This window comes from Lathamus discolor, chromosome 2 (genome assembly GCF_037157495.1).
Source record: "Lathamus discolor isolate bLatDis1 chromosome 2, bLatDis1.hap1, whole genome shotgun sequence".
Classification (NCBI taxonomy): domain Eukaryota; kingdom Metazoa; phylum Chordata; class Aves; order Psittaciformes; family Psittacidae; genus Lathamus; species Lathamus discolor.
Genome location: NC_088885.1, coordinates 54,810,189 through 54,937,697, shown reverse-complemented (window position 1 = coordinate 54,937,697; position 127,509 = coordinate 54,810,189). Strand labels below are relative to the sequence as shown.

General features: G+C 46.2%; 1 long non-coding RNA gene across 1 annotated transcript; it reads left to right on the top strand.

Annotated features, from left to right (window-relative positions):
- The first annotated feature begins 12,370 nt into the window (after positions 1-12,370).
- Positions 12,371-97,756, top strand: LOC136009206 (uncharacterized). Its single transcript, XR_010610394.1, has 4 exons — positions 12,371-12,517; positions 67,947-68,039; positions 83,060-83,136; positions 97,720-97,756. It is a non-coding gene; the product is annotated as an uncharacterized LOC136009206 (long non-coding RNA).
- The last annotated feature ends 29,753 nt before the right edge of the window (positions 97,757-127,509 follow it).

Genomic DNA, 127,509 nt, shown 5'->3' with positions numbered 1-127,509 from the left:
AGCCTCTGACTTGAAGCCTTAGTATCCAGGGGAAGGTACAAGTGCTTGGTGTCTATGGCGCTGGGCAGCAGACACAGGCTTCTTTGTGTTGAAACTGCATGGAGACCAAGAGATGGAGATTTCATCTCCAGACTGCTGAGGACTCTGGCTCCTGTTGGTGGTGATGCAGCCAGCTCACTGTCATGCAGGGCAGTGGGGCTGGTGGGTTGCAGAAGCACATGGATGACATACTACTATTCACCCAGAACGGAGACGAAGCCTGGTGTCCCAGCACCATGTTCCCAGGATGCAGAAAGATGCAGGTGCTTGGATGTGGCTCCAGTAATAATAATAATTATTATTATAACTTATCTTAGTTTTGCTATTTTACTGTTAATTACTACTACTACTGCTACTACTATTATTACTGTTGGGATTGTGAGATCATCTCTGAACCCAGTACCAATACAGGCTAAAAGCAGCCCTTCCACAAGAAAAAATTGCTCTATACTCAGACTGTAAGCCAAGAGGTAGGAAAGCACAAGGCTACAGTAGCTGCAGAGATAGTTGTGGGATAAGCTTCCATTCACAGATGGGAGGGTCTTCACCATCCACAGTCTAGTGCCCTCAGATGGACTTTGCCTGCAGGGCTGTGGTTTAAATCTGTGTTATGACAGCACACATTTGCATCTATTCCATATTTCTCCAAACTCCCAAACACCAGGACTAGTTTTCTCCGGCAGCATTTCTCTGCTGAATAGGTCCTTGTCTCCTCTGAGCTTCTTTTGGGTGACAGGGGCTTGGTTTTGTGGTCTGTGTTTCACCAGGACTGGCCCAGTGATTCCTGCACTATTATACTGGCTGTGATCTCTCCATCTGTTCAAATATATTATTTCCTGGTGAGAGTTTAGTTTTCCTTGCCTTAAAAGGAGACAGCCTTCACTACTGATATATCTTCTTCCCTTGTTCCTCACCGTAGTTTTCATCAACTAATGATACATCTGTATTCCTAGGAAACTAAGCTGTCCTTAACATCTAATTTCTCTCTGTCTTCTGCTCTGCAGGCAGTGATGTATCTTTGCCAATTTACTGAAGAATTAGCTAGGGATAAGGATCTGCGTACACTTTATGCTTTACTTCCCAACACCCACCATTAATAATGAGCATGACCTTTATGACCTAAGTCTTGTTTTAAGAGAAGGCAAAGTATTGGCCCTTTCCTTGATGATCCATAGCCCTTGCAGCCGCGCATTGTTACCTGGAATGTTTCCAAGTGTTTTGGGGCAATGCACTGGAATACATCACAAATGAAACAGCTTTGCTTGTCTAAGTTTTGTCTCTGGGGATTTTTGAGGGACAGCAGGGGAGGAAAGGGATGAATATTTATTAGCTTTTAATCAAAGAAAGTGCTCTCTGTAACCAGACAGGCTACTGTCTGTATCTGATCGAGAAGAGACATCAAGGTCCCTGGTTCTTTGCTTATGCTGCCATGCGTGCCCCTCTGAGCAGTGCAAATGGGTTGCAAAACACTCCAAGGTCTGTCTCTGTTTGGATTTCCCTCCATACAGATTTTTCTGGCCATGTCCACCCAGGATTTTCCTGAATATAGCAGCTGCTGAATGAGTGGAGATCAATGGCAAAGCGCAATGACCATGAGTGATAAGGTGTTTTTGTATAAATTTCCATGCATTCAGGCAATTTAATTTGTACATGGACTGAGCTTCCAGGGTATTCTGAACAACCCCTCCCAAGCCTCTGCTGGATGTCCTGAGCAGGGAATAGGAACCCTTGTTAAGTAGAAAGAAAAGCAGCCAAGATATAAAACAGCAGACACCCAAAGCCATGGCACAGAGCTCGGCGCACTGGGCCAGGAGGCAGGGAAGCTGCTGAGTGGTTTATGGAAGAGGTTGCCAGCTTTGGCCCAGCTCCTCACTGGGTGTAGTGGCCCCTGGTACCATAGACTTGGTGTGGTGGGAGACGCCTGCTGGCCATTGGATGCAAAGCCAGTGGGGATACACCATCCCTTTGCATTGCAGTATGTCAGGCTAAAAGGTTTGCATCCTGTTGCTCCACGGCATGGGGACTGCATGCAGACCTGCAAAATCCTGGGCATCAAGGTGGGTCTCCAATGCGTGGTTCATGCTTGCACATGTCCACTTCGAGACCTCTGTGTTATGAGAAGACAGACACCAATGGGGACCTCAAAATCTCTAAGACAACATTCATAATGCTGCACTAACCCGGGCACCAGCTGTGCACTAATTCACAATGGTCTGTACTGTTAAATTGTCATCACGAACCTTGGCATGGCTTCACCCTCTCTCAGATAGTGCCTCGGGGTACTTCAAGGGCTGGTGTGGGGCAGAGACCAGTCCCAGCTGTCAGCATGGCTGAGGCCACCCTCTGCAAGGCTTGGAGAGGAGGAGAAGGGAGTTTGGTTTATAGGCTTGTATTGTGCCATCTGGCCACACATCTGGATTTTGGCCTCTTTTATTTACTGGTATAGACATAGCCTCCTTGTTGAGCAAAATTCTGCCCATTCCCCTCCTGACTGTAAAACCAAGGGAGTCACATATCCCACCCTCTCAGAAATACAGCTTCCCAGCTGAAAGGACATCTGGTAGGAGCCCTGCTTTTGGGTTAGCAAAAGGCCAAACAGAAAATACAAACAAACTATGCTGCAGGGATCAAGTGATCTCAAGCCAAGGCTAGATCACTTCTGAGCTGCTTGAGGCTGAATTTTACCATACGAGCCCATTGCAGAGCCAAGGTCTTGGACATGTGCTGTCTCTTTGTGTCAAACTGCTCGTGGTGTCTCCCACGGAGCTGCTGCCTGAGCATCCTGGGAGAGAAGGAAGGGCACGCTGATACAGCAGGAGTCGAGGGGTTAAGTGACAGGAAACCTTTGGCACAGCAGAGAACAAACCCAGCTCCCCTAGATTCTAGGGACTGGAAATACTTACAGGGCAAAGCATCATTCAGCTTGTACCCAAACTGTAAGCAGCTGATATAAACAAAGCCAAGCTTCCATTTAAAAACCAGCCACACAAAACAGCCCAGGCACTTCAGTGACAACAAATGTAGTACAGTAACACCATCCCTGAACACTGGCTCCTTCAGGGTTGCATCAGGACATGCACAGGCTGCAGATGTCTTGCAAAGACCAGTAGTGTGACAAGAGCATTGTTGCAGAGCTGGGAATGGCAGGGTCAGGTGCCTTCAGAGGTAATCACGGGGCAGCAACAAGGCAATCTCCAGATTTGTGCTTTGCATCAAGTGACTAGAAGTACAGCCAAGGGCCCATCGACACCTTGCGGGAGACAGGATCAAGCTCCTAAGGCATGAAGGGTAGGTCCATGTCCCTCACAACCGTTCTCTGTCAGCTCAGTCTGAATATACTTCAGAGCTATTTGAGGAGCCCCTTGAATGCGTCTCTTGTATACAGCTATGCCAGACAGTCCCCTCCTGCGCAGCCTGGTGCTCAGCCCTTCCCTGATGCCCTTTCCCATTGCTGCCGCTCCTTAAAATGGCCTGTCTCCATGATGCCTTATGCAGAGCTGCACCGCAGCTCATCCATCTCTTGCCAGCACCACTGTGACAGCTCTGACTAAACAGCAGCTTCCAGCCTCCTAACAAGGTCATAGGGAATAAGAATTTACTGGATCATGGAAAAACATCAGACCCTCCTGCCCTACCACCATCCTTTTCTCTACTCCCCTCTCTCCCCTTTTGCTTTTCCAGGGGGATTTAGGGGTTCTTTGCTATGCTGCCAAGACACTGATGTAGCAGAGAAATGGAAAAATCTGGGTGTTCACATGAACCAATACTGCTTTTTGCAGTTCAGAAACAAAACAGGACCCAAAGTTTCCCAGGGAAGAGCTTCAGCCTTTTAAGTTTTGGGATGGCTCTCAGAAAGCTGCAAGGCCAATGCAATGCCAATGGGCATATTTACTGAGCATGGATCACTCCTTCGATAAGCACAGTTGCATGCGGACACTTTCAGATGGACATCGTGCCTTCCCCTATGGCTTTGCTTCAAGCTGTGGGATTCCTGACACTGTGTTGGCATTTCCGGAGCTCATGGTTTGGTTGCAGGCAGCCTGTTTGCAGCAGTATTGGTGACACAAGTCATGTCACCTGCAAGGTGCCCGTCTGTGAAGAGATGGCTCTGTGGGAGCCTGTCCCCTGGGAGGCTGGGGCTCTTGCAGTGGTCTCAATCAAAGCGCAGTGGTCCCAATCAAAGCATGGTGGTTTGTCATCCCTTTGGGCCTGGTGCCAGCTCCTGTCACAGCAGAGCCCTTTGATACCTGCTCAAGATAATTAGCCGTTTAGGAGCCATAATGCCACTGAAAGGCTTTTACCTCTGGTTTGACTGGAGGGCTGAAGCTCAGGTGTGAAATGTCAGACATGGGTGCTAAGCAATTTACAAAGGTGATATAAAAAAGGCACTGCTGCATTTCCTTTATGTGTTCTCTGATGCATCAGTTTGGCTCAGGGGGCTTTTGTGGCCTCACAGGCTCTGCCTTATTTCCTAAACACTCAACTACATTCTCTGGACTTCCTTGATAAGGTTGTTTTGACTTCCAAATGTTTCAGCCAAGAACTTTTCCTGAATAAATGTAGGTTTTACTTGGCAGTGCCTGGGAAAAAAGAAAAAAAAAGAAGTAGGTTTTGATGCAATGTTTTGACTTACTTGGTTCTTCTAAGAGGATAATTTGGACTGGGATGAATTGGTGATGTAAATGCCTGAGAATAAGCCCACACAAATGCTGGAAAATGCTTTGTGCCTCAGAGAAGTATGATCCCTCCAAGGGACACACAGTCAGCAGTGCATCCTCTGTGTAGGGCAGAACGACATTGAAAATGCAAGGCATGTATAGACAGCAGGGTGTTAACCTTGCACAGGGGATTTGCAAACACATCCGCATGGTGGAGAAGAGGCATGGGGTCAACCAGGGAAGGAAGGAGGAAGGATGGAGTTGGAGCTAAAACAGAATAACTAGCCCCTCTCCCATCTGAGACTCCTCTGCAGAAAGGCTGGCATTAGTCCAACACAAGCATGCACACGAAAGCATGGGCAGCCCCAAAGCTTTTATATGGCCTGACCACCAGCATTCTATCACCTGTCCTCTACCCCTGTGCGAGCAGCTCATGCTCATGCTGCAACACTGGCACAGCAGCCACAGCGGTAGCCACAGCCTGGAACTATTAATGAAAATTATCTGTCATGGGCAAGGCAGGACTCAGGGCAGATGGATGAGGGTGCTGCCAGTGAGATTGTGCTTCTGAGTGTGGGAGCTTCTGGGTGAAACACTTGCAAAACCCCTCGTTTTCAATGCAAGGCTCTTGAGATTCCAACCCACACTTGGATGGAGGCAATGGGGCTTCCCAGCAGTAGGGTTTGGTGGTGGTGAGTTTAGGCATGGACACTGCTGTTTCCCAGCTGAAGGGCAGGAGAGAGGTCCTGCAGCCTCTGCAGCCCATGTGTGCCTCTGGATGGACCCTTGCTGGCTCTGTAGCAGTCCAGACTGAGATGCAAGAAACCAAAAGGACCTTGGCTCTGCCCAAAATCCCCATGTGCTTTATCCAGCACAATTCTTGTGGCTGAAACCGTAAAGAATGAGCCTTGCCAGCCCCGATACAAAGTCTCACCATGGTGCTTTTGTATGGGCAAATCTTATCCATATGGAAAATACTCCTCACTTCCTGGGCTGCACAACCTACATGTGAAGGCTCCCTGTTTCCTGACCCAGAAGTGGCTGTGTGTTCAGTGCCGCTTTGCAATAGCTTTGGGGAGGAATGTTAATGAAGAGGCTTGTTTTGTTATTCTTCACCTTTTTGTTCTGAGAAGCAGTTGTACTTTCCTGAACTCAAAAGAGCTTTACAGGTAAAATGAGAATGTCCTTAGAAAATGTCAGCTTTGGTAGAAACATTTTAGTACTTTTGAAAACAGCAAGCTTAAAAAGATAGGGTTTTCCCCTTCTTTCCTCTCTGCTTTCTACCAAAAACAGGTGGGCAGGATGGGGAAGAAGATGGAACATTTTTCCTCTTCTCATTTTATTAAAAAAAAAAAGAAAAAAAATTAACACGTTGCCAAGAAAACCGCTATTTTGTTGTTGCTGTTTGGGGTTTTTTGTTCCTTTTCTTTTTTTTTTTTTCCATGGAAAAAGACCATCTTTTTTAAACCAGCTTCAGTTATTCTATAATTATACCCCAAAGTCTGGGAACTAGGACAGAGGAGGCAGAGAGCAGAGCTAGCACTTCAGCATAGACAACACATGTAATGAGTGCTTTGCAGGCTTTTGCAATGTCCTCTGAGCCATATGGCACATGGGGCTTGTTCCAGGATAGCATTGGTTCTTTTTCCTTATTTTTTTAAATTAGCCATCAGTTTTCATGCTATTTTGCTGAAAGATGTAATGAAGGAAGAAAAAGAGAATCATATATCTGCCATTAGGATGAACTATCTAATTAGAGTGTGCAAAAAAGCTTGCCTCCTGAAGGGAGAAGGAATTAAATGACCTGCAACGGAGGGTGATTAATTTATGCTTTGCTCTTGCATTTCGCCTTTTGTGACATGAATTATTTGGCCACCAGCGTGGGCAACGAGGAGGGCAGGGATCCTCCATCAGCTTGTGGGTCTGGTATGCAGGACTCAGACCCGAAGTACCATGAGCACCAAGACAGGTTCTCTCTTCCAGCAAGCAAGCCACATTGCCTTGCAGAGCGAGTATCGTGTATCTTACGAGGTATCAGCTCTGATTGAAACGTCTCCAGAGCATTTGTGTCTCTCACTCAGGAGGCTTCTCTGCTGTTTGCTTGTTCTGCAGGTGCAGAGATGGTGCCTCCCTCCTCTCCCTGCCCACCTGCATTCACAAGCTGTTAGCAACTTCAAGTTTTTGACAACTTGTAGTCAAATGGCTAAAATTGCTTTATAGGTTTGGGAGTTTTTGGAAAAGTCAGGACTAAGACGTGCACAGACAGACACTACGGTCACACAAGCCTCATTCTCCTAGGGAACTAGAACAAAACATCTCCCAAAGCTGTAATGAAACCTCCCAGAAGGTCTTGGAGATAGTTTTCATATACGGTTACCCTCATGTGACTTCCCAAAACAAATTACAGGCCAAATTGTCATCAATGCCTCCACCTCATAAGGTTGGTGGTAGGAGAGGAGCATTTGGCCCTATCTCTGGATCCGTGGGTGTGTGACCAGTACAGCAGTAGTGGCTGTGATGTCCAAGTCATTCCCCCACATGCAGTCTCTGGACCATATGTTTTGACTCAGAGAACCTAGCCTGCTTCCCCTGAAAGGGGTGAGCAATGACCACCATCCTCCATAACCAGCAACAGGCAGAACTGGTCCACTTGGAAATGGGTTCTCTACAGGAGCCTCCCTGTTTAAATACTGACATTTCCATTTCTGCTGTAAAACAAGTGTGAGTTCAGCACCAGTGTACAAGGAATGAGGGTGGACTTCAGGCTTTGGACTGCAGCAATGGTGCTGATACCAGGTGAATGACGGGGAATGGTAACTTGGAGAGGCAGGCGGCATTCGGTGTGAAACTAACCCCCCCTTGTATGTGCCTACCTTCGACCTGCCTGTCTTAAACCAGACAGCAGTTAAATGCTCCAGATGGGGCCCTGCTAGCATAACGGGCTTAGCTTGGCTGGCTTCAGCATGCCTCTTTCTTCTAACTCAACCAACCTTACCAAACAGCCATCGCTTCCTTTGAACATCAAAGGTCTTCATTAAAACCTGTCAACCACAGGGCTGCGCTTCCCTGTCGGGCGTCGATGTGTAACAACGAACACCGGGGGATCCCCAGCCTGCGGTGGGAGGTCAGCCTGGTTTCGGGGGGAACTATTCATGTCATGCCACTTTCAATTTAGGACGTGCTCTTGGATTCAGTGAGGTAGAAGGGGAGATCATACCAAGCCTGCGAGGCAGGTGCTGCAGCTGTAGGACCCCTCTGCTGGCAAAAGAGAGCTGCTGGATGAAAAAGCCCCCATGTGTGAAAAGGCAGCCTTTCCCCCCTAGCTTGGTGGCATGCCCCAAGATGGGTAAGTGGTCTTCAGCCTTTGTCAGCTCCACTTAGATCAGTCATGTCTCATTGGGTCCTCTGATGGATGGAAACCGGCATGACCCATCGCAACAGCTCCCCATCAGCCTGGGGGTACATCCACAGAGATTTCATTTCAGGAATTCATGTGCTGAGTTCTCTCCTGCACTGAGATACAGGAAGCTTGCGGTCCTCTCAGGAAGGATCCCTAGATAATATATGACACTCCCAGGCAGCTGATCGATTGCTGAAGCAGCTTGCACAGGGCACGGCATGAAGGAATAATCACAGTGACCATGCCTCTCTCTCCTTGTCTGTGTTTCAGAACCACTGTAACAGCATCTGTACTGTAAACACCTCTATAGGTGCTATCATGGAATGGTGGTGCTTGCAGTACGGACGTGCATCTGTACTGCATGTCCTATGTGTATACACACAGATACACATGCTCTATGTGCATCTCTTGCACCTGCTGGAGACACTGTCAAGATCCAGCTTAGGTGGCTTGCAGCACTGGTGGGCAGCTAAAGCCATGTCTAATGGTAGCTCCACAGCACTTTTCCCTCCTTCATCTGGTGTCTACAAACAGCATGTGGCATGGTGGACCTCTCGCGGCATGGTTCACAAGGCTGATTTGTGTAGGAGCTGCTGTTTCCAGGATACTGGCAGGGGTGTCAGCACTGACTGTGAGCATGGAGGTCTTGAGATGTTTCAGGACAGTCCCTACACAAGGACGTATCATGCACTTGGTGGTGGGCTGTGCTCTCATAGGAACAGCTCAGTATGGGATCTGAATGCTTGTTCTCTGAGATGAAGCTGAAAATGGGTTTTCCCATGCTTGTGATTAATTGGGAAAGATGCACTCTTCACATAATGTGTTCCTTCCATGCGAACACGCTTGTTTCCACAGGCTTCCGGTGCCAGATGCTGATTTAGATACATGTGCAGGAGAATCCTGACCTTAATGCAGGTCTCTTTATTCTTCTTCCTTGCTGGAGGAAACACTTTCAGCTGTGAGGCAAGTAATGTACCATGTTACAACCACAATAATGTTTAACGGTTGTGTCCTGTGGCTGAGGTTAATGGCTAGTTAGGAAAGCTTTTACACCAAAGAATAAAAAGTATAAAATAAAGCTGGCGAGGAGCAGGAAAGAGGATAATGACTCTTGCTGGCAGTTGTGCACCCTGACCCAGTGTCCCAAGGAGGTGGATGTCGTAAAAACCAACCGCTCAAGCCCTTCTCAGTGCATTGACTTTGCTAAATATCTGGGAGGGTGAACAAGACATGCAACTGCGTACAAGAAGCTTGCTGCAAATAGGTGAGTATCTTCTCCTGCAGATAGACCTGGATACATTTCGTTGGTATACCAGGAACAAGCACAGGCTGCCTTGAACCTGCTGGAGCAAACCAAGCTACTCCAAACACCACAGACTCAACCACCCTCAGTAAGCCGTGTGGCCTATCCCCTACATCTCAGGTTTCCTTGTGAAACACCACAAAAGCTTAGTGGAAATGTTCACCTAGTATCTGTGGTCACCGATACAGGGTCCCGCAAGGAGCCACTCTTTGCTCAGACAGCTGTCTGCAGACTAGTCCTGCACCCTCACACTCTCTGCAGTCCCATTTTCCTGCTGAACAGTCAGCATTTTGTAGCTGGACTTCATTTGTCTGTTTAAAAAGGGCCCTGCTGTGCCTGTACGAGTAATAAATGAGAGCCCAGGGAGAAGCCGGTTCTGGTCCATGAAGCCAGGTCTCCTCCTTCCTAAGCTCTGAGCTGCAGCTGTAGCGCCACTGTCTCAGCTGCTGCCACATGAGAGAACCCCTTCATCACTGCCTGGTTACCTTTGCAAAGGAGAAGCCACTTCTCTCTCCTGTGGACTTGCTGGCTGAAGGCAGCTGACTTGCAGACTGGCTCCATAGGCTGGGAGGCAAAAGCCAAAAAGGGCTGTTACCCTGAAGGAGGAGGGTACCAAGGATGGAAACCGTGGTGGCTCTTGCCTTTCTTTGGTAGGTACCCCAGCAAAAATGAAGCCTGAAGTGCTTGGCTCTGAGACGGGGAGGTGCTGGTGTTTTCCACAGAACTGTTATGGGGAGGAATGGGAGACAGACCAGAGTCAGGAGGTGAAAACATCCTTGCTGCCTGGTTTCTTACACCAAATCCCCTGTGAGATGAAGAAGGGTTAGGCATTGGGACTGATTGAGACCCTCCATTCGTGGCACTGTCTTGCCTGACCCCTTTGCAATGCTCCACAAATTCGTGCTGAAGACCAGGGATGAGCCTGACCCTGGTATGACATTAATACCTTGCAGGGATTGAGAAAGGCAGGCTTTGAGGCTGTGAACTCCTGGCCAGATAACCAGTGCTCTGCACCCCTTCAGAGAGGGTATGCATTCACAGTCTATCCCTGATGCAGGTGCCCAGTCACATATCCAGTCAGCAGTGCCTGATGTTGTCCCAGGAGGGCTACTACTCTAGGGCTAGCAGAACAAACATCAACCCCTAAACATGTGCTACAGACACCACTCCTTTGAGTCTCAGAGCCTCTCCTGAAAGTCACTTAAAAGGTAAAACCTCTTTCTTCATATCTAGCATCTCACCTGCTAGTGTCAGCGCTGGGCAGAGCTGAATTAGCCTTCGTGCATCCAGTATGTGGTCAAGATGCCTTGATATTTTCAGTGCACTGCTTAGCTTAAACTAAAATACAAAACCTGGAGGAAAAGAGAATATACATGCAAAGCATGACATACAACCTCATCTGCTTTCTATAAGGCTTTTGTGTGATAAGCCTCCAAGGGAGTAATTAGGGACAAGATAAGACTGCCTCACTGGCATTCAGAACAGAGCGTTTTCATTACTGCTTACTGCTTACAGTGGCTTCTTGACCCTCTTTGGGTTATATTTATTGCTGCTAGTTGTAACTTGGACACACATCGTGTAGTCTGCAGGATAAAAATAGCTGCAGTGCCTATTTCTGTCAGAGTAGAGCGCACCAAACCTTTGTTTACCAGTTGCCTTTGGTTTAAATATAGCAGCAGGCTGAACACTGGAAAGCAGAGGGAAGCTGTGTGACGTTAAATCCACCCAGCTAATTTTAGATTGCTCTCTGCACAAAGCTGTCAGAGGAGAGGTAGATGTAGATGTGCAGGTCCACAGAGCTACGTCTTTGGAGGAAGAAGGGGATGATTCAGTGTGTGCTGTCACTAAACCTGTCTCCTTTGGCAGCCTCTGCCTGGACAAAGTGAGCGTCCCAAAGCTGCTGTTTGGCTTAAGGGATAGCATTCAAAATCCATCATTATCCCCATGCCATAACTGAGTGGTGGGAATGTGCACTGCAGGGTGCAGGGGTCCTTGTTTTGTCAGATGGGGTGGTTATAGTGTGAGCATTCAGGTAGCAGCGGGGAGGGTTCCTCTCTTCTTTTAATCCCTACCTCCTGCAGTTTAAGATTTTCAAGTACTATCCACTTGTTTGTGTAATATATATTTTAAGGAAATTCACAGCCTTGCTGTCTGTGGAGAAAGCTTGGAAATACAACTCTGAAGGTTTAGAAATCAGATGCAAATGAAGGAATCAAATGCCAATCTCAGTATGTTTTTATCCTACGTCCCATGAAATCAAACTCCATGTAATAATAGCCCCCTGGCCTCTCCCTCAAGGAAGAATGGAATCACAAGTGAAACAAGGGGGACAGAAAATCACAAAATGGAATATATAAACCTTTAGAATCAGTTTTAAGTAATGTTAAGTTTGATGGCTTTGTAACAGTACCAATGGAAAATTACTAAAGTGCATGATACATAGAAAAAGAAATAGAGTGCAGCTAGAGAGCACACTGAGCATTCTTGTACAAGATAAATTGTTATAGTTGACACAGTTTTAAGAAAAACAGTCTAGAGGAACAGGACACAGGGATAAGGAGTATCTGGGAATGGCAGGTGTCCAGGATGGGCTACAGTTAAACCAACTGATAAGGAGGAGGACAGGAGGATTATTATGTCTCCTGTGCTAACGAACCAATTAAACTGGTATGAGCATCTACTGTGCGTGCTCCAAAGGCTGCCAGAAGTGATGAAGATTGTTGGAAGAAGTAAACGACCCTCAGAGACCACCACCACAATTCTGTACGCATGCGGGGAACTTTCTGGAAAATGATGTAATGTATGTAAGCCCAGGGACTATATAAGGACGGCTTGTGTAGCAACAGAGAGACACGCGTTAGGAGGAGCTATCCCCCGTGTCTCCCGGGGCCGCAATAAGGAATACCTGCTTGTCAGCTTGAAAACTTTGTTGGCAAGTTTGTTCCTGGAGTTTTCTCTGAATCCCAAGAAATAATTTTGCCCAGCAGTGGTAGAGAGAAACTGTGACTTGGAAGAAATGGTTTCCAATGGGTGAACCTGCAAGACATAGCACATCCCTGCCTCAGTTTCCCAGCCGGCAGAGTGGATGAACTATTTCCTTCCCCAAAGGTATGCAAGGTAAGTTCAAAATCACCTTAAATGACCTGAAACAAGGGAATCGTTTCCATCTCTGGACTTCAAGTCCTGATCTCGTCTTATTCCACAGTCTTCATAGATACTAAGGTTGTCACAGTATCTTGATGAGAAGCTGAAGAAATACAGACAGAAAGCAATGAGACAGCAACGATCAAATCAGTTTTGTGAAGAAGGTGGTTTATATCATGTAATTTCTAACGCCGCTCACATGCTTTTGCTATTATAAACCCTTCAGGGCTCTCACCCGAACCCCAGAGTGCCAGGACCCCCGCCTGATGCCAAAAGCTGTGTCTGGCTGAGGCTGGACTCCCTGTCCCATCAGATGGTACTGGCAAGCTCTGCAGCCACAGTCAGCTTATTCTCATCTGCTCAGGTCAATGACAGCTGCTTGTTAAAGGCAGGCAGCTATTTTCAGTGTTTGCCACTCAGATATATGAAATATATTGAAATTAAACCCAGGTTCTCAGCTAAGGTAAATCAGCATAGGCTGGCTTGATTCAGTGGAGAAAGACTAATTTACACCACTGGAAAATCCATCCTGTTTCCTGTAAAGGTTTCTATTTTAGGGGAGCTTTAAAGCACTGTCTGCATTTATTTATTTATTTATTTATAGCATGAATATATTTACTTGAATCCAGAATAATCTCATGTCAGAAATCCAGGGAAACAAATAAACTCTTAAAGCTGTTTTAACAAATCTTTTCAATTTGATATGATGTTGGCGTCACATCCAGTTCCTGTGTGAGCTTTGAGCTGTTCCTGTTCCTCTTTGAGCTTTAAAAAATCCCTGTTTAGAAAAGCCACCACAGCCATCATGTTGCTCATCCAGGATATAGCAATCTTGGGTGAAGCCAAAGAGGCCTTTAGCATGGTTTTTATTTCACACCAGTATCTCCCAGTTAGTGTGTGCGCCTGTGTGTTTTCTGTTGTTTGTTTACTCCTGGTCCTCACTCACCCAGCGGAAGCTCCATAATCAAATATCTTGAAACTTCAATATCTGAATTTGATTTGAATCCTTTTCTTTTCCCAGTTAAGCAGTGTTTCTGTGTACTGAAAGACAAAACATCTCAGTAACAGCAACACATGCATTTGGGAGAAGATAGTCCCTGTTCTGTAGCACAAACAATGCTCCCTGACCACCAGCTGCATCCCTCTTTGCTACCCGGAGTACATCACCACCCCACAGCAATCAGGAGGCAGTTTAGATAACTTCATCTTAGCAAGCAAATCGAAAATGTCCCTTGGATTTCCAAACCTGGCAGGACAGAGGAAAAAACTTGCCTGGCTGTTGGCTAAATATGTCTTTTGCAGGGCAGCATCAGGCAGTTGGCTGTAACTCATCCCCAAGTGCTATCCATCACATCTGCTGGCTCTTATTAATGAGGATGTGTGTGTGCAGCGGCAGCATGGACACGCTGGAAGGGGCTCCCCTCTCCTCTGTGCAAGGCTGTGGAGAGGCCGTCTGCCTTGCAGCTGCCATCTCCTCCATACTGCTCCGCTGCCAGTGCCCCCTGCTCCGCTGCCTCCCTCCTGCTCCCTGCGGCACATCTGCTCCTCTGCTTGTGCTGGCACTGCTGGCATGCTCCCATCATGGGTTTCTAGAGTCCTCATGCTTTGAACTGCTTGCTAAAAGAAGGGAAGGTTTGCAAGGGATGAAGGGGCCACCCTGGTGGGAACTGGGCAGCAACTGGGACAAAGGATGCATAGGAAATGGACATATGGATGGTATGGGAAGGCTGGAGGCATCCTGCTTGGTGAGGCTGAAGGACTTTGAGAACATACAAGGAGCAGAATAAATCCTGTAGCAGCATGTCAGCAATGTATACACAAGCTCCTGAAAGCCACTGAACACAAGGTAAAGCTGAAGGAAATGTTTCTTCAAGGGCAGATCTGTACCTCATTGTGCAGCCTATCTCTGGAAAACAGCATCTAGCATGTCTGCTCTCACTGGAGTCATGACAGAGCGGATTTGGTTGGGGATTGCAGCTGCAGGTGATTCATGTATTTAGCATTATTAGAGTTGGTGGGGCAAGAATTTCTGTACCTTTTGAGTGTTTAGAGGGGAAACCTTCTGCCTTTCTTCTTCAGATCCAGGAACAGTCACCCAAAGGATATCTTGGGGTGCTGCTGGTGTGTTGGTAGGGTCTCACCTGAACTGCTTCCATGCAGAAAAGAAGATGGGCTCAAAGAAGCATCATTAAACACCCCTGTGAGCAAGGAGTGGTGCTGCCACAGTCTGAGCTGCATCTGCTGAGATCATTTCCCAAACAAAGCTGGTAGTTAAGACTGAGGAAGAACAGAGCAGGGTCCTGAAATGTCTCCTGTCCTCCTTGCAGGAAGAAAGCTCAGTGACACTGAGCTGAGCAGGGAATAAAGAAAGTGTTTGTCTCCCAAAACAAATTTAATGTAATAAAAACTAAGACTAAAGAGAAATGTTACAGGCAGAACCCAAAGTAAAAGGTTTCAGAAAGGATCTAATGAGACTGGCATTCTCGTCCTATCCACTTCAGTAAGATAAGATTTTATCTTGTGCTGGGCCATGGGATAGCTTAGGAGTTAATGCAGATTTTGATTCAGAAGCCAGCACTTCTGCAAATTCAAATCCATCCACGCCAGTCCCATGTTGTTGCAGAGCAATTTGTTGGTGGATGCGATTTCAGCAAAACCTACTTGTTAATGAAACTGCTTGGCTCACGGACAAACTATCAGTGATGAAGGGGAAATGGAAAGCTTTTTCATGCCCTCTCCCTGGCAGTGTTCAAGGCAAGGTTGGATGGGGCTTGGAGCAACGTGGACTAGTGGAAGGTGCTCCTGCCCATGGCAGGGGGTTGGAACTGGATGAGATTGAAGATCCCTTCCAACCCAAATCAATCTGTGATTCTATGACTCTGTACCCCACACAGACAGCATAAAGCTAAACCTCTTCGACTGCATGCCTGCATAGACACAGGCAGTAACTAAAGGGTTTCTGCTAGATGAGCCATCCTTATCCCTCCCAACCCTATTTACTGTCATTCTGAAAAATGCTCTGAGCAAAAACTCCTGCTGTGGTGAAAAACATGTCTCCTTTGTTCTCTTCCCCTGAGTCTTCCCCACCACTGTGTTGCTGCTGCAAGTGCCAGGTACATAGTCTGTCCCTGGGGACATGAGAACAGATACACACACACCAGCTTTCAGCTAAGTCAGCCCAGCATTTGGGTTGACCCAGAGAGTCTCACAGCTCCGCAGGTGAATTTTGCATTTCTGCCTCGCCAGTGGGGCTAAATTGGCCAGGTGTGACTCTACCAGTTGTGTAGACCTCCACCACCAGCCCTGGACCACACCACAGCTGCTGGGAGTGATGCAGTGGATGCAGGCATGGTGAAGCCATGTGCCTCACCACTGCTGAGCTGATGTGGCTCCACCAGTCCCAGCACACACAGCAAGTCTGGGCACATACACATGGTGCAGTGCTGAGCCAGGCAGTATCGCCTTGCGGCCACCACAACAATGGTGAACTCTGGAGGGGGATCCTAAGGGTTCTGTGATACTGATGGGACATACAAGGCATACGTATGGGTGAGATTCATCCTACCCAGCTTGAACAGCCACTATGCTGTTGTCAAGGCCTCCTCACTCATATATCAACAGCTTTGTGTGCTTCAAGGTCTTTCTGCTTTGCGAACACAGCCATATACCTGGAAGGAATTTGAGTTTTCCTGAGGCTTTCCAAGCTATTGTCTTGAGTATTGCCAAGAGGCAAAAGAACCCCAAATAAAAAAGCTTAATTTTTTTACAGTTAGGTATCCTTCCAGACTACTCCATGACATACGAGCTTGAAAACAAATGCATTTGTGAAGCAGCTATATACAAGATATGGTTGTGGGCAATGCTGAGAGCTAGCATGTATCTGATCACTGTAACCCAGGTATAGCCAAGGCAGATAGGAAAGATGGTTGCAATCTGTAGGAGCTGCTAAACTGAACTTGGGGAGCTGGTGGATTGGAGCCAATTCCCATTCCAAGGAAATAATAGAAGTTTAATCTGAACTAGTGAGCACATTCGTACTTTGGCAGAACAATGATATCTGTAAATGCCCAACATCTGTAAATGTACTGCTTTTGATGTCAAAGGGTTTTCATGTGTTTTGCAAAGTGAAATATTGACTAAATTATGACCTATTGGAACCTTCTCTGATGACTGCTGGAGCACTGGCAGGCGATAAAAAGGGTTGCTGAGTTTTTTTGCTCAAGTTGGATTCCAGCAGATATAAAAGAAGTGATTGAATTAATTGGCTATAGAATGAGGTTCAGAGGTTATTTAGAATGACTTGTGAGAGGGGTTGCTGTGCTAGGGCTTTCTTGGGGTTTTTTTTATTGTAGCCAATGCAGATAAACCCACAATTTTCCACAAGTGTTTAAATGTTTCCCACACCAGGTGCATTTTGCGGAGGTTCTGGCCTTTAACCTCATGCATGGTAGCCAAAGATGTCATACAACATAACTCATTCAGCCAGCACTTGGTTTTCCAGCTCTGTCTCTGTCCTTCACAGCTATTCAGTGTCATATCTGAGACGCTCTTAGAAGAGACACCCTCCCAAGATTAGCTCAGGAAGAAAAGCCCTGAAGGCTAACTCTCCTCCTAGCTGGATGATGTTTTCTTTGATGTTTTCTTTGAGAGACAGACTTGACCCTTGGGTTGGGTGAGCTGGCATTGCCTGCTTTGATTCAGATGTCTTCAGTAGTACTGGGCGGAAGTTTTCTGAAAAGACCTTTTGCATTAGGAAATGACCATTTTCAAAGCCAAAACTTTGGCTCCAAAGTCCAACTGACTTTGGGAGCAGAGTAGGAATTACAGCTGGAGGAAAAGACTCTTCCCTTTCCCCTCTTGGGATGCAATAACGGCCAGTGCTGAAAGCAGTCTCCTCTCCAGCTATAGATGCTGGGGCAAATCACCTCTCCGTCTTCCTCAGAGCAGTGACTTGAATGTCAGCCTTCTCTCACCTCAGGAGTGGCTTCTTGGCATGTAAGTATCTGGTGATTCTGGGTTTTGCCAGAAGAATTAAAAGCCCATGGGTTCCTTTTAGTGCCAGATGGGAAAATCATTCACATCTCTCAACCTTTCTCAGAAGAGGAAAAAACATCTCCAACACCTAGGACATGATTTTTATCATTATTATTTCAAGACAAGATAATGCATAGCATTGCATTTAATGTTGATTGACCATAGAAGAAAATAAATTGTTTCGAGTGTAATGCAAAAAAAAATTCTAACAATGCATGAGAAATCCTGTAATAAAAGACCTACTCGAGAATTTGAGTGGCATGAAATGTGAAGTGTACTGTTACTTTAATTGTATTTTTATGCAGACATACTCAATTCCTATTAGTGGCAGAGCTGTGTTTGCATTTGGCCAGAGGCAAAGAATTACTAGTGGACAGTTTAATCAGGATGAAAGAAGGAAAATGAAATTAATGTAGCATGCACTAGGCTCAGACATTTGTGTTGGAAGATTTTTCACATCTTTATTGTGTGAAGCTTGGTCCTGTTTATTTTAAAAACCTGAAATTGGGGGTTGAACAATTTCAGACTGGAGTTACAGTTGCCAGGCGTTCAGTTCAAGGGTTGAGGTTAGTAAATGAATAATTCTAGTTAGCCTGAAAGTCTTTGTTGGCAGTCAGTGGTTAGAAACCAAGAGCTGAAGATGTTGCTGCGTTACTCCTGAATAAATCCACCCATCCATTATTTATATAATTACTGCTTTGAAGCCAAATGCAGATGGGGATCCTGCTGAGCTGGATAGGCCATAAATACCTTGAAGTATTTAGTAAATGCCCTGAAACATTTCATATCTGCATAAGACAGAGCAGAAAATGGAATCAACTTGCCCATGTCCTGCCAGTGGGTGGCCAGTGCTGATACAGGAGGGGAGCCCTGAAATGGGTCTGACTGGACCAGGTGTTTGCAGCTGTAGGGTTTGCGTCTGGAGTCTCTGAGATGAGCCTTGCTCCCTGGGGAAGGTGGTTCCTTCTGTTAGACACCTGAGATGGAAGTGTCAGATGAGTTTCCTCACAGTGGTGTCTACTTCTCTGTGAAGAGAGATCACAAAGACTATGAAGATAGGCAAGGTTGAATGCTGAAATCTATCTTCCAGGTGTTTAAAGAGGGTAGAGATGAATCCCACTATGTCTTCTGACACCCTGGACAATGGCTACGTTGTTAGAGCAGCCCTGCCTCTGGTGCACATTCACTCAGACCTCCAGTCAAGACTTGCAGTTGAGACCAACTGCAATGACATCAACAGCACTTGTTAGTGCAGTATTTTCTGCAGACACTAAATTGCCTGAAAAAGAAATCATAGCTGGAATAAATGGAAAACTGTAGAAACTTATTCTGGCAAGTGGTAGAATTTGTGTTTATATTTCTATCAGCTCTGGCCTCCCTACAAGAATCCTGCCCTGACGTGATCAGTCTGAGAGAAGGAATTTTCTTTGCTTGGCCTGCATTTATTTTACTATTTAATGCTGAGTCTGTTTAGTCAGGAAGGACTTGCTTCCAGACTGTGCAGTCAATGAACGATTCATCTTGTCCAAGAGCAAATTAAGCAGAGTGAATAATTAAATGGAAGAACTCAACCAATATTTCTCAGAGCTCTTTTAAACAATTCCCCACAGTCTCCTTGCATCCTCCCCCATCCTTACCCCCAGACAGCTTCAACCTATCTATTCAGCAGCGCTATGTCCGGCGTCAAGCCCAGACCGTGCCAATGTTGGCCAAAGGTTATTGCCATCTGGGTGGTCAATGTGAAAGGGTTGGTGGTCTCGCTCTTGTTCCTATGGGAAAATCTTTGAGACCACAGACCTCCCACTCCATTCAGTTAGTACTAATAAGACATCCTTGCTGGGAATGGGATCAGGATTGATCGGGCAGAATGAATAAACTTGCCAAGGAGATGGCTCTTCTGGGAGAGAGGAGAAAAAGTGTGTTGGAAGCCTTTCATGCTGCTTCCTCTAAGCGTTGCTGCCCTTCATTGCCGCCCCAGAGCTGTCAGTCTGGCAGGCTTCCCTGCGTGAGCAGGGGAGGCTAAAGGGAAATGTTAAATGAGGATTTTAAGCCAACTGATTGCATTGGGAGGCTTCAGACAAGGATGCTCATGTCTTTTCAGGTGAATATGGGAATGAATGAGATGTGCTGTGCAGATAGGAAAGCATGTAGGGTGTTGGTATTACATGGTGAACAGTATTCACTGAGGACAGGCTGAGCACGAATGGGAATCTCAGCCGTGGCCTTGAAACTTTTTTCATGAGTTTCACAGGCTAAACAAGCAGTAGAGGTTTCTGCAAGCATGAAGAGCTACCTTCTTCCTCACCATTTCCTTCAATCTACCTGCCTTGGCAGGGCAGAGCCCTGAGGGGAGAGAGCACAATGAGTTAATTAAAAACTCACGCACTGACTGACTCCCAACTCCAGTCACTCTGGAGCCAGCAAAAGTCAAAGACCTAACTGGGATGTGAGACAAAGAGCTGAGGCCACCTGAGACCACCTGGCTCCTGAGACCAGCATTATGGAGGCCTAGGGTAGAATACGGTGAGATGGTTGCTGGGTGATCTTGAAGGCATCTTGAGAGGTGAAGGGGATCCTGACAGTGATTGCTGGTTTAGTTTAAAGAAGATTTTGGAAAGCGATGACAGCAGGTAAAAGATGAAGAGGAGACGGGACTTTTTTTGCTAATTACCCAATACATGCTGTGCTTCTGTGCTAAATTACTTCTACAATTGGTTGGCATTTTTTCAGACAAACGTATTTTTAGCAGAAAATGCTGATGTGACAAAGAAAATAACACTTTCAATAGGATTTATAATCGTAGAATCATAAAACCTTTTAGGCAGGAAAGACCTTTAAGACCACTGAGTCCAACTGCAAATTTAACCAGTCTTGGAATTATTTTAGGGAGAAGCAGGAGTATCCTTGGGTCTTCATACCCTAAGACAGGTTATCATTTTCCAAAATGTCAGTGCCAAGGTACGTAGAAATCCCAGGATCAAGTCACCATTTCAAACAGACAAACTTGAATACAAAATGGAGCACATCTGGTAGAGAATTTAAGAGACCAAACCACTTCAGGACTGCCATATGGACCCTCCTGGTCCATACATCATTTGTCCTGGACACACCAGCAAGACAGTCTTGAGCCACAGCCTCCCAGAGAGGAGCAGAAGCACCCTGCCACCGTGCTGGGGTTTGACCAAGACGATAATTTCAATTCCATCTTACAAGATGGAAGCTCTGGGCTTTTTCTCACTGAGGAATGGGGAACTTTTGGAAATCACAAAGTTTTCATGGGACTCAGAAACCTTTTCCCACCAACCTGATTTCCACCGCATTATAATAAGTACATCCGAGAGCAGAAGGAGAAGGAAATATCCTGGCTTTCCCATAACGCTGTTGCTGTCAGACAGACAATTTTTCACCACTGTGGATGCCTCTGTGACACAATTCCTAAGCTGAAAGAGGCCCAGCAGAGTGAACAATATCCCAGTTGAGAAGATAAGGAGCTGCAGGACATTACCCAGAGAGACATAAATTGTAGTAATCTATTTGTTCTCTTGCCCATGGGGTCCTTGTAGTAAACAGGGAGTGCTGGGAAGCGGGTGAATTCTGACACATCATTTCTCATTGTTCCCAAGGGATGGTGAGCAATCCTAGTGCTGGCAAGCCAGACAGGCAGTAAATGTTTCCTAGAATACGAACAGTGGGAGCCAGTACATGAAGGCTGCAAAATCACTGTAAAAATGTAATCAACTGAAAAAAACCCCAGCAAAAACAGAGAATAAGCTACAGCCGTGCAGCCATGGATGTAATGCCCTAAAGAAGGGCGAGGGAAGAATATAACGAGCATCTGTGGGAAAGCGTAACTTGCCCCTTAAAGGAGGCAACTTATGTAACAGGGGCATGCAGTTCACAGGCAGGGAGAGAGAGGGGACTTTTCAAGAGGTCCATCATGCAGTTTTTTGTGTCTGGTGCAAACCAGAGGTGTAACTCTGCTAATGACTCGGTTTATTGAGTCTGATGACACTCTGGGAGAGGTCTTTGTTCTCTTTTTAAAGAACCTGTGCTTGCCAGTGAAGATTAATCATCCTGAAGCACCATTAAGACCAAGGGATGGAATGGAACCATATTCCAGCCTTGCTTCCAAGTTGGTGGACTTACACATTTCCAAGCCCTGACTGCGTTTCATGGAAAGGCATGAGAAGCTGGCAGCCTTAAAGCTGGTCCCAGGGCTATCTGGGCAGGAACACCATAGTCCAAGGCCTGGCTGAGATAACCACTGGCATGCAGACATCACACCTCAGTGCCAAGCAGCAACCCAAGCCAGCTTCCTAAATGCGCATGGGGAGCTAAGTACCACCTAGACATCATGCTGAGTCAAGCAATCAGAAGGCTCGGATCAAGATGGCTTAATTCCTTCTGGACTTTTCACTACTTGTCTCAGGTGAGAAGTTGAGATTGATCTTGGACAACTTGTGGAGATAGCAGGATATCAGCGAGGTCATTGTCAGTCCTGGACCACATCCTCCAAATGGGCTAAAAAGCCAGCAAAGTCCTATGAAGAGGATGGAAACCACCAGCCTGTAAGGTTCAATCTAGCAGATGAGTCTAGACAGTATGGAGAGATGAAAGTGATAAGAAAGAGACCACCTGGAGATGTAAGCTTATACCCTCTCAGCTTAGACTCATGCTGCTCAACTGTATTGCTGTCCTACTGTACTGTCCTTCTCCATGGCCCATCAGCCTGTCATCATTCTGCTTCCCTCCCTGGGGTATAGCTCTGAACAGGCACCTGCCAATTGCAGCTTGCACCTTGATTGTGCTTGATGTAGGGAATTCTCCAGCCTTCTGTTTGACTTTCTGTTTTCCTGTGGCAGTCAGCAGCATCACATTGCTCTGTGACCTTCTGAGGAATGAGCCAGGAAATATCTTCTTGGCTAAATAATGAATCTAAAAATTGATTTGAGGAGAGGCTGGAAAGCAATGAGCATACAAATTAACCAGTGGATAAGTAATACATTTACATTTCATGGATCCTGTTAACTTCAGAGCAGGCAAAATTTATGACCTACTGAACTCCAAGTATGAGGCTTAAAGAAATTACTGGGAGGAGAATTATTGGGTTGAATACTAGACATCATTCCAACCTTCATTAAGGATTTCATATGCTCTTTAAAGTTTCTCCCTAGCAGTACTCATTTCCAAGGCTGGGAAAAAATCAGCCACTGAGATCACTTCAAAAACATGCTGCCTCCTCCCTTCCATTTCCCCAAGTTGCATTTTTATTTTCCACATAAACCTGATGGTCAAACAAATTACTGTACAAGAGAGATTCTGATAATAAGAATCACATTGGAAGCCAAATGCTGATGATCTGCAGATACAGTGTCAAGTAAAAAAAACATTTTGTGGGTGTGTGTGTATGTGTTCAGATAGATAGTTTTACTTTTTGGGTGCATTTGTGACACTTTATGACACTTGCTGTACAGCTGTGCAGACATGCAGCCCAGGCAGGCCTCTAGACTGGTTCAGCCTGGTTATTGAGCTCTTCCAAGTGGTTTCTGTGAATGGTGAGAAATTGCATGAAGCCATCATGCCTCCAAGGTTTGGGCTTGTTTGAGATTTCCCAGGCTGTTGGCAAATCCCTGTGAATCATTTTTATGGTCCTGTCACTTGAGAATAGACACCTGTGGACACCAGGTCCATGGATCATGCAGTCTTATTGTCCTCCAGGCTGCAAGGAAATGGACAAGCCCAACAAAAGGTCAGACCCCTATACTCTCCACCTCTCTTTCTCCTAGCGTTGCCCTTTTCCAGACAGTGAGGATCTGTCCACCTCTGGAGACAGCCCTAGTCTCTGAGGTTCCCCACAGAGAGGAGGAGATGGGAGAGGACACTTCCCTGTTTGCTTTCATTTGTAGCGAATTAGCTGCTCTCCTGATGATGGCTGTTCCTATGCCAGGAGGTTGAGGAAGCAGGTTGAGGCAGGCCCAGGTCTGCTGCTGGTTGTCCACGCACCTGCATCTGAGACTGAAGTCTCTTTCAATGCCCCAGGTGATGCTGAGCCAGGGATAATTGCAGGTGGGATGGGCTTTAGCACGTATGACCTGATCATAGCCTGATGCTTGTGACATTGTCACATCGTCGCCGTACCATGGCTCTTCCTCTTCAGAAACCTCTGGAGAGCTTAGAATCATGGAATCATTTATGTTGGAAAAAGCCTTTAAGATCACGGAGTCCAACTGTTAACCCAACACTGCAAAGTCCAGCGCTAAACCATGTCTATTGTTACAGATTGGGCCTAAGGCTTTGCAATGAGTCTTGCATATTTTGTAAACGAGCTCAGACCTGTGATTGTCTGCCAAGATAAAAGGTGCTTTTCTCCTCCGAGTGCCATAATTTGCCTTCTGTTTTCCTGTGTGTAATGGTGTCCTCCACAGCAATGGTTCTCTCCATAGTGTTGGTGTCTAGGGTGCAGGGTAAGGGCAGTTATGGTCCCCTGATCATCCGGATGGGAGGATGCATTGCACCTCAGCATTGCAGCCTGGCCTGTGGGAGAGGACATGCCACCTCCTGCCTCCTCCCAGTATGTGACAGGGGTGTGGACAGGATGCACAGCTGGACCAGGGTGCTGGGGAGCAATCCAGAGCTGCACAGTACTGCCTCTGATTTTGTTTGTCCACAGCAGCAGGGAAAATCATCAAAGGGAGAAGAAGAAGGGGTTTAAAAGCAAAGCCAAATAAAAATAGGTCCCAAGTTGCAAAGTCTGTATCTGAACTTTCTGGAAGCTTTGAGGCGTTGGGTGGGGTTTCATTATGCTGCTCCAGTGAAAAATGCCATATGTAAATCTCCTAAAACATGAAAGATCATATACTCCTGTGATCTAAATAGACAGGGACACATTACTGGTGACGGTCCAAACAGCTGCACCAGTGTAAGGATGCTTACTAAAGAAGGGATTGCTGGATATACATATCCTTGCCTAACAGATTCATCTCTCTTCAGTGAAGGGATGTTAGAATGCAAATTTGGAAAAAACACAAGCTAAAGAGCCATCAGTTCCAACACAAGCCAAAAAAGGGCAGTGCTGCATGCTGGACACAATATGTGATAACACATGAGAATGAACAGTTCTTTGGAAATTCCCTTTCCATAGAATCTTAAAGGAGCTGAAAGTGAGAGGATGAAAGCCTGAGAGGTTTTCCACCTTCTGTGGAAGCTGTCAGTGCTGTGGTCTCAGAGGGGGTTATCAGCAGTGTCTGAAACTGCACAGCAGTGTCTGGGTGCCTGAGAAACCTTTCTGTGCTTGTTTTGGCAAAGTGGGGAGTGCTTCCCACCATGGCAGGATTTTGCATAGTCCTCTGCTCCTCTCTGCCAGCTCCCTGGGTTGAATACACTTATGGGCTTGGGAAGCTGAAGTCAGTGTTCACCGAGCAAATATATAGTACATATGTGAACTCAGAGATGTGAAAAGCCTTTCTGTAAGAAACAACAATGTCCCACCCTGAAAAAGCCACAAAGACATGGCAGAGGTCTTTGGGGACAAGCTAAAAAGCCCTCTTGCAATTTTGCTTCAGCCATAAGATTGCTCCTCATCTAACTGACAATGAAAGACAGCAGGAACCCATCTGTTCAGGTACAGCAGGCACAGATTTCCCAGCACAGAAAACCACCTGAGCTTTGTTTCTGGTGTGTTGCAAAGAAGAGGATGTGACATCCATCATTTTCATAAACAGGATTGCCACATGGAGTGCGTTTGTGTGGCCAGATCCTATACACAGGATTACAGCTCAGCCAAGGAATTTCTTCCCTGTTGTGTCTCCGGGCATGTAGACTGGGAGGTCTTTGCACAAAAAATGATCTATCCATTTGTTTTCCATCCATGCTGTGCCCAGTACTGTGGCACCAGGGCTGTAGGCAACAGCCCCACATGGTTGCTGGAGCTGTGAACAGTGAGAAGAGTCATTGCAGCTAGTACCTGCCTTCCCAAAGGCAGAGCTCTCCCTGCCCAGGCTGCTCTGCCAAGGTGACACTATCACCTCCTGTACAGTATTTTAGCATCCACTTCTTTTAAAGGTCTCTGAATAAGATCATTTCCTCCTGTTCTTCCTTTTCCCACCCCTTGAATTTAGCCTTTGCATCAATCTCCTGTTTCAAACAGCAAGCTGCAGTGTTACAGTAAAGAAAGGCTCTCAAGGACACATTAAGCTCTTGATTCCCAGTCAATAAAAGACAGGATTGCACATGCTACTGAAAAGTGTCCCGGTAAGAGGCGGGGGACAGCTGTCTTCTTCCAAACTGAGGTGTTCCTGCTTTTCCTGTTTGCTCACCTGCCCTTGTTCCAGCTGCACAAGCTCTCTTTCACTGTGTCAGGCAAAGTGAAAAGCACCTTTGCCCAAGGTGTGAGACCCCCTGAGGCTGATCAGAGGTACTCAGGTACTTTGTGCCAGCAGAGATGTGGAGGAGAGGGACCGAAGTCCAAGTGATAGCACATGCAACACAGCCTAATTGTTTTCTATTAATTTTACATGTACACGTTCTACTCCCACAGTGCACAACTGCAAATATTTTTTCTGCAGATTAACGATGCATTTTCTTTTTCCCAAACCAATGAGAATTTTAAAGTAGAACAAACCCTCATTTTTCTGTCTGAAGAAAGATAAAGGATTCTTTTGAGCCAACTCTACTGAGCAGCCTACATTAACTCTTCCCCCATTTGATCTGAAGCACTCTTCACACAGCCTATAATATCCTCATTTATGAGGCAACCGTAAGAGAAAAGTGAAGCCCCTGGTTGCATCAGGTTGTGTATATCATGTACTGGTCTAGATGACAGGCTGTGTGTAGTTCGGCATTTTCTACCTGCTCAGCCTGACCACTGCTATCCATAGCATCGTTCCTAACCTTGGCAAAAGTTAGCACTTTGGGTGATCCTCAGCTTTTAATGAGGGCTGCTGAGCTCCTGGGGAGACTCTCAGGTTTGCAGCACCTGCAGGGAATGCAAAGGATCATCTCAGGGAGGACTTGTCTCTCAGAGTACTCCACAAGGATGCTGGGATGCAGATAAGGGAAGCTTAGCGCTGGTTTGTGCTCATCCTGATAAATTACACAAGGTTGGAAGGCAGAAATGATACATATGTTTTTCTCACATCATCTGACACAATTGGGAAAAAAAGGCAAGTTTATGGGCATGAGTCTTTTGGTGATGTCTCCTTCTTCTACCAAAATGTTGAATGAATTTAAATAACCCATTCACAATTTGTGTTTTGCAGTTTACTGCTCCTGTGAATAATTCATTTAAAGGATACCTTCTCCCTCCCTGAGGATTCATCATTTATAGATTTTGGGAGCACTTGAGATCTATTAAAGTTAATAAGCCTGCTCTTGAGAAGGTTGTACAGACCCCCAGATAATAAAGGCAGAAGACCATACTCATCTAAACCTACATTTTCAATTAGGCTACACAACAGCCCTTTCTTGCTGGTGATGAGGAATGGGAGCAGCAACTCCATCACTCTATTGTTAGATGGCATTTCTGGCACACAATCTGCCCGCATTTGCTGTCTATGAATTATGGTTTCTCTACCATCTTAAACAGTTAATCTTTTAGGAAGTTTCCTGGAGCCATATTTCCTTTCTACTAATAGAACACCGTATCAGGACTCCTGTCTCTTGATCAGAGTGCTGAGAGTGAGGGAAGGAGGCTGTGGATCCTGAGTGTGAGCAGGGCCAGTGGGACAGCGGGCCAGCCATATGTGATGTCTGGCCTGCAAGTCTCTGTGAAACGTGGAAGATGATTGTCTCAGGAGGTCCCAAGGAGGGAGGATTTGAAAGGTGCTATTGCAACAGTACCTAGTTTAGTGTGACTGCTCCGTTCTTTAGGGAATGTCACTCGGGCTGGGCTGGTGAAAAGCTTCCCTGTAATCCTGCCCTGAGCTGGAGGAGATGACATGCAGGAGACCAAGTGGTGGATGCTGGAAAAGCTCGTAAACACTTTAAAGCCTATTTATGCTTTGCTTTTATGTTTATTTGCCTGCTGTAAACATGATAAGCTGGCAGCAGCTAGGAAATAATTGTTCACCCATATTTTTGTGGAATAAGCACCCTAACCCTGTGCTGGTGAATGCTACCAGGTAGAGCTGTCAGTAGCTCTTGCAAAACTCCTGGCTTGAACAATGTAGACACAAATTAGGGAAAAGGCAGGACAAGCAGAGAGATGGAATCTTGGGGTGAGGGTGGGAACTGACGACTAGCCTTATTAAAGGCTAATTAGCAGGGACTGTAGAAATGAGCAGGCCTAACTGATAAATTGCCATAGCTGTTGCTAGGACGTGTGGGAAAAGCATTGTTGGACCTCTAGTTTAGGTTGTGACCCTCTTCCAGCAATGGAAACGTGTCATGGTTGCCCCATGCTGTCAGCAGGTAAGGGGGCGGGGGGGGACAGGTAACACCAGAGCAAAGAGGACAAGGGGAAAAAAGTGCTCTTGTCTGCATATGATGGTCTACAAGGGAAAAGAGGGCTGAATCTGTAGGTTGTTATTTCTTTTATCCCCCTGCTGTGATTCGGTGTGCTGAGGCAGTGCCTTTTTCTGGGAGCTTACCAGTGGAGTAAGAGCTGCACTGTCAAATGACCATGTCCTCTCATTCCTAATGGATGTAGTGCAGTTTGCTTCTGTGCTGGGTCTTCTGCCACGTCCCTCACTTTGGTTGCTTGATTTCCAGAAGAGCTCTGTGTGTGTTGGAGAACAGACTCATCTGCAGTGGGTCCAGAAGTGCATGCCAAGGGCTTTGGCAGCTGCTGCATTTAGTTCGGCCACAAGAGCATCAAGGCCACCTTTCTGCTCATGAGAGCTCACTTTATACCGCAGCAAGACAGCCATGAGGGCAGCTCACCACAATGCCCACAGGGGAAGAGTTGAGGTCTTAAGTCATGACTGCTGGAGCCACATGCTTTAGAAAACTTTACTATGTTCTCTAGTGGATGCAAATACATGAGAAAATGGGCACAGGAGAACTATTTCAAATGCTATATTTGGTGATGGTAGCCCCAGGCATGACGGACAGCTAGCCAGGAAAGAAACCCCTCAGCCCCGAGTTTCACTGGATAACCAGCTTGGATGTTTCAGACTCAATCAGTATTAGTACAAATGCTCCATTTACCAGCTCAGTAAGTCCTTCTGCCCCTCCAGTTCCTGCCCCATCTCAACAACCCAAGTCCAGATTTCCAAGAAGTGCTCATACAGGTTATTCAAGCCTGTTTTGTAGCGAGAAAGAAAGGCAATTGCTGACATATCTCCAATTTCACTTCCCCATTCTTCCTTAGGGTTCCCGGTGACAGACCAACTTGTCCATGAGATCAAAGTGTCAGCAGCAGTCAGGTCTTTGCAACGCTGAAGGGCTAGAGCATCTTCCTTGTGCCACCTGGCCAGAGACACCATGAGGCTCTATCTGTGTCCTGGAGTATGTCCAGGTAGCATCTCTCAGAGGTGTCGCTCAGACACAAGCTGTGCCAGCCATGGAGCACAAGGCTTTCGTTTAATTCTTGCAGGTATGGGATGGGTTGAAGGTAAAAGCTTCCTCTGCAATGAGATCTCCTTTCTCACTGGTAGTTGCATGGGTGCCCATGACAATGAGGGCAAGTGGTATTTGGTTAGAGAAGGTCACTGCTGCCCAGATGGAGCTGTAGAGCCCTTTCTGCTGTCAGTATCGTCTGGAGGAACTGGGTCACCCAGCCCAGCCAGGCTTCTTGGGAAAGTCCCAAGAAAGCTCCAGGCCTAAAAGTCTTCAAGAAGCTGACACATGTTTGGCAGGCCTGGGGGAGGAAAGCCTCTTGCCCCCTGGATGGCCCCGGCTGGGAATCCTGCTGGTGACTCAGTACTGTGGGATGCAAGTGTTTTTTCAGTCTCCAGAGGCTCCCTCCAGCAAACACCCAGTGATGAATGGTTCAAAAGAGGGCTGCTGGCACCGAGGACGTGTAAGGTGGCAAGACATCTGGCAGCAGACCCTCTTGCCCAGCACTAGATGGATATCGTCTCTCATTTCCCTCCATGAAGGCCACCATCACCTATCCTGAAGGCTTCCCGAAGCTGTCATAGGCAGCACATAAGACAGTTTGAGACTAATGACCTCAGACAAGGAACACAGGTCTCTGGTAAGCTGCAGGCCAGGGCACTCTGCTGCCTGCCACGACAGCGAGGGAAGCAGCTGTGTGCTTGAGGAGCTAAGGAGAAGGGAAGGGCCATCAATCAGGAAGGCAATGGGCACCAAAAAAAACCAACCTAAAAACCTACCTCTTTTGCTTAGTTCTGATCAGAGCATGGCTGTTGGAGACCCAGGTCTTGTGTTGGCTTTCAACATGGGTGTCAGCTTGGAAGGGCATTTCAGGCATATTCAGAGGTACTGAGCTTAGCAGCAGGATTTGACCACGTGTGCATGGGGCTGGAAGGAAAACAGCTTCCAGTCCCTCATGTATGTTCCTTAGGTAGAAAGCACAGCAGCTTGAAGACTTTACTACATAGTTTTAATGGCTAGTATTAAAATACACCAGCAAAGGGGTTTCTAAAAAAAAAAACATGCATTTTTTTTCAGTTGGTGTGGGGACATGAAAGCTGGGCTAGCAGGGGCTAGATGACATTGCTAAATGTCTAGTTGCACTGATTCTGGATGAGTGTATCCTCCAGTGCAGTCAGAGCATGGCTCATTCATCCTTACACAGACGTCTGAAGTACAGCAGCTTGGTCATGACCTCCCAAGTGTGATCTTTTTCTCCACTGATTGCAAAGTGAGCTGAGATGTACACATCTAAAGCTGAGACATGGGTCTCCTCCAGACTAACTGTAGTATAGCATGGAGGCAACCAAGCTTGTGTTTAACTCATCACTGTGGGCATGTGAAGAGGTCTGATGCAGCATCATGACTGTGTGATCTGAGGAGAGCATGACAGGAAGGCAAATGTTTGGTGAGGAGCACTGTCCTGCTGCTAGGTCCTGGGTGAGCTAACCCAGTGGGGTATCTTTAGAGGCACTTGATTTCATTAGCATGACCTGGGAAACCTTTGTATACCTTCGGCAGTTGTCTTTTGCTCCTGGCTATCTGTACTCGTGACTGAGACACAAGTGATGGTCTGGGTGCGTATAAGGTAGGCAAAGTAGACCCAGCTCAAATACAACACTGGTGGTTTAAATGTCCGGGGAACATTTCGATGTTCAGGGCTTGCCAGGCATTTAAAATAACCCCTCTGCTGTCTCTCACCCCAGCAACATTCACAAGCTGTGTAACTGCTCCTCATCTGCTCCATCCTAAGTCATCAAACCTCATTCAGATGCAGCTGGCTTGGGTCAAGGGCTTGTCTTTGCACCAAAGGGGATGTTTCCTATTGGTATTTCATGCTGATCTAAAGAAGCTGAAGGGACCTTGCCCCTCAGATACTGATCCTCAGATACTGATTGGGTGCAGAGGGACACAGCCTGTTGGGAGAGTTTGATGAGGGTCCTGTCTCAGGGACCCCCTAAAGGAGCCTGCAAAGAAAGCAAACGTTTGACCTTAGTACTCAGGACTTGCATGCGAAAAGTGGTGCTGGTCAATGAGTACTGCATCCTCAAGGAAAGATGGAAGCCTGGGAAAGAGAAGGCTCTGGGGAGACCTTAAGGAGGCATTCCTGTAACTAAAGGTGGCCTACAAGAAAGCTGGAGAGGGACTTTTTACAAGGGGTTGTGACAGGACAAGAGGGGTGACTTTAAACTGAAAGAGGTGAGGTATTAGGCAGAAGTTCTTCCCTGTGAGGGTGGTGAGGCCCTGGCACAGGTTGCCCAGAGAAGCTGTGGCTGCCCCATCGCTGGCAGTGTTCAAGGCCAGGTTGGATGGGGTTTGGAGCAACCTGGTCTAGTGGAATGTGTTCATGCCCATAGCAGGGGGTTAGAACTGGATGAGCTTTGAAGTCCCTTCTAACCCGATCCATTCTATGATTCTATGTCCCTCTCTCCATGGTCTGGGAGCTGGCAGAGCCCACATGGTGGCACTGCGACCCAGCATCCGGGGCTGCAGCTACTGCTCTCTGCGAGGATGGGTTGTGCTCAGCAGCTGCTGGGTGCTGGGAGGTACAAATCTGGCAGCAGGTCTGATGTGGGAAGGCTTCACCCTATCTGCACAAGCCTTGGGCCATACGGGACAGCATGACAGGGAGCAGGACTTCCAGCTTTGAATTTCACTGTGGCACCAGCCTTCGCTACAGCTTGGCTTTGTGTCCGTCAATGCTGGTCAGCAACAGAGTCACTTCTGCATGCCACAGGTGACACAAGGCATATGCTGGGTTCAGCAGCTGATCAGGGTGTACCCACTGCTCCTTTTGCTGCCACTAAGACATGGGGGATGGTTTAAAGAGGGTGAAGGCCCTTTCTCCTTCACTTAACCAAATGGCCAAGCAGTTTCTGGATAGGGCTAAGGGTCAGTGAGTGACCCTGGCTCCTTCATCCTGAGCAGCTCTAACCAAACAGCCCTGTCCTGCATCCATACGTTTAACTTGGAGTCTGTGGCCAAACTCTTCCATCATGTGCAGGAGCAGTGAGACCAAACCCACTGACCCTGTGAGCTGCCTCGACAAAGCAGCAGTGACCCCGGCATTCAGCCTCAGCCAGATGTCCTCACACATTATGTGTGTGCCACCGGCTGATTTCTAGATAAAGGCAGCAGTGCTTCCCTTCACTCTGGAAGGAATCAGCTGCTTCCCACCCCAAGGTTAGCCATCTGCAGCCTGCAGCCCCTTCCCTAGGGAGATGCCTGGTAGGGATACAGCTTCTGCCCCACTGCCTGCTGAGGAGCAGATCCCTTGTCCTTGTCTTTGTCTCAGTCATTCCCACATAGACACCTGTAGCAATAAAGCAGCTCCCTGTGCATGGGCTGGCTTAGGGAGGGGGCAATCAATACATCACCTGCAACAGAAGCTGGGGACCTTTTGTAACTTCAGCAGCAGATAGGGCTACAGATCATTCCAGATGAATGGAGCCCTAAGTAGTTACAATTCATACGAATTAATCAAGCTGTTCTCTGCCATGTACTTCATTTAAATCACTAAAGCACTCCTACTGGCATCACTTGGTGGCAGCCTATTTTTGTGGCATGGAGTCTGTTTATCATGGAGCGGAGAGCACCCCTCCACCCTCCCACCCCAGCACGGGGTGGGGAGAGAGGTGCTGAGCAAGGGTGCTGTCCCAGTGCCTGCTGTGTTCCTTCTCCTGCTGCCCCACTGTGCTTACCATGCAGAGCTGGGAATAAGCTCCTTGTGGAAAGCATGCCATTAGCACTTCATGCAGTAAAGCCCAGGGGATGCAGTTAAATGGAGATTGAGCTCTAGATGCCTCCTAGGAAAAAGCCCAACAAAAGCAGCCCCCCTCACAGCAAGTTGTCATAAGATATGTTGTCAAATGGGAGATGGAAAGCATAAAGAATGGAGTGTGTGCATGTGGGGTGTGCTTCTGACTAAATCTTGGGAGGAAGCAAACTACAGGGGAGATTTTCCCTTTACCAGCAACTTCCTCTGAAATGAAGAGACCCACTGGGATGCTTGTGCACAAACTGCTGGGGCAGCAAAACAAGGCAAGGATGAGCAGGACTTGTTCTTGCTCAAATCACTTTCCAGCCCCTTCCTCTTTCTCAGCTTAAGTCAGCCTTGCTCCTAAGGAGGATGCTGTCTCTGCCAAACATAACCCTGGATCTTACCCCAAATCCCACCTTGATCACCCCTTCAAGCCAAGGTGAGTCTGTCTGAGGCCAAGTTTGCAGGTAAGTTGTCCCACAAGGCTCAAGCTCCGGGTATAGTCCCAGCAAAGCAAAGAGGAGGAGGTCATGCCATTGTGCTCCCTTCCTGGGCAGGGTCAGCCCAGCTGCATTTCTTCCCATTTCCAATAGGCTGATGGAGGTAAAGGTCATCTAACCAGGATAACCCAGGAGACGTTGTTTAAGATGCACACGTGATATGGTCCAGATCTCAGGTGTGGCCAGCAGTGCACTTCAGAAGAGGCTGTAACAACCTGTTGAAGAAGTGACACCACTTCGGTGACTCCTAACTATATATGCACAGGAATATCTGCCTCTGCTTGATCTGTTAAGTCCTTGGGAAGAGCACTGCATTAACATGAGTGAGTTGTTTCTTGTCCCCAAGATATTTCTGGTGTCTTTGCTTAGCTCTGCACTGTGCAGAATAAAATGCCTTTAGATGCCAATGTGGGAGGCACTTCATAACCCCCCGAGGAAGATCTTATCCTCTAACCTAATGGTAGGATCAGAAGTGTTCCCAAGCATCAGCCCATTGATCCTGCAGTGGAAGTTGCACAAGATGCATCTATATGCAAGACCTAAGGTGTCCTTCAGGGTGACATGTGCTTTGCCACAAAAAGGCTGTAAATCTTTAATGGGAAAGTGCACTTTGTTCCTTGCTACAAACACAGTAAAAGGCTTTAAATAATAGCTGTTCATGTGGCCCTGAAAAAGGTTGCCATGTGGCTGAACTCTATAAATCTGGACATTTGCTGAATTGATTTTGCCAAGAAACATACTACGGCTGAAAAATGAGCTGGAGGGATAAGACAGTAGTTGCTTGCAGAGTAGATGCCATGCTGCTGATGCTCTGCAGAGAGCTTTGTTCCTCATTTAAAAATTATATTAAAGCCCACTGCAGTAGTGGGAGGTGTTTTGGGTGACTTGAGGAATTACAAGATGAAGCTAAAACACTCTCACTGTGTAGGAACAGGATGAGCTTTAACCCAGTCACTGGGAGAAGAAAGCAGGGTTGAATTAGATGCTGTTACGCAGAACTGTGAATCCAGGTCGACTGCCGAGATTCACTCCCTCTCCGGTTATGAGAGCAGACAGCAGCTGCTGTCTCTTGCTTCCAAAGCTGATGAACATGGTGTGGGGTTTTTTGTTATGTTTTGTTTTGTTTTTCTCTGATACGCTGGTGTAATCAAAATGCTCTTGTTTTGCCAGTAGCTTTCCCTTATGCAGTACTGGTTATACCAGTATAGATTTATTAAGGAATGAGCAAACCAACAAACCACTTTTGGTTGTTTGTTGTTTTTTTTTTTCCTAATGAGGATATTTATGCACAAAAGGGATCAGGCTGGTAACTACAAGAGTTTACATTCATGCCTGTACTTTTAGAGATACAACTTCCAAAGCAGATTAGTACTGTACATTAGAAGGCTCTCAAGCCTTCTAATACACTAGCTGTGTTTGTGATCAAACATTGAGCAGCTTCCCCATATATCCTGGAGCCAACAGGGTGTCTGTGCCCCCTGGACATCCACATGTGGGCAATTCATTGAGCACATAGTTGTGCATGTTTAATGAGCTAAACGGCTCCCAGGCTTCGTTGACACTAGATTTGCATTGATTACATTGTGGATCTTCCTTCCAGGTGAGCACAGACATGTGGCTGTCTTACTCTGGAAGCTGAACTGCTCCCAAGCATTCCTCGTCAGTGCCTGGGGGTAGATGCTCTGTCCTGCTCTATTTATTTTCAATCCTAAAATAATGGTGAAGACATGATCCACACACATCTTCCGGAAGGGATTTGCTTGGTTCTAGAGACTCCAGAATCACCTGGATCTTGAGCGTTCTTCACTGTTGCTCCTGACAGAATTGGATGGATTTGGGCAAGAAACCAAAAGTTCTCTCAGCAGTTTTATCTATAGTATTAAATCAAATGTGCCTAGAAATGTCTACTAGCACAGAACATCCCATTTTCATTTTGCTAAACTCAGTCACTATTCGAAGAAAAGGGAGTTGCAAGCTGCCTGTTGGGAATAGGTCTTTCCAGGAATTGTTTGGGGCAGTGCTTGTTGGCATAATCATAAACCAGCCAGGGACTGTGCTAATGATCTAAAAGTATGGCTCATCGAGTTGCACTAGCAGGGAACATTCCCTGACACTGCTTAATTTGCTAGTGCAGATGAAGGCAGAAATAGCAAGAACCCTATGTTTTTCTCCCCTCCTGCTTAGTTGGTAAGAGAAGTATGTCTTCTATTTAATATCTTTGGAGGAGCTATTTGTATTCTCATTCACTTCTTTTCTGTCTCTCACACGATGTGGTAGAATATTCATCTTTCATTTTCTTACATGCTTGTTTCTGGGTATTGGTTCTGAATGAAAATTGTCTATGTAGTCAGACAAAGTGAAACTCTCCTGAAAGAAGACTTTGAAAAACCATTTTATAAGAACCTGGTAACCAAAGCATGTAATCAGTGCGGAAAAGATGTAGGCTCACAGCCAGATATCACAGTTGCTAGCTCCTCTTTTTTCAGTGCTACTTGAACCCTTTGGCGTGAGGGAAGAAGATATATTTGAGTTCTTCGCCAGCTTTCAGACCGTGGTCCATTAGTCTTCTCTGAATCCTGCATCCCTGGCCTTTGGAAAGGCATACTTTGGAAACCAAGCAGTCAGGGACCAGGAAACTGAGAGCAAAGGTGGTGCAAGACTGGCTGTTTCTTGAGTGAGCTTTATCTACTACTGTGGAAAAACTCCCTCTACCCATCTTCCTGTGTTTCATGCTGTTGAGGATGTTTCTGTACCCACTGATAGACTTACAGTATGGGATCATTTTTTAAATACTTTGTGGATGATTTTAGTAGCCAAAATATGCCCATCATTACAGTAAAATAAACATCTTCATTTCCATCCAGAAACATTTATTTCTCTATAAATATTGACAGGAAGGGTGACTCAAAAGATAACTACATCCAGGACTGTTCGCCACAGCATTGCTGCTTTGAATCCCACTGTGGTCACTCCTTGCCATCATGATGTTGTTATGTTTGCCACAAAAAATGTTGTGAGCCAAGCGTGTTTCTTACATGTTATTGTATTATCTGTAAGCCAGGAATTGATGCTACAGTAAAGAGGCCTCTGAGTTTGCTTTATCCTCTCTATCAAGAGGAAAGGACAATTTTGTTATCAAAGCTGGAGTGTGCATCATCTCCTGTCTTCTCCTTTCTGCACAGCATGTGGCAGATCCCAGTCCTGTCTCCAGTGGGCATCGTGTCACCAGCAAAGTGGAGCAGTTGCAACAGTAGGTCCTGAAGGGCCTCCAGTAGGAGAAGCCATGCTGGCATGTTTATTCAGATGCTTCCTTGAAAGTCTGAGTTGCAATTAATTGGCACTTTCCAAGTACAAAGGGTTATCAGTTAATTCCCATCCATATGCAGTGTGAATGTGATAGCCACAATGGGACTACTCCAGAAATGCGAAAAGTACTTTGTCTGTGAAAGGACCATTTCTGCACAACACTGACCATCAGGATGAAGGTGGTTTTTATCTACATGGCTGCTGCCATCCCTGTGGTTTTGTAGGAGAATTTAAATAGATTATTTTTCAAGAGAGAAAGGACTGCACTCTTCTTTCCCTTCCCCCTCTTCCCACTGACATTTTTAGATCTACGTCTTCAGGCTGTGATAGGTGACAGTTGTGTTTTGTGGCCAAACAGTTTCCTTGTTTCAAATGAGACAACTTTTGAAACCAAAGCACAGCAGTAAAAAGTTGGCAAAACCAAATGTTATTTTCATGGGGCTTTTCCAAGACCACTGCTTCTCTCTTTGCTGCACTTTTCACAACAAGACACAAATACTTTTGACTACAGAAAAGGCCCAGGCCATAGTTATGCAGAGTAGTCCTCTCTCTCGCTTGCCTTGCTTTCTTATTTAAAAAAGTAAAAAGCATGTGTGAGAGGCTGAAAATAGTAAGTTTTCAAGAAGTCTTGTTCAAGATTATGGAATCATGGAATGGTTTGTGTTGGAAGAGAACGTAGAGATCATGTAGTTCCAACCTGCCTGCCGTAGGCAGTGATACAAAGGTATTTGAATACTAAATGCACTAATGCATAAGATGTACTTGAATACCAAACATGATGATCTGTAGATCCTGAACTGATGAAACATTTAGTAGTCCTTTGTGACATTGATTAAAAATCCTTATAAGACTGGAAAAGATGGTTGTTACCAGACCCCTCTTCACAACACAGAGCTCTGGTCCAGGGCCACTTTGTGTCGGGTTTTTAACGTGTGGTTGAACTACAGCATCTTCTGTTAGAACATGCTCAGTCTTCGTTTGAAGTCCCTGGGTGATGGACAATCCACTGTATATATAGATATGTTGTTGCAGTGGTTCATTACCTTTGCCATCAGAAGATGTGTACATCATTTCTAGCCTGAATTGGTTGGATTCATCTTACCTAAATTTAGGTGTTTACAGTGTAGATGTCTGCAGTGGAGCTGATAGCCTGAGAGTCCTCCCAGATTCAAAGAAGAGAAAAAGGCACTTGGTGGTGGGATCCATCTGCCCTATTTCAGCTGTTTGTTTTAGGGTGAGAGAAGTCTCACCCTAAAGTCTACCAGTTATGTTGGCTGCATAACTATTGGCAGTAAAAAGGCCTGGAGTAACTATACTGAGTTGCAGCTGTCCACACTTAGAGGAATACTGTTTGACGCATCTAACATCTGGCTGCTGTTAGCCCTTTTTCTACTGTTAACCTTCAGAAGTCTCAGCCCACACAGAGAGGGAGCAGCTGAGACTCAAGTCACTTTTTACTGTCTCAAATAAATTGAAGAGATTGAGATTTCTGTGTCCTTTCCAGACTTCTTGTCACTAGAGCTCTTGCCAATATAGAAAGAACCTCTGTACAGAGAAGGTTCCTAGGTTGGTCCTGCTACTCTGCAGGTAGGGAAGTACCCACTGTTGTACACACTGTCATCTGTGTCTTTTCCTTTTTTTACATACCCAGAGTAAATGTTTGCTTTCTGAGTGTTACACTGAGCTGGGGATTCATGCTGCCTGCACATCGTTTGGGGAAGTTGTGATGACTTGTGCCTCTTTCATCTCTCTGCAGTGTTTTCCCAGAAACTCCCAAATGCAGCCCAGAGGGTTTCTGAGCAGGACTGGTCTCTAGGATCATAGTGACAGTGTGTGATATTTTGAAATTTATAAATTTTATTACCATGAACTTCTCAAATCTCTTCTTGCACCCCTGAAAAGGAGCAGCATCCATAGTGTCCTGTGACACGGAGATCTGCAGCTCAGCTCTGTGGAGGGCAAAGAACTTTCTCCTGCTTGTTTTGAACAGATCTCCTGCCTCTTCCTTTTAATGCTCCTGAATTCTTATATAAAAATAAAAATAGTGAATAAATAAATAAATACCCCAACACACACAAACAGAGAAAACCAATGCATGATCAGTTCTTATTTGTCTTCTTCCTTTCGCCTACATTTTGCTGCTTCTGGTCAAGGTCTGAAAGCCAGGCAAAAGAGAAAGGACAATATAAAAATCCACTGTGAAATGGATTTAATAGCTGCATGCCTTCTGCTGGTACTGGAGGCCTCAGAGAGGTGGCCATCAGTGGAAGGATTAATATACAGCACAACCTATTTCTCTCATGCAGACATTTTCCTTGAAGTGGGTGTAATGTCTAATCACACTTCCACCAGGCCACATTGTTTTCACAGAAAGACTCGCATGAAGGAAGCAGCAAAAGCCATTCAGTGAGAAAAGGATAAAATGCTTTCCACGGTCCCCGCACTGAGTATCTGCTGTGCAACACACACTGTCAACCGCAGATCTTATCAGGCTTTCAGGTTGGTTTCCACTGAGAGGTGTCTTGCTCTCCTCCTCTGCCAGTGCTGTAGTTGTGGAGTTTATAGCCTACTATATTTTGGTAAGTAATCTCCATATCTCTGCACTGTAAAAGGTCATGAATTCCTGACTTCTTAATAAGAAACACAGCTTCAAATGTCACTGTGCAAATGGAGCAGAAAACTCCAATGACTTTGGCATGCTGTGCCAAACTGGGGAGATGCAATGAGACCTACTCTGGAATAATTGATGTCCTGGTGGCATTCAAGGTCGTTTCCTCTCCAAGGATGGGATATTCAAATCAATCAAAAGAAATTCATCTGCTCTAATCTTGATAACTGTGAGTGCCCATGAATCTCTGTACATCAGAGTCATGACAAGTGGCTGGTATGGTCAATGCTAAGAAATAGGTCTGTAATCATATTTAAACCTACTGGAGTCTTCTCCACCTATAGGCATTCCTGCCCAGGCATCATGGGCATTTGGGAATGGGGTTGCCATTGCAGCATCCTAAAATGAAACAAAAATTGCAGGGTTGGCAACTGGAAAATTCTGTGCTTCAACTCTGTTCTCAAAAACATTAATAACTGCTCCATTTTGTGTGGCTGGTTTGTTATGTTAAGGCCTAACAGAGAGGAAATCTGGGCCTATTTCTGAAATATCCACCCCTCTGCTTTTCTGAGGTCTCCAGCTTGTGTCTCCCTTAGCAGCCAGATACAGACAAAGCTCAGAGAAAGGACAACCACTTTAGCACCTGTGTTCTTCAAGGGCTGGCTAGACAGGAGACGCTCAACATGTAGGTCTAACTCCCTGTGCCCATGGAGGTAAAGGGATGAGGATTTAAGGACACCTGAGCACATCTATAGTCTCAAGCAGCCAGTCCCACGTATCTATCCTGGCTGGAAATACCAACCTAATGTGTGGTCTCCCAGGCTGTTGCTTTTGTGGAAATCAAAAAATCATGAGTAAAAAAAAACCCAAAGAAGCATCTGAACAGCTTTCTTCTTAAAATAAAAGGAGAATAATAACCTCTGGTCATGTATGATGCTGACTTCCCAGTGACTGCTCCCTGCCCCTACACTGCATTTGCCTGTGGGCTGTCAGATTAGACTAGATGATGCTTAGCGGAAGGAGGGGAAGAAAAGAGAAACAAAGAAAGAATTTCACTGCCCAGCTTACAATTTCCTCACGCCATGGCTGGGGGTGGTGTCGGATACTGTGTGTTCCTGCAGGAACCGAACTGTGGTCCCAGATAGAAACAAATGTTCAATGATGGCACAAGCCCATCGCCTCTGAGTTGGTATTTGAATTGGAGCATGAGTTGGGAGCTGGCAGACAGGTGGGGGGCAGCGGGGAGTGGCAGATAATTTATGGGAAAGGTCTTCAAAAGAGCTCTGTTCCCATTCAGGACAATGGGAGCTACTGGGGGCTTCGCATGCTCTTGCCAATCTGGTCACGTAAGCACAAACTCCCTGATCTGGTTTATGAAGAATACCCTTCAGTCTGACACTGACCTCTAAAACAAATAGAGTATTGCAGCGCGCTGATGCCCCATTCATCACCGGGTGACAATGGGAGCCAGGGCCCGTGAGCGAACAACGTTTCATTCAGGGGAGCTCTGAATTGCTCTGAAACACTCATTACAACGCTGCCAGTACCAGCTCTGTGCTGCCCGACAGGGACACTTCTGTGCCCGTCCTAGTTGAAACCCCCTGGGAGGCCTTGGGATGCTACAGCACCATGGGGAATCCTGTTTCACAGCACATGGTTGGGTAAAGAGGCAGGATGGGACAGCTGGAGTGAGCAGGGAGGACCCAGCAAAAGGAAGGATGAGGAGGTCCAGGCCATGGCCTTGCCCAGAAGGAGTGTTTCACATTGCAAAAGGTGTCTCCTCACTCTGGACTGAGCCAAGGGGCAAAGTTGTCCTGGAGGAAAAGAGATGCCTGAGGGACTGTGGATATGGTCCGTTGTGCCCTGGTGGAGACTGAGAACTGTGAGTATAATACAGCTGTGGTGAAAAGTGATAGAGAAACAGGGAGGCAGGGATGAGCAGGGCTGGACATGAAGCCTAGCCAGCCGTGCTATGCCATTGCCATGGCTTCAATCATCAGCTCCAGGATGAGTTTTCTCCAGCTATTTCTTCTGCCCACACCTTTCTGTTGCTGTTCCTATGTATGAGGACAGAGGAGATGGCTGGTGGCGGGAGAAAACCAACATATTAGGCTTCAGAGGACAGTGCAGGAATAATCTGATAGCCCTCTATGGGGAATCAGACCAGAAGAAGGCTTTCCTTCCCCTCCATAAACCAGGCTGGGCTAAGTGCTGAAACATGAAGGTGCATATGCTCACTTAGGGTGTTTTTTCATTCACATTCTCCATCAATGGTTAATTCTTCCTGAATGAGCCTTGGACCATCTGATGATTACATTTGCTGGTCACGTATCTAGATCACAAAAGCAATCACAGTTCTACATATGTTCCTCCTAAGGACCTCTGCAAATGACCAAAGTGAATATGCAGCAAGTCATTCCCATGTGCAGATATTAGCATGAAGTGTGCAATTATAGGGATTCCTCGAGCAAATCGCCTGTGTATGTACAGATGTGTACACTCACACTTTCAGCAAGCCCAGTCTTTTCTAGGGCATTGGGCCTGAGAGAAACGCTCCCACACATTTTTGGAGGGTGTTGTTTCGGGGACTAATTCTGCCAAGGACTTGCCTCTCTGAGAAAGTGGTATTGCAAAGATTGCAATGTGCAACATTATCTTTCAACAGACATCTGCGTTAACAACTGAAATGAAATGATGGCACATTAAAAACTTAACAGCACTGTTGCAAAACACTTGCCAAAAAAAAAAAAAAAGAAGCCCTGAGCTGCTGCTGTAGGTTACTCTGAATTATGCCTGAAAATAGCACATCCAAGTTACTTGGAAGCAGACACACGGTCGCTAGCAAGTCTAATTATCTCCTGGAAAACAAAGCACCAGTGCCTGTGTGAAAGGCTCAGGGCGCGTGTAGGCATTGTCTCAGCGTTCTGGGGAATGATAGGTGGATTTGTGATTTCTGTAGGTCAAGAAATCACGGTGCGCTTGCCAAGTGTGCAGCTGCCTGATCATGTGAAGATCACCTACCTAGTGCTGGCTTGGCCTTCAAGGGATCACAAACAAAGCAAGCCAGGGCAGCACTTTGAGAATTCACGTCTTGATTTCCCAGCTCGCTGCTCAGAGCGTGACAGTGTTACAAGGGTGAAATGGCTCGAGGCAAGTCATCTGGTCAATCATGGTTGTTCCAGTACCTTTGATACTGGTAGGTAAACCCAGCATCTTCCTTCTCTCCTGAGTTGTCCCCAGGAGGTGTCCACTTGTCTGCAGGATGGCAGAGGGAGGTTGGGGTCAGCTGGCTGGAGGGTAGGAGATGGGGCTATAGGACAGGATATCCTGCTGTGTCAGCTATAGATGGAGCTACATCACTGTGTCTGCTCAGGCAGTGCAGCAAAGTGGTGAGCACTGAATTAGGCACCAAAGGCATGGGCTGTACTGTGGAAACCTCTCTGAGATCTTCTGCAGAGGTAAAGGACCTGGTGAGACTGCTTCTGGATGGCTGGTCTGCTGGGAACCAGCATGACCTAGAGGTTGGACATTTCAGTCTATGCAAAAAAAGGCCATCTCCATGCAAGACAAGAGGGCAAATTCTGCTTTAAAATCTTCTGTAATAAGAAGTAATACTCAGGCCCAGAGAATGTCTAGCCAGGGTCAGAAGATACTGTGCATCTGGACCACCTTACAGATCTCACTGTTTGTGAGGCAGAACTTCATCCACCTCTGAGGTCTGTTCTGAACCTAGGTTCTCCTACATAGAACTTCCCAAAGCTGACCCAAGAATCTGTCTTGCATAGGAACACCATGTGAACCAGGGCCAATGTGACTGTGCTTGTGAGCATCAGTGGTTAATCATGCAGCAGGCACAACTACAGGATTTCCAAAAGAGCTTCCAGAAGGATTCAGTCCAGCTAAGATTCGCAATGCCTTCTGGGGACGGCTGCTGGCTCAAGCAGAAACATAGGGTGATCACTATCTCAACATGACAGGCAACAGAAACTCAGATTTAGATGGGCAGAACCAGTCCTTCATGTTCAGATATACCTGGTGTAAAGAACCTGATCTGTGAATGAATACTCAGCCTTCGGGCTCTCATATGTCACTGTATAATAAATGTATGCAAAAAATGCAAATATTTGCATGGGTTTCTGTTTCAGCAGGGTTTGTGTGTGGGTCAGCACTGGAGAAGTTGAAAGGAGACTGGCGAGACACAGGCCACTGCCAAAAAGAAGATGAGGTACCCAAAATGTAGTCCAGCATATTGTGGGTTCTTTGAACTGATAAGCTTGCAGGCAGAATGCAATTTTGGAAACTACGTAGTAAATGGTGGAAAGAAGTTGCTTAAAATAGTAAGTTGTGCCTTTTGGGTAGCTCTAGAGTATGGGAGCATCACAGGGATGGGAAAAGAGGATGAAGGATTTACAGGAGACCTGTGATGTTTTGAAGCAGCAGCTGGAGACCAGAGATGATATGCAGAGCACCTGAAAGAACACTGCCTGCCAGTACATGGGCAACTGAATATGGCCACCAGTATCACAGCAAACATAAGTGGAAGTCAGCTCAGAGGCTGTAACATCTGCATGAAGATGTCTACATGCATGTAGAGAACTAAAGCAGAAATTTCTAGTGCCATTTGAGATGTCTGATTGCATCTCACCTGAATGGGATGAAATGACATGTGACATCTATGTCTAGAAGCTGAATGTCAACTCATGGCAGGTAAGTTCAGAGATGGCTTAACTGACCAAAGGCAGTCATCTACCCCAGGGAACCTGAACAGCAGTCCAGTTTCTCAGCAGTATTAACTAGCTTTTCTTGCGCTACAAGGGGAATTTAGGTGCCAGATCACATGCAGACACTTAGACATGTTTGCTTGAATTTAATCTATGGCTATCTTAATCTCAGGGAACTGCTGTTCAGCAGCGTGAAGACCAATGAGCTAGACCTGCAGAGGTGGTCAGAGCATGGAGAGCTCACAGCTGGGACAACACTGCACCAGGGAGGATGTGATACTTTGGGGAAGGGATTTTCATAATGGGGCTAGTGAACAGCATGTGCTGAACAGCTCACTGCCCTTGCAGGCACATCCTCAAGAGTTGCAAACACAAACCACAGAGAAGGTTCCTAACTGACTCCATCCCTTCAAAATCTCATGCAAGAACCCACATTGTCCAGCACCAGACACAATGCTATTTCTCAGAATTATTTATTCTCAGGATTCCCCCACCCCGAGTAGTTTGTGAGAATTTTATGATAAACCATGCTGATAGCCCTAGTTGGAAAGATGCTGTTTGACTGAGTGAAAAGGCAGCTCACTGTCCTTCGAAGCTTTGCTATCAATGTCAGTGAGATTTATCTTCTGAGCATTTAATGTGGGAGAAGCCTGCGATATGGTGCACATGACTTGGTAATGTGGCAGAAAACAACATTGTAGAGAATATTCAGCATTCGGTGCTTTTGCAAAATTCAAAGGACTTTCAGAAGCTCTCTGACTGGAGCCTATATGTTGCTGCACTCTGAGATGTTGCAAGTGCTGTGTTTGCTCTGTGACATGTTCCGTGCTCTTTCTTAGGGGAGGTTGTGTGTAGACCATCTCCTGGCCTCTGGTCTATTTTACATAAGCAGAGCCATGCCTTCAAACTTAATCCTTTGACAAAATATCTTGAGCCCTCCTATTTTTTTGGCTTGTGTACCAAAGGCTCGGTTTAACCTTTTGCAACAACACAGCACTCCCTGGGATAATGCCTGAAGTCTCTGCCTGGTTAGCAATTATTTAAATACTCTGTTATGAATAGGATCAAAGCCTTCTCTTATTGAAACACTTCATTCCCAATGCCAGGAGTTGTCACTGCATGACAAATGGATTGCCTGTTCTCTTCTCACAAGTGTGCTCTAACCAGACAGGGCTGGGCAGCCTGTGGGATGAGGAGTTTAATTAATAACAATATTTAACTTCTACAATGAAGCACTTAGGGGAGGATGAATATTGCAGCAGCTGCTGCAGCGCAGGCTATGTGCCTGCCTCCAGTGGCTAGCTGAAAGCAAGCATGTGAGCAACGGCTCTGTCAGCAGAATACACAGCCGCATGCACCGTGCACTGTGCCGAAGTGCAAGCTCGATAGCACGTGTCTCCAGGAGTTGCCTGAAATATTTCAGCCAGGCCAGTTTTTCCTCAGTTACTGAGCAGCATAAGTGTCATCGTTCCTCCAACTGATAGTAGCCATGGAAACCGTGACATCACCGACGGAATAGTGATACATAAAAATTCAAATGGCTGGGGACCGGTTGCTAGGAGAGCTCCGCTCGGGAAAGTCATCGGGCAGGCAGCCAAGGGACGGGAGTCTGCTGAACATGTTGTACTTCACCCTGGTGATTTTACCCTCCTCCTCCTTCTCCCTTTCACATGCAAAGCTTTTCTCTCTTTATATTTTTTCTTTCCTTCTTTTTTCCTTTTGCTCCCTCACTATATTCGCCCTTAAATTATCTCAGAGATTTTGACAAAGGGCTACTGAGCTGGTGTAGTAGCTGAATGTTACCACAAAGTGTGCAAGGTCAGGAAAGAAAACCACCTACTGTACTTACCATCAAGCAAAAGCCAGCAGCAGCCACCTTCATAGCACCCAAGTTATTATAAGTGCACATTTTGGATCACTCTGGGGCAATGGTTTTCCACTCGGCTTTATATATACGCAAATTAGTGGGAAATCTTTGATCAAAGTCATCAGAAATGAAGGTAATCTGAACCAAGGGCTGCTGCCTCTGTAGTGGGTAAAACTTTGTATTGCAACTGACCTGAATTTGGGAATTTGAGTGTTTTCCAACAGCCTGAGTCACACCTGGTTTCTGGAGAGCTGGTGCTTCTCATCTGGTGGTTTTGGAACACTGGTGGTCAGAAACAGATGAGGCAAGTCTTATAAGGCAAAGTGTTGTTTTTGATTAGACCAAAATTGTTTTATTAGACCAAAATAGTTAGCGAAATCCACCAACCAAGGAACGCTTTCCTTGGGCTCTGAGAGGGTTTAGTGAGGGAGCTTTTCCAGCATTGTTGGGTGGTCTAATGAGGGATCTTGCACACAGATCTGGTGGTCACATGCTTGCGGGTGCATCCCCCTTGGGTCTACCTGCAACAAATGCATAACTGTTATGTCCATTCCTTTATGCAATAGATTCAGGGGTCTAGGTTTAAATTCATGTTTCTATGTACGTATAAATAGACACATACATATTTTTTTTATTATTCTCCCAGACTGAAATGTAACTTGCAGAGGAAATTGTCCAAGTAGATTTTCCCATGACCACCCAAGTACTAACAAATTACAAGATCTTAATAAAGGCAATATTTATACTGAATAGTCCTGGTAACTGACCAAACAGTGCACTATTGTTGGGGAGCTTTGCCTAGAAATTACTCATCAAAATTATTTGGTAGAGGGTTTTTTTCCAGAAACCGGGTGTGCAAAATTCTTAGAATGCAACCAGAAGCTAAGAAGGAAACAGACAAGGGAAAAAAAAAGCCGATAAATAACATATTATCAGACAGATTCTGATTTGTGAGAAATGCCTGTGCACTCAACGTACCCCCACCACCCACATGAGCCCAGGCTCAACCTGGAGGTGAACACGAACATTGACTGAAAACAAATTCATTTTCATTTTTATGAACTGAGTTGTGACCTATTAAACAGTTAGTACAGTCCAATCCAGACACAGCTGCACTTTTAACCTATTCATGTTTATTAAATGTACAACATAATGTGCATTGGTCACTGAGGTCTTCTTGATCTACAGTAGAAGTTTGAGTTAAGAAGACATCTTCTTAATGTTCACCATAAGTGCAGCACACTGTTTAATGTGTATTTCACTTTCTTTCTTGTACTGATATCCACTCCAAAGAGCCTTCCTTTTCCAATCTGCAGCAGACCCTGACTGGTCTGCCTTGGAGATCCATAGCTCATTGAATTGAGCTCTACGTCTCTGAGTTGGAAACCTTCCTCACACTGACACCTAAACTGAAACATCTTAAATTACTAAAGTCTAATCCTTCAAGAACTGTTAAGCATCATTGTGATACTGGTTTAGAAATACATTTCTGGCTCAATATATCAACTATGATGAAGGAAGAATAAGCATAAACAGAACCAGACCCTTGAAGTTTGGAAAACATCCCCTCAAAAGCTCAAGTACTCAGTAAGAGTGGGCTTGTCCAAGCAAGCAGTACTACCTGGAGAGGCTTCCAGTAGTTAAGCCGTCTGAGTGTAATCAGGGGTCCTGGACTCAGCTCAAGCACTGCAACATGCTGGTTAATCTTGATGGATTAGGTCCTGGAGCGATGTATCTCACTCTGCTTAAATTCCACTAGTTTCTCTTGCATAATGCATGGTGGGTACATGAACTTTGCTTCCACATCCCTAAGTTGAGTGGTACTGAAGAACAAATGAAGGGCTTTATGTTTATGCCATTGCTGATTCCTGGGTCAGTTGGTGCCTCTAGTAAAAGTATTTGAGTTGCAGGTACTTCAATGCTCTTTCATCTGCCCACTGTGACTTGAACTCTTTTAATAAAAGCTGATTGGCACAAGTGAGCCATGAACCTGTTATATTCATTATAAAGATACTACTTTTGTTGGTATTCAACTATTCTTCTCATTTCCCATGTATTTTACGTCATAGTCGCCAAAACTGCATAGGATGCTTAGTGAAGGGAAGAAAAAGGAAACTCAGAACTCTTTGAGTTTAAATGAACATTTTCTTGTATAAACTGTGGCAGCAGAAGTACTTGGTGATTTTCTTCTCTAGGGTCACCTGCAGGATGGACTTCCTCAGCAGAAGGTGGAGGATCGTGCAGGCGTAAATGTAAGCTTTGGGACACTTGATCAGGGTAAGGACAGAAGTCATGGTGAATTCAAGGCAAGTGAACAATGTGAGTAGGTTTATTCTCCCAGTGTATGGATCTGAGCAGGTATGAAACAGGAGACTTGAGGTTTTTCAAGACCATACAGGTTACGCCATCAATGCAATAGACTCAAAAGTTGGTTTAAATTGCCTGCACTAAGAGGGAAATGACTACAACAAAACACAGAACTAGTTAGTCATCAGTGTGCAGATGAAAGAGCATCAAAGTACCTGCAACTCAAATATTGCATGTTACATGATGCACTCATGTAACTGAACTCATTGTCAGAAATCCTGAAAGGAGGAGGTCATGGAGGTTGCGCCTCCTACCCAGTCAGGGTGAGTTGTCCTTTTGAGATCAGAGTCTGGCAGCTGTGGTAGAAGGGAAGAAGCTCTAGACTGGCCATGGGTCTGCCGAGCGGTGTGTTAGCTGGATGTCTCCTCACTAGGCAAGTTATCACCTTTTGGGAGGAAGGTGAGACAGAATTCAAGATCTGTGCCCTTTCAGTGCAGTCAGCAGAAGATTTGTCATCATCTTCCACAGTAACGAAGAATAAAATAATAAGTCCCTTAACTGGAGTGGAGATTTTGCACCGTACTTAACAAACATCCATCTGCTCACACACCTCTGTGTGGTGTTTGAGCATGGTTACTTTAACAACCTTTTTTCTTCTTGCTTAATATGAAGATCACAACGATAATTCTCTTCCATTTTGTCTGAAGATGTGTGTATTTCTATGGGATCAAGTTATCTTTTTCCTACCTTACCTTCAGGGGATGTGAAATACTTCGGGGAAGTGGCTGGCTACATATTTCACTGTCATTTCAGTCTAATGAGCAAGGATTATTCTTTAGTCATCTTGTTAGAAAGCAACAAAAAGTAAACCAGCAGCCCCTTTTAATACATATAGCCATAGCAGAATTTGAACTTGCCTCCGTTAAAATAAGGTAGGCATTTTACTATCCACTAGGATACAAGATCTTTGGCTACCTTCCATGGGAATTTAAAGGCAATAAATTAGCTACAGGAGGGCTTCACTATTGTTTGCTAAATGTAATGGAAGCAGATTTAAATTTACAAGGGGAAAAGCTAATAATTAAAAATTGAACATAAGGGCTATAAAGTACAAAATGGGTTCCTTTGGATTGGAATACAAACTTTGTGAAAAGTAGAGCTCCTGCGGTGTTATGTTTTTCTAGAATGACTAAAAAAAATTATTGTTTAAAGGTGTTTTTTGTTGCAAATTAATTGCTTGTGGCTTCCATGGATCTTACAGCCTATAAAGATGTAACTCTTGTGGTTTCCATTGATTATTTTATTGAGGGTTTTCCCACACACCTTCCACGTTGTTACCAAAATCACATACAAATGAACAGAAGTGCAGGTGAGGAAGTTGTGAAAGCTACTAATGCCCCAGATCTGGCAGACCTTAAGCACTTAGGGTACAGATCACAGCTGTCTCCAGTTCCCTCTCAGATTTCATGCATTTGCCCCTTTTCCATGCAATGTCCCATGGGCCACTAGCAGCCACTCAGTCTGGTATATATCATGGTTCCCATCTGAGTGAGGTCTGTGGGTCATAGGGATGTGCTGCTCGATCTACCTATATAAGCCTGGAAGTAAAGAAAAAAATACTCCTCCCAGGGATCCTTTCAGACTAGAAAAAACATTGTCTTGGTCTGTTTTAAGCCCTTTACCACTGAATGAGAAAGACCTATTGGCATTTGTGCCATCCAAGTATTTTACTTTGGGAGGTGGCACTGGGATCAGTTGCTGTTACTGTAGCTTTGCCAGGTTCATGTGATGGAATTGTACCTGCCCTTATGGCAGATCATACGTCCAAGCAGGTTTTGGACAGGAGTATTTGGGCTAGTAGTTTGACTGATCCCTCAGCAGACACCAGAAAAGGCAAGCTGGAGAAAGGTCTGCTGGCAATGCAGGACTGGCCAGCAACCTGGCGGAGGATGGAGAATGACCAAAGGAGCTCACCATTTGCCTTCTCACCAGCAAGTCCAAAGATGCCAGCAATTCCAGCTGCCCATGTAGAAATGCCACAGTATCCCACAGCCCTATTACTGGGAACAAGGGTTAACAGAAAACCTTGTTCTTGGTGTATTTTTCCTCAATGGGATTTTCCTTTCTGAATTTTAACTTGTGCATCTCAGACAGTCCCTTTCCCAGAAGCACCTGCTGCTCACATCTATTTCATCTGTTCAGTCTCGTTCATGTCCTCATTTCCTGGTTCTGCCACCAGTTTGTTATTGTTCTTCTAATTTTAAACTTCTGATCACTACAAAACCCCTGCTGCATTTTCTCTGTCATGCCACTTCTGCCAAATAAGCATCTGAGTTATCCCACCTTCTAGAGCTGTCCTGTTTCATTCCCTAGTTCTCGTTTTTCACTGAATTATTTTTGCTCTAAACTTTTCCCTGCTCAGACTGAATTTCTTCCTACCTTTTCACTCCTAGTCTGGTTTCAGCCAGGTAATATAAACTCGAAGTCTCCTGGGACAGGTAACCTAATATGAAGAACATCACACTAGTCTATTTGTGTGAGCGTTATGAAGTGCCTATGGGAAAAGAGAGCTATCCAACCAGCCACTATTGTGGCTTCAATAGCACTTCATCCACAGGAAATTTTTTGAAGGGGACAGTGATTTTAAGCCTATAGGAACACAAAAAAATGGGATACAAAGCAGGGTGGGGTTATCCTCAGAGCTTACTTATGTAAGGTAAAGGTGTTTATAGATAGGTTGTACATTGGAGCTAATCCCTTTGGGTACAAATGTATTTGCTGGTTTGAAGGATGCTATGAGACTCTAACATTAGTCAGATCACTCATGGCTATTGTGCTAGGTCTCCTACTGATCCCATAACAAACAGGACTGGGTAAGGAATGGGGAGCTTTTTGCTGAGCATATGTGAAAACTTTGTTCCCCTGTTTTGGCAGGGACTCCGTTTCATCTTATTTAACACTCCTCTGCAAATGAGCAGTTTAAAAATAAGGGTTTCCCTTCTCCTTTTGCAGAAGGACAATAAAAAGTTGCAAGATTTTCAGCTTCAGCCTAAATTCTGAGAGGAGGAATTAAGGTAGGGAAACCTGTTATTTACTGTTACATTGCTGCTGTATATCAACATATACAACTAGGCGGCACAATCTAGGCTCAAACTTGCATTATTAAGAAAAGATCATTTCTGAACACAGAAAGTTTTAACAGGCCTCTTGGTCCCTGGCACAAGGAGTCGGTGCTTACAGAGAGTAAGGACTGAGAAGTTGGTGCAATTCTCAAACAAAACTGCTGGCAGTCTGAATGACTGTAGATGTGTTTTGCAATAGACTTTGCTCACTAAGGATCAGCTTCTACAGTTTGCTCCCTCAGCACATTAATCACTAGCTGTAGATGGGTGGAGGGAAATGCATTCAGGTTTTAGCAGAACTTTTAAGTGTTGAAATTGTCAGTCAGTTAAGAGATGTCAGAAGTTCAAATTAAAGGCTGCATTTGAAATGTTTGCAATGGCACTGCAGTTCAAAAGAGCAATTCTTTTCGTCAGAGACTGACTGATAGTGCAAGTACCCCTACATCAGCCAGGGGAGATCCTCTAATTCGCTATTCAACAACAACTGCTTTTTTCCATTGACTGAATAAGGACCAAGGATCTGGTAGCCAAAGGTTGTAGAAAGTCTCAGCTTCCCACTGGTTTCTTGAATTCTGGCTGCATGCTCCAAACATTAGGGTCTCAAGGTTATTATCTTCACCTGAGCTGTCTACTTGGATGGGCAAAGTGGTAGAATGGTCAGTTTGACGCAGAGCAAGACAACTTCTACCTGGAAAGTGAGTATACACAGACATTGTTCTAGTGTCTCCCATGGGCTCTTTTGGTTGCCACTTCTCCTTGTCTTCATTTTCCCTACATGCAGTAAAAAGACGATGCTCCAAAGCCACTTCCTCATGTAACAAGGACACAGGGAATAAAGTCACCCAACAGCCCTTTTGACATCACACGGGTGCCATGTCACATCACCATCATAGATGTGTGGATGCAGTGAAGCTACCAGCTTCACTCAAACCAACACACTGGACTTTTCCAAACCCACATCACTGGTGTGACACTCAGGCTAAGGCAGCGACTTTTGGACATAAAGCCTGAGATGATTTCATTTTGTGAAGTGTTTCAGTCGGCAGCCAACCAGACTCTTAATGTGTATTCAGCATTTTACTTTTTATACAGAAATAAATGGCAGAATTCCCACAATCTTCAAAGGGAGAGCACAGCTCTGAGTCTATATGTAATGTATTACTATTAGATGGAAATACTTGCTAGGCTCTGTTATTGGTGATATTCAGTGTTTTATTTGCAACTGCTTTATTTTATTTTATGTTGGCATTGCAAATAAACTTTGTGGTTTATTCAAGGAAAGAAACAAAACCTGGTTCAGGAGAGTTTAGCCTATGGTTCTTTCTATAATATGAAAATTCAGAGATTTGGATCAAGCTGTCTTCCTGAATAGAATTACAAAAGGAGGGGTGGTGGTGAACTCAGCTCTGCTTTGCAGCGCTGATCCCAGTTTCAAACATAATCACCTCCAAATGTTGCAGTTTGAATCTGTGCTTAAACAGAGAGGTGGGTTTGATGGAGAAGAAGCAGGCCAGAAGAAATAGTTGACATGATCAGGTGAAGCCATGCTTGGGGGGGAAGGGGAGGCAATTGTGGTGCTCTTTGGCATGGCTGCAGCTGCAGGCAATGTGGGAAAGGGTTGACTGAGCAGCAGTTTGCACAGGTCACAGCTGAATCCAGTCCTCATGAAACCACTGTGCTGCGACGGCCAGGCTGCCTTAAGCCCCACGTGTGAGCGTGGGATCCATGGATGTTCCTAGAGCCAGCATCTGTATCCATAGCTGGCTGCCTGCCCCCAGGGCCCTCCTCACCTGTGCACATACTTCATTGCAAGTGCAAACTGTGGACCAAGATCCTCAAAGGGATTGCCAACAACTGCAGGCTGATTTATGAGTTGCTGTCAGATGCGATGCGATAGAAAGAGGTTTGCAAGCTTCCCAGGGAGACCAGGTGGCTCTGAAGAAATCTCTCTAGGTCAGGGCTGCTGGTGATTAGTGCCCTTGGCTAGTTACAGCTTGGAAGGTTGTACTTTCTGCAGCTGAACATCTGAAGGAACCTGAGACTGGGAGGAAATGGATGGGTGGTGATTCTTCATGACCCTGTCTCTTGCAGGCGGGAGCTGGATTGCTGGGGGCAAGTTATTCCCTAATTGTACATTAGTGCCGTAGCTGACCCAGTGGGCCCAGTTAAGGACCATGACCATGTTCTACCACATGAACAGAAAACAAAGTACCTGTGCGCTTTGGGAGACAACAGTAAATACAGCGAGCAGATGTGAGGAAGAGGGCAAAAGGAAAAGCTGCGATAGAGCCTCTCATTTTCCTCTGCAGCACCTGTTTGTGGTCATAGCTGTAAGTGGAGTGCTTGACCCAGGGACTGCTCTAATATAGTGATTTCTTTGTGCCTGGCCCAAGACCAACCAGCTTCCCTGGGTCAGCAGGCAGCAGTAGATGTGCAGCGCACCAAGCAGAGGGAGAGGCAGCAGCCCCGCATGCGGCTCTCTGCTTATCTCATTTGGGAGCAGTGTAGTTGCCCAGAGAGAGATAAATAAATCCTACCCCCTTGTCCATGAATACGCATCCAAGGGTCAATGCTGGAATTGTGTTTTCTCAGCACTTTTGCTGAAAAGCTCCAGAGGAGCACTGTAAGCAGGATGGGCAGATGTCATCCAGCAGAAGGACTCCGCTTTCTTTTGCCATGGTGAAAAGCTGCCAGGCTAGAAGCAGCCTTCTTGGCTTATTGCAGCCCTAATATTGTAAGTGACAATGCTGTCTCCCATAACCTGTGAGTCTGTCCACATCTCATCAGGAGCTATGCAGAGATGCTATGAGAACTCCCTACTTATACTGTGTGGCTTACAAGCTTCTGCATTTGTCACTTCACGTGTGTGTCTCCCTCCAGGTTTCAGATCTGTGATAGGTCTCTGGTTGCTCAGGAAGGTGAGGATCCTTCTTGGCCAAAACTCTTCCTCAGGTTTGACAATATTTTCCACTTTGGTTTTGGTGCAAACCCAGCTTTCTCACAACCTTATATAAAAATGCCTTTTTCTTGGTCTCTCCATCTTTCATTACATTTTAATTAGAACAGGCCTAGACCTTCCACACACTGACTCAGGCACCGATATAGATCCAGTGATGATCACACTGGGATCTGACCTACAGCAAGCAAACGCCGAGGCCAGGGCACACAGAAATGTTCCCAGAGCATAAATCCTAGGTCACAATGCTCTGTGTAGTTTGCCCAGAAGTGGGAGTTCTCCTCCCAGGGAAATGTTTCCTCCAGGGGTTTAGGCTGCTATAAAAGAAAAGCCCTTTTTGCTGCAAGTGTATTTGTGCATCCACATATCTGTAGATGCACAGTAATGCCAGCTGTGTAAAAATAAAATATTCACCAGAAAAGGCAGCGTTCCCCCAAAATCCATCCCAGCTGTCTTTGTCAATTGGCGTTGCCCAGCACTGCTTTGTGTAAGGGCCAGAGGGACCCCTGTGAGCAAGACAAGGTGCTAGCATGGCTACATCCTCCTGCACTCACACCGGAGGGCTGCTTACTTGCAAGGAAACAGAGGGGAATCGCTCACATTGAATCACTGAATGATATCACAGGCAATGGAGGGCAGGGGGTGAGCTGTGCCAGCCCATGAGCAAACCTGAACAGCCAACCCTGGCACTGCCAGGAGAGGGGATGCTGCTCTGCCATGCCATTGCCCTAACAAGCCAGACTTCTTGTAAGTGATGGATGCTGGCATGTTCCACTGCCGTGTTGCTCAGAGTGAGCGAAGGGGACTCGGCTGGCTGAGCCATCCCTCCTGGGCTCACGTGGAGAGAGGGGTGGCCGCGGTTAGTCCCCGTAGCATCCCTGTGACTGCCACTGCTTTGTCACTAATAGGATCAGGGCAGGGGGGGAGCCAGGGTGGCAGCTTGATGTCGGCCCGTGTTTCTCCGCCTGAGGAAGAGTCAGCTCATTGCAGGGCAAGTGAGAGAGAAGCCTGAGCTGCTTGTGCAGCGGAGCTGGATGCAATGCAGCCAGGGAGGGTGAGCACCCAGGCTTCCCCCAGGTCCTACCTGACTTCTTCTGCAGGGTTGGCCTCTGGAGTTACTTCATGCCATCCTTACGTAGAAATCCCTCCTCAAAGAGGTTTGCAGGGCTTAGAGATAAACATGACTACTTCTTGGCTGCCTGCCCACTGCTGAGTCTGCGCTATGAGTCAGGGAACAGGGGAAGAAAGCCAAGGGATGCAGTCATGCTACTCCAGAGCCTTCCTTACATGTGAATGATGGTTGGATGTCACTTTTATAGGTGAAAATACCACCACTGAACACTGCTGCCAGACCCTGCTCTACTAGAGACTCTACCTGGGAATCGCTGCAAGGTGAGGGGTCCAAGGAAAGGACCCCAACATTGAGCTTAGCATTGATCTGCAGAAAACCTCTGTCCCTCATTGTGTCTGGGAGCACTCTGCATTCTCTGGGATGCTAAAGATAGCTCATGTGCCCTTGCATCAGCTGGCCAGCATCATCTGGTCCTACCAAGGGGACACACAGACCTGCTGGACCTGCCAAGTCCTTGGATCACCTCATTAACCACCCTCGTGACAGATTTGGACAGGTGAAGGAGGTGTTTCAAGCCCCTTACACTTTTCCCTGGGCCTGGGTGTGAAAAACCAGCACTTGGCTGCCCTGCAAGGGACCAGCTGGAGAGTCTGAGGGAATGTGGGAGCTGAGGTCTTGTAACAGATGTCTATCTGTGCCTTTACTGCTGTTGCTGCTAGGTAAAGGGGAGAGGACCAAATAGCGACGTGGGGCAGCACCTTCGCCACTGACTTAATTTTGCTGAGGACAGACTTTTCAATAGGGCCTGTAGCAATAGGACAGTGGGGCAATGGTTTTAAACTAAAAGAAAGTAAATTCAGACCAGATATAAGGAAGACATTTTTTACAATGAGGGTGATAAAACACTGTCAGAGGTTGCCCAGAGCAATAATACATGTGCCATCCCCAGGACATCCCTCAAGGCCAGACTCGATGTGGCTCTGAGCAACCTGATCTAGTTAAAGATGTCCCTGATCATTGCAGGGGTTTGGATTCGATGACCTTTAAAGGTTCCTTCCAGTCCAAACAATTCTATGATTCTATGAAATCCATCTTGGCCTGCTTTGTGTAAACCAAGACAGACTATATGTGTGGTAAGTGGGGCCCGAGAGGTGAGACCCACCTATGGCAAAGTGGGAAGCAATGCAGAGCTGCTCCCAGCATAAGCAGGGATCTTGGGACTTCAGTGGCTTCAAGAGTGAAGGACACAGCGTGCTGTGCAGCAACAGATTGGGTCCAAGTGGGGCTTGACAGCAAGCTACAAATCAAACCCATACTTCTGGGGCATGTAGCTGCTCTAAGACTCACCAGCTTTGCCTTATTTAAAAATCCCCAAACTGGGACACCCCGCAGTCCTGACCCCTGCATAATGCTCCATTTAGAGAGAATACTGTGTCCTCCTCATGAAATCACATAAACCCCAGAAACCAGGGGTGCTAGCATCTGCTTGGATAATTTGGCTGACTGAGCATGACTTTGATTCATTTATTTTTTGAGAGGGAAATATCTGGCTCAACTGGACGCTAATTCCGTTCCTCTCCCGAGATTGTCTTTAATTGCTAAATCTCAGCTTTCTCTCTTGCTCTCATACCTCTGGAAAGAATTGAATCCATTCCTTGTTTATAAAATGCCTGTGTTTGTGTACAGTTGACAAAATAAAATCTGTCTTCTATTTTCCTGTCAGATCTCAACAGCATTATTCTTTGAGGAAAATTTTCGCTTTATTTTGTGTGCGTTTCTCACTCTCTAGCTGCAGGAAAAATGCACCTTTAGAGAAATGGGAAGTGAAGTCCAGAGTGAGATACACTAGTCACATTAAGGAATTCACACCCTGACCTAAATCCATTTTTCATCCAAACCTGAATCCAAATACGCCTGATTTTCAGAAGCTGGTAGCTGGAGCTAGATTTGAAACACATGACACACTCATCTGTATCACAGATACAGGGCCTAAAGATCTGCCTTAATAGCTGTTTTTCAGGTGTGTGCTGAGCCCCCACACCCCTATAGCTGAGATTAATTTTCTCTGACCTTAGACATCTGATGGTTCAGAAGATCCATGCTCTTTCAGCCCAAGCAGCGGGATGGCATGAAGCAATCTCTCCTGCAGGAAGGGTTCCTCTGATCTATTTTGGACATCTACTCTGGGTGAAAAGAATCACACCAGGACCTCACAGACTTTAAAGGGGACCTGGGGGAAACTTGCTTTCATGAATATGTTTGCCTCTGATCCAAAAATGCCACGACTTGGTGCTGGAAAAGCACCGAACAGCTACATCGGACAGGCACATTGTGACAGCACAGCAGCCAGAGCTCACCATAGACCTGCAAGGAGGGTGTACCAGGGGGACCTGGGATGTTCCATGTGAAGGACCCACAAGCTGTTCTGTGAAGCATTTCAGGTGCACCTTTCTGTTCCAGAGAGTGCCAGATTTATATCAAGACCAAGAAATGAAAGAAGTACTTCTATTTGTCCGATATGAAAAGTAATACTGTGTGTTTTAATCAGCTCACCTCTATGTTCTAATGGCTGGTAAAATATCCCAGCTCCTCCTGGACTCAGGAGAGTCACCCTCGGCAAGCACAGCTCAGCACTGGCAGGAGTTTTGGCTCCCCCATTCAAACTTTGGCCCTCAACCTTGTCATGCTTTGCAGTGCCTGCATGTCACAAGGGTTCAGGGTAAGTCATCGCCTGTGCTTCACACACGGATCCCTGAGGATTTGCTGTTACTGGAGACCTGCCTGGCAAGGGCATCCTGCCCCAGTCCCTCCTAGAAAGAAGCAAGGGTTTTGAAAAGAAGAATGAGTGCACACACAGAGCCATCCTAGCACAACCATGATGCCTTTAATTCGCATCCTCTGTTTGTTTGAAATAACAACCTCACGCAGACAAGCTGCAAATTCAGTTCTGCCAAAAAATCAAGTTAATCCCAGCTTTCTTTAATGCTCATCAAACGGATCTTGGCTTTCCGGTTCTGAGAAGGAGCCTCTACCAGGTTTTCTGTACCGTGAGTTACCTGATAGCCAGTCACATCAAGGTACTTCTTCTGTGAAAGTAAATTTAAAACCAAAATACTTCCCATGCCAGGATCTACACTGCGGAGAGTAGCTTAGAGTGGTTTTTCCTGACCAATGGGTTTGACTGCCTGAAGAGGCTGTGAAACACACCAAGTAATAGGTGGTCAGGGGTTGGAAGAAACAGTGTTAGCCAGCAACAACGTGGTACTTCCTGCATGGGAAATGAGAAGGACCTTGGTTACTGGTTTCGAGAAGACACACTAGCTAAGGAGCTGCTAAATGTCTTTAATTGCTTTCAGCACTCAGTCCCAGTGCTGTGAGTGCATCTTTTACCTCTGCAGCTGATATCCACCAGCACATCTTGCTCCTTGCCTGGAGGGACTGAGCTGCTGCTGTATAGACTGGTCAGAAACTGATCCCTTGTTTGAGGGAGTTTGAAAAGTGCCAGTACATTTAAAAACAAATGATGTGAAAAGAAGCCTTATCTTAGAGCTGATAGAATTTACCGTGATATACTTAATTTTTAAGTGTAATCTAAGGTAAACACAGGATAAAGGGAACGTAGTGCAGATTTAGTCAGCAGTAAACTTCACAAAGCCAGCTCCAAGGAGGTGATAATCTTTCCCTTGTCTAGTTTGTTGGGAAAGAAAATCAGACTTGCATGTTCTCGTTGTGTGTTTACCCATTGTAGGCACATTGGTTCTCAGTGGTAAGAAGTACAGCTTTCTCTGCAGTGCAAATCAGTCCATAAACATATTCACTTGCTTTTAATGTTTTCTGGAATTTAAGCAATTAAAGAAAAAAGAACAACCACATCTACCTTTGCCAAAATAACATTTTCATCTGAGTTTTGCCGCAAATGAAATGAGCAGTTGAGCTCTGTATTGCAGTGAAAGGAGAGACTTCATTTCTATTTCTTGTGAACATTCACGGTACAACCTATTCAGAAGCAGGACTAATTTCTGCTACATCTTGCAGCCAGGGACTCTGTGGTTTGTGTTGCAACCAGCACAGCGGTGCAGCCCCCTCCAGCTGCTTTCAGGGGGAGATGTTTCTATGAGGCAGGTAGGCAAATTAATAAATGTTCAGAATTGAGCCAGGCATGCAGCTTTGCAAAACCCATTGCTTAAAGGTTCTCCTGGTCTGGAGACCAACAGTAAAAGAGAAAAACTGACCATGCTTATCACTAAGCCTTCGGGTTGATACAGATAAAATGATGTTGTAGAGACAAGTGCTATCTCTGACAGATGATTAGAACTGTATTTGGGAACATTTATAGGTGACTCTATCTATTGACTGATTCACCATTTATGGAAACACATAATAATGACATAATCCTTTACTGCCTATTAAAAGTCCCTTGGTGTGAGCTATTCCTGCAAAAAGACATCTCACCTTTTACTAAAGAATAAGATGACAGGATTTTTTAGGCCATTTCCCTTGCAAAGGTGGTCTGTATATTACCAACCACACTGATGGAGGGAAGAAGACACATGAGCTCTCTGCAAGCAGGAGCTAGTAGGACACAAATGATATAGCCATCCTTTTTCCTGCCCTCTCTACTCTTGTTCTCTTAAAAGTTAATAGAGAGCAAGGCAGCACAGTTTGTGGGTCTATGTTCAACAGATACTTAGTCATGACTTTTGAGATGTGGTCACAGAAGCGTAAAGGGTGAGGAGAAAGGACTGGTGAGGAGAACCTGCATGGCACCTTCAATGCATCTGCTTAGAGCTATTCTCATGGGAAGATCCCATCAGGGCTGAGTCCACTGTGCTAATATGCTTCCTTGTGAGATTCGCAGGAGCTCCAGACCCTGATGTCACTACCACAGGGCTACTTCTTCTTACAACATTCCAGATTCTCCCAATTCTGTGACACCATGAAAAAGAGAGGGAGGAAAAAAAAAAAACCACCAAAAAACCCCACATCAAATATTTCCTTTTTAAGCACAAATTCCACACATGTAGGGTACTCTGAGGCTGTGGAGGTGGAATATGTTTTTCCCTATAGTTTTTTCCTCATCTGTAACCTCTTGGTCCTCTTCAGCATTTCCTTTCTCTCCATGGTTACTCCACACAAACAATTTCCCTGCTGACATGGTCAATGCAAAACTGCCATAAATATGCACTGCAGATGCAATGTATTACTTACTCACCCACTGGGTGACTCATCTGGAGCAAGTTGGTGAAGAGCCATACTGGGGCCTGTGAGTCAGCAAAGCTGGTTTGCTTTTGAGCTCACACCTACAGGGAGTGGAAGCAGATCTCTATGCCTTTTGTGGAAACCCAGGGAGCCCTGCACGGGTGGCCCTGATGGCTCATTCGCAGGATGACTGGAAATCGTGGGAGGAAAGGCTTCATTCGATTTTCCTGTTGCTCCTGCCAGAAGGAGAAGGCCTGTATAATGAGAGGGTGGCCACTGTGATCAGATGTAGTATTTGAGCCTGAGCCATCCCGTGGTGAGAGCCCAACCCTCAGTCACTGTTAGCACCTGAAAGACAGCAGGCACAGCTGGTTGCAGGTGACAGTGAGAAAGCCATACAAGAGCTATTATATTAAAGAATCATAGAATCAACTAGGTTGGAAAAGACCTTTAAGCTTTCTGCCCATAAACTATTAATTTTTTGTGGTGCTGACCCTAATTCAGCCACAGTGAGATTCAAATGTGCCCTGAGCTTGTATGGTCCCAGCACCCTCAGGATACTCAGAAATACTCTCTATTTATCTGTTCTTGTGGTCTCTTAATTCCCAGATATTACATCATGATTGACAAGAATTCAAGGAGCCTGGCCCGAAATGATTAGGTTTTCATGATGGCAGATTAAAGCAAATTTTGCTAAACAGTAGAATCAGTCACCACAATGAGCAAATAAAGGATAAAGGCAGATATGGCATAGGAAGGTTATGTGTAGAACTGATAGGAACCTTATGCAAATATTAATGCAGAATAGAAACAAGCCTAAAAGCAAAATGAGGAAGCATTTTTACTTACAATCAAACAGGAAGTGTTGTGTTGTTTCTTTAGGGGTTTGGTTTGTGGTGTTGTTTGTTTTGGGTTTTTTTAAAGCATAATAGGGGAACTGACTACTAGAAATTTGGCATAAGTACTGTTGACTAAATGTCATGAAAGGCTGAGGCATCTACAGGTAGAGGACACTGTATGAATGCCAGGAATGCAATTGGCCATCAGATCCCTCTTTTATTTTCTCAAGAAATAATTTAAAATGTCCTCATCTAGCTGAAACAGATGGCTACAATCACACCATTTTGTCTTAATCCGAATAAGGAAAAAATTGTTTCCTGGCTTGATGACACTCAAGCTGTTTCTCTCAGCCTTTTCCCCAGGAAAAGCCCCAGACACTTCACACCTTTGACATTCTCAGGTTTGTTACCTACTGGCCAGACTGACTCATGCTAAATTTCCCTAAGCTGTCCATAACAGTTCAGATATGCTAATTTGCAACCCATATTCTGTGCTGTCTCCAATTGTCATCATATATTATTTCATAGACGATACTGTCCTAAACGCTTTATTGAGGTCTTCTAACTGAGTTAGGCTTAAACAGGGTATCTGAAGGCTGTAAGGCCCTTCTAGGTAGTCGTTTGTAGATCAGTCTGATCATGCCAGGTCCAGCTTGTTCTCATTTCTCCTCTGTTTGCTGATGAAAGCTGGACTTGTGCTGCGATGCTTAGTGTGCTCAGGCTGGCTTTCAGTCAGAGAGCCCTGCAGCTCAGCTCTACCCTCATCCAGGATTCTCTGTTGCTAAAGCAGTTGGTTTCCAGAATGAACCTTAAGATCCAGGATAAGCTGGGGGCATAGCCCTAAACCCTGGAGGCTGCATTTTCTGAGGGAGCATTCTCCTCAGCACCCTGCAGTCAGGAGGCTATGAGGTACCTCTGGGTTATGATGCTGAGTTATCTCCTACTCTTGGCCATAGCATATAGCCCTGTTGCCTCCTTTTCATTGAAGAACTGTTTCCAAATCTATATTGTCAGGGTCAAAAAAGTTTTGGCTCACAGCCTGTTGTATAAAGGAAATAAAGTTAGATGATCCCTTACGTGCCGTGAAATGCTCCATGAAACTTTGTAGGGGGTAGAATATGAACCTCTTTTAAATAAACTTCCTGTGACCTCCTGGGGACTGCATTTCTCATTAAGATTGCCTTTGGTTTTGATGAGCAAGGGAGTCTTGGAAAGCATCAATCCTCTCTTCTATTTAAATCCTTCCTTCACTTTTCCACCGCACTGTGTCTTGGCTGTTGTGACACCTTTGTGAGACTTGCTAACCATCACCCTGGAGCAGCCAGTTTGATTCCCAGACCAACTGTACCATGCTGGATTACCCTCCTTATCCCCGTTGCTCCTTTCCACACTGGCAAGAGATGATGCTTTCACACAAACCTACTCTGAGTCAGAGGAACAGCTCCCTGCATGCAAAGGCAGAAGCTTGAGGACATTTGTCAGGTTGCTTGCAGTGGAGAGGAAAATAACCATCAGCTGTTGCCAAAACCGATACGGTGCATGGGTTTGTTTTTGTGGTGCTTTCCAGAGGGCAATTAGGAGTCTGAGGAGATAATAAGTGTGTTTGTGTGGAAATGGAAGGCCTGATGCATGAAAAGATCAGGGATGAGAAGAGGAAAAGCTCTCCCGGTGGTAGTGCAAGGAAGAGTGAAAGCGTCCTTCAGAGCACTTGTCAGCCTGGGAGCTATGGACTGATTCCAAGAGGTCCAAGAGTGGTAGCTAAGAAATGAACATAAGCAGGCTTTATTTTGCTTTGCAGGAGTCTGCTGCACAGCTGGAAAATGTAATTAGGTCCTCATGCTGTAAAATGGGTTACACACATGCTGTTCCCGGCTGAGATTAGAACGGGAATCTGAGAACAGGTTAGGCACAGGCTATGCTGCAGTGGAAATGTGTTTGCTGTGCATCTAAAAGGAAAAAAGATTGTTCTAAAAAACACTTTCTCTTGACCCCAACCATTTGCCTGCCATGTCCATAGTAGTCCGAATAGTTTGCTATAAACCTGGAACATCTCGTCTGTGTCGCTCACTTTGGGTAGGCTTCTGAACCATTTTTATGGCCAGAACATCAAGTTACAGGATAAACTGGGAGATCTAATGAAAGAGCAGGCTTGGAGGAAGAGAACTGCACAGAAAGAATCTCAAGCAATAGGACCCCCTCTACAAGAGATGTTATTCCCTGATATGGGGGTAAGAAACAGAGCTGAAAGAGGACAGTGTGTGAGGAAGGAATATTTTTCTCTAGATCTAAGTGGGAATAGTCAGTATGTTTCCATGTAAAAGAACTCTTTTCTTACATAATTGTTTTGTTGCTGTGTTTTGGTTTGGGTTTTTTTAGCTTGGAGGAAGTCCAACCAAGAACAGCAGTAAGACTCCAAAGGCTGCAAAGTCAAGCACCCTGGTGCTAGAAGCTGCCAGAAATCAGGCTGTTTGCATCAGTTCAGCTTGATCTTTTTACAAGATCCTGCCTGCTTCAGCAGAGGGCCCCAACCTCAGTCAGCACACTGGTTGGACAGTGAATGAGGCAGAGTGTGCTGTAAAGTAAACACTTTCTCTTGTGATTAAGGCACAGCGTGGGTATCTAGGAGAGGTAAATTATATTCTTGGCTTTGCTACCAGCTATTGTTTGATGTTGAGTTGAGTGAGATAGTATCATAATGGAAGGGTACACGGTGGCTGAATTATGGTGGTAGCTTGGTTGCATGAATTATAGCCTTTTCCACTGTAGCTTTTTTGGTCTGTACTTTGCAACCTTTGTGTTCTTGCAACCAAGTTTTTTCATGGCACACATTGTCCTGGATGACTGGGTAGATCCCTGGGGTTATTTTTTAGTGCCCTCAAAACAAAACAGCATCTTGGTGATCACTGGCTTGCGCAGCTCATTGTGATCTTGCCTTTCTCCACTTGAGGGCGATGTGACCTGATTCAGTACACACAAGAGGTAATTTGGTGTGAAGTTATGACAAAATTTTGGCATCCAATGTTGGGTGTCGAAATACGGTCTAGGTATCTGAGTTCCTGCTGTAGTTGGCGGAGATTTCGCCAAGACAGCCAGTAGAGTCTGGGGGGAAAGTCAGCTTTCTCTAGAATAGACATGCATTAGCTGAGCATACGAACTGCTCCTGTATTCACTTGACTGTATTGGGTAGGGTCATGACTCCCTTTCCACCATAATGCTTTGTATCTTTGAGATGGCCTTGAGTTTCCTGCATGGGCTCCATCTGCTGCTCCAGGAGGATCTCTCAGAGGTCCTTGGCTGCATCTTCCAGCTGTGTACATGTATGTTGGCTGTCTTGAGGCATGTCAAGTGGCACTAATTGAACTGGTTCTAATTGAACAACCAAACCAAGGCCTAGATCTCTGCTCACACTTATGGGAACTTGGAGGTTTAGCTCATATGTAGACAGAGGTGCTCAGCTGCCTAAATTTAAGGGTCTTGTTTTAAGCCATTCCCAGGGTTATTGATGTCACTGAAGACGGAAAGATGTCCAACTGGATGTAGAAATGTGGGAGTTCTTTTTGCATGTCCACCTCTCAGTCAGACTGTAAAGAAGACACTTTGTTAGTTGAGATCTCACATAAAGAAGAAGCTGATGAAGTTGACTGAAAATACATGGATTTGTTCCACTGCCAGATTGTATAGTCAGGTTTTGCTACAATATATATGGCAACAGGGCTTTTTAAGAACAAAACTTTGCTTTGTAGAGGCACACGGTACTTCTTATGGTAGGAAATATATTTCAAGTTTCTGCAATCAAGCAATGAGATTTCTTTTTAAATTCCAGGAAAACTATTGTTCACTCTAGGAATATTGGAATATTCAAAGACTGTCTAATGAATATTAGTTGATCTAAATGATCCACCTTAGTTATGTCTGGTTGATCTGTCAGGCTGATTGTCATTTAACTTTCTTGTTTGCAGAAAGAACAGGAGAGAAATATTAGAGATGGAAACATTTCAGTTCACTTAAAACTACATGAAACTAAAGTAGTATTAGAGTGGCAACTGAAGCAGACATTGCTAATTAACAGCAGCTTAAAATAACCAGATAACAAAGGTCTGTAATGAAATAAATAGATCACCATTGTCCCTAGATTTAGAGGAAGTGTTGTAGGGCACCAGTTACCCATGGCAGAAGCCTAGGAGCTCATGCTTGTTTCTGGAGCTTGCTTCCCATGACTACATTCAGAGTTTCATATGTTCAGTTCCCCTCCTAAAGCCGATTTTACACACATAACACATTTTTGAATTTTGAATTTGTTGAAGCAGAAGTGTATATATTCTGCCCTAACCGTGTGGAAGTGTTGCTCTGATAGGGTGAGAGCTGAACAGAAAGTACGCTCTTTTTGGGTCAGTAGGTACAGAAAAAGATCAAGTCCCAGGTTTTAGAGCAAAGCCCAGAACTGCATGTTATCTCCTTGAAACTAGTTGAAGATTTGACCTGTAACAAAGACCTGGGTCCCAAAATACCTCTGTGGGTATCCCCACATACCCCTTATCTAGTTCCTTGGGCCTGGTCGAATTCTGGTTTAATAACAGTTATATATTATGAGTTATAGTGGGCAAGGATTTGGTTTCGTTGGGAGAAAAAAAGGAAACTAAAGTGCTTTCTTAGTAATTAATTTATGTGATAATAGGTTAAGAAATGGTTCTTGGGTCATTTGTTTCATGTATGCCTGTCTCAGCTCTTGGACAGATAAAGTACTGCTGTTCTGTTAGCCTGTGATATGGGACAAAAAGTAATAACAGAAGGGAATTAGCAAAGGAAAAACAAATTCCAATGGGTAGATTTCACACTGGCATGTGGACCTCACTCCCACAGGGCTGCAGAGAGGCCAAGAGCTGAGCAGGGCTTGTGACAATTGGAAAGTGTCTGTCCTTGCCTAGGTAATTATACTGGGTCTGAAAGAGGCAACCGTTCCAAATACATGTGGGCATTCCTGACCTTGGCTGCAGACTTGCATTTCCCCCCAGGCAAGTAGCAATAGTTCTGCTTACCTGCATCCCAGTGAAGCTGTCCAGAAAGCCTTGGCACTGTGGTACCTGACCCTCCAACCATCTGCTGGCAACAGCAGGAGCCCTCTGGCTGCCTTGCTGTGGGAACCACATGGTGACATTCTTGTGAGAGGGACTTCTGCTGAGCAATCGCCCTGCACAGGGCTGAGCTTACTGCAATGTTTTAAAGGCTTCCACTGTAGTGCTGAAGGTAATGGGTATATATGTCCCTGCTGGCCTGCTTGCTGCTGGTTTGACATCATGCCACGTGGGGGAGGTGTTGGAAATAGGCAAATACTACAGAATTTAAAAAAAAAATCAATCAGAAAATCACTCCGAGATGAAAGGGAGGAGAAGCCAGGAAAGGAAATACCTCAGGCAGAGAATTACTACTTCTGTATCAAAGCCAGCAGCTCCTTACATTAATATTTAACACCCAGGAGAGCTGAGGGGGAGGATGCTGAGAATGGCTGAAATTTTTCAAAGACACCCAATTTCTAGTGATTTTCCTTGGGTGTGTTTTTTTCTAGTGATTATTCAGTTTGATGAGAAATTTGAGATTTGGTCATCAGAAGCACATTTACACCTCCAAATGCAAATTGCTGTACAGTTTCCGTTAGAAAGTAAAGCACTGAGAGGCTGAAAGAGACGTGGCACCAACACTTACAACCGAAACCAAAGGGATTTTTGAAGATGTCAGAAGAAGAGAAACCAAAAGGAGGAGACAGCTTTTTGTTGTGCTTAGCTACCTAATGGAGCATGATTGAAAGAAAACATGCATTCAACAAAAGAACATGAAATGGGCACAAGCTGCAGCAGGAGAAATTCCTTTTGGACTTCAGGAAAAGCGTTTTTCTAATGAAAAGAGTGAAACGCTACAAGAGAAGCCCATAGAGGGTGAGAAGTCCGTATCTTTGGGGATAACTGAAACTTCACAAAGCACTGACCTCAACAACCAGGTACGACCTCGCACCTAGACCTGCTTTGTTCAGGGTTTTGAGCTACACGACTTCCAGAGGTCCCTGACAACCCAACGTATTCTCAATTTCACAGAAACTGAGACAGAGATTGAATAAAATGAGGAAAAAAATGTTCCCCATTTCCCCCTCATTCATCTCCATCACAGCTGGAGTCTGGTGCTCTTGTACTTTGCCATGTTTTTTGCTTTTAACACCCCTGGCCCATACAGGGTACTTATATCCATTTCAGTTGCTTTGCTTAATCAATTAAGCTAGTTTGAAGTTGTTTCAGTCCCCAATGATGCTGTCTGCATCAGTGACAGTGAAATCAATTGCACTGCAGCAGAAACACTCTTATTGCATTGCCAGCACTTATGGAGATGTCTTTTGATGTTACAGGGACAAGGAAACAAACAAAACAAAGGCCAAACAAAGTACAAGTTAGGTCTACGAGCTCACCAAGGGAAAAAAACAACAGGAAGGAGAAGTTATTGGGGGAGTTCAAGCTAGTTGTCAAAGTGGCGTGGTAGATGCACAGTGATCTGCTCCCTCTCTCTGCCTCCTTAACCCATCTTTTTTTCTAGGAATGATATATCCTTCGGTTCCAAGACTGGATCCAGGCTGGAGGAGCCAATCCTGTTATCCAAACCAGTGCCATGAAAGTTCACCTGTCTCTGGTAAGGAGCTGCATCCCAGTTTTCTCAGAAAAGCACAATATTTTTTGCCTGTTTGGAGGTGGAATCCAAGGAATCCAAGGGGCACAGTTTGGTTTTGGGGCAGGGAGGTGTTGGGTCTTTCTCTTGATGCAAAACCCTTAAACATTCTGGATTTCTTGTTTTGTGTGGGGCTTGGACTCTGTACCAGAGGCAGGAAAGCGAAGCAGTTCATTGCACTGGGTGTTAACAGAGCAAATGCATTAATCGTGTTTGTCACATGTTTGGATACCATGGGGCTTTGGGTCTGATCCCACCTGCTGACTCCAGTGGGAAAGTCCACAGGTGGACTTTGGCCTGAAGTCACCTCCATCCCTGTAAGTACCTGAAGAATTAGGAAAAGGCCAGGATGCAGAGTTAAGCAAAACACTTGCTGGCATATGTGTCTTTTTCTGCTCTGGCAAAAGCCCTGTTTGAGTGGATCCAGAAGGCTTTTGTCCCAAATATTTATGATATGCAGCTAAAAGGAGCTGCTGGCTGTGACCTGGGGGCATTCTCTCCACCTCTTAGCCTGAGGGAGATCCAAAACAATGCAAGGGAGCTGGACTTCTGCCAGGCTGGTCTCTGCCTGGGGAAGGGATGAAAGAAAACAAATCACAGACAGCAGATGTCCCCTATATTACTTAATACAGCCCACCACAGGGGGCTGGAGAAGAACCTGTGGTGACGGACCAGCTGAAAGCTCTGCTGGGGAACAGCCTTATTGGAAAGGGCAGGGATGTGGAGTGGCCAGGCCCTAGACCCCGTGCTGGGTTGTTGCAGCCAACTCAAACCCTGACCTGCTGTGGGTCACCGCATCTGCTTTGACTTCATTACAACCAGTGAGAAAAGGGTGAAATCTGGTCCTTTGTCATCTATTGGAGGAGGCTATGTTTCCTCTGGGGTGTTTGAGTCTTACAGTGAATCACAGAGAAAGCTCTATTCCTGCCCAGTGCTGCTCTTCTGTGTTTTCAAAAGAAACCATGCAAAAACGATCATTCTTTTATTTGTAGCTGGTCACAGTAGGACTTTATTGGTGTCTCTCCTCTTAAATTCTGAGACTTTTTCCTGGCTTAAAGGTAGATGGTAATTGACTTAGAGCTGCATCTCCACAGGAAATCATAGTATCATACTCTCTTTTATGTTGCTGCATCGTGGAAACATTCCCATGGATTTTGGGAAAAAGTAAGAATGAAAAGGTGAGAGTGGGATAGAAAGCTAGCTCTGTTTGGCCTGAAGTCTGCTGCTGCTTGCCCTGATGATGAGAGGAGAACAAGCTTTGTCCTGAAAGACTGTCACTAATAATAGCTACCTGATGATCATGGTCATCACAGCCCATGCAGGGAACCTTGACTTGGGTCTAGATAACTATTATTCCTGAAATTTTCTTTAAAGGTCACTCTTGCTTTTGCAAACGGTGGTTGTATCTCATTGTCTATGTCTAGAGGATGGTGAGAGAAAGATCCTTGCATTCACTCCTGGCTATAATCCAAGCCCAGCCCATGATATTACAAGAGCCAGACCTGGCTACCTTGAGTGCCCATGCAGAAAGGTGTATCTATCTGCACCTTCTCGTGGCTTGCATTTCTCTGTGGATTTGCTGACCACTGAACAGTGAAGGAGAAAGAGCTGCTAGACTCAATCTCCATAGTTTCGAAGCAAGAAGCATGCTAACAAACCTAGAGGAGCAGGCAGCCGATGCTAATCATACTAGTTGCTGTAACAAGGGCTAGCCTGCTTCATTCTTAAGGACAAAACTGATCTCTGGGGATGGTCAGGAAGGCTGTTTCCCCCATGGAGTTGGATTGTACAAGCAGGTGTACAAAGCAGGTTTTATGACTGTAAAGCAATAACAGCTGGAGGCTCCAGCACTATATCAGGTTTCTTGAATTGGCCCAAGACACTACATTACTGCAGGGATTGCTAGCGTTGCATGATCTGGTTCAAATCAGGTAAGAACATCTGCCTTCTCCCACTGCTCTCCATGGACCATGCATCAAAACTGACCCCTGGCATCATTCTGCTAGATCCCAGTGCCATTTACCTCCACAGATAATTTGGTCTGGCATGTTGCAAAGTGTCAGAGCCACTGAGGCTTGAATTCCCACGGCCACAGCTGCTTGTGGTAGAGATGGTGGAGGAGATGTCTTTGTCATTCTTCATGTGATCTCACTTCCCCTCCGTGGCTTCCGCAAGTGAAACAGGTTCCAGCCAGCTACAAAAAGCTTTTCCCTTACATTTGTCTGTGCACAGATGGGGCCTTGCTGTGGAAGAGGTGCACGTGGACCACATGGCAATGATTGTATTGTGTTGCTTGAGCATATCCAGACTGGCAGGGATGCTTATACGGGGCTGTTCCCTTGGACAGCTCTACTGTACCTCTTTCTCCTAATATACTGGTGGTGTGAAAGTCTGGCCTTATAAATGCTAGTGACTGGAATCTAGAGAGAAATGAAGATGCTGAGGATTCCTTGCACCTGAAAGCTTTTTCCTCAAATGATGATAAACAGAAGAGTGGTGACCTGGGGGTGCACCTTTCACACAATGACCCACTGAGCACAGCCCATACTGCACAAAGCCCCTGTGGGGTATTGTCAACCAGCACGTGTTGGTAAAGCAGCACTCTACAATTTCCCCAAACTATTTCTGAGTGGGCACAAAGGTTCCTCAAGCATGTTGTAAAAGAGCATGGAGGACCCCGAGCTGACACATGAGATGACAGTGAGTACTGCCAGGTAGTGATATGAGGAATGCTGTATGTAACATTGCCAACATTATGACGCTGATGTATGAGTACGCTGATTCAGCTGTGCACTAAACAGCAAAGCTACAGAGAAGCTTCATACCAGCAAATCCCAGTGAAGAGAAGGGACAATTTCTAAGTATGTTTGAGTTCCTTGAGGTTTCTGATCAAAGTGTTCTGACAGTTCAGCTAGGAGGCTGGAGAACAACAGGCTATCACTATTACACAGTGGTATATTTCAAAACCATGACTCCTGGGACTGTAGCTGAATGATCAGGCAGGGGCTGCTGAAGAGCTGTAATAGGAGACAAGCTGACCCAGAGAGAGCTCAGCGGGGAGGCACATGGCTTTGGGCCTGGCAGGGCGGGTGAGCACTTGGGAAGCTGTAGTTTTATCTCCTCGGAGATGCCTTGCCTGTACGTACAGGACGTGGCGTGCTGCCAGAGCTGGAGACGTCGTTGCCCTGCGGGAGCAGAGCTATGGGGTCTGAGCCAAGGCTTTGGCAGGTCTGTTGCAGCACGGTTGGGTTGGCTGCTCAGGAGCTGTAGGAAGCGCGTGTGCTGCCAGCCTAGGGGCAAACCTCTAGGGCTGACAGCAGCCAGGGAGGGTGCATGCATCAGCTACATCTCAACTGGTAAACTGGCCTTGAGCATGGGCTTCCACAGCAGCACAAAACTAACTGTGCAGTCGGATGGTGAGCACAGTCTCCGGCATGTCCCTGCTAGCGATCCCAGGTGATGCCCAGGCACAATTTGGCTATTATCACAGATTGGAGACATCCCCAACAGGTATCAGCAATGTGGCTGTCTTTTTTGAAGGACGAGAACCTCTTAGTGGAATAGATGCCAACTGTGCTGTGCACCCTGTGTTCTCAGAACTGGAAAATGGACTTGTGCCCACCCAGTTGACTGGTGCAGTCAGGATGGTGCCAAGGTACAGAACTGGGTCTGGCAGCTGGGGGAGTCCTGGCTGTCCATCATATGCTCAAGCCACTTCACATAATGGCCTCCTAGATACTCATCTGTTCATTTATAGTCACCTCTGAACTCTCCCTGGCTTCTGTCGGGTTAATACATGCACTCCCCAGCCCTGCAGATGCTTGGGAAGATACAAACTAGGTGGGATCTGCACGGGGAAATAGCAGTCGAGCACTCTGCATTGCTACAATGGTCTCCTGTAATGTGGGACTTTATTTGAATACTTCTGCTTTACCCTGATTTAAATATCCTGACAGTGGTGCAGCCCCATGGCTCTCAAGAGCCACCATCATTTGAAAGAGCACGTTGCAAAAGTACAAGCTGCAAAATTTCCTCGTGCCACATGGGGTTGCTTGAGAAAAAGCAGTGAAAAACTGCTGCTGGCTACTGCATTACAGCACAGCAGAGCTGTGGCTTGTTGGCGTTATCACAGAGTTAAAAGGGATGGGTAATAGGGCTAACAAAGTAAAATAAGGTTCTCCCTTGTGCTGCCCAGGGAAAACTCTGCACAGGCGAGCACATAGAGGTGAACAAAGCGTTAAACCCTGGCAGAGCAGCTGCCGCTGACCTTCTGGTCCCAGCACTGCTAAACAAAGCTCCTGTTACAGCTGAACTTTAGTACCAACTTCTGCTGCTCCAGGGATCCTCGCAAAAGTACATGCCGAGCTGCAGCTAGCATGGTGCAACTCAGTGGGGAATGGTGGTGGAAAGGATGGTAGTGTGGGGAAGCCCACAGAGCCCAACGTGTCCCCTGCCCAGGCTGCCCCAAAAGCCATCGTCTGCTGTAGCCAGCAGCTGGAGACTCATGAAGCTGAAGAGTGCTTCCAAACCAAGGTTTCCAGTAGCCACTGATTGATGTATCCACCCTGAATTTTTGAATTTCCACTCAGACTTTTGGCCTTCATAACATCCTGCAGCAATGAGTTCCATGGATGAATTATGGGTGCCTGGAAAACATGCTTCCTTTTGTGTCTAAATTGTGTTTAATTGCAAGTTTTCTGAGTGCTCCTGGATCCATTGACATGGGGAATAATGAACAACTGTTTAATATTCACATTTACCTTCTTATTCATGGTTTTATAGCCTCTAATATCATATCCTCTGAGAAATCTTCCCTTTCAGAGTGAGAATTTAAATCCATTCAGTTTCTTTTCACAAGGGAGTCTTTCATAGCCCACACTTAATGTTGGGCATCCTTGCTGACCTCCTGCATTGCTTCCACAGAAAGCAGAGGCACTTCCCAGCAGAGGTCTTACAGGTATGGTCCAGGTTTTTAGTGGGTGATGAAGATACATGAGAAACGTCTTCAACCGATCCTCTTCTCATCCCTTGCTAGGGATGATGTTGGAATTACACCCACGAGAAAAAATGCACTGTTTCTGTGTGAGGCCTGACAAGAAGAATGAGGCAGACTGGACATAAGGCATCTGGAGCCTCCTTGTCTTTATTAAGGCCCCCAGACTGTGAGGAAGAAAAGAATTTGTCCTGCGAAATAATAAATAAGGCTCAGCAGACTCTGATGGGTGTGAAGACTGGTTGTGGCACAGAATAAAGAAACAGGACAAAAAATAACAAGTTTGGCTTGAAACAGCAATAAACATTATCTTCATGGTCTCTGCATGCAGCTGAGTTCAGTTGTGGTACACAATTCTGACAGTGTGAGCTTGAAATTCGCCCTTATCCAGCCCAATGCTTTTGATGCACACAGCTTACAATGTGGCCAACTCCAGAGATGTCCACCATGTACTTTTTGCTGCTTAGGTCAAGAGCTGTTCTGTCCCTTGTGTTTATTGCTCTTGGCCTGTTGCCATTACATTGACAGCAGAGTGAGGGAGGTGGGAACTATGTGGTTGCTGAAGGTGGACTTTGCTCCTCAAGTGTGCAAGCATCTGGAGATGTATCTTGGGAGGCAGGTGAGCTGGCCATTAGAGATTTATCCAATAGTATGTGTCGATCGTTTGAGGTCAACCTTAAGATTAGCTCATTATTGCTAATACAGTTTCCTGGGCCTCATGAAAACAAGGAGCCTGGAAGGACGGAGACCTTTTTGCTTAGGAGCTGGGACATTCTTTGTTTGGGCTTTCTTGTTCCCAGCCCAGTGGTAAGAAGCATCCCAAAGTGGTTGAGCTCTCAAGCGCATGGCATGCAGGCCCTTGGGAATAAAAGAATGCGCAAATTACTACGTTGGATCATTCTGGGCATGTAATGCCTTGTCTTGGCATGGTTGGTAGCTTCAGGAAAGCTATGAGAAACAGGATGCCTACACTGCTTTCTTACCAAAAGTTTCTCTGAGCTTTTAGCAAGTAGTGTTTTTGGACTTACCCTCTCCGAGGCAGGACAACCCCTAGGTCCCTTTAGCATCCATCCAGGAGATGCAGTAAACAGTCCTTTTACTTTGTTAAAACCTACGTGTTTTGGTTTGGACCAAACCACCTTCTGTGGAAACTGGTTTCATCAGAAAACCTCTGCCCTACTCTAAGCAGAGGCACATTATTTGGAGTGGCTTTTCACCTTTCAAAGGAAGTCCAAACTCGGCTTCATCCTGAAGGATAGCCTTGGGATGGAACAGGAACATAACTTGGAAATCACTTCGGTTACACCACAAGTGAGAGATAAAGTTTCCACTTTGCAAGAAGAATTTGTGGTTGAGGCTGTACAGTCTTGCACGAGGAGATGAGCGCCTGGCAGAGAAAGTCACTTTGGGAACTTTGAGGTTGTGGGGCAGCTCCTTCCCTTGACAGAACAACCGTAAGCCTCCTCTCCTATTCAGAGGGATGACAGTGCTGCATAGCACTGCCAGGGCTCCTGGCTGAGTCACATAATCCCCAGCACTTTGCCCCAGTTCCTGGGATTTCATGCATCCTCACCTTCCATTTTGAAAACTTATGAACCCAATGGTTGATGGGGAAGACTTGAAAGCATGGTGTAGGCATAACTGGAAAGTTTAAAGCCTCAACATTACACTAAAATCTGATACTTCTCGGTTTCAGAAACCTGCTGTTAGTGGATGTGTGCAGAGGCAGGCAGTGGCACTGGTGCTTTTAGCAGTAGTATTGACAACATTAATATTAACACCATGGTCCGGGACTTCATTTGCATTCGCTTTGTGATAGCAACTCATCCCAGAGAAGATACTCCTGTAGATGCTGCAGAAGTGATGCATGAGAATGCTGCAGCAAGGAAATCCTGGTCCAAGTACCAGGGCCTGCTGTGCAGTGGCTGATCCTTCTCCACAATGACCTGACCCTGTACCCCACATTGCAGCTCCCCAATCTATGTCCTTGTTCACCTGAATTCTAAAAGCTAATGAACATGGGGTCTTGCTTAAGTTGTTGGGATGCCATTAGCTCATCACTTCCCAAAGAATTTGGGGACTTGGTGGTGGTGGTACCCACTCCCATTCCTTCTTGAATCATTGTGTTTGAAGAAATGATGTTGTAAGCAGAGGTAGAGCAGACATTTAGAGAGGTGCCTGGAGCACTGAGCCTCATCTCCGTGGGCGCCTGTACATCATCTCAGGTCATAAGGATTTGCAGGCTTGGCTGCACCACTGCCAGTATTCATCAGGAGCTGAAATCATGGCATCAGCGGCAATGGTGGCCAAGTTTCCAATCTGCTTGATGCTGCAGAAAGCTGCCAGGACTGAATCTCATCCAGGACCTCTGGGAACATGCCTTAGGACTGGCTTATCCCTGTTTCACAAGACCCACGAGCCACCCTATGCTCTCAGTGCTCCCCATAGCCCTGCCTTTCTACGGGCAGGCTACTCCAGCAGGAGACTCTGCACTGCAGCAGGAAGAGACGCCTGGGGTCCCCCCACGTAGGAACATCTCCCTTTAAAGCAGGCATGAGGAGCACTTGCCAGCTTCCCTGGGCCATCGTTGCAAATTGAAAAAATTGCCCTTGGAAGCTGCCAGGCAGCCTCTTGGAGCGTCCCTGTGGTGTCCCTGTCCTAGGCACCAGGACTGGCTTTGGTGCTTAATTTTTTAATCCCCTAAATCAATAGCCTGGTGCACTGTGCAGCACAGCCTGAACAAAGAGTATGGAAGAAAACATACCCAAAAGCCAAGCCTCCAACCTCCACAGTTGCTTTGGACATTATGAATTACCAGTAGATGCATGGCTAGCAGGAGAGAGAATGGGGAGAGCACAGGTCCATTAGTGATTCCCTACCCCCAGCATATGGCTAATTAAAATTCCTAATTAAGGCACTGTGGGGGTGAAGAAAGGAAGCTCTTGGCCGAAAGTCCCCCTCCTTCTTCTGTATTTCCTTCGACAGCTTTATAAATTTCCCCCCCTAAATTAACTAATTAATATCACCTAATCAGTTAATAGAATTAGCTAATTATATTGCTTAATGGAATTTCTGAAGAGCAGATTTAGAAGCTCTTAAGGAGACTTTAATCACTTTTTATCTGGGAAACAAGGCACCAGTGCCTGTGTTCATTCAGCAACTTAGACAAACTGCCGTTATCATTTCTGAATATCACTAATTGGGCTTCATCCTGCTCTTACAGTCACCCAGGATGAGCCTTGATGGCTTGCCCCTCCAAGTTGCTGTTGCCTGCACCTGATCACATCGAAATTGCACCATTCTGAAGTGATTTTTAATAGAATCAGCAGTAGGATAGAGCACTGCAAAGGTAACTGATCTCCTCCCAGGATCTGCAGTGATTTGTTAGCCCATGGCATTTCTAGGCTTGTTTGCTGACGGTCTGTTTAAGTGTCGGGAAGTGATAGCAAATCATTGATGAAATTTAACAAGGGCAAGTGTAGAGTCTTGCATCTGGGGAAGAACAACCCCATGTACCAGTACAGGTTGGGGGTTGACCTGCTGGAAAGTAGTGAAGGGGAAAGGGACCTGGGGGTCCTGGTGGATAGGAGGATGACCATGAGCCAGCAATGTGCTCTTGTGGCCAAGAAGGCAAATGGCATCTTAGGGTGCATTAGAAAGGGAGTGGTTAGTAGGTCAAGAGAGGTTCTCCTCCCCCTCTACTCAGCCTTGGTGAGGCCGCATCTGGAATATTGCGTCCAGTTCTGGGCCCCTCTGTTCAAGAAGGACAGGGAATTGCTTGAAGGAGTCCAGCGCAGAGCCACAAAGATGATTAAGGGAGTGGAACATCTCCCTTATGAGGAGAGGCTGAGGGAGCTGGGTCTCTTTAGCTTGCAAAAGAGGAGACTGAGGGGTGACCTCATCAATGTTTACAAATATGTAAAGGGTAGGTGTCAGGATGATGGAGCTAGGCTTTTTTCAGTGATATCCAGTGATAGGACAAGGGGCAATGGGTGTAAACTGGAGCATAGGAAGTTCCACGTTAACATCAGGAAGAACTTCTTTACTGTAAGAGTGACAGAGCACTGGAACAGGTTGCCCAGGGGGGTTGTGGAGTCTCCTACACTGGAGATATTCAAGGCCCGCCTGGACAAGTTCCTGTGTGATGTACTGTAGGTTACCCTGCTCTTGCAGGGGGGTTGGACTAGATGATCTTTTTAGGTCCCTTCCAACCCTTGGGATTCTGTGATTCTGTGATTCTGTGATTCCCTCAGCCACCACAGTGGTTGTGGTCACAGAGGTCAATGTTTTCTCCCACTTCACCCTGCACTGGTGTGCAAACATACACAGACACACACACTCATACAGATGCTGCCCACTGCTCCTGATAGTGAGACTGCAGTGAGGGAGAAATAGATGTGCTGAGAAAACCAGTGCTGGGTGAGCTTGTGCCTCGCCATGTGTGTTGTGGATGTGCGTGGTTTGCGACTGCCACCAAAGACAAGGCTCTCTAAGGAGTTTAAGGCTGACCAGTAGAGAGGGGTGAGAGTGGGGCTGGGTTTATAAGGACAGCCATCTATGATAGTCTGGTCTTGCTGGGACATCCAGGGCTATTCTGGCTTTGGCAATGGCCCTCATTGCCTTTCCATAGTGCAAAGTGGGATTGAAGAGTGGAGGACTTTTTCCTGCAATATGGGGACACCATATGAGAAAAAGAGAGCTTTGTGATCCAAGATGAGTCCAGCTCACCAGGCCTCTCAGCAAGCCCAGCATGAGGAACTGGGGAAAAATGAGCTGGTATGGGAGATCCCGTTATATTCATGCCTCCACACCAAGGTTCCTGAGTGACCTACACTGCTCTTTGGGCTCACTGGAGATGGGTTGATGTCCCCCCAGTCCAACATCTAGCTGCATGCAGCTGTGGGAAAGGAGGCAGTGATCTGGTCTCCACACAGCATTGCTAACGTGGCTTTGAAACAATTCCCAAACTACGTGCTGCTTCCAGCCCCCATGTTAATTGGCTTGTTATCAGGGAGGCTGTCAACAGCCACAGCCAAATGTGGGATATGAACTCCTGGTTAGGTCTGGTAGCCTGGTGTCTGTTGTGTCTCAGGCACCAGTTCAACCTGGCCATCTGGGAGTCATTCAGTTGTGTCCACCCTGCAGCAAAAATCTGACTGACACAGCCTGAACTGCAGACTCTGAAGGCAGTTTAATCCGTCCCTGGGGTTTGACACCATGACCTGAGATAGGGGCAGCAGTCAGTGGCTGTGCTGTTCCTAGTAGTTGCTGCTACACTGACTATATGATCTTCTGTTCTTACCCTGAGCACAGTGTGGAGCAGGGGAAGGACCTGATGTCAGCTCTCACTACAGAAGTTAAATTCTGTCTCTCTGTCAGCTGTGCCCACACGATTTAATTAAGCAATTATGCTGCCTTAGACTCTTTGTACAATTACATGTTCTAGGAACCCCTAACAGGTCACCATTTTTCAACGGTTATCAAGGTGGTCTTCTCCAAAGTTGTTTCTGTAGCATTTTAGCCAGTAGCTAGCATGGCTGCCTGGCTGCAGCTCTCACAGGTGGCAAAGTGGAGCTGACAGATAAGACCTGGACATGTGCAAATACAGCTGCAGAATGACGGTGGGCTCCTGGAGAGAGGTCAGCCACTGCATGAGGGAAAGCCAGAACGACACTGGACCAGCACAGCAGGTAACTTTGAGACTTTCCAAACTTGTTTTCCTCCTGTGTGCGAATGAAAACAAGGTGTTTGAAATATGTTTCTGTGACGTGTGGCATTTTCTTGAGCTGCAAATGCTGTAGTCTCTGCCCTGACTGAAGGTTTAGAGGACACATCTGTTTCTGACTGCTTCAGGGCAGGACTCACGCCATAAGCCTAGCAAGTCTGAAGGTATCGGTGCGAGCTCAGGTAGGTCAGCAGCAAGGAGGGAGCCTTTCCAGAGCCTGGTTCAGATTCCTGCTGTGGTCATGGTCAGGAAGAGCATGTCTGTAAGTGCCGGCTGTGCAGGACCAGTACATTATTGCCTCCCCATCAAGCTGTCTAACACAAACACCTGAGACTTTCTCCTTTGCCCCTCCTGCACGAACAAAATTGTTCCAATGAAGTTTCCATCAAAACCAAGCCCTCTGAAAGAGTGCACTGTGCTGGGGCTAAATTCAGATAGGCAACACCATGTTTTCTAAATAGAGATATCTAGGCAATTACCCAGGGAATTTGCCCCCCTTGTTTCTGTCTCTTGCTTGTGGATTTCCTGTGAACAAGCTGAGACCTCAAGATTTCCTCAGAGTCTGAGTTTTTTCTGCCATTAACCTCCACAAGCCATCCCAGCCCAGGGATCCCCTGCAACCCAGCCCACTGTTGTTTTGTTGGAGAGCTGATATGCTGTGCTACGTGATTGACTTCTCTTGGGGTGACGTGTGAGCAGAATGGGAGATTTACACACGATGAGACAGCACCCTGTGAGCCTGGCGTCAAAGCCCTGAAATTTCACATCAAGTGAGTAAACTATTAGAAAGGTCTTATGAGGATGTTTATGGCAAAATTTGTCCTCTCCAGTGTAGACATCTGTATCTGATGTTAATGATGCTCTCTGTGGAGAACAAAAAGCATTTTAAATAGGGTGATTTGCCTCTTCCATGGAAGACACAGAGAGAAACCAGTGAATGGACCCCATGTGGTGGTTCTTCAGAGAGCAGCACAGAGATACTGGAGTAACCTTAATGTCATAATGCCCCGTCTTTGTGTATCTGGCTGCTCACGGGCTTCACTTGAAAACATTATCCAAGATAGATGATCTTAAGGTCCTTTCCAACCCTAACTATTCTATGATTCTGTGATTCTATGGTTCTCTAGTCCCCAAGACCTGGGGCTTAGAGGAACAATGCAAGAGGAGGGTAACAAACTAAACTTCTCCAGCTAACCAGCTGCAGTGCTGAAAAGCAGCACATAGTTCAAATCAGTGCACCTTATTGTATTGTCAGCACATTATGGATCTATTGGTAGTCACTAAGAATTACTGGGGTTGGGGGCAAGAACACCGGTTCACATTATCAGGCATAAATCAGTTGCCATAAATGTTTTACAACGTTAGTAAAACAGTTTCTGTCCCCTCCAAGGCTCCACATCGCAGGAGCGTCACAAGGCGATTGCCCATGGTGCAGAGAGAAGCTTGGCTTTCTTGGCACTGTCAGCTTGAAGACTTACTATCATTTTCTGGTGGCAGCATCGGTTTCCCTGACAAAGAAGTGGTGTGATGCTTGAACAATATTTATCCACTGAATACCTGGTGGTGTGTTTCCTGATGAATAGATAGGTTCAGGTTTCTCCCTGGGCACTTGCAGCAGGAGCAGCTCCATATGCAGGTGCCTGTTGCCATAATGCTACCTCTGCCGGCAGCTGCCTTGGTAACAGGGAGATGATGAGGACCATATGTCACCAAAACAGCACCGCTGCTCCGGTAACATCTCTTAACCCTTTGGAGAGCAACTTCTTCTGAGCTGAGCAGCATGGTAGGTTTAAACGGCTGTACTGGGGCCAAGCAACAGAGCTTTGATAATGGTCCCCTGCATGCACCCAGGGAAGAGAGGAGAAATAAAGGAAATCTGAAGTGGTTTTTTCACCTCCCTTTTAGCTCAATGTCTTTTAATAGGTGGATTAGTACCTTCCTGATCATAGAATCATAGAATCATAGGATCGACAGTTGTTTCCACAGTTTTGTGTTTCAGGTCTCTTGATGGACTTTGAGGAACGCATCTAGTTTGTAAAATTGCTCCAGCCTTATACAATAGTATGTACCCCCTGGCATATAAGGACACACTTTCAGCACACATATTACTATTTTTAATATATATAAAAGTTATTAATATTACCCAGGTTTCCTTGTATGAGTGTATGAGGATGACAGACAGACCCTGCGAATTGTGGTGTGAGTCACATATTTTCAGCCTAAGTACATATTTTACAAAAAGAATACATGTTCTGTGGAAGGTGTCCCTGCCCATGGCAGGGGGTTGGAGCTGGATGAGCTTTAAGGTTCTTTCCAACCCAAACCATTCTGTGATCCTATGATTCTGTTACTCTCTGAATTCATGAAAACAATGAGAATATAATTCCTTCTAGCTTTCCACTGGAATATCTAAGCCTGACAGGTGGATTCCTGTTGTACTCTCCTGGCAATGGCAAAATTTATTTCACTAAGAGTATCAAAATACTGCTGGGAAACTAAACTGCAAACAGGAATAGGCTGAAAATGCTTAAGAACTGCTAGATTAGCCCATCCCGACCAGTGACTAAATGCATAGGAAAAAGCTGAAAACCAGGGTAAAGATAAATATTATTTCCATAGCACACTTCAAGACTTTAGCAACATGTTGTATGCAGTCTTTCTGAGGCAGTGTGCCTTTATCTCTAAGAATCCATAATGGATTTTTTTGGGGGAGAACTTGCCTAATTCCTTTATGAGCCCTTGTGCATTTCTAGAATCTACAACATCCTACAGTAAGGAACTCCACAGCTCAGCTGTGTGTTGGTTAATGAACCACATCCTTTTGTTTGTTCAAGCCATCTGCCTGCTAGTTTTACTTGTTGGTCTCTAAGTCAAGCCTTGTCCTCGTGGAGACCACCGACACCTGGTCCTTGTTTATCTTCTTTGAGCCACTGATGAGCTTTTAGATGTCACATCTCTATTTTTTCCCCGATGACTTCCAAAGACAAGTCCTGGCTTATTTCATCATTGCACAGTGTGTTATACAAACGGTGTTCTGTAACTGTGGTGTATTTGTCCACTCCAGATGTTTCATACTCAGCAAAACTTTTGTGATGGTAAATTTCATGTAAACTCCTGGAAAACACAGTAGTATGTGATCACTTTGGAGAGATGGAGAATGATGTTTGCTTAGAGGTACTGCGAAGACAGTAGGAGTATTGACGGAGATTTTGACTAAACCAGTAATCTCTAAATAATTTCTCTTATTTGTACAGGCTTCTAAGAAAGGAAAAAAAAAAAAGTTTTGTTTTTTTTTTTTACCTATTTAAAACTCTCCTGAAACTGAATACCCCAAGTATAGTCTGGTTTATTGCTGAAGTCTCTCAGAGATTATATTCTGACCCAGCATAAAATGGTTAACAGCGTAAAGCTAAAAGACCCCTTTCCTGAGCATTTCTTCAGTGTGTCCGTTTTCACAGGCTCTGACTCCTGCACTCCTTGAACTCATGAACACTTTCTGCTTTCCAAAGCTCCAAGCTTATATTAACTTTCCCCTAGCCAGTTCTCTAGCAAAGCTGTGTAAACAAATGACCTGTAGCCATAATCTTCTTCAGTTCCCCCTATTGATTTCATTCTCCTATTTGCCTGCCAAATATTAGCAAAGCTTCCTTCAGAAATGGAGAAACTTTTGAATGCTTCTTGGATGGGGTGAGTCAAGGGAGACTGAAAACAGCCTGCCAGTATCTTGTGATCAGAGACTGAGGTTGATGAAGTGTACTGGTTTTGTCTGGGATAGAGTTAATGTTTTTATATTTACTTTTTTTTTTTTCCTGTGTGGTGCTGTGTCTTGGATCTGTGCTGGAAACAGCACTGATAACACAGGGACGTTTTAGTTACTGCTGAGCCGTGGTTACACAGAGTCAAGGCCTTTTCTGCTCTTCACCCCACCCCACCAGTGAGTAGGCTGGGGGTGCACAAGGAGTCAGGAGGGGACACAGCCAGACAGCTGATCTCAACTGACCCAAGGGATATTCCATAGCATATGGAGTCATGCTCAGCAACAATATATAGGGAAGAAAAAGGAGGAAGGGGTGTATGTTCGGAGTTATGGCTTTTGTCTTCCCAAGTCTTGTGAGGGAGCCCTTTTTTCCTGGGGTTGGCTGAACACCTGCTTGCCAGTGGGGAGTAGTGGATGAATTTTGGTTTTGCTTTACTTATTAAATTGTCTATACCTCAACTCATGAGTTTTCTCACCTTTACATTTCCTATCCTCTCCTCCATCCACAGCAGGGGAATGAGCGAGCGGCTGTGTGGAAATGAGATGATGGACGGAATTAAACTACAACAGGAAGACAACTGCATTGGTATGGTTAACAAAACTTCTTCAAAGAATATCACCCATGGCAGTGGATGATATTTCAGTTTTGAAAGCATGTTTTTTGCAATATCAAGGGGACAACAACTAGGTAGCTCAGCTCACTGCTGCATCTTGAAAGCCATTCATGCCACGACTCCAATGAGTAGACCTATTTTGAAGTGGCTTCCCCACACACTTACCTTGTTCCACCAATGTTTAAGGTTTTGTATGTCGCTTTACAGTGATATAGAACATTCAGGAGTGAGGAACCTTTTATGGCGTTACAGATGACACAGAAATATGCAGGCTAGCAAATAAGGAAGATACGGGTTACTCATACTGAGAGATATGGATCGTGTACTTACTTGTCATGCTTCAGGAGGATGCTTTTAGTCCAGCTAAATTGAAGGGAATCCCTCTGGGAGTGAAAAATGTAGGGTTGTACTTACAGAAAAGCAAGCACTGTGCTTGAAAGCGGTGTCTTGAAAAACGACTTCTGGGTCACCTGTGATAACCTCTCAAGATGAGCTCTCACTGCAATGCCATGGGGGGGTGAAGGGAAAGATAATCTTCAGATCAGTTAAAAAGGTGGGTAATGTCAGCTAGGACAGGGAAAATAGGAGGAGAGCTGTGAGAAGCCCAGACATGTTGGGAGAACAAGCGTGAAGAATAATTCAGAGGACACCCAAAGCTGGACAATAGACCTCATAGCAGCCTTCCAGTACTTGAAGGGGGACTACAGGGATGCTGGGGAGGGACTCTTCATCAGGGACTGTATCATAGAATCACAGAATAGTTAGGGCTGGAAAGGACCTCAAGATCATCTAGTTCCAACCCCCCTGCCATGGGCAGGGACACCTCACACTAAACCATCCCACCCAAGGCTTCATCCAACCTGGCCTTGAACACCACCAGGGATGGAGCACTCACAACCTCCCTGGGCAACCCATTCTAGTGCCTCACCACCCTAGCAGGAAAGAACTTCCTCCTTATATCCAATTTAAACTTCCCCTGTTTAAGTTTTAACCCGTTACCCCTTGTCCTGTCACTACGGTCCCTGATGAAGAGTCCCTCCCCAGCATCCCTATAGGCCCCCTTCAGGTACTGGAAGGCTGCTATGAGGTCTCCACACAGCCTTCTCTTCTCCAGGCTGAACAGCCCCAACTTTCTCAGCCTGTCTTCATACGGGAGGTGCTCCAGTCCCCTGATCATCCTCGTGGCCCTCCTCTGCACTTGTTCCAGCAGTTCCATGTCCTTTTTATGTTGAGGACACCAGAACTGCACACAATACTCCAGGTGAGGTCTCACAATAGCAGAGTAGAGGGGCAGGATCACCTCCTTCGACCTGCTGGTCACGCTCCTTTTGATGCAGCCCAGGATATGGTTGGCTTTCTGGGCTGCGAGCGCACACTGAAGCCAGCTCATGTTCATTTTCTCATTGACCAGCACCCCCAAGTCCTTCTCCGCAGGGCCGCTCTGAATCTCTTCTTTGCCCAGTCAGAGCAGGGCAAAGTAGTGACAGGACAAGGGGTAACGGGTTCAAACTTAAACAGGGGAAGTTTAGATTGGATATAAGGAGGAAGTTCTTTCCTGCTGGGGTGGTGAGGCACTGGAATGGGTTGCCCAGGGAAGTTGTGAATGCTCCATCCCTGGCAGTGTTCAAGGCCAGGTTGGATGAAGCCTTGGGTGGGATGGTTTAGTGTGAGGTGTCCCTGCCCATGGCAGGGGGGTTGGAACTAGATGATCTTGAGGTCCTTTCCAACTCTAACTATTCTATGATTCTATGATTCTATGAAATCAAAGAAATTCAACCTCAAAATAGACCTCAGCTTCCTAAGGCTGGAGACAACTAACCATTGGACTAGGTTCTCTCCAGACAAGCTGCCAAGCTTATGTTGTGGCTCACCTTCGAGGAGACCGCCTTGAGGTGGAGGTGGAGGACTGCTGGCCTCCTGGACCAGTGATGTTCTGGCTGTGATCTCCCTTTTTCCCCACTTCTTTTCAGGTCTGGCAGCTGTTGCTGGTCCACAGATAGATAAACCTGATGAACTTCAGGCTGTCCTGTGCTAGAAAGAACTCCTGTAGAGGAGTCATTGGGTTTCATAAGGAGAAACTTGCTGCATGACTTGCTGGCTTGTGATGCAGGAGGCCACTTAGATGAGCCAACGTTCTCTTACGCCAGAGATTCCTGTTGCTTGTGTGTGGGTACAGAGATATGCATACTCATGTGCAAATGAATGTACAGCTACATGTCCCCAGGATGCTCAGCGCCACTGGTGACGTCCAGGGCAGCATGACTCCTCTGTTCACTCAGCCAGATGGATTTTGTTTTCCTCCTGTTCATTTGCCCTTCAAATTCTTTGAAGCACACAATTTATACAAGTGGGAGCTGGTTGCCTTTTGCTTCCCCTGCGAAACAAAGGGAGAGACGGAGAGGGAGGATTGTATATATAAAGGAAAAGCTCCAGAAGAACAACCTTACAGCTGACAGCTCAGACAGGGTCTCCCCCAGGGAAAGGCATGCATTCTATTAACTGTGATACACTAAGGAGCTGTGCGCATACATCACTTTCCAAAATGTTTTTAAAAGTTCATTAACTTCCAGTGGAAAGTTGTGGCTGCATCAGTTGCCTTCGAGCCATTTTCACCGACTGTTGGCCCTGACTGGGGAATACTTTGTTGATTTAGACGGGTCTTTTAGAAAGTGTAGGTCTGCTGGGATATATAAAAGCCAAAGCTTCACTCTCCTGAACATTTCCTTAGTGCAGCACTTTAAAAATTGCACGGGAAGCAGGCTTTGAATGCCTTGCTGCTTTTTAACTGCTGGACTTTCAGCTTGAATGTTTCAACTTGGTTAGTAACCTGTAAATGACACCAATAAAAAGGAATCTGGATGAGGAGGGAGGAGAGAAAGGAAAAGATGAGATCCGTCCAGGCTTTCTACTGTTTCTGGGAGTTTGAGTCTAACCAGTAACAAAAACACCTGGTACCCAGTGAGGACCATGTGCTGGGAATTTGGATGTGACCCACTTATCCATGGGAAAAGCCTTTTTTGGGGGGCGTAAGGTGATGAAAGGAGGATGTCTGTAATATCAGAGCTGGGAGAATAGTGGGGTGATATATTTTCAGGGTTGCCTTCATTGCTTTTTGGACGTGCTTTCCCAAACCAGCACTCCCAGAGCTTCAGGTGGAGATGAAGCATCTCCTCCTCCTAGCACCTCACAGGACTGGGAACTGCGCTGCCCACAGAGGACATGGGCACACAGCTGCAGTTTAGCACCAGCTGAGGGTTTGGGACCTGCCCTCCTGCACCCTGAGCTCTGCTCCCACTGCCATCCAGACAGCTTTTCCTAATGCTGCTCCTGGGCTTGGTGGAGGGCAAATGAAGAAGGTGCCAGGCAATCAGGCAAAGCCTGTCCTAAACATATGCCCCTGTGAAAGTGTCAACTAGGGTTAGCTGCAGCTTTTGGGGAGATAAAAATTGACCCCTCTCCCTCCACTAACAATTAATTACATTTACTATTTTAATTCCTACTTCTTTCATGACCCCAACGGCCAAAATTTCCTCAGATACTGTATTTTCCCTTCCTTTTTATTCCCTTTTCCTCCAATCTGACTGTTGCAACATCAGAAAAAGAAGGGGATTAAAAAGAGGAAGGAGATAGTCAAGCTGTCATCTTCATTTGAAAGCAAGAACAATGCAAACTGTTTGCTAAATGTCTTTAATGTATTCATCCTTTCTTTTCCTTCCTTTTTTTTCAATCAGACCAAATACTGCTTGGTGGCCAAGGAGAAACTCCTCTGTTTTTATGGCTCTGACACACGTTGTGTGCCGTTAAGCCTAATACATATTTATCTAAAACATTAATGCAGATGACTGAGCGCTGCCTGGCTAAGCATGTTCGTCGGAGACTTTTGCGCGCATTGTCTTCTGTTGCTCTCTGAGCCTCCTTGAGGGGCCTTGTTGGAAGGAGAAATATACGGGAGAATAAAGGTTTGCTTCCTGCCCTATAGGAATTTTTTAATTACCATTTTGACAGAGAACAAGTTTAACTGGCTCTTCAGCCACAGACTATAAGGTCATTGCTATCACAGACCATAAAGAAGATACAAGAATGAGGTAATAAAGTATATGGGCTGTGTATGTCTGGTAATTTAACATTATTCTTGTAACCCTGTGAGTCACCTGTGACTAATTTAAAAATGCTGACGCACTTAGATGAAAGCCATAGTAAACCACCTAAATCAGAGTCTGAGAGCAGTAAACACTGGGGGTGGGGAGGAGGATGGAGGCAAGGAGGGGATCCAAGCTTTTATCTGAAAAGATGTAATCAAGATGTGCCTTCAGCCGGTGGTTCACAGATCACAGGAAGTGTGCCTGCACGGTGCCCCAGCGCTCCCCCACCAGGGCAAGAGCTGTGCCAGGTCACATTCAGAGGGGTTTGGGTAGGCATCAGCTCCATGTGGTGATGACCAGTCCCAAGGGTGTGCAAGTCCTGGGCTCACACTGAATGGGCTGTGGGAGGTTACTGGGTGTCTGTCCCCAGGGCAGCATCTCTTCAGCTTCTTACTAAAGCTGTTCTATCCCAGATAAAGGGAGGGACAGAGGCATGAGCTGCTGCTTCTTCTGTGCTGCAGCCAAGAGATGCTGCCTGCATTGGATTTGGAGTATTGCTCTTTCAGTTTCTTTTTTTCCCTGTGTCCTCCACCAGCAGCTGTTTGGTTTTCAGCAGTCGATATCATGGGGTTAGAGGTGGAGGAGGATTTTCTTGCAGGTAGATAGTATTTTCTGGCAGGTTCCTCAAGCAGTCAGGAGTCATGTTTGGGGTGCACAGGCTGAAGACGTGTCCATGCATCCTCTGTGCCCCTTTGCTGTGGGGACTGAGCTCTTAGCCAGGTTACAGTTGTTTTGTCCCAGTGAAACCAATGCAAATCAACTCAGTCCCCACAAATCCTGTTTCTCCCCATCTTCCTCCAGTTGTGCTTTCCCAGTCCTTGCCTGGCAGGGATTGCTCACCCTGGGGTGAGTCGGTTCAGGGAAATGAACCTGCAGGAAATTATTTGCTTGTTTGGGATGTTTACTGCTGCCTTAGCTCTCTGAACCAGCTGCTTGCAGAGCGAGGGCAGGTACCTCCAGGGAGAGAATGGGGATGCTCAGGCAGAACTTGTGTGAAGGGTGGGATCCCTGGTGATGCTAGACTTGGTGGGTTAAGGGTTCAGAAAATGTCCCACATTTGAAGAGGTCTCTTCCTTTTCCATGTCTTTTACCCCATGCAGGCATGCAATGAGACCTTCCACACGCTGGCACCAACCATTTTGTTTCCATGCAGAACATGCACCAGAGGGGCATTTTTAGCTTTAATAGGTTGGTTATTGGCTATCCACAAAGCCAAAATTTCCAGAGAAGCTCTAACCTAAAAACAAGTATTACCCCTAATAACATCATTTTGGGTTGTGCGTTAGAACTGCTTCTGAGGAACCCATTTCTGGAAATCTCTCTAGGGGGCAATGAGGTGAATTCCTGCTGTAGAAAGCAGGTCAGGAAAGGAGAGCAGATACATAATCACAGGGACTAGAGACACTTGAAGGAAACAGCGATGGTCAATAGATATTGATCCTCTCCTTTGGTGCACTCAGCCGCTGCAAGCTGGAGAAATAAAGCCTTTTGCTCCTCTTGGGAAGGTGTAGAAGATGGGTTGTGCTCAGTGGCCCAAGGAGCAGATGGGCCAGAGCTTTTTTTTTGTGTGGCATAAGGCACATTGAAGGCTGGTCCGTGGTAGAGAGGAAGGGATGCTTCCATGGTACACAGACCCGAACCTATGTTTCCTGCTGAATTCTCAGCACAGCAACCCAGTGCATCATTACCCAGGCTTCCTGCGGGATTGCACGGCCTCGCACTCTGCTTGATTATGGAAGCCAAGCCATTCTGGCTGATGGTAATGTGGAAGATCTGCCATGATCTGCTTGCCCTGATGGTAAATGTGCTCTAGGCTTCAGAGCGGTTCTGCCCTACCCAGTGCGGGACCCACAACTTTGGGGGTTTCCTGCAGAAGGCAGTTGCAAGAAGAGAGAGGCATGATGGGCTGCAGGATAGCATAGGTGCAGAGTCCCTCAGAAACGATGCTAGAGGATGAGCCATCAGAGCTATCCAAAAGACCCCTTAGGGGAGGTAGGAGAGGAGTGGACCTCTGTTATAGGCAAGGTTGGTCCTCCTGGTCTCAGGAGACAAGGTGATCACCCGAGCATAACATCCTCCCTTATTCACTCTTTCTTTGAAACAGCCATCAAACCCATCATGCCATCCCAGGACTGGGAATCTGGAAAAGCTGGTTTCCCTCCTGTCTCTGAGCTGGTCCATACTGTGATTTGTGTTGAGTCAGTCCACCTCTCCCTACTTCCCTTTCCCCTCAGTGCTTTGTCTTGTCAATGAGGCCTTGCTGACAGTGTTGTCTTGTGCATGTTCAACATGTAGCACAAGACACCAAAACTCACCATGAACTCCAGCCTTCACTGCAGTGCAGATAATGGGGCTTTATTTCAGGCAGTCTTCATAACAAAGACCTTGATATCAATCACTCAAATTTCTTAGTTCACTGGGGAGGTAATTTCTCTCCCCAAACTTGTTGCAACTTTGCCTTCACTGTGACACAGTGTGAAAAAGGTGACTTGGGAGCAACTCTACTTGAGTGTCTTCGTAACAGTCTGACATAAGGTGACAGGTCTCAGGGAAAGATTTTAGCATTTTTGACATAAATGATAACTTTTTCAGCTAAAACCTCAACATTTGCAAGCGGTGATTTGAAAGGGAGGGGGTATAAAGAACAAGCTGTTTGCTTAGACTTGGTAAAAAAATAGGAGAATGTTATTGAAAGTCATGTTTTTGAGCCAAAAGTTATGCTTTGACAGAATCCCATATTTCATTAAGAAATACCTCTTTGTTGTAAGACATTGATTGACCAGCTCTGTTCCTCCCTGAATCCCAACAAAGTACTTAATGCTGTGCAAAAGCAGAAAGAAAGACTGAGGCTGTTCCAAGCAGCTTCCTACCACACAGGCTAACTCTTATCTCTCACTTTTGATTTCTTTGCTTTGTAACATATATTTTGAGAAATGAAGGCAAAGCCTAGAAGTAAAATTGCCCAGTGTGTGACTTTCTGACATATAATCAATTGTCTGCTCACTGACTACAGACTAGCTGGGTTAATATGTCCGCGAAGTCCTTCCATTTATTAGACAGGGCAGCAGCATCTCTGGACCTAGAACAGGCTGGCAATAATTGAGGGGAGTGAAGTAACTGAATACCGCCACTCTTTCCTGAAGTAACTTATCATTCAGTCTATATTCAGTCTAATCTATATGGATTAGCCTGTGCTGGCTTTTTCAGCCTCTGGCTAGCTTTCAAACTGTGCACTGCTTTTTACTCCGAATGTGTGAAAAACTCTTTGGGTAGGGAAAATGTTAAGCAGTGTATCGTAATGAGGTGCTGCTCCACAATATTTTTTCATGGAAATTTTGAAAAAGCCAAAGCAAAATAAAGACCTGGAAGCTCTTTATGGGTTGAATCCTTTCATTTTTGGTGGGTTGATGATTGCCTGAATCACTCAAAACCTTTAAGTTGTCTTATCCTGTGTGTAGCTGTGACACAGGCATCACCCAACTTTAAAGAGAAACCACGTGAGAATCCTTTTTTAAATGATTAAACCACACTAGAGATGTTGCTGTAGACCTGTCAGGAAAAACCTTCTTAGGGCACAAACATAGACCTGACTGAGTCTCGGAGTCTTAAAATACTTGCTTTTGGGATGCTCTGCACCTGTATGGGAAGCAGGCAATGACCTGGGATCAGAAAGCTTACCAGGCTGTGGCTAGAAGATGGCAGTAGCTGAGGTGGCCCAAGACACAGACTTACTCCCATTTTGCCTTATGTTTCTTCCAAACCCTCGATGGACCACAGGAAGGGTTAGTTTGCCCTTTCCAAGCAGCCAAGCTTCCCCCCACATTCTGCCCTTTAGCAATGGCAGTCATCAGAGCATTTCTCTGCTAAGACTTTTATTCTTTATTCCTTTGGGATTTTTTTCCCCTGCTCTGTCTTTATTTGTGTGCTTCAAGGAGTTTAGCTGTGGAGGGAGTCTCACCAAAGGAGGTGAGCTGAGCACCCCTCATCCATGCAAACTTTCCCAGGTGACAGCCCCTGCTGCAGCTGAATCTTGGACTAGATTAAAGAAAAATATTATGGGGATTTTTAATTTCCCTGTGTGGAGCTGGGAGATGAGGAGCCACCACGGGAGACGTTGCCAGGGGCAGTGAGTAGATGAGAATGTCAAGCCCAGTGAGAAACTACTGAGAAGTACTGGAGCAGCATTTTTATTCGGAAGGAGTTCTCATCTCCAGCACTCACCGCTCCAGGCACCGAGCTGGAGTACAGAATGAGATCCCCAGGGTCCTACCAACAGGACAACCTCTAAAGAGCCCTGCTCAATTACAGTCGTACGGCTGTTGTCACTCCCAATCTCCCCATGTTCTCCACATGAGGGGAATGAAACATGACGATGGGGACTCTGCTTCCCGTTCCCCAAATAGGCTGCAGGGTTGGAGAAATGTTTCCTGGTGCGATGCTGGGTGTTTCCTGAAACTGCTTCTAATGTGACCCTCTTCCTGCTTGTTTTGCTGTGTGATCCACCATGTTTCGTACAGCAAGCATACCAGGCTGTATCTCCTAGGCTCTGATTTTGTATCACTTGGATTTTCGCAGTGCCTTTGGTCTTGATGGAAAATAATTTTCAAAAGCACTGGCATAACTCAGATCCTAAGCAACATCTTCCAGCAGGAATTAGGATCCTGCATACCATTTCAGGCAGGATTCAAAGAGAATTAGTTAAATCAGGGCTCTGAACAGAAAGGCTGGACACAGAATCACAGTATGATTTGGGCTGGAAGGGACCTCAAAGCTCACCTAGTTCCAACCTCCCTGCTACTGGGAGGGACACCTTCCGTTTGACCAGGTTGCTCCAAGCCCTGTCCAACCTGGCCTTGAACACTGCCAGGGATGGGGCAGCCACAGCTTCTCTGGGCAACCTGTGCCAGGGCCTCACCACCGTCTCAGGGAAGAACTTCTGCCTCACATCTCATCTAAATCTACATCCCATCAGTCCTTGCCAGTGGGGGTTTCCATGACTACTCTAGACCTTCACAATGAGCAACCCAACAGGAGTCACACAGTGCAGGTAGTACCAGCATCTGTGGTTTAAGATTTATGAAAGGAAGAATGCCCATGTGATATATTCCAATTACCTTTTCTGCGCTAGAAGCATCTTCTTGCTCAAGGTACTGGAGATTCACTTCCTAGCATACCTCCCAGAAGCATCCCCAGCTAGTAACCCAAGCTCAGTGGAGAAGAAAAATGCCAGGCAGTTTTGACATTACTTTTTCACTCCCCGTTTCTTCTAACTCTTCAGTGACATAAAAAAATATAAATAAAAAAAGCTCTCAAAGCTTAAAAAAATAAGTATAAAAATATGTATTTTTAAGTGTCCTCTGCTATGTATTTATGAACATAAGTGTTTGCTGAATTTATCAGAATTTGGCAGAAGGAGAGGTGTCCCAGAGTCTCCTAAATATTCTGAGGAAAAGGAAGACTGAACTAAGGACCCCGCAGGGGTGAGTCTCATAATACATGCCCCAAAGTGGGAGCACGGCTCACCTTTTCAAATCTCCATCTTTCAAGTTTACCTCCATCTCCTACACCAAAATCCTGGGACACAGATGCAAAGGAAGCCAGGTTTCCCCAATTTCTGCTTCCTGCCAAATGCTCAGGGAGTGTCTGGTTAACACTTAGGAGTTTAGAAACTAAAACCAAGCTGAAGGCTCAAACCCCTGCTGCACGTCAAAATGCCAGAGTGCTTTGGTGCTGCTCAGTCCTTCTCTTTGCACTGGTTAACTTGAATTAGCTTGTTCGAGAATGATGCCTTTTATCTGGTTGTCACATGCATGCTTAATGTGAACAACAGCAAGAAGAATAGCAGAAGAATAAAGGCCTTTGATGGGGATTTATGAAGGTCACGTGCCTTAATTTTGCAGGGGTGGAAATGTGCACAGAGGGCCCATGGGAAAGTGTGCTTGGCAGGCACCCGTAAGTGCTGAGACGTGAAGGAAGCAGAGTATCTAAGAGGAGAATAATGGGAGAAAAGGCAGTGACTGAGGGGAGACAAGAAAGAGCCAGATGCACCTACACTGACTGGTCTCCCCCCTTCAGGACCAGTGGATCTAAAGGTCTCTCCCTAAAGCAGAAAACAAACTGAGAACTGGAAATGCATGTGCAAGCCCATGGTTGAATTGTCAGGTTCCTACCTGGTGTCACAAGTGCCTTGAGTAGAAATTTCAGATGCTCCACCACTGGCTGGTTATTGAGTGCTGGGTGGACAAAAAGCCTTTGGATGACTGACAAGAGCATTTTGAAGAGGTGAGACCAGCTCCATCAGCACTGTGGGGCTCCCAGTGGGCAGAGTGACTGAAGCCAGCACAGACATGTTGCATCCATTACACCCATCAGGGGAGACTTCAAACAAGATTAGCATTTCCCTGCAAAACCAAGTCCTGTTAGGTCTGTTCAGTGGAGGTGGTGCAATTGTGAGCATCACAGAAGATGACTCCAGGGAGAAGCAACCCTTAGACCCCACTGCTAAATAAATCTGATATCTTTTCCTTCAGATGGGACTGGAGGTGGGATCAGCTAACATTTCCTCAAGGCTTGGAAACAGGGTGGTCAAAGTGCACCTTAGGATTTAGAGATAGGGTGTGTGTGTGTGTGGATGAAGGGATGCATTCAATGAAGAATATGCTGAGGTTCTCTGTTCCTGCAGTGGGGAAGAGGCTTCAGCCAAAGGCTTCAGCCCCAGCCCCTGGGAGGAGGAGAGTATGCCATCAAGGGGGGCACTGAATTGTCTAGGACGGGGACTGAAACTGGTGATGCCTGCCTCTTTAAGGAGAGATGTTAATGATCTGATGCCTACCAGTAACACATAGTTGTGTATGCCAGACTCCTGTGGTTTATTAGCAGGCAGCTACTTTCATATGCCAGACTCCTTTGGTTCATTAGCACCACCAACTGATGTGCAAGGAAGCCCTCTCTGCCCTTGGCCCGGCACCTCACTTTCCACCTTGCTAAGGTCACAGTGTTGTTTCCTCTAGGTCAGTCTCCCATTAGACGCTTGCCAGGTCTACAAAAGCTACAGTAAATATCAGCTCCTTCTGTTGCAGAAAGAAAGTGTCAGTGGTGGGTGGTGGAAAATGAGTGTGAAAGACCATGGAGCAGACACTGAGTAACAGTGAGATTTTAGGACTGTTCCTGGATGTTCTCCTTCCAATCCCTGTATGTTGTTCCTTTTATCTCCGCAGTAAGTTGTGCTCCTTCCCAGCACTGCAGGATGCTCGAAGCAAAACTATGATTTTCCTATTCTCTCCTAATCTAAGGGCTATGTCGCACACGTATCCTTACAGCAAAGAGTGCCCTATTGAAGGCTGCTTAGCGCCAGCCTTAGAGCAATTTAGCAATCTGCCATCTTAAACATTGTATAATGACAACTCTTCAAGCAATCGGAGCAAATTGCTCTTCAAGCAAACTCTTCAAACCTTCAGCAAACTCTCCTGCTGAGTGAGAGCCGGTTTGTGTCTCCTCCACTCTCTCAGCAGGGCTTGGCACTCGCAATGAAACTCAGGCTGCTTTCCGTGAGCTTGGCACGGCAGTACTGCAAAGGCAGGATGCAAAAGGTGGGTTGAAGAGTGTCCAAGGTTACACCTATACTATTAAACAAAAAGGGCCGGTGCTTGCTCCCTGGCACAGGCAGCAGCCAGCAGACTTTACATGCCCATACGTAACTCTCCTTCTCCTCAGGACAGGGTGGCTGCACCCTACCACCCACTGGAGACATAGCTTCAACCTGAGCTTGCGCTTGTGGCAAAAGCTTAATGGTCAGAGCTTGGCCAGAGACTGTGCTCACAACAGCCTGGCCTGACTGATCGCAGGACATGTTGGGGATATGCCTCAGTTTACCAAGTTTGATGGTGTTTAGGTATTCCTACACTGGCTATATTTGTAACCTTGGCTCCCATTGCTCTGCTGGAGGAGTTGGCAAAGCAATGTGCAGTGGGTTAGCACCTACTAATGTTAGCCGTGCAAGACCTTAGGTACTTTATGATACAAGTGGGGAAATGAGGCCTGGAGGGACCCAATAACTCCTGGAAATTCTGGAGAAGACTGACCATACTATGCTATGCTGTTGTGTTTTCTAAGTGCTGAATGCTGGCTGAGGGGAGATGGGGCCTGCACAGCTGAGGTTATTTCATCTCTAATGAAGCTGTCAGTGAAGGAGCAATCAGACTACGCTCACTTCCCCAAAGTAGGCTAAATCTGGGTGAACAGATTACAGTTTTTGACACATTCAGACCTGCCTGGGAAGCTGACAGCATTCTTGCCTGGGGAAATGAAAAATGACATGGTATGTTATATGAAAGGCCAGGGAAGTATAAAGGTTAGGGGAAGAGAGGCAGTGTGAGGGTGAGGCTTCACCGCATGACCATGAAGAAGGCAGCTGCTCTGGATCTGCTCACCCACCACACTCTGCTTTATTGGGCCTCTGGTCATTGGACAGACCCCAGTCGAACTCGGTCATGCTGAAATTCCTCACCATGGGCACTGGAAGTAAATTTCCAGGTCCCTGTCAGTGTCCTCTCCTTCCTGTGGATGGTAGAGGCTGGAATTGGAGAAGGGGATCTGGAAAGGTGGGAAGTGTCATATACCCTGATGGGCACACTGGGATGCAGAGCTACAATAAGAGCAGATGGATGGTGTGAGCAGTGTGTAGCATGCCTGTGTTGGTAGCTGGCTTGGATGAACACAGTGGTGATAAACTCAGCAGAGCCTCATGCAAGGAGAAAGGAGAGGAAAGACTGTCAGGGATGTTCACTGACAATGGCTTGGCATGCTTAAAGAATTAAGACAAAATACGTGGCCAAAGCACTCAACTGGTGTACATCAGGGCTGGTTTCTTGTTTATGGAGCAAATAAGGGCAGAGAAAACCCACAGACTCACATTCACTTCCATGCCTCCAATCACAACTCACCCCTGGTATAAACTGTAGAAGTCTTGTCCTACCAAAACACATGGGCACAACCTTGTCTGTATCTCAGGACTGTGACAGGGAGGGGTGTGGGGGATAAAGCCAGCATGTGGGCCCTTTGCCAGCAGTTATGCTACTGAAGGGATGTAGTGCTAGAGGATGGCTGCAATGCCAGCTGCATCAGGGCAGATGTGCTCCGTCAGCTGGGGGACCACAGCATTGCTTTCTGCCACCGTACCCCCTTATGCATGGGGCATAGCAGCCAGACTCAAAGCCTGAGCCCACAGAAGGTTGTGGCACCAGCTTTGCCTCCTCTGGCTTGGACTCTGCAAGGCAAACTGATGAATCCCAACCTGATGCTGGAGCCAAACGATCCCACAATTTGGGAAGCAATTTGGTTGCACAGCCCAATTCAAGTGTTATCACCCCAGCCAACTCCAGAGAGTAGAAACTGGAGCTGGGCCGAGGCCAGTAAGACCAGTGTTGGGCTGAATGTGCATCTCTGTAACACTTGGAGCTCTGGCTTTTATCTGTACTTCTTTACAGCTTACCATGTTTGCACTAGGGCTCTGCAGATAACAATCTATTAACAGTAAAGTGAATTAGATCACTGCCTGGTTATTTCACTCAGCTGAGGCCAAACTGCTCTTGTCCATTCAGGAAATTTGTGTTACTTTATTCTCTCTGTGCACGAAAGCATGTCACTCTAATTACCTCCCGTCTCATTCAGCCCAAGCAACTCCGTAACATTTGCGAGGCAGGAGAGCTATAACCTCATTAGAGCATGTTATCGTAAGAGATCAGACACTGGCAGGGGTTTGTTGTGACGAGCTGTTCACAGATGTTTTCTTTTAAAACTATAAAAGGGGAAGAGGACTCTGCAGCCAGTGATGGGGAGCACTGAAATAACCCTCTCCAGTAGCAAGGACTGTAGGCAAGTGCGCAGGGTCATACCCTGCTCCTAGCTTGGTTTGCAAGGGGCTGGAGGGAGGAAACCTAGAGGGGGGCTGTGGGGATGCAGCATAAAGCCTAACACCCTGAAATGGTTCATTCCTCACCAAACCTCAGCATCAGGAGAACACTTTCCTCATGAGCAGGTGAATACATGCCAAAGCAAACAGACCTTATGGGCAGCAGATAAGCTTCCAGTGGAAGGTGAGTGGAGCAGGCTTGTGGGCAGCAGGCAGGGTGGGTTTGGGGTGTGTTGGAGACTGGCTTTGTGGTTGCACTATCCCTTTCCTGAACCCTCTGGGGTCTCTAATTGAGAGATGCTTAACCGATGCTTGGCTTCCCCCCTGACCACATCATGAATATTTCTGGGGGAAGCTGAAACATTTTCTTTACCTCTAATCACAGCAAAGAAAAATGGTGAGCAAGCCAACCCCTTATTGCAAGCTATTAACCAAACTAATGAAAATCAAAATTTCTGGTTTGCATGTGGACATTTTTCATTGTAAAGTGCATTTTGTTTCAGGTTAGAAGAAGTAGCCACGGACCTGCCAGAAGCGACCATGTTCAGGAGCACAGCAAGCTGGCTGTGATGGGCAGGGTTGTCCCTATACCTTGGAGAAGGGGCCAGCCACAAGCTGACGGGGAGTCAAGAGCATTGATCATAGCAAATGAGCACAGCCTTGCCACACCACCAGCTGTATCAGAGCTTTTCAGTTACAAGCAGTGTACAAACTTCATTTTGAGAATGAAGACCTTGGGCCCACTGTAGGAGAGGATCTGGTTTCAGACCATCTTAAAAATCTGAATGCTCACAAGTCCGTGGGACCTGATGGAATCCATCCGTGGGTCCTGAAGGAGCTGGCGAATGAAGTTGCTAAGCCACTGGCCATCGTATTTGAAAAATCATGGCAGTCAGGTGAAGTTTCCGACGACTGGAAAGAGGGAAATATAACCCCCATTTTCAAGAAGGGGAAAATGGAAGACCCAGGGAATTACAGACCAGTCAGTCTCACCTCTGTGCCTGGCAAAATCTTGGAGCACATTCTCCTGGAAGGCATGCTAAGGCCCATGAAAAACAACAAGGTGCTTGGTGACAGCCAGCATGGCTTCACTAAGGGGAAATCCTGCCTGACCAATTTGGTGGCCTTCTATGATGGGGCTACAGAACTGACGGACAGGGGTAGAGCAGCTGATGTCATCTACCTGGGCTTGTGCAAAGCGTTTGACACTGTCCCACACAACATCTTTGTCTCTAAATTGGAGAGACATCAATTTGATGGATGGACCACTCGGTGGATAAAGAACTGGCTGGATGGCTGCACACAAAGAGTTGTGGTCAATGGCTCAATGTCCGGCTGGAGACCGGTAATGAGTGGTGTCCCTCAGGGATCGGTGTTGGGACCGGTCTTGTTCAACATCTTCATCGCTGACATGGACAGTGGATTGAGTGCGCCCTCAGCAAGTTTGCCGATGACACCAAGCTGTGTGGTCCGGTTGATACGCTGGAGAGAAGGGATGCCATCCAGAGGGACCTTGACACGCTTGTGAGGTGGGCTGATGCCAACCTTATGAAGTTCAACCATGACAAGTGCAAGGTCCTACACCAGGGTGGGAGCAATCCCAGGCACAGCTACAGGTTGGGCAGAGAAGAGATTCAGAGCGGCCCTGCGGAGAAGGACTTGGGGGTGCTGGTCGATGAGAAAATGAACATGAGCCGGCTTCAGTGTGCGCTCGCAGCCCAGAAAGCCAACCGTATCCTGGGCTGCATCAAAAGGAGCGTGACCAGCAGGTCGAAGGAGGTGGCCCTGCCCCTCTACTCTGCTCTTGTGAGACCTCACCTGGAGTATTGTGTGCAATTCTGGTGTCCTTAACATAAAAAGGACATGGAACTGTTGGAACAAATCCAGAGGAGGGCCACGAGGATGATCAGGGGACTGGAGCACCTCCCGTATGAAGACAGGCTGAGGAAGTTGGGGCTGTTCAGCCTGGAGAAGAGAAGGCTGCATGGAGACCTCATAGCAGCCTTCCAGTACCTGAAGGGGGCCTATAGGGATGCTGGGGAGGGACTCTTCGTCAGGGACTGTAGTGACAGGACAAGGGGTAACAGGTTAAAACTTATACAGGGGAAGTTTAGATTGGATATAAGGAGGAAGTTCTTTCCTGTTAGGGTGGTGAGGCACTGGAATGGGTTGCCCAGGGAGGTTGTGAGTGCTCCATCCCTGGCAGTGTTCAAGGCCAGGTTGGATGAAGCCTTGGGTGGGATGGTTTAGTGTGAGGTGTCCCTGCCCATGGCAGGGGGGTTGGAACTAGATGATCTTGAGGTCTTTTCCAACCCTAACTATTCTATGATTCTAAACATCTTCTGGCTGATAGACAGGCCTTAAGCATTTAAGAAGCACAACTGAGCAGCTTCCAGATGAATCTAAATCTCTTTGTTTGTGTCAGAATAAACTTGAATGATCCCTTTTATTATTAGCTGTTGGAGAGAAGTTAAATTCATTAATGTTTAATAAAGCCAGTGCCCATGAGCAGCTCACTGCTGTTGCATGTGCCAGGCCCATCTGGTAAAGGCACAGATCCCACCTTGCCAAGCATGCCTAGGCAGATTCTAGCAATTTACTGATGAAAGCAATTTAATGGGACATTAATTTAAGTCTTCGGGATAGAAACGTGCCCAGGAAATACAGCTTTCAGTAGCAAAAGGGTTAATGCAGAACCACTGACATCCCAGTCTTGGTCACATAAGACACATCCACTGGAGCTGGTGGGATAATAGGATGGGAGCATGAGACCTGCAGCTTGGAGGTGTTTCATTTGGTGGGATGACCACAGTCAGAGCTGCTGCAAATGGAAATGTTCCCTCCCACTGCTTCAGCAGATTCCTACCTTAATCATAGAATCAGCTGGGTTGGAAAAGACCTTTAAATCATCAGGTCCAGCCATTACCCCAGCACTGCCAAGACCACCACTAAAGCATATCACTGAGGGCCTCATCTACAAGTCTTTTGAACACTTCCAAGGGTGGCGATTCCACCACTTCTCTGTGAAGCTTGCTTGACCCCTGCACTCTGTAAGTGTGCTGCCTCTAAGGCAAGCAAAGCCAGGACAGCCCCACACAACACCCACTGCCTTCTCTATGCCTGTTCAGGTTTGTGGGATGAGGTTTCACCCTCAGTGAATGCTGAAGTGAAACAATGAGGCCTTGACCCAAAGCCCTCTGAAATCAACGTGAAATTTGGGTTGGGTTTTTTCCTGCCTTTGACTCCTACTGCTTTGGATTAGACCGATATTCAGCAATTTCCATCAGGTGAGAGCTGATCAGCATTGGGCAGTAGCCAGACAATCTCACTGAGCATCTATACACACAGACACACTCTTGCAATGTTTTCAAACAGATCTAGCTTCAAATTGAAGGTCCCATTCACCTCTTGACCATGCACCAAGCTGATGTCCTTACTTGAAAGACCCTTAAAATTTGGGGAATTAAGCACTGACCAGGATAAAAACCCACTCAGCAGCTGTACACACACATTCCCCTCCTCAGATACCAATGCTAAAGTCATGGGCAACCTTCTGCCTGAACTGCAGTACATATTAGCGAATCCACAGTCCTCTTCCACCACCAGTTTTCTCCCTTAGAGACACTTGGGCCAACTCTGACTTTCAGATGCTGCAGTTGCAATTTGTATCCAGCCACACAACTGACAATATTCAGGCAGTGACCTCAAGTATGGCTTGAAGGAGTTTTTCTAGCCCATGGGGTGCTGGGGGCTGTAGATATCAGCTCCCTTGAGAGGCCAGAAGGGACAGGAAAGAATTGGACTGGCTTTTCTTGAGGTCCTTAGTGACGTGGTTTAGTGGTGGCCTTGCAGAGCTAGAGTAAAGGTTGGACTGGATGATCTTTTTTCTAGGGCTTTTCCAACCTAGCTGATTCCATGATTCTATGATTCTTTTCTCACTCTCTCTCCTTTTCCTGAGTTTCTCATTGGAAAATTTTCTTGCAAGTACCTCAGAGAAAACCCAGGTAATAAAGCCCTCAGACGGAGGATGGTCAGACTTCAGCTGAGCCAAACATATATGCGTTGACCTCCTACTGAGCTGTGTGAAAAGCTGAGGAGCTCATCCTCCTCTGGGATAGATGCCATAACTGCTCGCAGGTCAGCACCTACAACAAATACAAACCATGGAGACTCCCATGCATCTCTGACCTCTGCAGTAGGGTAGTATTTGAAGCAGAAAAGTTTGCGCGCACACACACAGCGGCAGATATTGGCTGTGAGAGGAGGGTGGCTATAAGATGGGAAAAGGGAAAAGTCTGCTCTGATGGACACATCAAAGCTCAGAAGTGTGTAAGGGAGTGTTCCCAGTGGCAGAACAAAAGGTGACTTTCCACAGCAGTGGAGTCGCTGAGTCTGTCCCGTTGCCTTCAGTCTCCACGCTGGCTGGCAAAGCTGTTGCAAAACCATCTTCCCGTCCAAGGCTCTGGCTTCGCATCAGCCCAGCACATGTACAGGATGCCTTCCAGAAATGCAGAGCCAAGCAATGTCTGCAAACACAAAGCCTGAAAGAAGCCAGTCTGTCCCCAAACCCTTTTGGCTATTTAGGAAACAGAGGCCACGAGGTGACTGGGGGTAGAAGATAGATGGCAAAGGGGCAGAAGCCTGCTTAGCCCAGGGGAGTCAAGTGAAATACAGGGGCATTGAAGACACGTAACTCTTACAGTTGTGGAGTGATTTATTGAAAGCTTAAAGAAGGAATTGCTGGGCGCTCTTTGTTTCCATGGTACCATAAAAAATGGATGGGAAGTGACTGGTCTGTCTTGTAGTTTGAATGTTTCATTGGCATGTCGCGGAAACCTCCAGAGGATGCCTTGAGGGCATGAGAAACGGCTGATGGAATTTGCTAGTTTGTTAATTTAATAGGATACAGCCTTTTCCCTTAACACTGCAGATGCAAATCAGGGTGGTGAATCAGGTCAGCACATCTTCCCTGTGCTGGGAGTCCTAGGACCCCTCTCATCCTAGCTGAGGTACCCTGGACCCCCTTGCAGCACCCAGCAGGATCAGGCTGTGGAAGAGATTTTGGACTCCAAAGTGTCTAGTGGGAAATAAGAAACAGTATTTCTGTGGTGTGAAAAACCAGTCTGAGCAACGTGGTAGTGTGCAAGGCAACACCAGCTCCACTGACTGGTAGAGAACAGATGTGCATGTTGATGGGAGTGTTAAAACGTGCAGGTTTTATGTGGTTCATTGGGGACTCTATCAATGAATCCTTCTAGACAAGGAATAGACATACCAGATTTATTTGGGATTAGTAAACTTACTGTAGCATTTTCAAACCAAGATACAGAATGCCACAGTCAGGGCATGACTTTCTCAAGGCTCACGAAGTGCTTCTTCAAAACCCACAGAAAGGACATCAGTCTCTAATACACTGTACATGAAATTTTAGAGTGTTCTATAAAACTGTAATGTTTTGATCCCTGTCAGTGTTCCTAAAAGGAGGATTGTGAATCTTGCACCAATATTGTGTGTGAGTGCCTGCATACATGTGTGTAAAAAAGCATCCTAAATGCACAGGCCTTTGCCTCATGGGTCACTAGAGGTGAGTCCAATCCTTCCACAGAGCTGAATGACTAGAGTTTCAATGTGGGAAGGGTTCAGTCCTGTCACAGATATAGGCTCTTCAGGGGATAGACATAATCCAAAATTAATTGAATTCAGTGGAGCTCTGCTCACTGAAACCAGCCAAAGACTTGATGACTTACCCTCTCTTTTCTCCTCTCTGCAGCCAGGAGAGGATCCCAGCTGGAGCTTTGCGCTGAGATACCCAGAATGTCTGCAATTGGTGTCCTCAAGCAAATGCCACTTCATGTGTCCTGAAGCTTATGCAGATGTCCTGCAGAGCTGCAGTGTGACACTAGGCATGGGCTTCATGTTGGCAAACCTTCCTGTCTAGTGGTGGGGGACCCTGATGCTTAGCACTGATGTGCTTTGACTGCTCTTTGGGGGAACAATCTATTGATCCAAGTGCAGCAGTGCAGCACATCCTCCACCTTACCGCAGTCTCCAGCACATACGATCGCCTCCTGTGTATGTGTGGCTGGGCTTGGCCCTGCTCCAGCCTCAACGCACAACCAGACGGTTTCATTTTCCGTTGCCTGTTGGCTTTGTGCTCGTCTTCCTTTCCCTGTATCTTGCACATTCCCAGAGCACATAGCTGAGTTTCAGGCTCTTTGCCCTACACTGGAGGTCTGTTGCTCCACCAGCCAGGGAAAACCATGGTGAGATATTCCCACCAAGCTGCAGAGGCACGGTGCTTGTTTTCGTTAGTTATTTATTTATTTTAACAGGAGAGGGTTACTAATTTCCATTGAGAACTTGTCGTTTTGTGGGAAACACTCTCTTGGAACTCAAGGGTTTTGTTCTCAGCCATATAGACCTTGTGGATCCTGGAAAAGAGGTTTCTTGCTTTGAGAGGAACTCCACCAACCCTCCCAGTGTAACCCCAGCTGCTCCCAGTATGAGCCAGGAGGACAAACATGAAGTGAGAACCTTTTCTAAGGAAAAAAAAAAGAAAGAGAACAACTGTCACAAAAAAATCTGACTGAAGCTCATTCCCAGACAATTCAGTGCCAGCTGCACAGCAGGAAAGCAGATCCAAAGGGACAGTTGCAGCAGTCATGTTTGATCTCTTACACAGAGGAGGCCAGAGGCTGCAGCAGTGCCAAGTCCTGCATTGCTACCAATAGCTTGCAGCTGAATGGGACTCTGCTCCTGGCAGGACAACTGATCTTCATTTAATGACATGGTGGTGAAGAATGTACCACACCTCTTTCTAATCAGCAATTAAGTCCTTTTGGTGTTGCATTTTCTTCATCTGACTTCCATTGTGTTCTTCCCTATTGCTACATCTATATCATGGTAGGTAGCTGTGGGCTTGAGTCTGAAGACATGAGTGTCTCTGTTGTTTATGGGGGCAGTTAAAACCAGGACACGTAAAAGCCCAGGCTAACTTCCAAGTGCACATCCAGACCACACAACACCCACTCAGACTTGAACCAAGTGCCTGAACCTTTTGGAGTTCCTCCAACAGTTGTCCTTTTCAGGGATGGCATTTTAAATAAGAGAGACTATATGACAGTTTGCCTAGGGAAGTGAGTTTCCGATGTGCACAGACTGCCTACCCTGGAATAGAATGTGGATATAACCAAACAAATTTCAGTCATCCTGATAGTTACCTTTCCATGACACCAGGATGTATCATGCAGATTATAAAACCTGCCTCAGAAACAAGAGAAACTAGCCTGGTACATTCTTTCACCTACCGTTCCATTTGTAAACCATTTTTTGTACTGTTTGCACTTTGTTCTCATGCACAAAGTGGAGAAGAAAGTGCAAATCTATCAAAGGAGATGTTACAAGAGGTTTTTCAACAGTATGACTGCGACAAGATTGTACTGTAGCTCTTTAGCACACTATCTGTGGGATGCTTCAGTACAGCCGTGGAGACAGATGGCTAGTGCAAAGTGAAAAATCTAGTTGCATCAAACACACTATCCGGCAAATACTTGTCAGGATCCTATGCAAAGCACGGCTAATCTGCACCTGCAAGTCCATATGTATGTGTCCCGTCAAGCATTCTCAGCCATGTCCCTGGAGTGACAGAAATCCAGACTTTTTTTAACATGTTCACTTCTATTCCAGAGGTTTTAAGAGATTCTACTGCATCCTGTTACTATCAATTCCCATCATGTGTCCAGTTTAGCATACTTTCCAATATGTGGCACTGACCTCTGCTGTGTGATGGACATCAGACAAAAGGAATTAACCAAACCTCTGTTCTTATTTAGTTAGGAAGCAGAAACCTTTCGGTGCTCCCTGATGGACCAGATATGTCAGGGCATCCTGCTCTGACTTCAAAGGAATGTCACAGGAATAGGAAGCACAAAACGAGCAGCAAAGCAATTAGTGATACGATCTGGTCGAGCAGTTCCCCTGCTCCGCTTCCTAATGCTGCTTAGCGTGTTTCCATTAATGTTAAAACATGTGTTAAAAGAGATTGGACACTGAGAAATTAAGTCCCTGCTAGAAAGAACTGGACACCACTTTGCTGTGGAATCACAGTGAAAGATCTGAAACTCCACAGCTGTGGATTCACAGCAAAGTGAGGCGGAAGAAAAGAAACCAGCACAGGGAATGGATTTAAAGCCTGCACTGGGGAACATTTTTCTCTTGCATGGATATTTGCCATGTAAATCCATTTATCTGAGTTAAATACAAGAGAATCAAACTCTCTGCGTCAAATTCTGCTCTCGCTATAAGGTGGGATATAGGCAATTGGCAGTGTAAATGTAAGTAGTCCCAAAGCAGGGGGAAAAGTAAAGTCTGGTTTCCCTTAACTGTATCCTACCATAATAACTGTAGTTCCTCTGTGGCAAGAGATAGTCTATGCACTGATTTATCCTGCATGTTGATAGATTAGCCAGTTCTGTATGCTGAATGACCAGCTTGCTACTGCACAACATTTCTGCTTGATTTTGGTCATAATCCCTTGCTCTCTATCAGCCCAGGATCTTTGTAACCAACACCTGAGTATGGTGCACTGCTGGCAGGGAAAATACAGGGATGTATTACGCTGTGGAAGTCCTCTTTCTAGGCGCTTCTAATATCCCAGGCCCGCTCCCGCAAAGCTAGGCTACTGCTTTACACCAAGTGCACATTCTCCTTTCACCATGTGTAGGAGCATTTCAGGGCACCCTTCTCTAATAGGAGATTTCGCTTGACACTTCCACAGGCTAAAAAAGGACAAGGACGAGGACAGGCACCCAGCTCAGCTATCTTGCTGTTATCCCACTAGTTTGTAGAGAGACAAATGAATGGCAAGAGCATCAAGAGTGCAGGAATACCCAGGTGGTGGTGGTCCTGCCTGGCCATTGAAATCTGACCCTTACTCTCAGTTTTGGAAACTGTTTTGATATTGGTGCACATTGCCCCTATAATATGTGAGCAAGAAGGAATGATGGGTGGTGGGTTTGTTGTGGACAGCAGGCCCAACCTTTGGGTGTCTGCACCTGCCTGAATGGAGGATGTTCTCCCACTGCCTGGGAAGAGTGAGACCTACTTACAACAGCCATATCCAGGCAGCTTTAGTCCATTTGTATTATGTAAACATCTGAACTCATTAGCGGTATGTAAAAACTGGAAGCCTGCTTACACTGACCACTGACCTCTGTCACTGTCTGCTCTGGTGTTTAAAGGCTCTACAGGCTTAAAGCAGACAAGGAAAAGAATCATCCACCAAACTACTGTCGATGGTGAATGTAATCAGCCCAGTAAACCACATTCATGGTACCCATGGGCAGAAAGCTGGGTGCTGATCCCCTGTACAGGACCCCTCAGATTCTTGTGCAACAGAACTGCCTAAAGACTCTGGGGAGACTTCTTGGAAAACTAAAGGAAAAGGTTATCACCCTCCCTCCTTTGGCTTTTCAGACTGTGAGTGCTGCAGGGCAAGACCCGCTTGGTTGTTTATACAGCAGCTCAAAGGGTGCTGGAGCTTGGCTGCTCCTTGCAGGACTGCTAGGTTAACATGGACTGGCTTATGCTTTTCTCTTATGCACTTTCAATGCCCTGATTTCAACATCGATCAGGGATCAGTCTTGTAGCAAGCACAGGGATGGTTTCTTGCTATTGCCCTACTTGATGGGCAGATCCTGCAGCCAGCAGAGCATCATGGCTCACCCTGGACTTGTAGGGTGTGGAGGATGCCCAGCATCGTGTCAGGATCAGAGCAGGCCCCCAGCCTGACCCAAATCACCTCCCTACTCCATCAAGGAAGGTTCTGCTGGTGCTGAGGGAGAGCAGAGGCAGCACGGAGGAGGGAGAGATGGAGGGAAAACATAAACGCTGGCATCTCTGCAAATGAGGGCAGCCAGGGACAGCTGCTACTTATAGGCAGAAAGTACTGAAGAGAAGATGGAGTGAGGGAAGAAATGAAAGATTTCTTCCAGGAACAAAATCCATAAATGAGAAAGGTACTTTTCCCTCGAAGCCTGTTTTTGTTCAGCATGTAGGAGGCACAAGCTCTTTCCTTCTCATGCAGGTGTTTAGTGAGTCTTATGGCTCACACAACAGATTTAGGCTTGTGGCTCTTTGAGCTCCCCTCCTTTTTCTCCCTAAAGTGCCCTCCATGCTCAGCTTTTCATTCTTCACGTCTCCGGCTCTAATTATCTTTTCTCTCCTGCTGCTCCTGATGAATTGCTCCTTTTTCTCATATCTTTGGGGTCCCGCTGCTTCTTGGGGAGCTAAGCTAGAGCGTTATATTTCTCATCCCTCTCAGTCATTACAAAAAACAATCCTCTCAGATGAGGACATTCATTAGACTGATTTGGGATGCCCGGTCTATCTTCACTGTATGTGTTTGCATTAGTGAGGAGAAAATAATTAAAATGCACAGGAAGTGTAGGCTAGAATAACAAGAAACGTTGGCCCTAAGCTTAGGAAATTTGGGGGCAGGGAAACCATTTGCTTTTTAATAAGTGTTTCCATCACTGCGCTTGTAAAGTGTATTTGTTTTCTTCTCTTACTCCAATGTCTTTGCATGTCAGGGTGTGTGGAAGACACAGGCGATGAGACCCTGCATTCAGAATTGCATCCCACCAAGTCCAGAGGTCACCAAAAGACACTGACATTTAACAAATCACTAATGCAGGTATGGTGGGGGAAGGAAGAACGCTTCTTTGCCTTGTGGATTTGGACCTTTTTAAGACACTCGGATCCCAACTTCTGTCCACAGCCAGACAACCTCAAAAAGTATTTCCAAAGTAAAAGCTGACACTCAACTGATTCCAGAGAGAGAAAAATATAGAGAATACGAAACACACAGAGATGACAGCACCAGGAGTGGCTTTTTATTCTGCTGATGGATCAGCAAGAAATCCCAGAGATACACCCTGCAGTAAATGAGTACAAGAATAGGGTAGTTTCAGTGGGGACATCAGCATAGATCTGGGAGCCATAAAATCTCACCTCTGCCACAGCTTCTCTGAGCCGGGATCAAGCCAGCTCCGTTTTGTATTGCTCATCCCCAGCAGAAGTCTGTTAACACTTCTACTTTTTTTTGTTCCATGCTGGTCTTGAGGTGCCTTTGGGCAGGGATGGCACTTGTAGTTCACAGTACCTGATGCACAGCAGCCCCACATAAGATTTGAATGGTACTGGTACCACCATCAGGCTATGGGAAAACCTGGTTTGTTCAGATGTTGCTGAGGTCTTTTTCTGCCCTTGGAGGTGAAATGGCCACAGCTTGCACAAGCCAAAAGAATGCTCACAGGGCCCAGTAAGATCATGGCACAATTAGTCTGGCCTGACTCCATGTTAATGTGCCTAATTGGCTCTGCACTCCTGTCTGTGGATGGGCAGCCCTGTGAGCATGTGTCTACCAGAAGAATCAGGTTCACTGACATACCAAGCCAGGGAAATCTGGGTTGCTCTTTAGGGATTCACAACTGACTGAAGACCAACCATAAAAATGATTGTACTGGCTAGGACCTCACCAGCTCCTATAGCTTCTCTCCTGCCATGGTCTCTGGAGGGGCATTCCATCAGGCCAACATTGCTGGATCCCTCCCTTCGCAGGATCCTCGTGCCAGGTCGCAGATGGGGCCAGATGGCAGAGAAGAGAGACATGCAAGTACCACAGAATGGTGGCGTGAGAAAAGTCAGAAGTCAGAAAGACCAAGTTTCATCTGATGCCCTTGCATCGGTCTCAGTGGAGACTTGGTCAGTGGTATTCAGGGTTCAGCTCTTCCTAAAGGAGACATCTCCAGTGGGGCAAATGGATAATGCACTACTTATGCTTCTCACTCTGCGTTGCCTATCAAGGGAGCAGGAATATCTCCCTCAGGTGGAGACATCCAAGCTGCAGGTGTCTAAACCTAAGCTGCACAACATGACAGGCAGGCCACTGAGGTCTGGGATGGCAAGGCTGTGGCATCAGGTTTGGGATACTTCAGTAACAGCAACACATCAGCAGGCAGACAGGAGGGTTTTCATTCAAAAACAGTGCAACATGCACAGATATTCCTGCTCCAGCTCCCTTCACTGAGAGAGGAAACGTGTGAGTGTGTGTGCAAGCCAGTGTGGGTGTGAGAGAGACAGATACCCAGGGAGAGGGAGGGTGGGAAGCAGGAAGAGATGATTTAGTGCTGCTTGCAAGGTATGTCCTGTACTTGCCTCCTCTCCAAGGTCTTGGCACCAGCACATTTCTCTGCAGAGAAGCCAGAGGTACGTTCCTCCAAAGTGATACTCTATCAAACAGGAAAGCCATTTACTTTCTGCTGGCTCTGCAAATTTTCAGTGCCTGCAACTGCAGACCTGAAAGTTTATCTTACCAGAGGAATTTATATGGGTCTGTGAGATGGGCTGGTGTTATATGGCTCTAAGTAGTTACACGAAGCCTCTGTGGGCTAATAAAATGGTATTAATTGTATTGCTAAGGTTGCATTTTAAACATTAAATTCTGGATGGCTCGATAGCTTCGTGAAAGCCAGCATCTTGACATGACCTAACCATTATCTATGGAAATGGCTAAAATGCCTTTTTACAATGTACTCTGGTTGATTTAACTCTTTGAGGTGACACTTCACATTAAATTATTTCCTGAGGCAGAGGGAGGGCAGTGAGGGCTTCTCCTCTCTCCTTCCATTTCTCTGGCATCCCTGCTCTCTCTCTTCCTGTGCTGTTTCCGAGCTGCTCTTAACCACCCCAGCTTACTTGAGAAATGGCAGACTGGGGGGGAGAGGAGGAAAAGCAGCATGGGGGAGAACAAGCCTGGATCACATACATACCCATATAGTGTTCCCCACTTTGCCCTATGCATCTCTAATGGTACAAATGAGAGAAGCCTGCCAGGCACAGGGAACAGTGGCAGCAGGAGGTGTGGGATTGCAAGCTGAGGCTCAGAAGATGCCCTGATGCAGTGGGAGAGGGTGCTGTGCCCTGGAGGAGTCCCTACCCAACTCTGCCCTCAGTCCAAGGAAGAAATCAGAGAGGTAAAGTACAGGCCCCTGTTAATCTAATTAAGGGGGTCAGCCCTTTAATTAAAAGGCCAATTACAACACAGCCAGCGTCAACATCAATTCTTCCTTCTTTTAGGGCAGGACTGGCAGCAGAGACTTTGGGGGCTGGGAATGGCATGTGCTGCCAAGGAGGAAGCACAGGATTTAGTGTGTTTGTTGTTCTTTTAACTAAGGCACTGATGGATTTATCACTGGAGGTGACTGGTGATGGAGCAGCAGGCAAGGCACGGTGCTCCCGCAGGCTCTGCGGTGGGAGCCTGGCTGGTGGCACGCTCCCATCACTGCAGTGAGGCCCCGACTCACACCCCCCAGCTCTGCAAGGTCCAGCTGGGCAGTGGGGCGCTGCGGGGGACCCTGCCGTGCTCCGCATCCCACGGCTGGCGTGTGAGACTTGGCAGCTTGATGTTCGCAAAGCGCCAGTGCTGATGCGTCCCTGCTGACCCCGGGAGAGCAGCTGGCACACTGCTCCTGCTCCCGGCTCCTGCGCTGCTCGGAGTTCCCAGCTGGACGCCAGACCCCAAGGGGGGCTAGGAGAAGCCCTTGGCGCACCCCAGGACCGATGCACACATATAGGAGAGGAGAGTTATAATTTCTGCCAGTGTTCTCTCCGGTCCCTGTGCAACACTGCCCTGGGTGCAGGAGGGTCTCTGCCAGGATGGAGAGCCCCATGCCCACTGGGATTCATCCCACAAGCCATGCAACCTCCTGACCCATTGCCTCTCCACTTAGGAAAACATCCGCGCACTGGCTGACACGGAAATAAAATACGAATCTCTGCTGCCAGCAGCTCACATAGCACACTTGTCCTCTGCTTCCCGCTGCAGCATGTAAACCCCAGTTGTGGCCTCTAGGAATCAGAAAAAATAGGTAAAGGGGTAAAGCTGGTGACCTTGAATTTTTATACTAATAAAGCTACTTGATAGGGCTTCTATCGAAGGGGAAAAAATCCTTTCACAGGTTCCTGTCCCCTGACAACATTTTGACATTGGAGACCCATCATGTCTCTTGTATTATGGAGTGCTCATTTATCTTAGAAGCCGGTAGCAGCTGCTCATGTTACAAGTGGGAATTTCTTCCCTTTGTTTTCTTCGATGTCGCTCTCCTGAACTTCGGTTCAAGGGTTGATTTAAGTGGATCCGTGCTACAGACCGATGAGACATTTCAGTGAGTGAAATGACTAAACGTGGCATGTTTAATGTCTTTGGTGGATCAAGCTCACACTCATTTCTGACTGCTGCAATAAGCCCTGCTTAGTAGAGCTTACACTCTGAGAGCTGGGTTTACGCGGCACAAAGCGTACCCAAGGGAGTTACGCTGATGCAAAATGTGTATAAGAATCTTACCACATTTATGTTCCCTGTAGCCCCCAAAGATCCCTGTTACAAAGCAGCTGCCCTGGGAAGCCAACCTGCTACACAAACCAGCCCAGAAAAGAAGAGCCCAAAACAGGAGCCTGAGCGCCCAACACAGTCAGTAATAACTTTATGAAGAGGAAATAAGCAAACCCTGCCACAGAAACCCAGTGGATGATTTATGTGAACTGTTTTGTAATAATGTTTAAAATCGATTTAAAAGGTTTAGGGCCGAGATTTCCTGAGAAGCATCTCCTCTTGGAGCACAGAAGAGCCATCCAGATACCAGTGGGACAGGAGAAGATGACTATGTGTACAGAAAGATCAAGCATGTCCTTAAGGCAGCTCTCCTCTCTTGCATGACTTACAAAAGTTTGTTGAGCTCAGAGGAAAAACGCTGATCCTTCATTCAACCTGAAATCCTCTGCCGGGTGTCTGGGACTGGTAGCCCCTTGGTGAACAGGCCCAAGAGACGAAGGTTTTGGGGGGCTGACGCCTGGTTTGAGTCAGGGAGGATGCCCTCTCCAGGATGATGCTCCTGAAGGGAGAGAGCTGGTGAGAGCAGTACTGTGCTAGCTGGTCCATCACAGGGTCCATGCAGAGGCTGCTTGGCTGGTTTGGGATGAGCCAGCTGGCCCTTCTGTTCAAGCAAGTGGTGCGTGACTAAAGCCTGGCCATGCTTGGGATCTGCTGGTCCATGCAGTCTGGTTACACAGAAGCAAGCCAGCTGGTTCCAGGAACACCACCGTGGGCTGAAGCAGAGCTCCTAAAGTCAGGGAAATGCAGTGTGAAAAGGCTGAATCCCTCCTTGACCTGCATGTTTTTGGAGAGCAAGGGTCAATTCCTCCAGAGGTAACGGGAGCTTTTTGCCTGTTCCTGCTGCTGGATCCTGAGGAGATGAAAGGCAAGACTCTGGCAAAATTATGACAGAGCATGGCCTGAGTTATCCTAGGAAGCTTTGGAGTCTGTTCCTTGCTGAGAGGGGGTTGCTGCAATCCTGCATGAACCGTAACACCAAGGCAGCGTCTTCACAAAGCACTGAGAAGTGAAACCACCACTCCCCTCCCAGCTTTCTTCCCCGGTTCCCAGGCTGACGGAGAAGATTTGGCTCATCTTTACAGCGGCAGCCTCTTTCTGTTCCCAAGGTCTGCTCACCCTCCTGGATTCTTCTTTGTTCTTCAGACCACCAGGACAGAGACACATGTAAAACCAACCCTGCCTTGGCTCTGCAGTGGTGGTCTCCGTCGCACAACACAGGCTTGGGACTTCATATGCAATCCAGGATTTCCTGCTGCCATCTGATTTTTCTACACAGGCCTTCTGCATTTGCCCAGGAACCCCAGCAGATATCCATCAAGGCCATGTCCTTTCCAGCTGGCATTTGGTGGGTGACTGCTGGTTGCTGGTGGTCCATTAATTACATGCCCCCCAGCAGATTCATGGAGAGATGATTTGCTTCTCAGCCTCTTAGCAGCAATCAGTTCATGTCTTTTTGTGACAAATTCCCTGAATACCTCCTCTTCAGGTGGTGGCTTGTAATACCTTCATGGAGCGTTGGTATTGATGAGTATCTGTGTGACTACATGTGTTGTGCCTGGGTGTCTTATTGCACCGTGGCTAGTATACAGCTAGCGACAACAAGAGGAGATTGCTCCTGTTGATGGGTGACCATCTAAAGATTTAGGAGGCTGGTTTGGAGCAGCATCTAAGAGTTCAGATGCTTCTCTGAAGCTTAGCCAAACCCCTTTGGCCTGGAAACTGAGCTTGGAAATATAATGAGATTAGGCTGTCGAGTGAGATTTACGGTTCATCCTTCTTCCAGCTGGGTCAAAAATACCACAAGTGCAGCCTCTCTGAGAGTGTATCAGTGCCTCTGTTCTCAGATGAAGTTGGGGAAGGGAGGACAGGTGGGGTTCCCTTTCAAGTCAGTGGCTGATTATAAGTTTGGGGGAAGTTCAGCTTGTGCTCCGGGCTCATTTTTAGCTAGGGACATCTGCATATTGATTGCACACTCTGGGGGTGGGACTCACCCTGACCCCGATGATGGAGGTAACACTTGGGAGGGGGCAGCAGATCTTGAGAGCACTGCCCTAGTCCGGCTGCTCATCCGCACTATTTGCAAGCCTGTTTCACAAGCACCTTATAGAAACCAGATTTTGCATCCAGCCTCCAAGGGGTTTCCTTGCTGCTTTGCCTGCTATTCTTCCAGCTTGGAAAAAGTGGTGGTGCAACATGGGGATTCTCTGGTACCACTGGCAACTTCCACCCTCCTTCTGTTCCTGCTTAGAAAGCTGGGTTAGCAAAGACCTGCCATTTTAAAGCTGTTTAAGCCAACTCCCAGCTTCTTCGGACTGACATGAACTAGGACTCATTGTGTGAGCAGCACAGATACCAGAGAGGAGAAGGCAGTCAGTGACAGGGGACTGGGTAAAGCCATCTCAGCCAGTCCAGCTGGCACTAGGAAAGGGCACACATCCATGCCTTAAGCCTTCTCAGGCTGTACAACAGGGCACCTTTCAGGACGTTTGCATCAAGCCACAGTCTCTGTCGCTGCGAATCAAATCACATGTTGGGTATTGTGAAGAAGTGGAGAACAAAGCAGAAAATTATACTGCTACAAAAATCTCTGGTGCATCCACATGAGCCTTCATTGGATGATTCAGGTTGGAATGGACCTTAGGATGTTGTTTTCAGTTTTATACGCCATTTTGGTCCACAATGCCAAAAGGAAATGGGATGTTTGAGAAAGATGCATGGAAAGTAACAAGGTTTGCTGATGATGTGCAAGGAGAGATTCTCCACTTCAGAAGAGAAATGACCAAGGAGATTCACAAGATAAGTCTAGAGAAGTCCTGAGGGACAACTGACTGCTTGTTGTCTTGTAAAATAGAAGAATTAAGGCATTGAACAGAATTAGAAGCTGGCAGGTTCAAATCTACATCCTCCCCATCCTCCTACTGTTCCACTCTGGGGTATCAGCCATATCCCTTAAGGCCCGATATGACCAGTTGTGAAGCTCGTGGTGTGCCACAAGCTGACCTGCAAGCTCAGCTGCAGAGGATGCCATGGGCTCACCACGGCTTTCGCACACAGTTGCTTTTTTAACCCGTTTTGAAGACTTTTGAATACTGTTATACAATTGTACCGGTGAAACTACCATTTAATTACAAAATTAACTAATAACCACTGAAGGCAGCAAACACTCACAGCTGCTATGTATCAAGAGTATCAGCCATCATCACAGCCCATGGGTAAACCTAGGAAATTCAATCACATCCATTCCCAGTGGACCCAGAAACCCATTTCTCATTGCTCTCCAGGTTTTTGTTTTATTTTAAAGTTCATAGTTCCCTGAGCAGGACTGACACTGAAGACCGTTTTCCTGCCAGTGTCTGTCTTGTATGGTGAACTTGCTGGTGTCTAATACGACGTAAACCCCAAAAAGCAGCTTCTCTGGGTGGGTGATTCTGGGTTCTCTGTTGTCACATTTATCTGTGTGCTTATTCTTAGGGCTTATGGGGGTCTACTGGTGGTCTCAGACTCAATTCAGAGACAGACAGACATAGATAATGTGTGCAAATCGTATTTCCTGAAGAAAGCAGTGGAGAAACCCTTCATTTTGCACAAACTCTCCTTTTGGGCTTTGCAAGCATTTTCTCTGCTCCCATTAACCGGATAGCACGAGCTGCTCATCGCCTGCTCTCTTTGTCAGGGCTGGTACCAGCATGACTTACAGCGCAAAGGTTTATAGCCATAACAGCATGTGAATTACTGATCATTCCATTTATAGTGTACTGTGGGAGGAGGAAGACTTTCTACTTAAAAACAATCATTTCTCTTAATGAGTGTGCCATGCAGCAGCTTGAGAGAGCAGAGCCCACACATGCATCCTGGTGTGGGACAAGCTCAGTCCAGTGTCACCCCAATTTTGATGGCTGGGGCACAAAGCCATGTAAATACTCCATCACGGTGGGTTTGCACAGCCTGTCCTTTCACCTTTTAGCAGGGAGAGAGAGATATGTGAGACCAAAAAAATCCCTTTCTTAGCTGTTCTGGATTTTGCACTAATTTTGCCCAGCCCCTTTCAGTTTGCTTTACTATTATTATTAGTAGCAGTAATATTGTTGTTGTCATTGTTACTACATTATTATTATTATTATTTCCTAGAGCAAAACAGCCAAACTGCTATGAGATAAATTATTTTTTATTTTTTTTTTGCTCTGGAAGAAGCATTCCCCAAACTCAAACCAGGCTGATTCTAACTTTTGTCAAAGAAATGCTTTTAATTCCTCAGCTTGCTACCGTTCCCCACTTTACAATATATTTCACTTCCAGATTTCTTAATGGGATTTTTCCAGACAGTGCTCAGAACTAAAGATCCTTCTTTTGTCTCCAAGCAGCATTCTAAAAAACCTTGATTCATGGAAAACCTCCTAACTTTTGGCTTCCACAGCACAAAGAGAGGAAGCATTTGGAAGTTTTGAACTTGCCTTTGGCCAGCAAAACCGGGTGCGTGAGCAGCTGCCGCTATTGAGAGCCTCTTCAGCAGCTGTGAGCAAGAGCTTTAAGTCAGCTCTGTCCACATCTGCCATCCCATAGTAGCATTTTTTGCCACTGAAAGCAAGTTTTACCTTTCTCTTGTTCTACAGATTGTCCTCATCCGAATCTCATAGCCAGACAAGGCCTTTGCGAGGTGAACCAGATTGGGTCCTCAGCTACCTGGCCTCACCTGAGCTTCTTTTTGTGCATGCAAGAGGATGCTGGTGATCCCAGCAAACACCCCTTGGCCAAAAGGGTCTGTTTGTGGGGCAGATGGCCCCCATGTGCTTGGAGCCATCCATGTGCTATGAAGGGCTGCAGCCCAGCGGGGCAGACGTGGAAAGCACAGCTGTGGAGGGGCGGCATTGCTGTATCTGAGCAGCTGGAAGCATCCATGCTCCCTTTGCTCCCTTTCCCTCCCTCCTTATCTCCATTTAATTAATTTTCTTCCTCTCTCTTTCTTTTCCTTCCTATATTTATCTTTCTCTCTTGCTTCCTTCTTCCTATTTATTTTCCTCTTTATCTTCTTACTTTTTTAATCCTTCGTTTCCTCTTTTCCTTTATTTCTCTTTATTTTTATTTTAATTTTCCTTTTTCTCTTTTTATTTTCCTTTTTCTATTGCACTTTTCTTCCACTTTTATCTTCCTTCGTGATCTTTCGTTCTCTTTATCTTTTTCATTTTCTCTCCTTTTCCTTCTTCTTTGTGTGTCACTCCCTCTCCTTTCTCTCTCTCTTTTCCACATTTTTTTTTTCCTCCTCCCCTTTATTTCTCTTCCCCCACATCCCTGCTTAGCTGTACTTCCCAGTACTCTCACCAGGATGCCGCTGTCATTGCAGCCATCCCTGAGGCTGTGGATGAGCCCCTGGGCCAGCAGCGCCTCAGAGCTCATTTTCGAGCAGCAGGGTGCTTTAGTCGAGGATTTCCCACCACCATCACAACTCCCATCCTTGCAGGAGCACAAGCAAAGCAGTGACATGAGAGGGAAGAAATAATCCTGGGGGCTGAACCAGCTCTCCATGTGTCACCTTCCTGGGAGACTGACCTTGTCCCAAAGGGATATCCCCTTTCTCCCCACTCTGACTGGCGTGGATCGTCTTGGGGCTGTCCCCATGCTGCAGCCCCTTCCCAAACCCATCCACCCCATCACCAGCTCTTGCTCTGGCTGATGCGTTCAGGGCACGGAGGTGCTCTGGACTTATGAGGTGCAACCAACCATCTGCATCCTTCTGTGATGGCTCAGAAGGCGGCTGGCGGACTAATTTAATATAGCTTGGTCTCAGTTCTTTTAATTACGTCTTTATAGTCTTTTAATTAGCCTGAATCCTACTAATTTAAACCACTCTTGTTCGAAGAGACTTCTGCTGAGCAGCTGTTCTCACTCAGGGCTTTCTCTGGGTTAGGAAGAGGAGCCTGAGATGTTCGCTTCTCCCCTTCAGGCTGTTTTTCTTCTTTTGCTGCATCAGCAAAAGGCTGCAGAACAGAAATGGTTCCTCTGAGATAGAGGAACGTGACTTACAAATAATTATTTGTGTCTGGAACCTGTTTACAGTGTTCAAACAAAAAAGCAAACCAAACCCAGTGTTTCCCTTTGTGTATCAATATCGCTCTGGTTTTCCTTCAAACAAGGCAGAGATTGGAAACTTTGAGGACGAAGTCAGGGCTCATTCAAGATAAGAAAGGTCTTGGAAACCAGGTTAACTTCCAGGGGAAGCAATCGGAAAGAGGGCTCCGTTAATTGCTATTTTATGCCTGTTGCATGCCAGACTGCTGGCTGCAAACCAGACCTGTGCTGGGTGCTGCGCAGTCCCCAGGAAAAAAGGGATTCCTTGGTGCGCAGCACAAATTAAGACACCATCCCAGAGGTTCATGGGGGACTCACAAGCTTCCTCAGCTCTGTTTCCTAAGAGGGCTTGCACACAGGTCTCCTGTGAGGGGTGGCACCGAATCCCCCTTGTCACTGAGCTCCAGGGGAAAAGAAGGATTTGCAAAACATGCAGCTTTCCACATCACCGTCAGCTGGTGCTTGCAGCTGAGGTGGGAATGCAGGGCTTGGGACCTCAGGCTGCTCCTTGGCTGCCTGCAGTGCCCGTCACCTTCCCATGGTGAGCTCCCATCTGCTCCACACTCAGGTGTTGTCCAGCTTCCGATTTAAAAGGAAAAAAGGAAAGAGAGGCTGTGTAACAGCTGTGAGGGATTATCCGTGTGTATGGTGCTGTCCTGCTCTGCGAGAATAAAGTACGCTTTAATGTTCAGGGTAAGCACTATTGATTGCTTTTAATTGCTTGTGTCCCATCCTAGGCAATGGCTGCAGCATGCCAGGAGTAATGCAAACACACCCAGAGGACGATCCCTGCTAAAATAGGCCTGCCATCAAAGTGCGAGGCAAGAGACAGCAAGTGGGAGCCAGCCTGTTTTTCTTCTTTAATAATTCCTCCAAAACATTTGTCTTTTAAAAGCAAATACTGAGGATGGTCCAGGGAATTGAAATCCATCACAGCAAGACAAGCAGACAGCCTTGCTGCTGCTGCAAGTCACGAGGGAGGTGGGAAGAAAAGGGAGAGCTGAGGGGGAAAAGCGTCACCGTCGTGTGGTTCATTATCATGACTGTTTTGGTCGCTGTCTACGTTTATAATCCAGGCTCCGTGGTACCATAAGAGCTCATTAATTTGGAGTCTGCATTGGTGAGTCAAAAGCAATTAAGAATAATCAAAGAAATGTCATCGCAAAATGCCCTTCATGGATTTCTTTTCAAAGTTATAGTATCACTGTAATTACTTGTGGTATAAATTCATAGTGCTTCTCTAAACAGACTGTGGTCATTCTTGCAGAAAGACAAGCCCTTTGTAGTAGGAGAGCTGGCTCCAAACACCGCCGTGAGCGCTCCGCTGCTTGCTGACAGTGTTTTATGATTAGCAGGCGGTCTAGCAAAGTGCAGATAAGGACCAGGCTGGATTTTGCCCATGAGAGAAAGAACTGACCTGTGCAACTCAATGCCAGCTGTCGTGGAGGTTACAAAGTACAGCTGGACCTAAGTATAGATAAATTTATGGGTAATAAGAGTGCAGCACTGGCTCTTGCACATATTGGTCTGCACACAGACCTGGTGTAGAACATCTCTAAAACTGGTATTTGTTAGTTGATAACTCAATGGATGAGACACTCTTCATGCATTATAACTTTCCATAAGAAGTCTCTACCTGTCACCCAAGTGATGGGGTATTCACCTGCAAAAAATCAATATCCAGACCCAAATCGGAGGATAGAGGGGAGAGGAGGAGCTGAGCTGTCAGTGTTTTGCTGTGGTTATGGGAAAGGCCTCTGAATTCCCCTCCTTTAAACTCCCCATGAGCTAACTGCTGTGTACGCAGACCAGATCATAAAGCTGGGGGACAGACAGATAGAAAAGAGTACCGCAAAAATTTCCACCGACCCTCTTTTCCAAAGGATGATTGCTTCTTTGTCTGTCTGTTCACTTGCCAAAATAGCTGGGAAACCAGATTAATTCATGCTGCAGTATGACCAGTTCCTGTTTGCTGGTGTTGTGATGTTTCTGGGGAGAATACAGGTTTTTTTAGTTTCCACCTGCTTTCAGCCAAAACATGATTAAATCTGATTTTCTATTGTGAGAGGGGAAAGAATACACTTCTGATTATGCTAAAGACACCTAAAGCAGTAAGAGATGACTTGTCACCCTGAGAAATATTTGCTGTGTCAGGTGAGCTCCACTGGAGGATGCTGAGCACCGGGCTGAAGGAGAGGTGTCCCTGGTCTTGTAGTATGCCTGGGAGTAAAGTACATTCAAACGTGTGACTGTGTGTTCTGTGTTGCTTGTCCATTCAGCAACTTGCCCGATCTAAAAATGCAATATAACCCTTGGTGTCAGATGAAACACAACTTTCTCTGTTCATCTATGATAAGGTTTTGTGGAAGACAGTGCTACAAGCACCTTCAGCTGACTGCTGCCCAGCAAGGCCGGGATTTTCAGTGGGGCAAGGAGTATTTGATGCCCATGGAGACCCAGATGCCAGCCTCATGTTGACCTCTTTGCTTGCAAAGGTGCTTCTTTTCCTTGGGTGGGCTGAATTTTGCCAGCTGCTGTCATCAGTCAAGTTTACAGCTTTTGCTGAAGTTTGAGGTGGCCTGGGAGGTGACCACACAAGCACCCTGCCAAGCACCAAGCCGAAAGATTCACACCTCTGTGATGGTGTTGTGTTTTCCTAGGTCTTTTACTGGTGCATCCTTCAAATTCCTCTTAAAAGTGTGAGTCTGCCTGCAGGAGGGAAATAGGTGCAAAGGGTTTAACTGATTGCCAACCAATAACTGTCCCATAGCGATGGCCAAAAGCCTTAGAGGAGATTCTTATTATTATTACTACTAATCATAGTAATTATTTTCTATATTATGGTAGTATCTGAGGTGTAAGATCATCATGCCTTGGTCAGCATCCAATACAATCTATAAAAACCAGGGATATTGCAATCCCAAAACCAAACCTAAAGCTTCAGTAGGGATTTCCCCAAGTCAACCTGAAAACCAGCTGAGCAAACCTCCTCCAGTCAGAATCAAAGCCCCTTCCTCAGCCAGCTGCTAACTTTTTATTGCCCTTATTTGCATTTCTTTACCACCACATCAGTCATCCCCAGGGTGCCCAGTATTTCTTGCTGCAACCTGTAGAGGGGACTGTGCAATACAGCAGACAGTCCAAAACAGTCTGGCGTGTCCCCTTCCAAGAAAGGGTGTTTGTCACCCATCCCCTCCATCCTTAAGCAGACCTCACATTTTCTACTCGTATCATTTGATCTCAGGTGGGCTGGCACCAAAACGGGCTTCCCGTGCAAGGCATCAACCAGAAGATGCAAAACACCATATAATCCATTTTATTTTTCCCTTTGATTTTCAATGAATAAGAGCTAGGTGGAGGAATTTGTCCATTAGTTTGAGTCATGGTTTCTCAGTTTTTGGGGGCTGCCAGTAACAAGTTAGGAAAGGGCTGTTTCAACCCAGGACAGAAGTGTCCAGACTTTCCGGGCCCCCAGCCAAGGGTGATTGGAGCCCAGTGTTTCTGGAGAGAGCACTAGTCTCAGCGCTTCGGCTGCGGTTTGGGTCCTGTTTTATTGTCTCTCATGACACTGAAATAAAATGACTCAGGAGACTGTGGAGCCAGATAGTCCTTCCTTGCCCCATGGCTGACTTGCAGAGTCAGCGCCATGGCAAAGCAAGCCCACTCCCCTTCATCTAGCACAGGGTTCTGATGCTCCTTGTTAGAGGAGGCAGCTCAGCACCACTCAGCAAAATCCTGGAAAAATAAAAAGTCACCCTGAGCATGCAGATTTGCCTGTCTCTTCTCATCTGCCTGGCAAGGCAAGGGGCCAAGCAGACTTTCTTAGTAATTTCTAGCTCCACAGATGTTTTCTGATCACACAAGGCGTCGATTCTGTCAAACTTCAGTTCTGCTGATGTGGCGAAGGGCCTGACTCAAAGCTCCTTGAAAGCAGCAGAAAGATCTGGCTGAAGCTGGAAAAGCAGAGGGTTTGAATCTACTTTTGTTCTGACACTGGTGGTATGGAGGAAATGAGACCAAAGCTGAAAGTGATTGATGCTGAGGTCTGCAGATGCCCAATCCCTCCCCTGGGATTTCTCCTTTAGAAAAGTTCCTGCATGTCCAGAAAATGCAAATCGCCTTGGAATGGGATAATACATTGTTGTGGATGAATATCCTTTATCCTGCATTTCTCTTTGTTCTCCTGGAGAAAACAAACAAACAAAACCAAACCCACCAACCAACCAACCAAACAAAAAACCCAACCGACCAACAAACAAACAAACAAGCAATCAGAATCACAGAAAGGTTTGGGTTGGAGGGAACCTTAAAGCTCACCCACTTCCAACCCCCTGCCACACACAGGCAGGGACACCTTCCACTAGACCAGGTTGCTCCAAGCCCCATCCACCCTGGCCTTGAACACTGCCAGGGATGAGGCAGCCACGGCTTCTCTGGCCAACCTGTGCCAGGGCCTCACCACCCTCACAGGGAAGAACTTCTCCCTAATTTCTAATCTAAACCCTTAAATATAATCCATCCATTTTTAATCCACCCCCTCTTGTCCTTTTCTTACATGCCCTTGCAAAAAGCTTGTCACCAGCTTTCTTATCAGTCCCTTTCAGTACTAGAAGCTGCCCTAAGGTCTCAAGGCTGAGCAAGCTCTCTCAGCCTGTCTCCATAGCAGAGGTGCTCCATCCCTCTGAGCATCTTCATGGCCTCCTCTGGACTCACTCCAACAGGTCCACATCCTTCTTACGCTGGGGTTTGCAGAGGTGGGTGCAGTACTCAAGGTGAGGATTCAAGAGGGTGGAGCAGAGGGGGAGAATTCCCTCCCTCAACTTGCTGGTCAGTTAAAACCCCCCAACCTGTAAATATTTGGTGGTACCTCCAAGGTTAAAAAGGAATTAAATGGCTTTTAAGACCTGTTATTTTTAACATTTCTTGGAGGGCTGCAGCTAGAACGCCGTGTGTTCCCTCTCTGCCCTACAAGATAAATGCAGAGCTCTTCTCCTTTTAAAATTCTTTTATATTTTCTTTTATAATCCAGTTGACTTGCAAAGATAGCGAAAAAATCACCACAGCTTTGCTGAGATTTTAAACTTTACTCATCAGCCCCAACCTTGTCTCTGCAGTGGAGACAAAAACCCACCCTGTGCCAAGACAGCATCACTCCATCTTTCAAGGACCTTCTCCAGATCTTCACCCTATCCCATGGGGCAATGATAGTTCTTTCACATTTACAGCCATGGGGCCCTTAATGATGGTGGGACTTAGTTTGATTCTGTCAACTGAATTGCAGCCAACCACACACCAATAGGAATCTTCATGGGCTGTGGCAACGACTCTTATCCAGACTGTTTTCAGGGCAGAAGCAGGGGTGAAGTGTCAGTCTTTCCTCTTGCTCTTTACCTCTCCAAAGGGAGCAGCATCCCTTGCTGACATTAAAGGCAACTGAGCGAAAGGGCACGAATATAGGCCAGACTTTATATAATTATATAGGAAGGAAAACTGGGATGTCTCTTTGTAAAGGCTGGGAATGTTCCACTGGAAAACTGGGTTAGACTGAAAAAAAGAAAGAGCCTCTGTAACCCAGAAATAGCTGGGAGGTTTAAGTATAATTTTCCAGCCCTGTGTTATTATGGTATTAATTCAGGTCTGAGAAATAAATGTAGGTAAAGGTCTCCCAAGGTCAAGAGGAGAAACAAATCTCACTCATAGCTTTCTTTTCTTATAAAATAAAACCCAAACCCTTGTCCTGATTGAAAATCTCCATTCACATGGGGTTGGTTCCCCTCACTGCAGGGGGAGGCATAATATTTGTGTTTAATTGGTTGATAGATACTTTAATTTAGAAATAAGGCAATTTTTCAAGTTGCCTGGAGCACATCCTTTCACCTGGAAGATGAGTTTTGAGAGCAAGCAGAGCCTGGAGGTGCCTCATGTGCCTTGGGACCTGAGATGGAGGCAGTGCTTCTGCAAGCAGAGAGCTCAGAGGTGGGACTCGTGAGTGCTGCACAGCCAGCAAGGAGCTGTGATTTCAGCTTGCAACCCCGCAGCCTTCCCTTAGGCAGTGAGTGATGGCACAGCTAAGGCCAAGCCAACTGCCTCAGAAAGCCCAGAGCAAGTTCACTTCAATGTTTATTGCTCTTTGAATTCATATTTCTATTTTATTTCTATGAGGCTAATGAAGATAGCTCCCTTCATGGACCACCATCATGAAAGGTGATGCACAAGAAGAAGATGCCTGCCTAGGAGGAAACAGCCTCAAAACCACTGTAAGAACTCATCAGTCCACAAAACCCTGATTCTTGCTGAAAGCAAAGTGACTGGAGACACCAATGTCTTTTCCCTTTAGTGGGAGGAGATTGCTGCTAAGAGACGTCAGCAATGTAAGGAAGGAGGAGAATGTCAGTGCAACTGTCTTTCTGGGAAGGTGAGGTATTTCCCTTCCCCATCTGAAATGTACATATTTAAACAAGTTCTAGGATATTGGGCAAAATAAAATGAGCTGGTTTTGCTTACATCAGAGCCAAGAACCCAAATCCTTGTTGCTTTGGCATCTTCTAAGCCTCCTTTTCATGTGAGCTCCCAAACAGAGGGTATATCTGCTGGAAGGATTAGCAGCAACTGGTCTTGTTTCAAATGAATGTCCACTTACTTCCCCAGGGCAGTGGTTGGATACCTGGTAGCAGTTTCATCATAAGGCCACCTCGAAACCCAAAAACTGATGTCCAGACCTGAGACAATGAGGAAAATTCATGGCTCTAAATCCAGAGGTCAGAGCAGGAAAGTGCAGTGCTAGAATGGCTGAAACAGATTGAAGAAATTGTGGGGTTTGGCCAGTTTGATCTGCACTTTCTTCTTTGTTAAATGTCAGGCTTTCTCTGAGACTTGAATTGTTCTTACCTTGGTTTCCTTAGGACATGGAGCCTATGCAATCATTAGCCCTCCAAGTGGTGGACAGAGTGCTGGGATGAAGATGTCCATGAGGATTTGGGAGACACGCAAGGGCAGAAGGGTGGGCACTGGTGTTACAGCTCAGCTACAGTGAGCAAAGCCAGAGGAAAGCAGCCTCCAGCAGTCATGCACAGGACCACTTAGGTCTTAATGGCTTTTCTTCTTGGTCTCATTCTTCTGAGTGTGGTTTCAGCAGCACTGCCAAGTCCACTGATGTGCCCAGCCAAGGCTGCAGGCTTAAAAAGGCTAAATAGCACTTCTCACTTGTGATCGCTTCTGGAAGCCAAAACACTGTCCCTTCTGGTTTTTATCCCCAAAGAGATGGCAGGTTGTAACTCTTTTCTTCCACTGTGTTTTTCTGAGATGGATTCAAATCCCATCCCTGTAGATTTTTTTGACTAAGAGAGCTCAAGCCTTGCTCATTATGACTGTTCACCTTTAAATGCATTGAGATGAAATCTCTTTGGGAAACCTGAGCAAGGCTAGGGCTAGATACAGGGTGGGTAAGAAGCTAAATTCTTAGGCACCAACAAAATCTCAGGGTTTGAAGAAAAGCCCCTAAAACTCCAAATCTCACAGCAGGATTTTTACTCTACCGTTTGCACTGTAGGTCTTTAAAGGCCAAAAGTGATTTAAAGGCCAAACAAGATTTGCCCTTGCTGGTGCAGAATGCATTGGATGGCATGATGTGAGATGCAAAACTAAATGAAGTCAGAAATACCAGCAAGGTCAGCTGTCACTGTGAGAACCACAGGCAAAAATCACCGGTCTTGGAGAATTTCCTCATGTTTTTCTCTCCTGTATCCTTCCATGCTGGTACAAGAGACAGGGACAGTGTAAAGCGATCAGCTTTGCTTGAGTTGGAAGGAGGTGAGCATCTTAACTTAAGCTAACACAGAGGACCTTGAAGTCATGGCTATTTTATCATCTGGGAGCAATACAGCTGCAACCTCAGGCCAGCAGCTGTGCTCTTGTGAGTTTTGGACCCCAAAGAATATGGGAGATGAAAGTTGCCTTTGATCTTATTGAGCTGGGTTTTTGTTGCAAAGCCCCTCCACTTATAATTTACTGCAATTGTAGGCTGGAGAAGGATGGGAACTGGGGGAAGTGGACCAACACAGCTCACGGGAGGGACTGGTCATTTTGAAAGCTGAATCTTAGAGCCAACATGACTGTCTGCTAGGTCAGACAGGGAAGAAATTACTATTCTCCAGCACCCTCACCCCCCCTACAAAATATATCTATGTCTGAAATTGCTCAGTATCAGGGACCCGTCCAGAAACCCTTCCTTATCTCTAGACTAATCATGCCTGGATGAGGCCAAACTGCAGCTTGCTTCATCTCACAAAGGACTAAACAAACATTCTGGCTCCCGGTGATGCAACTCCAAGTTGATTTTTCCAGTTACTCAACTTCTCTCTCCCTACGTACAATGTGCTGAACTTTGAAATAAATGCCTCTCTCAGCGATTTCAGCAATTTATGTCAAGAAAATCTGGATGCATCAAAGTGAGACATAATGTTTTCTGACACAGCACAGGAATAAAGCTGCAGCAGTACATGTAGCTCCTGAGCCTTCATCTCAGCTCTGCCACTGACAAGGACTATGGCCAAGGGCAAGGTAGTTGAACTGCCTGTTCCTCAGTTTCCCCACCACTAAAAGGGGATTGTGGCATTTATCCCAAGCAAAGGAAGTGGGACAATATCTTATACCTGTAACCCCAATGGAAACTGTCTGTGAAGGAAAGGAAATGCAGACTCTGCTGTCTCTACAGAGAGGATGTTTTATTCTCAATTTGTGCTAAAAAATGCAGCATGTAAAGAGGTGTTGCTGATTATTCCGAAGAATCAACAACATACACCGAATTCAAAGAGCCTTTTCCATATGCTATTTCTGTTCTCTTGGCTGTTTCCCAACATGGGTCATTACCTCCTGCCTCATACAATTCTCCTCTGCTTCTTTCTGATACAGCTTCCCTGCTCCCCACCCAAAAGGCCTGTACAAGAGTTGCAAGCTTAGGGGGCTCAAACCCCAGAGAGACTGAGTGCCCCTCTGGGAGCTGAGGGCATTCGGATATTCATGAGCAGCTTCCAGCTTAAGGAATCAGACCCAATGCTCCTATTTTTATGCAAACAGCCTTGCTAATGAGAGACAGCTCTCCCTCCAGACCCCTTGATGAGAATCCCAGAAGCCTACAAGGTCTGAAATCCAGAGCATCCTTGTGATTTATCTAAAAGAGAGGGAAATGCAGGAAATTAACAGTGCCTTTTTCACCCCATGAAGGCTAAGGTTGATGAGCAGATCTTTCAGGATAGTATAACCTGCCCATGACTTGCTTTACAGCAGGACACAAAATGTCCATGAGATTCCCAACGGTAAAGGTGATGGGTTTGTCTCACTGATGCTCCCCATCCTGGGAGCACATCAGGAACCGGGGGGTTGCCCCCTGAGCATCACCTTGGAGTGGCTAGGGACCTGCCACCAGCCCTGGCCCGGGGAGCTGCCACCACCAGGAGACTGAGTCTCTTCAAGAGAGAAAGGTTCAGCCTGAATTTAAGACACCCGAGTTGGAAAACCCAGACTTTGATGAGGTCCTGGTAGAGGAACGCATTCTTTTTGCACTTTTCCACAGCACTTCATAAAGCCCTCTTTAAGGTAACCTGCCTTTTAACCTTTTTGTCTTCACAACAATCTTATGGCATAGGGACATGTTATTGCTTTTCTGATTGACTGAAGCATATAAGAGCTAAATAAATATCTTCATTGCATTCACACAGATGGTCTGTGGCAGGGCAGAGACCTCACACAGCTCTCACCAACTCTTTGGTTACCACCCAGT